The following is a 144,179-nucleotide window of genomic DNA, read 5'->3' as shown; positions in this document are numbered from 1 at the left end:
TACGCACGTTCGCTCGCCTGTAGGCGGCGGCGCACTTTGAAGAGACCATTAGGAAAAAGAGGCGGCTGCTTTGAGGAGGCCGCATCCTGAGGGGAAAGGCATGTAGGCCGCCTCATCCCTCGCGCGCTCCAAATACGGTACGCCACCATCTCCGCAACTATACAGGGCGGGGGGGAGGGGGGGGGAGCAATGACTGAGACAACGGTGCGGGTGTAGGGCGCGTTTGCTGTATACGGCGCGCCTCAAGAACGATAAGCGGGCCGATCTTGTCTCCTACCGGGCACAATGACCGCCGGAAGAAGAGATTCGTTCCCGATTTCGGAGCAGAATGCGGCGAGGTGTCCGGCGGCATTGAAGCGCGCCACGTATACCCGACGGTGCTTCGCGGTCGCTCGAGACGGACGCCAGCGCTGTCTCTTCCCGCGTCCTTGACTGCAGCGAGGTTCGAGTTGCTGCAGGCGGATCATCAAAAGGTGATCGCATGACCGGCGCGTAGCTTTTTTTTTTCGGATCTGCTCGGCTCTTCCTGGCTCGCGAGTCTTTTTCGACATGCGACGGGTTTCTCTCATGAATCGTACACGACAGCAAAGCAGTCAGCATGGCCGGAGCGTACCGCGTAAGCGATGTTATGTTATGATATGATAAATGTACAAACACACGTGTATAAACAAAAAGAACAAACAAATTAGGGAACATGTTGCAGTATACGAATTTAACTAGTTTCACTTGTGCAAGGCTACTCCACGCTTCCACAAGATGTGTTCCGCAAAACTACCATGCTGGCGGGACTCCGCGCACTGTACGGCAGTGGATAAACAATAGTCCAAAATACAAAGCAAGCAGTAATTATAGCTGCAGCAGCCTCGCCATATCTGTGCTGTCAAGCGAGATAGCGAGAGAAGGACAAGAAAAGCAGGGAGGTTAATCATGGTCGCGTCTGGTCTGCTACGCTATACCCAAGGAAGGGTAAATCAGGAAAAGAAAAATGTTAATTAGTTCAATAGTCCAAAGGCTTTCCTTTTGTGGTTCCGATTCAGGGATGGCGAGTACCATGACATCCATGCCCACTAAGAGAAAATAACTAACCCTCCCTCCCGTACTCATGTCGTCACGCCTACGGTTCCGGTACACACGCACACACTTTCGGATTAGTATAGGCCTGTAGACTGGGTATTGTCAGGTAACATAAAGAGAAATTCATGAATAGTAGTATTACGTAGATATACGAGACCAGCAGCATATCGATTGCCATGTTTCGGGGCAAACACTTACTTGTGTAGTCTCCTTAGGGGATTAAATACGGTAAATTAGGGAGGAGGAGGATGCTGCTGGCTGCAGGCCTTGCGGTAAATGCAGGCAATTGCAGATATTGCTGCTTATTTGGTTCAGTAAATTCGTTTTATTACAATAATATTTGCGGACCTGTTCAGTTTCTCAACAATACTAAAAAAAATATGCACCACCACCAACGACCAAATTTTGTGCGAATCGGCAATTGCTTTAAGCGTTTGGTTGGAATGACGAGAGTCAGACAGATTCACACTTTCTTGTTGGAAACAAACAATTCAAAAGCTTATATTTTTTTACTGTGCTTTGGTGATGCCATTTCGTGTGCAGTGCATCTGGTATAACGCTACCTGTTTGCTTAGAAATGACCAGCACCGTAAGGTATACCGACTCCAGGAGGGGAAATGCACACGGTATCATGTCAGTGCAGTTTACTACTGTCTGGTATTCGCTCCTGAAGCACATACAGGCCAGGTAATGGCTCCGTCTCGGCGTGCCATTGAGTTTCCAACGAGCTCCTATAGTGCCGTTGTCTCCACAGTCCAGACACACCACACAGTGAACCACCGGCAGTGGAGGATCACAGAAAATCAAAGGTCCTTCGTTATGCAAAACAAAACGAGCAAACCACGATATGAAATGAACACCGAAGGGAAGCCGACCGACTGAACTTTTCTTTTATTTTGTTTTCCTTCTACATTTTTTTTTTTTTTTTTTGCTTAAGCCGAGCAGCTCATATATCCCATAGAAGGGGCGGGACATAGCGAACCACGGTTGATGGTAAGAGACGATTTCGACAGGCCACGGGCACTCAGCGCCACCTCCGCGTGGCGCACAGCGTTTCATCGAACCCTCGACGCTTGTGCCCGCGTGCGGCAGACACCGATGCCCGACGGCGCTGACCTCCCGCCGAGAGGCAGCGGCGCTCTTTGTGTGCTCGAAAGCCGGCGACAAATGGAAGAGGGCTACCTCGCACGCCACACGCACGTGCAAGCCCGGCGCGAGCGAGCGGCGGCCATCATCTAGCCAACTAGGGCTTTTCAAAGGAGGCGCGCGTGCCGGCGACGCCAGGGGCGCGGGCTCCTGGTTCGCGAAACACTGAGCGCGAGCATCATTGATCTGCGGCCTCAGACTCTCGCTCGCTCTCTCTCTCCTTCGGCGCGGCAGGAGGCGCATGGTCGCCGCCAGGGAGGGCGTCTCCCCATTACCTTCTCCCGCTACTCCTGGTGGCAAGTCGGCCTCCCTCCCTTCTCCGTCCCTGATGCGCCGCCGTCTCCGCGCGTTCGTGACCGGCGGCGCGCTCGCAGGGAAGCTGGGTTGAGGTGGAAGGAGGCAAGGCGATTTGTCTCCCTAATTCCTGCTAGACTTCCAGCTTCTGCTGTTGCCACAATTTTTTCCTCTTCGTTTTCGGCCGTTGAAGTAGGAGAGAAAAGGCGCCACAGATGCAAACTGGGAGGACACCACCCTCGCCCCCTCCCTCGTTGCAGATACACGCTGAGATTGTCACGTGCGTGGCGCCCGCGGCAAGTCCCGCCTTTTTTCCCCTATTTGTCTCTTCCTCCTCAGTCCACGAAGGACATCGAAGCCTCTTCGGCCTGAAGAACCTGCGTGGCAGAGAAAGAATGCAAAGGGAAAGCATATAATAGGAGCATCAGAACAGCGACACAAAAACACGGCGGCTGCTTTGCAACACCCTCGTTTTCTCTCCTCTCTCTCTCTCTCTCTATATATATATATATATATATATATATATATATTTTTTTTTTTTCGGGAGCTCACCGAGAGTCACATCGGGCGTGGATTTGACAGGTTGCGTTCGCAAAGCTGAATGCAAGCGTCGAGTGAGTAATGGCCGCTCCTCGGCCAGCCGCAAACTGCGACGTCACCGAGTTTGAAATCGCCGTCATTACTCAAGACATCGCCCTCTCGGTTTCTGGGCAGTCGTTTCGGCACCACGCTTTCCTCTCCGCTTACATTTTTGTTCTTGTTTGTTTCTCTTTGGACGAAGGTGGGAGGTGACGGTGCTACAAAGCAAGCGCGTCAGGGCCAGACTTGTACAAGATGCTTCAAAACTTATTTACGATAAGTCACTGTGTATAGCGGGAAAAAGTATTTGAGCAGAGCATAATATACGCAATTCAGAAAAGTAGTTGAGTAGAGTATTAAGTGCTCATAAAAAGTATTTCGTTACATTGAAGCTACTTCCGAGATGGATTTTCCTTTGAAGTTCGAAAGGAAGTACAAGGACAAGAAAGGTATACTGCCAGAATGCTTTATTAGCACGCAAGATGAACTGATTATCGAAGTTTTCGTCGGTGAGCTTGCCTCTGTTCTTAAAACGGGACTCCTTACGCTAAAAAGACTTCATTAATTCACTCAACGGGGCGGCGATGCCATGTCGGAGCAAGAGTTCTCGATTCGTAGGGCACTTCAGTACAACAGTGACTTCGTTTCACTAATTTCACACAGGTACGCAGAGAACACATGGGCAGCTGAAACGCTTGGTGAAGGTTTGTGAGTGGTGGCGCTGGCTAAGACTTCTAGGTTTTGTTCTAGTAGTAAAACGTAAATACCCCAGAAAGTGGACGGGAAAACGGATCTGGGGCAGCTCAGTTGGTAAGAGCCTCGCACGCATAATGCGACGACGTGGGTTCGTATCCCACCTGCGGCCAGTTGTTTTTTCATCCTCTTTCACTTCCATTAATTTATCATTTCATTAATTCAGTTAGTAAGTGCAAGTAATTATCCCTATGTTGTCATTGGTGTCTTTGTTGGCTTCTTATGATAAGATTAATAAAAATCGAGCCCCTCGGTCCCCTTTCGTCTTGTCTCCTGCAGGTGGCTCGTGGCTTGCATTAAAGCTTGTTTGTTTGTAGAGTCTCGACTGTCTTATTCTTGGCATTGCAGCCGGTAAAACCTGGTAGACAGAGGTTCTAACCTTAGTAAACCCGGCGTTTACGGAAACATATTTCGCTGACGACCGTAACTTCTGCCGACACTCAGACTACTGCGAAATATAGAGCCTCATATTTCTACAATGATTGTTACTGCCCTATGCAGACATGTTTGGCGATTCAAAAGGGAACTGTATAAGGTGGGGATAGTTCATTGACCAACCCGCTATAGCCTCAGCCAGCTTCAACGTAACCGTAGGCAACAACCCACCATGTTGTACTTATATCCACATCAGCATCTCTGGAAAAATTCAAAATGAATAAAACTCATTGTTCTCTCCCCTTCTTATTGGGAAACTCTTTTTGTTTCCCGCATTCCGCCAGCAGGCGCTGCACATTATACGGCCTGCTCTCCGACGTGACGTGCGCAAGTTTCCTTCTTTCTTTAGAACAGGGAATACCTGCGCAACACTCAGTCGGCAAGCACCCACCGCGTGGCCAAGCTTCGGCCGCGAAATTGCAGCAGTCTGCTCAGGACTGCCTGTGAACTATGCTCAGCTAAGCCTGCCACATCGCCTTTTAGCTCTGTCAGCGAAATTTCGCTAATCTACTAGCTCAAGGCAACAAGCACTGTTCAATTTTTGCTGAGAACTGAAGGGAAACCATGCTGGGTACGAGATCTCAGGCCCACCGCGAGGCAGTAACCTCTGCAACAGATGATCTTAACACCTGCCCTGCCAAGGGGCCAACATAGATATGCACAAGTGTAGGGAAGCGACAACGGGGTAAGAAAAACTAGGCCGCAGTTAAGAGAAATAAATTAGGGGGGCGGGGGGAGGTCTGCAGAACTACGGGGTAGTTTAAACCTTTCAAGGGACAATTCCGGTCCTAAGCGCCGCGGGGGGCCTGACCTCTCGGCAGAACAATTTCGTGTGCACTTGCATATGTTCAGCAATACTGTGCCTCTAGCTGCCACTTGGGTTGTTCTTGTGCTCTTTCGCTAGATTTTCTTTCTAAGTACTTAAAATAAAGAGAACAATTTACTCTGAAATGTACGTAAGTTAAAACTAAAATACTCATTTGACAAAATGTTTCCAAGATACCAAAATACCGTGAAAAGTAGTTAAGACAGAGTAACTCGAGCAGAGTATATAAGATACTGTCGCGTGGTGGTGACGCTGAAGAACACAGTAGCAATACTGTGAAAGACAAAACTAACTTTTATTGGGCGAACCTGTGCCTACAAAAACAGGCTACACTTATAGCACAACGATAGCGGCGAACACGGTCGGCAATCGTCGAAAATCTGATCAGCGGGTCAAGTGCGTCGGCATTTATACAGCAGTCGTCGAATGTTCCAGACTAATCGTTCGGACCCGCGTGCCTTCCACAAAGTTCTACACCATTCGAGTCACGCGATGAAATCAGATAACGCAAAGTTCGGCGATAACAGACAGCGGATAGAAGTATCGATAACTTTCCAGAAACTTCGGATACATGCAGGCGCGTCAAGCGCTCTGCGATAACATTTGTTAGGGGGCGAAACGTGGTCGCCCGATAAATATAAGTACACGTGTCAATACGTACAATTATCTAGTGAGAGCTTTTTATTCAGTAATTACTTATTTTGATAATATTCAAAACTTCCAATAACATGGAGCAACCTTGGAATTTCATCGTTATAAATTAAAGCACAGTAACTTTGGAAGGTACTGGTCACAGATTGTCACAAGGCCCCAGCTATAGAGTCACAAGGTGATGCGAGACGCAAGGTGTCTCGTTTAATGGTAAACGCGAAGCATTATATGCGCTTGCTGCTGGGGAGCAATAGAGTGTGCTTTACCGCATCAGTGGCTGGCATAGTGAGACAGGTTGAGGTCCGTGGCGGCGCATTCAGGGGAATGGAAATGCGCGCCTTCGCTGTCCTGTTCCCCTACACCTTACACAACGCATTGTAGAAGTTCCGTTGCGTTTCTGTTGATTTTCTCTTGCATTATACGGACGCTCGGTTTGAATGCAGTTGAAGAGCGTGACTGACTTTCCTAAGTTGCTATGGTTAGAGCCGGAATGCTGATTAGCGACTCGAAGGGAAAGAAGAAAGCAGGCGCTATCTTCTAGAACCATGAAGGTGTTTCGAATGTCGCCTTCGCGGAAGGTGAAGAGGTCATGAGCATTCGCCTTTTTGTTTCCGATCAACTGTACGCAAACACTCCTTAAACGAAAGGTCATTGTACTTACTATAGCTATAGTTGTCGCAGCATTCGCTTACCTTGGTATATCTGTAGATGGTAACGGTAAACTTAGCTACATTAATTGCTAAACAAGCTAGTCACTTTTACTAAATTGTCTCCGCCACCATTTCCAAACGCAGTTAGCCCCACCGGATGCAATGTTTCTACCCTGTAACGCACATATCGGACCCTACTCTGGCCCATTTCCTAGTGGGTCCAATAAATGCGTTATAGGCTGGGAACATAGTGTTCGGTGGTGCTAACTGCGTTTGGAAATGGTGGCGGAGACAATTTAGTGGCGTCTACCTCGTTCAGTAAGTGATGTTGCTAACTTTTCCGTTACCAGCTGCAGTTATTTCCAGTGTAGTGAATGTAGTGAAAACAATGTGACAACGACATTTTTTCCATGGTGAACGGGAATATAGGCCACATTAGGGCCAGCTACGCCGAGATATCAACAGGAGACGAGCGCTATCCGTTCCTTGTTACAGCAAGAACAAACGTACCACAGATTCGCAAGTGACTGTATATATGGCCCACGCAAAGAAGAACGCCTACCTGCACCATCTGCTCAGCATACACTGACGATGCGCACATCCTCATGCGCTCCTCGTAGCACCAGGCTCATGCTACGAGGCGGGGATTAGATTTTTAGCATCGATAATACGCGATGGAGTTTTCGGAAGCCGCGACAGCACTGGGTTCTAGCACTTGGTTATTTAATAAATTAAGTAATGTTAGGGGAAAATGAAGGAAAGTTAATTACTGCTGACCGCAAATGTATAACTGTCTAGCTCAGTCTGCTGGCACTGTGTCTGCATGTACTCGAAAGAGCTTATAAATCGGTAGTGTGTTGACAGGAATGAAGAGTTGGTGATAGCGCTTGTTCTCGTATACGTTACATCTGTTTTTTTGTCTAATTTATTCGCGTTTAGTTTTGCAGTCAACGTGCGGTAGCAGCTCAAGAGTTCCTTCCCTTCATCTTGGATCAGGGAAATCTGATTAGTACGATAAAAGAGAATACGCTGACTTGGTATGGGGGGGGGGGGGGGGGGCAACGAAATTAACTTCCACCACGGACTTTGGCCTCCCGTGCAAGGATCATCATCACTGCAGGCTAACGGGAACAAGTTAGGGATCACTCAACTAGAACGCGGTTGGCATAGCACGCCCACGAGTCGGTACATATCAAACGTGATTTCGTGAATTTTGTGGGAGTTATTACTTTTATTACTTGTTCACGGGGCCAGTGTCGAGCCGTGTCCAGCGGTGTGGCACAAAGTGTCTCACTGGTGCGTGCGTCGATATCTCGCGCAGCATACCCGGTCGATCAACTTTCATTACTGTTGGTATAACAGGCGGTGATTGGCTAATCCTGCAAGAGGAACGCCAGTCGATCCCTCCGGTGAGGTGTCTCCTGCTGTATCTTGCAAAAGTGACAGTATACCCGAGGTTGGTAGACAAATGATATACGCGCTCCTGGTCAGTACTGACCGGTGAACCTCCCTCCCGCCTCCCTATACAGAATACGCGTACCGACAGCCACGTCTCACAACTTCGAAATCGCAGGTCGTCCTTTGCCAGCTTGAACCATGGCAGCGGCTGGCGTGGTTCCAGAGGGCACGCCCGAGGAATCGTGGCGGGAGCTAGAAGGGGTCAGGCGAAGAGCGACGCCTCGCCACGCCTGCATGCGGCAGAACTTCTCGGAAGGCCCTTACGGGACACCTGCAAGCTCGGCCAGTGCCTTTTTCGTGAAAATCTGAGGACTTCGCCGCCGACTCCAGCGCATTTTGGGAATAGGCTGGACGAGTTGTGTTTCGCACAATACAATTGTGCTCTCTCGCGGTTTTCGCAAGTGTGACGTCACAGTTATATCATATGTATACCCTTGGCCCTTTCTTTATGTCCGGGCGGCAAACCTCACGATGGCATGAAATTCAAAGTAATTCCTTTAGCACGTTTGCGGCCGGTTTTGTGAGAGTAAACTATGCGAAACTCGCTAGGCTGAATTTTTCGTTCCTTCGCGACGCAATGTAATAATTTTAAATACATTGCTGAGCCCACACCATGAGCATTCATTACGTATAAAGGTGAGCTTGTGCAGCATAAATTCAAGGTGGCGTCACCGCTTGTCTTTCGTTTTCATGTCTTTAATGCGTAGTCTCCGCGCAAGGTGAGACTCGCAATTTCGATTAAGACTTTGATTAATATTAACGGTTGAGTGGGGTTTTTCTTGGGGCTCCAAATTTCGGTGTCCCAGAAGTGTAATATATAACTGAGAGTCACTTAAGTTCCTCGTTATCGTCTACATAGGTTGCGATCTGGAAAACCGGTTTGACGTTAAACTAAGACGACGTGATGGCATCTGCTCATCCTTTATAGTTAGTGTATTCGCGCATTCAGCTATCAAAGTTGAAGGTCGGTGAGTTATGGCACTCATGTCAGTCTGTAAAAGTGGCTATAAGTGAAACATTTGACAGACTATGCAACGATAACATATAAACTGATTTCGCATTGGCATGCATATGGCCTTTAGGCAATCTCAAAGCGCCAGTCTTCTTTGTATTTCGGGCAAAAATACTAAATTTGCGGATGCTCGTACGTAATTGTTTCATAGCAACACGATTTTCTCTGAACAGTTCAATGGCGCAACGGCGCCCGCAATACGACAGGTGCGTTGCTGAAGTTCACCACTCCTGAAACGCCCACTGGCCTCGATAATAGTCGGTAGCATTATGCGGTAAGGTAAGCATCACATTGAAAATATCAAACCTGCACGTGTCGACACGCGATTCTCCGCTTTCATATGGTTGTAACCCCCCCCCCCCCCCCTCTAAAAAAGAAATAAGAGTTAAAAGGATCGTAACTCCTTGGATAAGATTATTCTTCTTGTTCGTGCACAGACGCCACCCCAATCAGTGCCTTCGTAAAGCACGAACTATCGCACACTGTGAAGCGCGATGGGCACATAGCTCGGTGGTTATAACGCATCTGGCTACCAACATTGCCTGATGCTGCTGGACAGCCTGGTGCTTCTTAATTGCCATGTGATGAGCGTGAAGCTGATCTGAAGTGCTTACCTGACGACGATGAAGATCGCGGTGACACGACGATCTATGAGACAACGAAAACGAAGATAAGGCAAATCGATTCCCAGAAGGTGGAGAAAGGTTCATGAAAGGAAAAATGGTCATCCGCCCGATTGTAGCGCGAAGCTATATACATAAAACCTATACGGGTTCCTCAGAAAGAAAGCTTCGGGTGGAGGAGAAATTCGCCCTGGCGCGGGACGAATTTTTTTCTCCACAGCTAAGCTTTCCTTCTGAGAAACCTGTACAGGTTTCCTATGTATATAGCTTCGTGCTACAGTCGGGTGGATGACCATTTTTCCTGCCCCAACGAAAATAACGGTAAGAAACGGACCGAAGGAAGAACTCGGCCAACGCAATTTCGCGCCCCTAACTGCTGTCGCACTAACGTAGGCCGATGCATTTTGACGGCCGCGATACGACGAGGTCAGGGAAACGTCAATCAGTGGTTGGTTAAGTTCAGCGATGGCACCAGGAACTCGTAAAGCCAGGTATGCATTACAACCCTAGTATTTAACACAGAGAAGCGCAGCAATGTTGCTATTCTTCCGTGACATTTAGGTTGCACGCTCAAGCGCATGACCATTACCACGGCAACGTGGGATATCGCCGCGCTACGTAAAGCCCCCGTCAAAGACACACACACTCTGCATTCGCCGCCCACTGCAGGACATCTGCAGAGACGAAAGGGAAGTGTACACACTCTGTGGACTGTTCGCTGAATAAACGGCAAAACGGTCAGAACGCCGACAGCTAGAGGAGGAACAGAGGGAACACGACAAAAGCACAGCCTCTGGACTTGAAGCAGCACTCGTGCGACTGCCGGTGCGTGCAACTAGGCCAGCCGCCCGCGCGCCCGCCCTTATGCAGCTCGGGCGCGACGAGATCTGAGGACGCGTCCAGCCGGCGGGGCGTCTCGTCACTGCACACGCAATCACCCACCCGGCTTGCCGAAAAATCCTCAGCGGCCACCGCCGCCTTGGCGACGTCCAGCTAATTCGGTGCAACGTGAGGGTCAGAAGCGTGAGAAGGTCAAGTGTTGAAAGCGGAGAACCGCCTTCTACGCTGCAGCAACTGCACGCGCCTGAAACACATTGGCTATTGGCAGCTACACGCACCTACGCGCACCTACGAACGCGCGCCTTCCACATACACGTACAACAGGACACCCTTGAGTAAACAGCTAACAATGAGGCGATGTGAACACAGCAGACACCCAATTACTGTTGCGACGCGATTTTTATACCACCCAAGGATTTGAAAATGTGCGTCAGGTTACAGCATCCCTTCGCGATGCAGTGATCGCCTTTAATTACGTGACACCTCACTGTAACCCTTAATGTTCGCTCTCAGGCAATCAAAGTTCACGTCCCGCGAGCTATCCCTACATTGCCAGCTGGAAATCGTTCTATACACAGAACACGGGCGCGCTGCACGCCTAGAAGCTTCGCACGGCAGCTGAGTAGTACGGTGATGGAGGGTCTTACACTAAGCTATAGCTACCTACGAGGATCTCTGAAGCCCTGCATGCAACTGCCGAAACCTGTGGTACGTGTCGGCTAGGTTTGCTTCCTCGGCGGGCGGCTGGCGCGGAAGGAAGCAAAGCAAGCAGGAGAGCAGGAGGGGCCGCCGAAAAGGCTATCAGTGCCACACGCACGCCCCCTTTCGGCGCAGCAGCGGCCCGCAGCAGTTGCTCGCAGGGCAGAGCCGGTGCGTCGGCGCCGTAATGGTCTTCTCGCAGGGCGGGGAATCCGCCGCAGAAGAGGCCGGACGCGCCGTAATGGCGGTCATCCGTCTTCATTGCGGTCGCCGCGTGCCATCTTCTACGTTCGGCCGACCCAGGCAGAGCGGGAGGTGTCCGCGCCATGGGCCAGCCACCTGACGCACTGATCGACGTCGACCAGACTCTTGTTCTTGTCCGCGTAACTATCTATACATTGTCCAGAGGAGGAGCTGTGTGGCCAAGGAACGCAGGAGGGCTGGCACATGCGTAACCCGTGGGGAAACGTGAGCTCCCTGCATACGCAGTCTTGAATGTTAGCAACTCTTCATTGGTGTTCCGAATCGCTGCTAGAAAGAAATACCGACTGAGTTTACAGTGAACAGAGGTATTCATGCCGCAGTCTCGTGGATTTCCCAGCTACAGGAACTTAGAAAGACTGTTTCTATCATCAGTGATGAAACTCGGCTAGCTATAACATCCTCAGTCAAGAAACCCGTCGTGTACTATATATTACTACATAGACATTAGTGCTGAAGCGACTGGCAAACAGAGAGGTAAAGCAGAGAGTTTAAGGCAGAGAGGTTAACCAGCAGCGAATATTCTGGTTTTCTGCCCTATACTGGGGGCGGGGTAAGGGATAGTGAATTATGGGAAGAATACCGCAGCGAGAAAGCACATGCGGGGGAGGGCGTAAGCAAAAAGAAAAGGCCGGGGGCGGGATGCGCACGCCTTTGACGAAGACCGGGTCCTGCTATCGAAACGTTGGCCAGCTTTTTGAGGCACCTTATCCCGGTTTATAACCAAAATATGCCAGCGCTGGCATATTTTGTTCTTGAGCCTCTAGTAACAACTGCTGCTGTACTTACTACCAATCTAAACCGATGGGACTGTCACCCTTGTCATTGGTGCGTCGATTTCGTCGGTGGTTTTAGAATTTCTGCCCCACTGAGCCCTTTGATTTGATCTATAAATGCACAGTCGGTAGTATACTTGTTGATACTCTGGGGCAAAGAGCCGAGTATTGCGTCATCACCGACTCACGCGCAGCCATACAGTTGCTGAAGCCAAATGACACCCAGTTCAACAATATCTGACGCCCGCACTAAAGCCTGCAGGTTTCCTAAAAGCATCGCATTCAGGTCAACGTTCATGCCGACCGCGCTGCCGCGGAACGTAACAGCAGTTCTACGAACGCGATCCCTAAAGCGCCTTCGTGCAGAAGCGGCTCGCGGATTCCTCAGTAGGCAAAAGCAGGCATTTCTTCACCGCATAAGGAACAATGGGGCCTAAGCTTCCGTAGGCAGACTCGATGATGTGTTCGACGTGGAGTGAAGGCTTGCAGCGCGTTATATATGACTACAGTCGTCACACGTGAAATAATCTCTGTGAAGGCCGCGACGCACTTCCTCAGCTACTCGAGCTTGGACGCGCGGGACACTGGTGGTCCGTGGGGAAACACCTCCACCATTTGAGGGCAACAAAACTGTTTCGCATATTTTTGAAAACCACAAGACTTAGTCAGTCTTGGAAAGCAATAGTGTAACATGCGTGCCCATAGGTATACGGCCCTTTTGTAGGTGTGCGATCATTGCATACATCATAGTTCTCACTCGAAACCTGCGTCGTTATGCATTCAGCGAAACAACTCTATCTTTAATAAAAGCAACAGCTCCCTCCGTAGGGTGGATTCCTCCCTGCAGAGCCCTATGCAAACATGCCTTCTTGTCGTCACACCTGCATATTCATAATGCGCAGGGTGCAGATGAAGTCGCATTAACGCCCTGCACAGACACAAAGGCTAAATTTGATCCTTTCTATCCCTGCTTTGAGGCAAACTCTCCATATCGAATCATCAAAGCTTCAGTAAAGCTCGTAGCAAAAGCATAACGTTAAAAACATGATCGGACGCGAGGAAGGGCTCACCTTTAAAACTGCAAAACCATGCACAAGCTCAACTACGTGTCCAATGAACGAACACGTTCAAACAGCTATTGTTGTTGTTTACTGACGCAAACGCACAAAAAAAAGGGGGTTCTTGTATAAACCGGCCATTTCTGGATACAATGGAGAAAGGATGGCTGTCTCGATCCCCTGCTCCATCCCCCTCCCACCAGAAAGAAAAAGGAAGCAAGGCATATTGGGAGGCAAACACACCGCAGTCACGTATAGCAGCAGTCACCTAAACGTAACGCAAGACGAAAAGGATACAAACAGAAAAGAATACGGCCAGTCAGGCAGGTGTCGCGCATGCAAACACAGAGCAGACTATAATTTTTTAACACGTGCAGCAAAAGCAACTGATTGCTCTTTGCCGCGCTTCATCCGTCCATATTCCCGATTCCACTTGCAACTCGACCAGCTCCAGAAAGTGCGAATCGCTATGCAAAAGGCAATCACACGCGCGCACGCATTCGCAAGCACAGATGCGCTGTTCCCCGTTAGTTGCTGTGGGGCGCCCGGAATCGACGCACAGCTGGAGCGATGAGCGGCTGTTCGAAAACACGAGTTCGTCTTCCACGAAACCGCCGCCGCTACAACGCTTCGCCAGAAGGGCAATAATTTTTAAAACACTCCGGTCGCTAGCTCGTCCGTGCTCGCACGCGCAGCGCATCCTCGTTACCGTCTTGTCTAGCTAAGGGGGGGGGGGGGGGGGGGGGCGGAGTGCGCATGAACGACCTGGCAGGGAGACGGCGGTTGACGGGGCCAACGTTTACAGATACTTTCTTTTTTTATTTTCCGAACTCCCGGCATCGTCTATCGGTAGCAGGCGGCCCGCTGCCGTTCCCACCACCACAGCGCTGCGGTCGACCTTTGCGTCAAGCGCGCACGCGTCGTCTGCTATTGACGCTTTTCGCGGCGATCTTGCGGGCGCTGCCATGTTTGATCACATGGTGAAGCGTCCATTGCTTGCCTCAACGGCCTCCGTTGCCTCTATGCTTACATTGGATGTGTATGACGCCGGCGCGGCTTAGCAAACCTCTGTTTCGAGAGACATCGTAGACGGTGACTGAGTGGACGACACGAAGCTTTGGTCACAGCTTCAGAGAACATGCAAAAGAGCTCTCGGAGCTGATTAAGCTATCTCGAAACGGCGCGAGCAGCGTATATGGTGCTTGTTCTAAAAGCAAGGCTAAACATGTATTCCAAGATATGCAAACTTTCCGCTCCTGAAGTGAATCGGGATGGGTGTCTGTTGATCTTTATTCTGTCTTTGGCAAATATCTTGAAGCAGCGGCCTGTCACGTTTCTGGCTCCAAAGTTCTTTGCTGTGGTCACTATCCGATTATTTTCTGCCTAATCGCTCGCGGGTATACGCTCAGTTCCGATAAATTTGTTCTTGCTGGGCACGAGGCTTGAAGCGTAGCTGTTTTCTACATTATAATACCTTGCAGCAAAGATGTATTATCGCTATAGTAACTCGCTTACTCTTGTGTACCACCAGGAAACATTCGGCTTCGACCATTCGCGTGCTATCGGTGTAGTCCGTCATTTATTGTGCACATATAGTGCGCATATATTCAAGTGTACGCTCATACACTTATTCTTGGCGCGTTGGCGGTAGTGCGGGCGTAAATTTCCGCACCAGTTGGCGTAGATGTGTGTAGATATTGTGCGCGAAATTTACTATGCCAGGAAGCGGCGCTACTCTCTTTGTCATTGTTAAACGAGCGGTACTTGCGCTTGCCGACGTTCTGAAGCTGAAACACTTTCTTTGGAAGTTAGTGATACAACGCTGGCGCATGAGCAAATTTCTGCATCCTTGAGGAAAGCCGTACAACTCAAAGTGCCGGTAACACGTACGGACACTTGCAGCAGCGGTCCACGAACTTGGCCACAGAGATTCGTTCCATTCCTTAACATGCCAGTCACTATTTTTGCAGCCAACTACTGCACACGTCTTCAATCCACATGATTCAACCCAGCATGATTGGAGCACATTGCGTGAGTAAAACTCAGTTGCATTTTCGACAGCTGATCGCACAGAAGCAAGGTGGAAGCGGTAATGGTTTCGTATTCGTGCGCTGTCACTGAGGCCACGTGAAGCGCGCCGCCGAAAGCGCCATCTCGTTTCTCTAGAACAAACTGCTCCGCGAAAAGGGTCTACAGCCTGGCGCGCTTATAGTTACTTGCTTGTCACGGCTCTCAGCGGGTTTTCCCTGCTTAGACGACAGCTAGCTGTATCCAGGCACTAGAGTACTCCTATTTATTGTAGAAATTTGAAGGCTGGTACATGTGCCAGATCTTCTTGATGCCCTCGCCTGTCGTTAGATGGCACTGTAAAAGTTAACCCCGCGATTTGAATGGACTTCAAATCTTTTAAACATCATGTAGATACCGTTCTTGGGCCAGCTATGCATCTAGTAGCCAGCTTTTGATTCAACAGTATTTCAGAGTTCACAAAAAAAAAAAAAGAAACATCCCACCTTCACCATTCACGCACAAGTTAAGAAGCACTCAGAATGAAGCATATGTCACATTTATTAAAAACAAACTGCTTCTTACGAGCACAAAACAGTCAATGTTGTATGCTGTAGATATGATGTCTTGCGTATCAGGTTAGTAGGACGTTTCAACTTGCCACTACAGCATTTTTTCCTGATCGAGCTTTAACATCATTGCTGGGCAGTTCACTTTTTTTCACCACTCGCAGATGTGCGCAAGTAAGCGGTGACGCAGGCATCCGCAGTTCCTTGAATATGACGCTGTCCAATCACTGCATGATGAGAGGAAAAATTCCGTAACATTGCCTCGACTTTTGTCTTCAGACTTCTTTATTTAATTCAGATGTGAAGCCTTTTGAGCAGCTGACTGCCGTAGCAATGTGGGAAAATGCTGAAAAAGAAAACGCACTCGTGAGCAACATCATAAGACTGCAGAAGATACAATGCTGCTGTCATGTAGTGGAAACATGGCTGCTTTGTAGCGTTCCCCGAAAATATTGTGGAAGCATTTAGGCACCGTGATTACATGCAGTAAACACATCGTATCTCCTTAGTTGTTACCAAAAGATGGCTTTCTTTTTTGTTCAGTGGCGTTTTCTTGCTACCTATTAGCATAAAAATAATACTGAATTTTTTATTAGAAGAAAGCCTCTGTACATGGACTATCGTTAGAGATACTCTTGGGGAGGCTTAAAGCTATAAAAATATAATCTTTATAAAAGGTGTTGTTCAATAAACTATGGTTGTCAGCCGGTACTTGCACTTAGAGCCGGCAGTCAGGGGGTACTGACACTGCCTAACCTCCCTATCTTCCCCTCTCTTTTTTCTCCTCCTTCTACAGTAGAGGAAAACTGCCAACTTATTGCCAACTTATTCTTGAAGACACCGCCTATATAGCAAACCACCCAGGACTACAGCGTACTACAGCGTATCACGCACGTCGTGGTTTCGTCTTTTTTTTTTTTCTCTCGAGTATTCGGATAGCTTTCTGGCGCTAGGCTTTCTGGACCGGACGTATTATTTTAGCTTTTACAGAAATCGCGTGCGCGCACAGATGGAGAAAAGAGTTACGCAAGACGTCCTAATGTGTCAGCCAAGCCAAACATCGTGATGTGTTTCGTATGCCGCAAGGAAGCTGTGCTATGAAAGCCCCAGTGTTTCGTGGGAACTTGGAAAACAGCAGATGACTTTTTGAGACATAGTATAAGTAGTTTACTTACTCACGCAGATGGACTATTTAGTATTCACAGTGATCTTATTGGCGCGTAGATTATAGATCTCGGCATGATTGTACCGGCATCGGCGATCAGTACTACGAAGAGCAGTCAAATGAAGTAGTAAGAATTAAATCGTTGCTTCTGTAGTAGTATGTATGGGGTGTCCCAGCTAACTTTAGTTAAGTGGTTCAAGGAAAAAAAAGGTTATAAAGACACGCCGCAAAATACGGTCTTGAGACCAACGGCATTTGGTCATCAGACACGTGACGACCGAATACCGTGGAATTTATAATTGCGACTTGCACTGCGTTTTTTAAAAAAATCTCTGTCTTTTTCCTTGAACAGCTCATGCAGTGTTAGCTCGGGCACACGGTATAATCACTTACGCGCAATTTATGTGATGAGCCGAATGTTTGTGCAGTAGCATATTAAACTCGTCCAAAGGACCGTCACTAATTCAGCAGCACTAATGGTTTAAAGACGGCGATGGCATAAACAAACCCGTAGCACGATCGCAAAGATCAAAGGAAACTTGTAAAATAATAATAAATATAGTGTGCACACTCGGATACACTAAACAAAGCACAAGCGGCACTACAGCAACGATACATGACGGAGAAATGCATCCACGTTGATTAAAATCAGCACAAAATCTTTTCTTAGCAAAGGGTGTGCTCAGCATACAGGGTGTGCTCGGACTTGCCGTCAATTTTATTACACGGAAGATTCCTGCACCACCTGTTAAAGCGCTCAACGCTGCATCCTTGATACGGCTTGGACAAGCGTTAGCTGTCTGTCGAACTCTCCATCGCGGTACACATATCGTTACTTTGATTACATTCACTATCCTCTGTTCAATTATTCACAAATATTTGTATTAGCTTATGTTCTTATACTTCTACAGCACGAGATAAATCGAGTAGCAGAGATACGCGGATACTTTTGTACATCCATCTCTCTATAGTGCAACCGAATTATTGCATATATAGAACAGAGCAGTTGTTTCAGCTCTTGATTGGCGAACTCGACACGCACTTTGCTAAATGATACTGTACACTATGCAGCTATAATGACAGTACGGCGTTTCCCCATATCTTGTCCTTGCTGCGCTGCATGCAACTTAGTGGAGTATAGCAAGCCCGCAATCGCGGCGCGCGAGTTAGGCGAACGTTTTAATGTTGGCTCCACGAGACGCTCGAGGCCGTTTCTGGTTAAAAGCGAATCTAGTTCCAGCTGCTGCGAATGAGGCTGCTCGACCAGAAACAAAAGGCCAGCGTGCCATCCCTCTCTCTCTCTCTCTCAACGGCCCCCACCTCCGCACATCGCTCGCACATCTTTGCAGTCAGCAGGAAACGGCTGCGAGGCGCAGTCGAGACCGCAGGGTTGTAGAGGGAGTGCAATTGAATTTATAACCGACCCCTCCGTAAAACTATGCAGATACGACGTACATCTTTAAATCCATGTGCAACGAAGCCTACGCGAAACAAAAGCTAAATAACGACTACGATATACCGTTATTCTTGTGTGAAACGTCTTGCAGCATGGCGAATACGTCCCTGCCTGCGCCAGATCGGCGAGAGAAGTAAACCCACGCGAACCACGGGATCCACGCGACAGCGGGCCGCATTGTCTCGGGGCATCGGCTAACTCTTCAATACGCCATATCCGGGATCAGGCCCAGTTTACTAGAGCACTATCGCGAGGACTGGTCCACCTTACTCGACGAGAAGGCGACCGATCAGACGTGCGAAACCTCGGGAAAAAAGGCGTAATAAAAATGACTAGCTTTACTAAAGCAATTACGTGGTTTAAGTTATATATCTGTTGCACCGAGGATATCTTGGTAATGCTTAGTCGTTTCATCAGCGCGTAATTATGTAGAGAACAGCGCAAACACCGTGAGGGTTCACCTAGAAGGCTTCGCGTAAAAGAAAATTATATGTATATACAAAAAACCAGGGCGGTATCTACTTGGCCCATACTCAAATGGCAAACGAGGAGCGCGTGAAAGCGTTATTTACGGGAAATCTCCGGAAACAAAGTAAATGTCTTTGAAAACGCCGAGAAGGCTGTTTCGAGCGAGCGGGCGCGTTTGCGCAGGTTCTTGCCTCGGCAATTTTTTATTTTTTTTCGCGTTCATTGAGTCATGTTGGGCTTTCGGTTATCTCCCGTCAGTCTTGGTTATCTCTTGTCAGCCTTGGTTAGTCGTGAGCAAAGTCGACACCCATTATACGTGTTCTGCGCATTAAGGGACTTGCCCAAAATACACTTGCTTCGTTTATTATAAACTAAAATGTACTTCATGTGCTAACTTCTAATTCGGCGTTGCGTTAGCCACTTGTAGCCACGGCTAGCTATCTTATCCATGTAACCATTGTTAGCAAATTTCCGCCCTTTCGAAGGGTATTCCACTGATTAGGCATAGCTTGCTTTACGATGTATATTTATCTTTTGAATATTCATGCTCTGCACTAGTGTATGCGGGATGATCATTTTTAGTTTTGAGTGAATTAAGAATGGCCTGTTGCACATAATATATATTTGCAGTCCTTGTGCTGGATTATTCAAAGAGGCGGACAATACTTGCACGAGAAATCGAAGTACATAATCAACCAAGTTAAAAATTCACAACTTCCTAATTGATTGCGTTACGTCACATATTGCAATTCATGAATTGTAGCCGGTGAGTTTTCAAGCCACATCCACCTGGAACTAATTTCCGGAATGACACTAGTTTCGAGATATGTGCCATAGAACTCGCCGTGAAAGCGTATTGTTGTTCCACTTACTTTTTTAACAAAACGCTTTTTTTATGCATTGGTGCACGAAAGTAACTGGAAGGGCGATGTATTTCGTCCCACACTTGGAGAAAAAATATCTCGAAATTGGCGTCATTCTGGCGATTAGTTTGCAGTAGATACGCCTTGCACACTCATCGTCTACGATTCGTAAATTGCAACATGCGTAGCGAAGTAATTATACAGAAGTTAATTAGTGAATTTTAGTTAATTGGTTGAATACACGTTTCAATTTTTCATTCTGGTAATGTCCGCCTCTTCGAATAATCCAGTTCAAGGACAGGAATGATGCCATATGCAAAAGCTCATTTTTAAAAATTCCCGAAAACTTAAATGTGATCATTCCGTAGAACCGTAGCACATGCCAAAGTCGCTTCCACCGACCTTTATTCTTCTTGTGGTCCCGTGTAGTTGGGCGCACCGCGAATGCCCTGCTGGCACAAATGTGGCCATTCTCCATATTCATATGGGCTAATCACTCGGCGTAAAGTGTTGTTCTCTCACTAGGCTATAGAACGGATTCTGTGCATAATTTGGTTTAAGCGCACAATTGTACTGTAATAATTTGCGCACTGGTAACAAAAAATTTGCCGTATGTTAACAACTATACACTTAACAGCAAGGCAATGTTATCTGCGATTTGCAGGTTTGTTAGATACTGTTATTAAACTTTACCGCTAATCGTTACCTCCCTGGCAATTTCCCTGCGTCAGCAGTGGCGTGGAAAAGAAAGGTGCCTCTTCGTAACACCAAATGCTTTATGGTGACTCTCGCTGAACGCCTGGCCCTCATTGTTCAGCGAGGGGGTGGGGAGAGACAAATAAAGAGAAAATGCGCGTGTTGTGACGGGGAGCTTAACCACTGCCATGTCCGTCCAGCTACTCCACTCACGGCTCTCAGACGCTATTCCTCGAGAATTCCATTTTCAAGACGAAACTCCGAGTATTTTTCGGCATTATGGAAGGCCACCCCATGTTAACACCGCCTGGTATGCGCCTGCGTCAGAGCCACCAGCTGGGAAAGGCCGCCAGCTCACGGGCAGTGGGGCGTCGATGAAAGTGGTCAGGCGGGCGGGACGGCGGCTCGCTTTTTTGGCATCGGAGCCGAGTGCCGGACAGGGAAGCCGGCAGTTGTCAGAGGATGATGAACAACCTGCGGAGGGCAGCACCGCCACAGAGGGGGCAGTACTGCAATACCCGAGCTTCCGAGGCTGACCGTGGCTAATTGCACCGCTAGGTAAGAGTGACCGGTCGTTCTGTGGTGAGCCTAAAGTGAACACGAAACAAGCGTTCGTTAAAGCATCACTTCTACATTGCCTTCCAGGTATTCGTTCGAGGGATCAAGGTTCCATTTTCGATTAGGTTGCATGCTTACAGATGATGAACGAACACGATAATGGTCAAGAGACTTATTCATAGGAGGAAACAACTCGGTCCTGTGTCCTCGTTGAGATGCAGTACGGTTCTCCGCGAGCATAAAACACGATTGTGCGGTTTGGTCCATGTTCAAATGAAGGGCGCTGTTATTCGTAGTGTACGGAGCGCTACACAGGTACTGTTAAAATTGCCATCTTTAAGTCTTGGACGGAATGGCTTGTTCTGGAGCTTTTCAAGCAAGTTACCAAGCGGGTGATTTACATAAACGGTCGAGTTTTCAACGTTTTATTGCCGAAGTTCCCTGCCAACTAAATGCGAGGGCAGTCGCTCGCTTACTCACTTGTGTTCTTTCTCTTCCGTGTTATCTTGCGCTGTGATCGTTAACAGTGAACGGCTTTGATTGTGTGCATGTGATGTGTGTTTGTGTTTCTCGCTATTCCAATTTTATCTTTCTACCTCCTCCTTCTCCGCGTCTCCCAGTGCATAGCAGCAAACAGTATTTTTTTTTCCTTCTGTTTAATCTCCCTGTCGTTCTCCTTTTTGCCTCTCGTAGATGTCAGGAATTCAGCCGATAGTGACTCGTTTGCAGTGGCCATATAGCAGTGAGTAAACAAAGAGCAAGGGATTGGCACCTTAAAATGGTGCGACACTAATATTCAGTGGGCGCTGAGATATACTGCCGCCTTAGCAGTTCCGGCAGCCCTCGACGCGGCTGCAACGTCCCCATAAATGCGGCACATGAACTGGATGGATGGATAGATGTTATGAGCGTCCCCTTTGGAACGGGGCGGTGGGTTGCGCCACCAAGCTTTTGCTATTATTCTGCCTCATGTCCTACCCAAGTTAAAAAGGAAAAAAAAGAAAAAAAAAACACTATGAACTCCCACCACCACATTTTCTGACGCCCTATTGTGAACTATGCTTTTGTACGTCTCCGTTTTTTGTCGTTTCCCTACTTTTCTTCCACCAATCTTCCAATCGCCTCTTACTTATCTCTATTGCGGACATGTTTACTTTCCCCCTGCTCTCGCTGAACCCAAGGGCTTCAAGGAGGCCAGTGGTGCCTAAATCGACCGCTGGGCAGACGGCTTCACATTCTAATAAAACATGCTCCATCGTTTACCTAGCTTTACCGCAGCAAGCACATGCTTCTTCTTCCTTTTTATATCTCGCTTTATAGGTTCCTGTTCTAAGGCATCCCGATCTCACTTCGAAATGTAATGAGCTTCCCTTTGCGTTATTATAAATTGTGTCTTTCCTGATTTCGTTTTTTCCTCTTAAGTAGTTACTTATGGCAGGATTCTTTTCCATTGCCACCACCCATGAGAATATTTCAGCCTCTCTGTCTTTCCGCTTGACGTTCTTTGTTGCCGTATTGCCCACCCTACAGGCCGCATACTTGCTGGTAAGTTTCCTGGTTATTTTCCTCCACTGTGAATCAATATTTTTCCTGTAAAGATACCTCAACACTCTCCCAGTTCATTTACTTTCTTCCATATTCCCCAGTCGTTCTTCATAAACAATTTTACTGTGAGCTTCCCTCACTTCAAAATTAGTCCAGCCCATATCACCCGCACATCTTCATTTGTAGTCTTCCCGTGAGCGACCAATGCGAGGCGTCCCACTTACCTTTGGTTCCCATCGACTCCCGATTGTACCCCTGATTTAAAGCAAACAATCGCCTTTCCGAAAGTAAGTCCTGGAACCATTACACCTTTCCACATACCCTGGAGCTCCCTTGTTACGTATTGTATCTCAATAGCGCTCTGCGGTTCATTATGGCCACATTTCTCTTCCCCTTACTGTTATTGTTTGTTCCTGCGTTTCCATATATCTATTACCTTCGTTTATCCATGTACCAAGGTATTTATACTCTCTTACCCAAGGTATTTATTCACCCTGTATTACCACTGTCGGTTCACTGTTTTCACTGAATACCATAGCACCTGTGCTCGTGACGCCTAGCGCCCTCTCTCGGAGGGCTTTCGCACGACCCTGCCTAACTGAATGGGCCCCGCAGCTGAAAAATCGAATATTTACAAAAAATCGAAGTTCTCAATCAGAATTTGGTCAGCGTATGAAAAAAAAAAAAAAACAATTTGGAAGCATGTTTGGAAAGTTTCAGCTCTGTGGCGATGAATTTCGAGGTCCTTGAGAAGGCTTACCACTTAAACGGGACCCGATGAAATAAATAACCAAACTGACTCACGAACCTAGAGTTCTATTACCACAGAACTCAAACTTTACGCAGATATACCTAAATGGGTATTTTTTACACATCAAACCAATTGTAATGCATAACGGCACTTCTTTGTTCAGATTAGACATTTTAACCGCGGTGACCACTGAGTTAAGGTAGCGTCGAGCGAATGCCAACCGAGTGAGACTGGGTGCTAGGCGTCACGCGCGCAGCATGTCCCGCATCTCTGGTGCAGAAGACACCGGACGGAAGAACGGAAGGTTACTCTCCTTCCGGAGAATTTGGGCTTCTTGTTAGAAAAGCAGAAAGCAATGCTCTTCCTCGGAGCGCCGCTGCCGTCTGTAGCAGTGACCCTGCCTGAAGATGTGTACGATGACAGGACCGAGAGCTTAGAACGTCAGCCGCTCCTGCCTCGTGCGCAGACTGCGGTAAATGTCGCTTCGGTTACGTCGATGCCGACGCCCGCATAGAACCCTATGACATTCGTTGTCATCTCGGTTAGTAGAACTGCTAGCGGAGAAGCATTAGTATTTTTGATGATCAGAAGTGAGACTCGATCAGTGCAGGGATGATATTTTTGATGCGGTAACTACGCAGCCTGTGTCTGTGCAATGCCATCCGCTACTTGATTGTTTTTTGACTCGAGACGCAGGAACATACGATGACAAGTTGTCGCTTATCAGTACAGAGGGTAGTTTTCTGTTGTTGCTTGTCACCTGAACAGTAAAGCATAAGTAAGTCTTTAAAGCCGTATGAAGCGCTGTGTTTAATTTTTCAACGCAATAACATTTGTTCCCCAGTTCATCGTCTCGTCACTGCTTTAGTCATATAAGATTTAGCAGCGTTATAAAGTCGTATGGCGTTTTCGATTTCTTGCTGCGCTTGTATTTCCGCTAGTTTCACGTATATGGTGCGGCTGACAATTTCAACTGTCACACATTCATGCGGCGACAAGTTTAAAGTGGAGGGGGACTAGAGAGAGAAAATAATGCAGAGAAAGGCAGGGAGGTTAACCAGATGTAGTTCCGGTTGGCTACCCTGCGCAGGGGGAAGGGTTAAGAGGGATAAAAAGAGAAACAGAGGGGAAGGGGGAGATAGAAAGAAAGGGAGACAAGCACGAACAAAGCGCGTACACTAATTTCCTGTTGGGTAGGCGCCGTGACGCGTTTTAGCTTGAACTATTGTCCCTCTTCTTTTCTTCTAGTCTGTTCGACACCGGCAATAATCGGCTTGGGCTTTCTCGTTCACCTTCAGTTATAGCCATAACGGCGAGCTACTGTCCTGAGTTGACCATGATTTACATGAGGACCTGCTCCGATTCTCCCCACCCCATGAAAGCGCACATAGTATTTGCAACAAGTACGACTCTGCTTTTCTGGAATTACTCATCGGCGAAGTAAGAGTGGTTAGTTGCGACATTTCTATACCGCAAAGATAACCGTCTCCCATAATGCTTTATCGTTCATCCGCCACTGAATGTGGGCGCTTCACGAATTTTGAAAGAAAGGGTAATGGGAAACGCTGATATTTATGGTGAAGCTGCATACAGGAGCAAGGCAATCGTTGGGGCCACAGCCGCACGCAGGATCATTTTGTATTATCGCGATTCGCCCAGTAGGTGCACTTCTGCGTCGCAATACTGCCGAGCTTCGCTTATTTCTCAACGGAATTCTGCGACGGGGGGAGACGCAGCGCGCGACGAAGTGCGTCCGATACGAGTACCTACACGGTGTTGCACGTCCTCGCCTGCTCGGTACACATCGTGACAAAAACCAACGGCGCATCGCGCGCCAGCAAATGCGGCGTGATAGAAACAACGCGATTAGTCGAAACCGCCGAGGCGTCTCGGTCACACACTGCAAGACAGGCGCGCAGCAGCAGCACCGGCGGAGAGAGGGCAACGCGGCGAAGAAACAATTACCGTTACGAATCACTCCGGACCGCGCTGCGTAAGCCGATCCGTCTTCATGTACCGCCTGCAGCGGACGACCGGACGGCGCGAAAAAAAAGAAAAATGTGCAAGGGTAGGAGGTTGGAGGTGACGGGAAAAGGTGAGCGACTGCGCGGAGCTGGGAATATGACGGCGCGCCTGCAAGGGAAGGCCTGTCGGCCGCGCCTAATCAATGGACGCCGACACGGTGGGGGGGCGCCGCCATGATGGATTCGCCCGCAATGGCTCTGACTCGAAGGCGGCCTTAACCAGGGTCGAGCCGAGGGAGGCTGTTGTGAGCAGGACTTGCGGCGGCGTCATCATCACTAACGCGGGAAACAGTAGCACCAACAGTAACAGTGCGCGCCGGGTACGCGGGGTTCTCGAAACCAGCGTGGGTTACGCGCGTCATTCCAAAGTTGCCCGTTTTTGCCGCGAGACTGCGCCGCTGCTGCGGCGTCGCTGTGGACGCGAGAACCCCGCACGTGCGTGCCCCCCCACGGTTTTGTTGACCCCTGGCCCGCGCCCCAGAAATTAAGCTAAGTGCGTCGTCGAAGCCGTTTCTCCCGCATTTACGCGCAGCAGATTGGCCCACCCGGTGAAAGTGCGCGGGCCCCGATAGTTGGCTTTCGGGGCGACGGAAAGGGGCCGCGAGGTGTGGGAGACGGACCGAAATCCATTAGGCCGCGCGCGAACACTCAGTCATTCGCAGGTGTCAATTTGGGCCGTGATTTGTAGCGCCGTGGTCAGGGCGCTCAGCAAACGCGTCTGTCTCTTTCTCCGTCTTGCCTTTATGTTTTCTCTTTCTTTAACTGCCGTTTTCACTAAAAGGTTTGCCTCTGGGCGCTGGAAAACGACAAGGCTCTTTTATACATTTCCCTTTTTTTTTCTTTAGAAAGTGCGAAGCAATAAGGACCGGCTGCAGTTTTCTTCTGAGCAGCCGCCGTTGAGGCTGTAGTTGAGAGTCGAATGTGAAACTTCGTGCGTGCTCTCCCATAGCATTTATATACTCAGTTTACATTGCAGATAACAGCTATTAATAAAGGCACATTCTTAAGGGGACCCCGAAAATATCTGGCGATATTATAGAAACGTACTGAGTCGTTAGCGTTCGCCCTTCAGTTCATTAGGTGACGCGTTCAAGCGCTCCGGCAAATCGTGTAATTTATTGTAAGGTTTTAAAAATGTACATTGCTATCTAGAGTTACTGCATATGCTCCGCTCGGGAAGCAGAGTTGCACGTCTAATTGAAAGCGCGTACTCGCACCCATATTCACGAAATCTATTCACATGCGGCAAAAAGCAGACTATCGAGGGAAAGCCAACTTCACGGCTGCGCCTGCACGGCCGTCCGCCGCGCCACCGCCTTCGCGAGCCTCTGCCACGCCAATGTTAGATGTGTCGTGTTCGCGTGTTCAGTGCAGTTTCCTGGCGTCTCCTGATGCCTCGCATGTAGTTACATCTATAATTATTTCATATTCTAACGTTCCATTTTCGAGCGCGGCTTCTGGCTTGTTGGCTCACAGAGTCAATTATGGAACGCCACTGCGGGTATTGTATTGCATGAGACAATGTGTAAATGTCGGTATGCAGAAAGCACTCCTTGTATACAAAACATTCATTCTATAGCAACCGGGCTTTAATCAGCAGAAGTTTGTAATTAGCCGTTTTGTCTAATTACATTGCAAGTTTTGCTAGGGAAAGTTAACAATTAAGGCAGCGCCAAATCTGTGACTCACGAATCTGAGGATCGAAAAATCTTCCTAATGACCAGAGTTTCCTCTCATCCACTGTGTTATACGTATTCAAAGAGCAAAACAAACTGACTCTCTTGGCAAACATGTGCCCCGAAAAACAAGTTTTGTTGAAGGAGAATGACCGTTGCACGTCGAAATCGGTACTGCGGGTCGAATGAGTCGGCTATTCAGTATGACCCGTCACTTATTCCGGCGTAACGGTACGCTCCACAATGCACGAGCCTGCTAACGTCTCGAGCGAAATATGGTCATATAGAGTAAGTCTCACTAGCAACATTTTTTTCGATGAGCATAGGCTCCCATTAAAGACATGTATACAGCTCTTCTCGCGCTACTTAACAGTTGGTTAGCGGCTGCAAAAACTGTACCGGAAAATTATAAGAATGTGCGCTTGTGAATGTATGTATATATATATATATATATATATATATATATATATATATATATATATATATATATATATATCAATATCTTTCTTTATTCAGCATTCTTCCGCGTATGAAGAAAAAAAGAATGCTGGGACAAGAGCAAAAAAGCTGCTACAAGCAGCTTGACGAGGCCCTTGCCCCTGTTTGACTGGCAGCGCGAAGGTTTTACACTCATTGTAAATACATATTGTTTACATATATGTGTTGCATCTCACAGAAAAAAGCAAGACAAATGTATTCGCGTACAATAGCATCCCACGTACAGGCCAACATGTCTGAAAACATATACAGGAAAAGGAATGTATGACTAATGTATTCGCGTACAATAGCAACCCACGTACAGGCCAACATGTCTGAAAACATATACAGGAAAACGAAGGAAACAAAAACGCATTTCTGGTCCAATTTAGACAATTTTCATTCAGGTCGTACAGACAATAAAAGAATCATACAAAGGTAATACGAAAACAAGTAACCTGCAATATAATAGAAAACGTTTACATAACATTTTTTCCCTTCGCCTTTTCCCTTTCTTTTTCTTTTTTCTTTTCTTTATTAAAGTTGAAGACCGTCGTTTGCCATTAAAAATTCTTTCCATTGTTTTCTAGTGATGGTCCTCGGGTCTATATGCCTCTTTTCAAGGCTATTTAGCAGGAATGGTACACGATATTGTAACCTGTTAAAACCATTATTGGTTCGGGAAAATGGCAAATTCCATATTTCTCTTTGCCTTACTCTGTACGGCAGCTGCAAAGATTTTTTGAGGCAGCTCATTCGAAGAAAATGCTCATTTGTGTGTTTTAAGCTGCTCTTGTATTTTAAGAGCAGGTTAAATATGTATGCATGCCTGACAGAAAGGACATTAAGTGACTGAAACAAATCCAGCGTATGGGAATCGTATGAGGCATTTGCGATATGGCGAATAACATTTTTCTGTATTACAAGTAATTTGTGAATGTTTGTTCGAGATGTTGTCCCCCAAACAAGGTTACAGTAGTTTATATGTGGGAGGAATAAGGCATTATATAGAAGAAGCTTGAGTTTCGGTGGAATCACCTGTCGCAATCTGCAAATCATTCCACATGCCCTCGCCAACTTTTTAGCTACAAGGTCAACATGAGCGTCCCAAGTTAAATTTTCGTTAAAAACGACTCCTAGTGTTTTAACCTGTTTCGCAAGCTCGATTTTAGAATTGTCAAAATAGATATCCAAGCAACGATTTATTTACCCGCCGTGGTTGCTCAGTTGCTATGGTGTTGGGCTGCTGAGCACGAGGTCGCGGGATCGAATCCCGGCCACGGCGGCCGCATTTCGATGGGGGCGAAATGCGAAAACACCCGTGTACTTAGGTTTAGGTGCACGTTAAAGAACCCCAGGTGGTCAAAATTTCCGGAGTCCTCCACTACGGCGTGCCTCATAATCAGAAAGTGGTTTTGGCACGTAAAACCCCATAATTTTTTTAACGATTTATTTGCTTTTGCACCGGCGCAAATAAAATACATTTGGTTTTCGCTGCGTTTATTTTTAAGGAATTTACTGTGCTCCATAGAAACAATCTATCAAGGGTAGTATTTGCTAAGCTTGCGAGTTCCTTAATATCCTTGGACTGAAAGAAAATGCTGGTATCATCTGCATAGATAACAAAATATGCTTGATCACTAATGCTTATTAAATCATTAACATAAAGATTGAATAAGATCGGTCCCAGTATACTGCCCTGCGGAACCCCAGCCTTCACAGGAAGCAAAGATGAATATTCGCCTGAAATAGCGATGCACTGTTTTCTGTGTTCGAGATATGATTTTAGTAATTCTAAAGGTATTCCACGAAACCCGTAATGTGCTAATTTGCATAATAAAGTGGTATGATTAATCCTGTCGAACGCCTTCGAAAAATCTACAAATATGCCAAGGGTTAACTTCCTTTCTTCAAATCTATATATATATATATATATATATATATATATATATAGAGAGAGAGAGAGATTCACCCTATAGATGTATCAGGGCAGCATAATACAGTCTGTGCAGTCCGTCATAGTCCATTGAACTGCAATGTATAAAAGTTTGAAGCCGTTTCCCGCGTCTATTACGCCACAGCTACGTCGATCTGCGCGAAGTCCCACTTAGCTTGCGTAATTTATAAAGCAGCAAGCACATATAATTTTCAGTACTTGTTTTATCCGCAATCGTTGTTTGCTCAAGTTACGTATATTATCTTTCAAAATACTGTGTCAGAAAAGGACTCACATTATCTAGAGTAGCGTCTGTTTGAGTTTTGCTATATTTAAAAAAAAAAAAATGTTGCTGCCGATAGTGACTCACAAGGAACAATTTATAGCATTAATTTTATCTAAGTTGGTCCTTTTTTTTTCGAGTTTCCCTTTTTTTATTTGATGTGAAAGTCGTCTTGTCGCGCACTCGGCGGCTGAGGCGCGCTGTCTCCTGCATTCAAGAGAATTCCTGCATTCCTGCTTTACATGGATGCGACTGTGGGCGAGATGGCGGACCCGCGCCCAACTCTGCTCCCGTAGGGAACGCATACAGTAATTCCACCGCTGCCGCCCCTGTCCAAGTGACGCGAGGTTACCATATGACGCCAGAAGGACGAGCTATCCCATTGGCTGCCAAGGGCGTGTCATGGATCATTTTTCGAACTTTACAGTCCACAAATGTTGTTCGTAATAGTTGGAATGTTAGTTAATTTGTTTCCATCAGAAATAAAGTAACAAAAGAGAATGCACAAGGATATTTTATCACATCATTCAAGCACTTCCTGCACACAACAAGTGTAGTCTGCTCGTGTACGGACGTGCTTCGTGTTGACGCGAGCTGCAGGGCCTGTGTTGGTCTCGATCTGCCTTTTCGCGAGCACCATGGTTCGCCCTTGTGTTGTAGGCAGCAAACGTAGTGGTTTGCGACATGTCAAGCTGCGACATCGTGTCCTTCTGCAAGGCAAACATTCGAGCGCTGTGGCTGGTTGTCGGTATCCAATCGGCCCCAACATCTACGCGTTTGAGGCCGTCACTTCACGCCGAAGGACTGGAACGGTCTCGTCATTGGTGGAACGAAAGCGTGAGCAGAAAAACGTAGTGCCGCGCAAGACGGGCTGTGCGAAGGCGATGACTACGATATGGCGCCAGAGTAGCACGCGTCACCTGTATGGAAACAAAGCGCTGCATGAGCAGAGGTCTGCCTGCGACGGTTGCTGTGAATCGCACCGACGCGTCACCCACGCTCTGCCTCTCGCGATCTCCCGATTAGCGAGGCTTCACTCCGGTTGGAACGTGCCACCTGAGACAGATTGCCCACGCCAGCCAACATATCGTGAAATAACAACGCCCAAATTTCTCATTGGGCAGTATCGTAATCGTCGGTGAAGTTTTTATGGGAGTTTGTTTATTAAAGTATGTGCCTTATTACTTGCATAAAGGTTCGAGACCTCACTGACGTGCGATAAGCTGCAGCCCATTGGTATCGATATACTATTTGCGAATGAGGTGTAAGTTTCCTTTGAGCAACATCACGCAGGCCAGTTTTGAGGCAGTTTTTTTTTTTTTTTCGATAACGATAATATATCAGCCAGTTTTGCGTCCTACTTACGATAGCCGCCTCCAAACGAACGTGTTTAAAAACGGCGATCTTTTAATCAGCTGCGGCATTTCGCTGTCATAACGGCCGCACGGCTTCCATCGTTAGTTAATTGCCGCGTCTGGCCGTGTAATCACGCGTTGCTCGAAAAAGATGTGCTGGCTAGCACGAAAATTCATCGCTGGAACCGAACACAGTCTGCTTCTAGTAGAAAGCGGATTAAAGTTGCAGCCTGTGGGCTGTAACTCCGTGGTATTCAGGACTGACCAACAGGTCGAGGAACGCACCGTTTTATCTCGCAGCGGCGACCCTCTCTGAAGGGAAGAAAAGCGCCTAACAGACGACATGCGAGCGCTCCGATGACGTAATGCGCGCGAAGGGCGGCTACTCTCGTCACACCTGCGCATAACGATTCTGCGGCGCCGCTTGGCTGCACTCGCCCCTATGAAAATGGTCATTGCCTTTATGTTTCCTTTATGTTTCCTCCTTGTGCCCTATGTGACCTTTATGATTCCTTGTCCTTTGTGTGACCTCCGGGACGCCAACTTTGTGTGTACCACATGTTTACTCATCCTAACGTATACCTCGAGGAAGTGACCTTTATTATGCCTCTAGGATGTGTCCTTTATGTTTACGGCAGGATGTTAACTGGGTGTGTACTACGTGTTACCTGAGTGTACACTTGAGTGCACATGTAGGTGACATAGAGTGCACATAACAACTGTATGTATATATAATACAGGCAGATATATCTGTACTGTGTGACAGCCATTGATACACTCTGCAGAGTCATTGTAAGTACTAAATCTTGACTTATCCTTTCATTTGCCCCAAGAAAACAACCCTTATTATAATTATTGTATAATGTGCCCTTTGTGTTTAAGGCGGGATGTTACCTAGGTGTGCACTTCAGTGCACACGTAGGTAACAGAGCATTAATCTATATATGCTGCATGCACTCTCTATATGTTACCTACATGTGCACTTGAGTGCACATCTAGGTAACAGAATGTGCGCAGTGAGCATCTTTTGTAAATAGTACAGTTAGATCTATCTGTACTGTATGTTAGTCAATGGCAGATTCAGGGAAAAGGCACTGCTTGCCGCCCTCACACTAGACATGCCGACCGGCACTAATTGTGCTTATATTGTGCGGAAAATCGAGCATGCCATGATATAGAATGGTGTATATAATGATTTATGCTATGCATTCTCTTAATATATAAAGCATTTCTTACTTTTTCAACCTGCTATTCTCCAGTAGCAAGTCAGATGCGGAAATCTGCAGTATTTAACCTAATATACAAGAATTTTATGAAAGCTTTGTGCCAGCTAGACCATCAAATATAGTTGATTGAATGTTTAAGACGCTTCTCATAGCAGGCATCTTTCAGATGCTCCGCTTCGCCTCCAGTTTGCGAAATAATCTACTTAATTTATATATCTGGCTTATATATATATATTAGCACTATGTTACCTGTGTGGGCACTCTATGTTACCTGGCTGTGTACTCCCTCGAGGGCACATCCAGGTAACATAGAGTGCGCCCAGTGATTATCTTTTTACACATGCTACAGATAGATCGTCTACATGAACGATGTATTAACTTTAACTACTGGCATATCACAGTAAAAAAAAAAGGGGGGGTGCACCTGCCTCCCCCTCCCTATCTATCTTGGCCGTATTGATCACCACGCGCCATCAACAGTACATACGTACACCAAAGCCTCATGCAGCGTATAATCTCTCACGACAAATAACAGTTGCGCGGCGGCTGGAGACGCGGTGGCACGACGCGCAGTGTTCGATAGCTTGCCCTACATGAACCGAAAAAGAGGCGGATGCGTCCGCGGCCAATCCGCTGTTTTGCTGTGAGCGTATATGATTATACAACCATTTAAGTAGCTGTTCGCGGTGTTATATTGGCTTCATGATAGCCTCATTACACATAAATATCTAATACGTACATTACGATTGTCTCTATATTACCCTCGTAAGATTTCTTTGCAGCCGTCAGCGGGAAATGCAAGCGCTGCCACCTCCAAAGCTGAACTGGAGCTGCCGCTAACTTTCAGAACGCTTAGTTCGAAAGAATGTACTGAAATTGAATATCTGTAACGTTTCTGATACTCTAAACTGAAAAAAAAAGAAACAAAAAAAAACTCGGACATTGGGAAACGCTTCGACTGTTCTACCTCAAAACCGCAGTCTTCGAAGCACTTTTTGACATGTTGCTTTTTCTACGCTATATTTTTTTTTCAGCCCTCGGCCTTGACATGATGCCTTTTCTCTACTCCTCACACAGATTATACACAAAAGCTTGGTCACTAACTAATGCATAACCGGCGGTCGATGCTAAAGGTGCCTTTCTTTTCAAAACTGAGTGTGATTGCTGTAGCGAGATAGCAAAGTGGGCGAGTTGGTTACGATTCATCGTACCTTTAGCAACAGCGCAAAAGCAACGCGGAAACAAGGAAGAAACACTCCGAAGAAACAGCGCCGTGTTGTTATGTTTCTTCCTTTTGTCCATGTCGCTTTCGCGCTGACCACAAGTGCGAGTCATTGCTGTGTCGATATTAGCAGGCGTAGAAGTAGGGCAGCGCGGATCCCGTAAATGCTTGCTTGGGCGTACAACTGAATAATTTATAATTGTGAGTTGGTTGAGTATGAAAGTTGTGTGCGGAGTATGGCCGTATTTGATTACGCGAGCATGCAAGCAGCACGCCTGTTTCACTTCGGCCAAAGCTCCAGCTGCCGCTGCAAGCCAGCCATCGCCACATTTTGTCGTCTTTATTCCTTACGCTACGAGGAAATATGGTTCCGCCTATTCAAGATAAGGCCTGAAATTCTCAAAACCACGCCACTGCGCGCCATAAGAAGCGTGTATGTGTGTGGTGATTCCGAATTTCTGATCGGTGGGTCTCACAGCTATCGCGGCTGCCCGCACACCGTCCGCCATCCCAAGGCAACGGAGCGGCACATGATGCGCACTGATTGGCTCGTGTCCGTCGGCAAAAGTTCGCGCACAGTTCGTCTGAAATCTCTGTATATACTTTAAAAAACAAGGCAGCGTACCAAGACACTTTAAACTCAACAATTTGTGTTTAAATACCAGCCTTCCTTCCAGCTACGACTTTTTTTAAATCTCGAAGGCCTTGCTTTTACAATATGCACGCCCTAAAAGAAAATGTAGATCTCGGAGGCTAAATTCACTTGTTAACCGCAGTGCGGCGCTGCCGCAGTGTGACGGTTGAGCTGGGCCTCGTTGTGTTGGTGTGCGCGGTGAGAGTGCTCGTTGCAGTTACACGGTAACTGAATCATATTTTCGAAGTGCCTAAACAAACTGTGATCCGTATCGTGTGCATTAACCATCAGGAAACCTCTGGACTCGTGTAACGCCATTAGTTCGCCTTATGTTTCCTGTGATACGCCAGTGTCTTATGTGTACTACAGCGCCCGTCCGAGCTGCCTTTGTTCTCGCCTGTCCGCGTTCGCTCGTGAAATACCTGGTACTGTGGCTTCGAATTATGGTGCGTGGGAGAATTTGTTGAAAGTGGTGCTTTCGTGCGCTGGTGTTCATCGGCAATTCGACAGTGTTCGCACCGGAAAGAGCGTCGTCGCGTGGTGCCTGCGAGACGAAGGAGCCGTTTGCTGACCACATTGAAGGTAAGCAGGTCTGACGCTTGCGCGCATTCTCGCAGCTTATGGTTTATGTAGTAAGCTTTGTGGAACGACAGCAGAACACTTTCTGAACGTATGTTGACCATGTTGCTGTGCACATTTAGCAAAGCGTTTCACGAGGGGAGTTTCCGTGAAATGTATTATTTCTTACCGCTTACTTGCTTTATGGAGTGATGTGCTACCACCGCTGATTGTTGGGACTAAATGGGCAAATATTTACGTAAACGCTGAAAGTTACTGTTCTCTCGGTAGTTTCCCGGCAAGAAATTCTTCCGTAGATATGAATTTCCGCAAGTTACGTGTGTAATGCATGTCGATGTGTCACGGGAATCGCGAGTTGGCACGCGACTGCGATGTTTGACACTTGAACAGATATTAGCTTGTGTGAAGATTACTTTATTGATAGTGTTCAGTTTGAAGTCCAGCTTCGCGAGAACTTGTCTGCATTGTTTGTGTTCTTCGACATGCTCGCGTATTTGTCTTTTATATTGTAGGGCAAATATAGACCGACATTACAACAGCGCAATTTCTTTTTAATCGAGGCATGTCAATCAGACGCTCGTCTTCATTAATATTTTCATCCGAAGAACAGAATATCAGTTCCTGCGATTGTTAAAGACAGTAACTTGTAGCAATGCCTAATAAGGGATGCGATTTTCTTGCGATGCTTCCCGCTCGATGTTTGCCACTATTATAACCCACCTTCCACGGCTGTTCTAGTTAATAACGGTAGCGGAATGTCGGCCAGATCAATGAGCAATAGGAGCAGCATCGGAAAAGGGATCGCTACAAAATCGCGGCCTAGGTTTTAGACCCTTCGTAATCGATTGTTCGTTTGATTTACTAGATATTTAAGTTTTGGTGATAATTTCCCAGGTAGGCTGATGTTTGCGGCTGGTTTTATTCCCGCCTGAATTTTACCATATAACAGTGTAACCACTTGAGATATAACTACGAGACATCTGTACAAGCAGGCACACAAAGATTTGTTGGCCAGTTGCCTACTCCTAAAGGTCATGTACTACTTATACTTAGCAGCTGCTGCAGAAATGTTTAAAAGAATTTGTGAGCAGTTTAATACCTGATTGGACTGGCAGCTCAGTCTGTTTCAAACAACAATTATTTAAAAGCTTCTGTGCTGCCCTGATGTTTTTATGAGCTGTTCTTGACTGCTCCACGTTTCTTAGCTGTGTGTATACAGGCCAGGCTGTTCTTGCTTATATGAATATTTTTGAATAAGTGAAAAAGATTGGCTTTTGTTTTGTTTTTCAGGTGCCTTGTGAGCTCTCACCCAAGCACCAAATTCCAGAGGTCTGCTGTGAGCAGACGTGGCAAATTGAAGTAACATCCAGATAGTCCAATAAACTGTTCGTAGTTTCAGACAAACCGTTGCAAAGTATAGTCAAAACTTTTTTAAAAGTGCAAGCACTGATCCAACCTGTTCTTTCTATCCAAACATTACATTTTATATTAGTAACAAAGACATAACTAGAACAGCAGCACTGCAGTGAGGAACGTACAGTGGTACTCCAAGTGTTAAACTGAAATAATCTGTGAAGTCTAATTAGTTTGTAATTTTAGAACAAATTGGCATGAATTTCTGTGCCATAGCAGAGTTCCAATAAAAGCGCTGCATCATGTAGGAAACAGTAACCGTACAATGAAAACCAATGCAAAGCTTTTTAACTCAGGAAAAGTTTATAAATATAAAATGTGTACACGGAACTCTTCATCGATGCATGTCTACGTAAAATACAGGATTTAATCACTGCCGCCACATAAAGGATGCATAAAGGTAGGACACACGAAGGAAACATAAAAGCAGTGGCCAAATTTCAACATGGGGGAAACATAAAGTACGGTAACATAAGGGATACATAAAGGGAGGACACATGAAGGAAACGTAAAAGCAGTGGCCAAATTTCAACATAGAGGAAACATAAAGTAGGGTAACATAAGGGATACATAAAGGTAGGACATATGAAGGAAACATAAAAGCAGTGGCCAAATTTCAACATGGGGGAAACATAAAGGACATTTCCTCATGTGAACTGCGGGAAACATACAGTAAACGTAAAGGGCATAACCATTTTCATAAGGGCGTGTAGTACTGAAAGCCGCGCGCTCGAGCGTTCACGCTCAAAAAGATCACGACAGTAGATCACGCGATCACCAGCGTATTTGGATTTCGCCCCTATTGAAGTGCAGCCGCCGTGGGCAATGATCGAACCCGCGACCTTCGTGCTCAGCAACGTGACGCCATGGGCATGCTTAAACCACCACAGCGGGTTTCTATTCTTAGTCGTGCGATTTCACGTGACAACTAACTTTATCTTGTAACTATGCCCATCAACTTCTTCGTGTAAGGAAACCCCAGGCGCCATCTGCTGAGCAATTCTTTCATACGAGGAGGAAAAAATCCGCGCGAGAGAAGAAAATTTCAAGCTTTCATTTCGTTGCAAGCACGCATTCTATTCCTTAAAAGTCATATATAGAGCGAAGCGCTATTTGCCTCATTCCAGGCAATTTGCGGTAGGTAATCAGGTAAATTCCCGTCTCGTCCCGTTTTACAGCCCTCCAATACAAAAGTAATTAGAGGCACAAGGTGGGATCGGACGTTTGGCTTCCTGCACAGCAGCCCAATGCTCTAACCATTGCGGCGGGATCGCAAGCATACCAAATTCTCTCGTGCAAAAGCCCCTGTTTGAGACGTTGAGGAAGGCAAGCAGACAGACAGTCCCCGGAATGTTCCTGAAGTATCCTAAGATTGCTAATCGCGTGATAATGATTTAAAATTTATCTGCTGCTGGGAGAAATCGAACCCGCGACATGTATATATCATGTCCGATTATATATCATCAGAGGTACCACACATGGATTTCGCGGAGCCGCCGCTAGATGGCGCTGCGTCTTTAGTTGGAAGCGCGAGAGAGAAATCGGGCTGCGTGCAAGTCTCATTCGTGACACGCTTTGGTGGTGGCTTCAATATTACAGAGAATTTTAGAATAGCGCTTGCAACTAAACGTAAACGCATTACGTACGTAACGAAATGATGTCGTCTTCACTGGACATGCTCCAAACATTATTGTGATTCTGTGGTTTACGTACGCTATGATAACGTACGTTATTTGGCGAAATTAGCGTTCGCGATGTTTGCAGACGCTAATATATAGCGTTCTCGAACATGGCGGCACCCACGACTCCCGCTTCAGCGTGAATTCTTCGATGGCTGTGCTCCGACTCGCGCTGATCGTCAGTAACGTATTGAACTGAGCTTTCGTTTCATTTAAACTCACCTGAAACGTGGGTTATGTGAGCACATAGCGCGTCCAATTTCTGAGATCGTTTGGCAATTCCGGCGCCCCTAAGCCTAACGAGACGTGTCTGCATAGCAACGACAGGATGGTTGCTAATGAACTGTCTTGGCTTGGATGCCTTTGGCACGAAGCGGCAGAGGGCGCCCTGTATTATAACGTCTTCCTTACGTCTGCGTTCCCGCACGGTAAACTAAATGTAAACTTACGTATACACACTGTAACGTCCCGCAAAGGTGATTACGTTTAACGTAAGCAAAGCGACAAATGCTACTCTAAATATAGTTATCGCATTAGCGTCGACATTCATTGTGAGACAGGTTACGCCATAATTTTTTTTTAAATAAGATGTATTTCTCACTGCATTCATACCATGTCACTATAACCACTTCTGTTCCACCCATTTCATATACATTATGTTTCTTTAATCCAGCTCTTCAAGCAAGTTCGAGTCAGTGAAGGAAAAGGCGAATACATGAAGCGAGCCACGTTTTACTGTGGACTGAGCCTTGCCCGGAGGATTATCGAAAACTCTCTTGGGATTTTGCCAAGCAGGTGGAGCATCTTGAGAAGATAATTCCGGGCGCCGGAGGAGACAACCCAGGGAATCGTCAAAGCGTGTGTGGGTGGAGCTGTGCAGTTTTGTGTTATAGTACTCCTTCCTTTCAATTTACACATACTTTACAGTATATGAGAGCTGGAAGGGGATTACATCAGCTACTGCATGGCGAGAGAGAGAGAGAGAGAGAGAGAGGCAGGGAGGTTAACCAGAGGTGAGTTCCCGGTTGGCTACTCAGCACTAGGGTTGGGGATATAGGGTTTGGAAATAAGGCAAAGACAGAGAGATAGAGGGAGGAGGAAAAGAGATAAGAAGAAGGCAGGGAGGTTAACCAGAATCATGTCCGGTTGGCTACCCTACACCGGGGGAAAGGGAAAGGGGGAAAACAAAGATAACAGGGAGAGAGAGGAGGGAAGGAAAGAAGGAAATTGCAGTGAGTTCGCTGACGTGTGTGGCCTTACAGAAATAGCATTAATAGTCACAGATGGTCGCGCAAGCCCGTCGTCCTTAAGAAGCACAAAAGTGCCTTCACCGCTCTATGGGCCGACGGGCGATGGGGGCGGTGTTACAGCAGCACCTGCACAGAAAGCGGCCGATTGTCCAGTTTTTGAAAAGCTTTGGCAAGTTCTTGTCTCTGAGAGAGAAAAAGAACAGGAAGGGGTAACAGAAAAGGCGTTCCAATCCCAGGCGTTCACACCGGCTGGTCGATCGAAAGAAGCGCAGTAGAGTTTGCACGACCTTCTGATGCGACGTCGCAAAAGTGTTTCTTGCGACAGAGTCAGGTCGTCCAACTGGTTCAGCATGGCGAAAAGCGATTGTCTCTGCCCACTGTACTGCGGGCACTGCGGCATAGAACATGACGAATTGTTTCCTCGTCGCCGCCATCGCTACATGCCGCGGTGTCGCCCATCCCAATGCTGAACGGGTGCGTGATGAGCTGACCGCAGCGGACTATCGGAACCGCGACACCCACCTGGACAGGGATACCACTCTAACCTAAATTGTAATTATTTTTCCTTTGACCGAACTGGTGCATCTCGACGTTGCTTTTTCCAAGTTTTATTACTCTGCCACACTTTTCGACATGTGGAAAAACTTTATTCTCTTAATTATGTCAACAATAAAGATAAGCCTCGTTAATATTCACCCGTCTGGAATGCAATATAACCACGAACTGAACGGTAGTAAGCACTACCCACCAACTACAAATTACCGTCGTCTTACGGGTGCCGTTGTCGTGTGTGTACATTATGACATGACACCCTTTGTACTGATATTCCATTGTTGAATTTATTGGTATTGTGTTATTTTTCCAAGTGTGCACTTTGCCTCTATCCTTCCAGAAAATCAAAATGATTACTTCAGACCAAGAACTAAAATATTACTTGTCGGTCAGATTGTATGTATTGCTACCTCTGGAGCAGGCTGACATGATACTTTCTGAGCGGTGGAAAAGTACTATTGCAGGAAAGGATCGTAACTCGTGCAGGAAAGAAGGTTCCTCACCTTTATCCAACCTTTACCTAATTAATTGCTAACATGTGAACGCGGCTACTGTATACATGTCATTTACCAGAGGCTAGAATTGCTTAACTACCAAAGTAAATGGTAATTGCTTCACTGCCATTTTGGCATCGCACAGAAGCTGATTGATTTCAAGCAGCACTTCGAAACTCTTCTCTCGTTCCAAAACTCTTAGCCTGGAGGCAATCCAATTTGCTGCCTTCTTGCACTCATCTCGAGGTTGGACCTGCTCTTCATCTTTTTTTTTCCCCCTAAAGTTGTGCTGCAGCAGTCCAGGACCGCTGTAACGCTGACTTGGGGGTTGCTTCTCCGTTACTTCCTTCTGCGCAACATAAAAGAAAATATCTTTGTTCACTGAAGCACTAATATCGCAATTTTTGCAGCGACCCGGACAATTTCTACTGCCAAGATGGCGGGGCCTGAATAGCTGACTTTTTGATGGCCCTGATGACAAAGCAAATGAATGCACATGTGCACGCACAGGTACGTGGAGGAAGTTACGCATGAGAAGCTGCATTGTGTATCCCTAGGCGCTTGTAGGCTGCAACCTACTTCATGCGTTGATCAACTGGAAAGCCTGCATGATAAATAACATTGCTTATTTCAGTTATGCTAAAACGTTCTCTATCTGTGAGGAGTTTTGATCACAGGGCTCAAACTGCGCTAGCATCTAGTGAGCTTGTGCTTTGCAGCGTCCTTGCCTAAAGAAAGTGGTGCCCCCAGCAAATTGCAGCAGCCATAAAGTCTGAAGTCATGCACTTACGTTGCGTCATCTGCTTCAGGTAATACGCTAGCTGAAATATCAGAACGCTTGCATTAAATTTCAACGTTCTTACAGTTTGGTGCTAAGGATTAGTGACTTAGAAAGATGCAGTCATCACAGTGCAGTACTATACAAGTAGACTAACATTTCTCGGAAAAGGACTACAGCTGGGATATAGATGCAGCTGTACATAAACTTGTGTGCTTACGTTGTCACTTTGCTGGTGCATACATGAAAACAGCAAATGTAGCTACTGCACAGTTAAAACGAATAATTGCCCAATTCAATATCTCGGCAGCCAGAAAAGGGCGGTTCGACGAATGACTTTACAGCAGCTGCATTGCACTGGCTTTATGGTGAAAAAAACAAAAAAGAAGAATGCAATTTCTGTACGGAGCTTGTTAAGTGTTAACAAGACCCCGCGCGTTAAGACGCAGCTTTTCAAAAACGTTACGGGGCCCTCTGCTACAGAATTTCCCGTAAGTTTAAGTGCTCCTTTGAATCTTTGAACGCTATCAGAAATTTTACCTACCTCTTCATCACTCCAGTCTGGCGACTTGTGGAAGAGACTGCGTTAAGCGAAGGCAGCTGCGGTAGGTTAAACGTGCAGCTTGGCAATCCTCCTTACCGATTTTTGTTTTTTGTTTTTCATCCAGGTCGAGCACCTCTACAACGAACACCTCTACAACAATATGACTTGCATAACGAAGAAATAATTCTGCCCCGGTTCTGTTTTGAGCTTCGCGGTGCGCGACTTTTACAACCAAGCGACCTGTATAACGAATGATTTCGGAGGCTCCGAGCACTTCGTTATAAAAGCTTTATACCGTATTGCACTCGACAAACACGAAGAAGCGGTGCGAAATACCGATGCCTCCCGTAGCAGCACGACAGCGCCACACGTCCCGTTACCACATCTCGGCGACACCGCCACACACACCGGTAGTCCTCGCCTGAAGTCCGCCAAGTTCCCCCACGTGGCGAACAGGCGTGAGCCCCCTGCAGCTATCGCACGCCTCCGAGCAAGCCAGGACAGAAACGAAGCTGCAGCGGCCAGCAAGTCTCAAGCAGTTTTCTAAGTCGTCTCGCAGCAGATGACCTTGGCGCGGCCTTGGCGGCGTCTTCTCGCCCCGAGGCTCCCACCGCGCAAAGAGAAAGATGCTCTCGGAAAGCCACGGAGAGGCCGCGAGGTCCCGGCGGTGTCCGACGGGCGCGTCGGCGGACGAGCGGCTAATCCTCCGGCAACCAGCCGCCACCGTCGCACCTAAGCCGCGTCCGTGGAAGAACAGTCGCGCCGTTACCGCAGTGGGACGCCGAGTGAGTGCACCTCTCGCGCGAGAAGCCATCGGAAGGGCGCAGGCATGCGGCCAGGACAGGCGAGCCGTCCGTGCCCCCTCTCCCCTAACTTGTCACTGTTCTCGCCTCTGTCGTGTTTCTTGCCTCGACGCCGCTGCTTGCTTGGGAGGGGGAACAACAGCGACAACCTGTTTCGCCGAAGCATCGGAGATTCCGTTTCCCTCGCTGTGTGGCCAGGTTGGCGCTGCTACATCGGCTGGCAGATGCTGGAAATTGCCAGTATCGCCGTCTGGGCCGGCGGCGCATGGAGCTTTACTCCGTGGATCGCAGTCAAACGCGCCGATAATACTAAAAAAAAAAAAGCAATTTACACCCTTTCAGGTGTATCTCTGTGCCAAAAAAAATTATCGTCATCTGTCTTGCTAGCGTGTTCGTTCCTGAAGGGTGCACACTCGCTACTTTCCAGTCAACAATGCTATGTCAAGGTGATAACGCAGATTCGTGACCTGGAAGCACCGGGCGCGCAGTGTCAATGTTAAGGCACGCGAGACAGAGGGCGATAATTGTCGAACAAAGGTACGCCCGTGAGCAAAATTATACGGACCACAGGTTCGCCGGAAAAACAGAATTCCTTTGAAGTTAACACGCATAAACGGAAACTGACGAGGGCAATAGAAAATTCGTAATGCCAGGTTTGAAATGCAGTCTTTTATTTCAAGTTGCGTTCGCAGACACATGAGAAAATGAGTTTCATCGTGCCATCCTTGGTCCGTATACTTTTGCTCACGGGTGCATGTCCCTAAGCGTGTAAACTGCTTTTAGAGTGAGTAAACGATTGTTGCACTAGGTACGTTTTTTATTTGTGTGTGTGTGTGTGTGCGTGTGCCAAAAGCAATGCCTTTAGCGGCCCTGGGGGTGCTATTATGGACGTCTTTAGGTTCCGCCTGATCGTCAAATTCGTCATCTTGTCCGTTGTGATTGGCTCACAGGGCAGCTATGCCCGTTCAGTTACCGAAGGCACATAAACATATATGCGGGTGAATTGAAGCCATTTTCCTTTTTATTGCACTCCGACACATTATGCTTGTGGTCGGACTTGGAAGGACTATAACACAACAGGCCGACGAAGCAGAGCTGGCGATATCTTGTAGCCCAGCGTATTTTCCTGCGTATAAACATATTATATGTTATTTATTGATGTGCCTCACTGAAAGTGCGAAGCATTAAGTCCGCTATACTCTTTGGGTAATCTAAGAACTATACACACGCTTAAAAGCGTTCACCGATACGGTTTAAGCTTAAAAAATATTCAGAGACCTTCCATAGAAAACGAAAGGAGATGTTTGCTCGGTAGCAGCACCCTCCTTCAGCCCAAAACCCATTCTCGACAGTAGCGTTAAAAGTTGTATACGACGCTGCGTGCTTCATTCTTGCGAATGGATCGTTTGCTCTTGACCTCGACAGTTTCACCTCAACAACGAAGAGCCCGGCCTTGTGGTCAAGCGGCTAAGGCAGTATGCTTCTGAACCCCGAGCACCGGGCTCAAATGTTGCCTTCGCCTGGTGACTTTCCAACGAATGGAGGTGCAACGCTCTAGTACTTAGAGGTCATGCAGTGAAGCATAGGCAACCTCGCCGGGTCAACAATAACCCGAATACCTTCCCTAAGGCGTTCATGGCAAGCTTACCTTCCAAACCCATCAACAGTTTCTTAGCAAACACGCGTCAATCAGTGAGCTTGCGGTCATGCAGAATGCAGAAACGCGGAGACACCGCGTCAGCAGTGCAGGCGCTGTCTGAGCGAACGCAAAGCACAGCCGGGCCATAATAGTTCAAGCGGCACTATTGTGTTTCTGTTTGGCTACGGGAAAGGAAAAACGCGCGTGTATTTCTCTGGGACTTCATTAAAGCCAGATGTACAACTGAACGTATGACTCTCCATTACGAATACACCACCATCTTTGAGGCGCTCACAATGCAGCTGCACGCCAGTTTGTTTTTAAAGCTGCTGCTGCTGCTGCTGCTGCTGCTGCTGCTGCTGCTGCTGCTGCTGCTGCTGCTGCTGCTGCTGCTGCTGCTGCTGCTGCTGCTGCTGCTGCTGCTGCTGCTGCTGCTGCTGCTGCTGCTGCTGCTGCTGCTGCTGCTGCTGCTGCTGCTGCTGCTGCTGCTGCTGCTGCTGCTGCTGCTGCTGCTGCTGCTGCTGCTGCTGCTGCTGCTGCTGCTGCTGCTGCTGCTGCTGCTGCTGCTGCTGCTGCTGCTGCTGCTGCTGCTGCTGCTGCTGCTGCTGCTGCTGCTGCTGCTGCTGCTGCTGCTGCTGCTGCTGCTGCTGCTGCTGCTGCTGCTGCTGCTGCTGCTGCTGCTGCTGCTGCTGCTGCTGCTGCTGCTGCTGCTGCTGCTGCTGCTGCTGCTGCTGCTGCTGCTGCTGCTGCTGCTGCTGCTGCTGCTGCTGCTGCTGCTGCTGCTGCTGCTGCTGCTGCTGCTGCTGCTGCTGCTGCTGCTGCTGCTGCTGCTGCTGCTGCTGCTGCTGCTGCTGCTGCTGCTGCTGCTGCTGCTGCTGCTGCTGCTGCTGCTGCTGCTGCTGCTGCTGCTGCTGCTGCTGCTGCTGCTGCTGCTGCTGCTGCTGCTGCTGCTGCTGCTGCTGCTGCTGCTGCTGCTGCTGCTGCTGCTGCTGCTGCTGCTGCTGCTGCTGCTGCTGCTGCTGCTGCTGCTGCTGCTGCTGCTGCTGCTGCTGCTGCTGCTGCTGCTGCTGCTGCTGCTGCTGCTGCTGCTGCTGCTGCTGCTGCTGCTGCTGCTGCTGCTGCTGCTGCTGCTGCTGCTGCTGCTGCTGCTGCTGCTGCTGCTGCTGCTGCTGCTGCTGCTGCTGCTGCTGCTGCTGCTGCTGCTGCTGCTGCTGCTGCTGCTGCTGCTGCTGCTGCTGCTGCTGCTGCTGCTGCTGCTGCTGCTGCTGCTGCTGCTGCTGCTGCTGCTGCTGCTGCTGCTGCTGCTGCTGCTGCTGCTGCTGCTGCTGCTGCTGCTGCTGCTGCTGCTGCTGCTGCTGCTGCTGCTGCTGCTGCTGCTGCTGCTGCTGCTGCTGCTGCTGCTGCTGCTGCTGCTGCTGCTGCTGCTGCTGCTGCTGCTGCTGCTGCTGCTGCTGCTGCTGCTGCTGCTGCTGCTGCTGCTGCTGCTGCTGCTGCTGCTGCTGCTGCTGCTGCTGCTGCTGCTGCTGCTGCTGCTGCTGCTGCTGCTGCTGCTGCTGCTGCTGCTGCTGCTGCTGCTGCTGCTGCTGCTGCTGCTGCTGCTGCTGCTGCTGCTGCTGCTGCTGCTGCTGCTGCTGCTGCTGCTGCTGCTGCTGCTGCTGCTGCTGCTGCTGCTGCTGCTGCTGCTGCTGCTGCTGCTGCTGCTGCTGCTGCTGCTGCTGCTGCTGCTGCTGCTGCTGCTGCTGCTGCTGCTGCTGCTGCTGCTGCTGCTGCTGCTGCTGCTGCTGCTGCTGCTGCTGCTGCTGCTGCTGCTGCTGCTGCTGCTGCTGCTGCTGCTGCTGCTGCTGCTGCTGCTGCTGCTGCTGCTGCTGCTGCTGCTGCTGCTGCTGCTGCTGCTGCTGCTGCTGCTGCTGCTGCTGCTGCTGCTGCTGCTGCTGCTGCTGCTGCTGCTGCTGCTGCTGCTGCTGCTGCTGCTGCTGCTGCTGCTGCTGCTGCTGCTGCTGCTGCTGCTGCTGCTGCTGCTGCTGCTGCTGCTGCTGCTGCTGCTGCTGCTGCTGCTGCTGCTGCTGCTGCTGCTGCTGCTGCTGCTGCTGCTGCTGCTGCTGCTGCTGCTGCTGCTGCTGCTGCTGCTGCTGCTGCTGCTGCTGCTGCTGCTGCTGCTGCTGCTGCTGCTGCTGCTGCTGCTGCTGCTGCTGCTGCTGCTGCTGCTGCTGCTGCTGCTGCTGCTGCTGCTGCTGCTGCTGCTGCTGCTGCTGCTGCTGCTGCTGCTGCTGCTGCTGCTGCTGCTGCTGCTGCTGCTGCTGCTGCTGCTGCTGCTGCTGCTGCTGCTGCTGCTGCTGCTGCTGCTGCTGCTGCTGCTGCTGCTGCTGCTGCTGCTGCTGCTGCTGCTGCTGCTGCTGCTGCTGCTGCTGCTGCTGCTGCTGCTGCTGCTGCTGCTGCTGCTGCTGCTGCTGCTGCTGCTGCTGCTGCTGCTGCTGCTGCTGCTGCTGCTGCTGCTGCTGCTGCTGCTGCTGCTGCTGCTGCTGCTGCTGCTGCTGCTGCTGCTGCTGCTGCTGCTGCTGCTGCTGCTGCTGCTGCTGCTGCTGCTGCTGCTGCTGCTGCTGCTGCTGCTGCTGCTGCTGCTGCTGCTGCTGCTGCTGCTGCTGCTGCTGCTGCTGCTGCTGCTGCTGCTGCTGCTGCTGCTGCTGCTGCTGCTGCTGCTGCTGCTGCTGCTGCTGCTGCTGCTGCTGCTGCTGCTGCTGCTGCTGCTGCTGCTGCTGCTGCTGCTGCTGCTGCTGCTGCTGCTGCTGCTGCTGCTGCTGCTGCTGCTGCTGCTGCTGCTGCTGCTGCTGCTGCTGCTGCTGCTGCTGCTGCTGCTGCTGCTGCTGCTGCTGCTGCTGCTGCTGCTGCTGCTGCTGCTGCTGCTGCTGCTGCTGCTGCTGCTGCTGCTGCTGCTGCTGCTGCTGCTGCTGCTGCTGCTGCTGCTGCTGCTGCTGCTGCTGCTGCTGCTGCTGCTGCTGCTGCTGCTGCTGCTGCTGCTGCTGCTGCTGCTGCTGCTGCTGCTGCTGCTGCTGCTGCTGCTGCTGCTGCTGCTGCTGCTGCTGCTGCTGCTGCTGCTGCTGCTGCTGCTGCTGCTGCTGCTGCTGCTGCTGCTGCTGCTGCTGCTGCTGCTGCTGCTGCTGCTGCTGCTGCTGCTGCTGCTGCTGCTGCTGCTGCTGCTGCTGCTGCTGCTGCTGCTGCTGCTGCTGCTGCTGCTGCTGCTGCTGCTGCTGCTGCTGCTGCTGCTGCTGCTGCTGCTGCTGCTGCTGCTGCTGCTGCTGCTGCTGCTGCTGCTGCTGCTGCTGCTGCTGCTGCTGCTGCTGCTGCTGCTGCTGCTGCTGCTGCTGCTGCTGCTGCTGCTGCTGCTGCTGCTGCTGCTGCTGCTGCTGCTGCTGCTGCTGCTGCTGCTGCTGCTGCTGCTGCTGCTGCTGCTGCTGCTGCTGCTGCTGCTGCTGCTGCTGCTGCTGCTGCTGCTGCTGCTGCTGCTGCTGCTGCTGCTGCTGCTGCTGCTGCTGCTGCTGCTGCTGCTGCTGCTGCTGCTGCTGCTGCTGCTGCTGCTGCTGCTGCTGCTGCTGCTGCTGCTGCTGCTGCTGCTGCTGCTGCTGCTGCTGCTGCTGCTGCTGCTGCTGCTGCTGCTGCTGCTGCTGCTGCTGCTGCTGCTGCTGCTGCTGCTGCTGCTGCTGCTGCTGCTGCTGCTGCTGCTGCTGCTGCTGCTGCTGCTGCTGCTGCTGCTGCTGCTGCTGCTGCTGCTGCTGCTGCTGCTGCTGCTGCTGCTGCTGCTGCTGCTGCTGCTGCTGCTGCTGCTGCTGCTGCTGCTGCTGCTGCTGCTGCTGCTGCTGCTGCTGCTGCTGCTGCTGCTGCTGCTGCTGCTGCTGCTGCTGCTGCTGCTGCTGCTGCTGCTGCTGCTGCTGCTGCTGCTGCTGCTGCTGCTGCTGCTGCTGCTGCTGCTGCTGCTGCTGCTGCTGCTGCTGCTGCTGCTGCTGCTGCTGCTGCTGCTGCTGCTGCTGCTGCTGCTGCTGCTGCTGCTGCTGCTGCTGCTGCTGCTGCTGCTGCTGCTGCTGCTGCTGCTGCTGCTGCTGCTGCTGCTGCTGCTGCTGCTGCTGCTGCTGCTGCTGCTGCTGCTGCTGCTGCTGCTGCTGCTGCTGCTGCTGCTGCTGCTGCTGCTGCTGCTGCTGCTGCTGCTGCTGCTGCTGCTGCTGCTGCTGCTGCTGCTGCTGCTGCTGCTGCTGCTGCTGCTGCTGCTGCTGCTGCTGCTGCTGCTGCTGCTGCTGCTGCTGCTGCTGCTGCTGCTGCTGCTGCTGCTGCTGCTGCTGCTGCTGCTGCTGCTGCTGCTGCTGCTGCTGCTGCTGCTGCTGCTGCTGCTGCTGCTGCTGCTGCTGCTGCTGCTGCTGCTGCTGCTGCTGCTGCTGCTGCTGCTGCTGCTGCTGCTGCTGCTGCTGCTGCTGCTGCTGCTGCTGCTGCTGCTGCTGCTGCTGCTGCTGCTGCTGCTGCTGCTGCTGCTGCTGCTGCTGCTGCTGCTGCTGCTGCTGCTGCTGCTGCTGCTGCTGCTGCTGCTGCTGCTGCTGCTGCTGCTGCTGCTGCTGCTGCTGCTGCTGCTGCTGCTGCTGCTGCTGCTGCTGCTGCTGCTGCTGCTGCTGCTGCTGCTGCTGCTGCTGCTGCTGCTGCTGCTGCTGCTGCTGCTGCTGCTGCTGCTGCTGCTGCTGCTGCTGCTGCTGCTGCTGCTGCTGCTGCTGCTGCTGCTGCTGCTGCTGCTGCTGCTGCTGCTGCTGCTGCTGCTGCTGCTGCTGCTGCTGCTGCTGCTGCTGCTGCTGCTGCTGCTGCTGCTGCTGCTGCTGCTGCTGCTGCTGCTGCTGCTGCTGCTGCTGCTGCTGCTGCTGCTGCTGCTGCTGCTGCTGCTGCTGCTGCTGCTGCTGCTGCTGCTGCTGCTGCTGCTGCTGCTGCTGCTGCTGCTGCTGCTGCTGCTGCTGCTGCTGCTGCTGCTGCTGCTGCTGCTGCTGCTGCTGCTGCTGCTGCTGCTGCTGCTGCTGCTGCTGCTGCTGCTGCTGCTGCTGCTGCTGCTGCTGCTGCTGCTGCTGCTGCTGCTGCTGCTGCTGCTGCTGCTGCTGCTGCTGCTGCTGCTGCTGCTGCTGCTGCTGCTGCTGCTGCTGCTGCTGCTGCTGCTGCTGCTGCTGCTGCTGCTGCTGCTGCTGCTGCTGCTGCTGCTGCTGCTGCTGCTGCTGCTGCTGCTGCTGCTGCTGCTGCTGCTGCTGCTGCTGCTGCTGCTGCTGCTGCTGCTGCTGCTGCTGCTGCTGCTGCTGCTGCTGCTGCTGCTGCTGCTGCTGCTGCTGCTGCTGCTGCTGCTGCTGCTGCTGCTGCTGCTGCTGCTGCTGCTGCTGCTGCTGCTGCTGCTGCTGCTGCTGCTGCTGCTGCTGCTGCTGCTGCTGCTGCTGCTGCTGCTGCTGCTGCTGCTGCTGCTGCTGCTGCTGCTGCTGCTGCTGCTGCTGCTGCTGCTGCTGCTGCTGCTGCTGCTGCTGCTGCTGCTGCTGCTGCTGCTGCTGCTGCTGCTGCTGCTGCTGCTGCTGCTGCTGCTGCTGCTGCTGCTGCTGCTGCTGCTGCTGCTGCTGCTGCTGCTGCTGCTGCTGCTGCTGCTGCTGCTGCTGCTGCTGCTGCTGCTGCTGCTGCTGCTGCTGCTGCTGCTGCTGCTGCTGCTGCTGCTGCTGCTGCTGCTGCTGCTGCTGCTGCTGCTGCTGCTGCTGCTGCTGCTGCTGCTGCTGCTGCTGCTGCTGCTGCTGCTGCTGCTGCTGCTGCTGCTGCTGCTGCTGCTGCTGCTGCTGCTGCTGCTGCTGCTGCTGCTGCTGCTGCTGCTGCTGCTGCTGCTGCTGCTGCTGCTGCTGCTGCTGCTGCTGCTGCTGCTGCTGCTGCTGCTGCTGCTGCTGCTGCTGCTGCTGCTGCTGCTGCTGCTGCTGCTGCTGCTGCTGCTGCTGCTGCTGCTGCTGCTGCTGCTGCTGCTGCTGCTGCTGCTGCTGCTGCTGCTGCTGCTGCTGCTGCTGCTGCTGCTGCTGCTGCTGCTGCTGCTGCTGCTGCTGCTGCTGCTGCTGCTGCTGCTGCTGCTGCTGCTGCTGCTGCTGCTGCTGCTGCTGCTGCTGCTGCTGCTGCTGCTGCTGCTGCTGCTGCTGCTGCTGCTGCTGCTGCTGCTGCTGCTGCTGCTGCTGCTGCTGCTGCTGCTGCTGCTGCTGCTGCTGCTGCTGCTGCTGCTGCTGCTGCTGCTGCTGCTGCTGCTGCTGCTGCTGCTGCTGCTGCTGCTGCTGCTGCTGCTGCTGCTGCTGCTGCTGCTGCTGCTGCTGCTGCTGCTGCTGCTGCTGCTGCTGCTGCTGCTGCTGCTGCTGCTGCTGCTGCTGCTGCTGCTGCTGCTGCTGCTGCTGCTGCTGCTGCTGCTGCTGCTGCTGCTGCTGCTGCTGCTGCTGCTGCTGCTGCTGCTGCTGCTGCTGCTGCTGCTGCTGCTGCTGCTGCTGCTGCTGCTGCTGCTGCTGCTGCTGCTGCTGCTGCTGCTGCTGCTGCTGCTGCTGCTGCTGCTGCTGCTGCTGCTGCTGCTGCTGCTGCTGCTGCTGCTGCTGCTGCTGCTGCTGCTGCTGCTGCTGCTGCTGCTGCTGCTGCTGCTGCTGCTGCTGCTGCTGCTGCTGCTGCTGCTGCTGCTGCTGCTGCTGCTGCTGCTGCTGCTGCTGCTGCTGCTGCTGCTGCTGCTGCTGCTGCTGCTGCTGCTGCTGCTGCTGCTGCTGCTGCTGCTGCTGCTGCTGCTGCTGCTGCTGCTGCTGCTGCTGCTGCTGCTGCTGCTGCTGCTGCTGCTGCTGCTGCTGCTGCTGCTGCTGCTGCTGCTGCTGCTGCTGCTGCTGCTGCTGCTGCTGCTGCTGCTGCTGCTGCTGCTGCTGCTGCTGCTGCTGCTGCTGCTGCTGCTGCTGCTGCTGCTGCTGCTGCTGCTGCTGCTGCTGCTGCTGCTGCTGCTGCTGCTGCTGCTGCTGCTGCTGCTGCTGCTGCTGCTGCTGCTGCTGCTGCTGCTGCTGCTGCTGCTGCTGCTGCTGCTGCTGCTGCTGCTGCTGCTGCTGCTGCTGCTGCTGCTGCTGCTGCTGCTGCTGCTGCTGCTGCTGCTGCTGCTGCTGCTGCTGCTGCTGCTGCTGCTGCTGCTGCTGCTGCTGCTGCTGCTGCTGCTGCTGCTGCTGCTGCTGCTGCTGCTGCTGCTGCTGCTGCTGCTGCTGCTGCTGCTGCTGCTGCTGCTGCTGCTGCTGCTGCTGCTGCTGCTGCTGCTGCTGCTGCTGCTGCTGCTGCTGCTGCTGCTGCTGCTGCTGCTGCTGCTGCTGCTGCTGCTGCTGCTGCTGCTGCTGCTGCTGCTGCTGCTGCTGCTGCTGCTGCTGCTGCTGCTGCTGCTGCTGCTGCTGCTGCTGCTGCTGCTGCTGCTGCTGCTGCTGCTGCTGCTGCTGCTGCTGCTGCTGCTGCTGCTGCTGCTGCTGCTGCTGCTGCTGCTGCTGCTGCTGCTGCTGCTGCTGCTGCTGCTGCTGCTGCTGCTGCTGCTGCTGCTGCTGCTGCTGCTGCTGCTGCTGCTGCTGCTGCTGCTGCTGCTGCTGCTGCTGCTGCTGCTGCTGCTGCTGCTGCTGCTGCTGCTGCTGCTGCTGCTGCTGCTGCTGCTGCTGCTGCTGCTGCTGCTGCTGCTGCTGCTGCTGCTGCTGCTGCTGCTGCTGCTGCTGCTGCTGCTGCTGCTGCTGCTGCTGCTGCTGCTGCTGCTGCTGCTGCTGCTGCTGCTGCTGCTGCTGCTGCTGCTGCTGCTGCTGCTGCTGCTGCTGCTGCTGCTGCTGCTGCTGCTGCTGCTGCTGCTGCTGCTGCTGCTGCTGCTGCTGCTGCTGCTGCTGCTGCTGCTGCTGCTGCTGCTGCTGCTGCTGCTGCTGCTGCTGCTGCTGCTGCTGCTGCTGCTGCTGCTGCTGCTGCTGCTGCTGCTGCTGCTGCTGCTGCTGCTGCTGCTGCTGCTGCTGCTGCTGCTGCTGCTGCTGCTGCTGCTGCTGCTGCTGCTGCTGCTGCTGCTGCTGCTGCTGCTGCTGCTGCTGCTGCTGCTGCTGCTGCTGCTGCTGCTGCTGCTGCTGCTGCTGCTGCTGCTGCTGCTGCTGCTGCTGCTGCTGCTGCTGCTGCTGCTGCTGCTGCTGCTGCTGCTGCTGCTGCTGCTGCTGCTGCTGCTGCTGCTGCTGCTGCTGCTGCTGCTGCTGCTGCTGCTGCTGCTGCTGCTGCTGCTGCTGCTGCTGCTGCTGCTGCTGCTGCTGCTGCTGCTGCTGCTGCTGCTGCTGCTGCTGCTGCTGCTGCTGCTGCTGCTGCTGCTGCTGCTGCTGCTGCTGCTGCTGCTGCTGCTGCTGCTGCTGCTGCTGCTGCTGCTGCTGCTGCTGCTGCTGCTGCTGCTGCTGCTGCTGCTGCTGCTGCTGCTGCTGCTGCTGCTGCTGCTGCTGCTGCTGCTGCTGCTGCTGCTGCTGCTGCTGCTGCTGCTGCTGCTGCTGCTGCTGCTGCTGCTGCTGCTGCTGCTGCTGCTGCTGCTGCTGCTGCTGCTGCTGCTGCTGCTGCTGCTGCTGCTGCTGCTGCTGCTGCTGCTGCTGCTGCTGCTGCTGCTGCTGCTGCTGCTGCTGCTGCTGCTGCTGCTGCTGCTGCTGCTGCTGCTGCTGCTGCTGCTGCTGCTGCTGCTGCTGCTGCTGCTGCTGCTGCTGCTGCTGCTGCTGCTGCTGCTGCTGCTGCTGCTGCTGCTGCTGCTGCTGCTGCTGCTGCTGCTGCTGCTGCTGCTGCTGCTGCTGCTGCTGCTGCTGCTGCTGCTGCTGCTGCTGCTGCTGCTGCTGCTGCTGCTGCTGCTGCTGCTGCTGCTGCTGCTGCTGCTGCTGCTGCTGCTGCTGCTGCTGCTGCTGCTGCTGCTGCTGCTGCTGCTGCTGCTGCTGCTGCTGCTGCTGCTGCTGCTGCTGCTGCTGCTGCTGCTGCTGCTGCTGCTGCTGCTGCTGCTGCTGCTGCTGCTGCTGCTGCTGCTGCTGCTGCTGCTGCTGCTGCTGCTGCTGCTGCTGCTGCTGCTGCTGCTGCTGCTGCTGCTGCTGCTGCTGCTGCTGCTGCTGCTGCTGCTGCTGCTGCTGCTGCTGCTGCTGCTGCTGCTGCTGCTGCTGCTGCTGCTGCTGCTGCTGCTGCTGCTGCTGCTGCTGCTGCTGCTGCTGCTGCTGCTGCTGCTGCTGCTGCTGCTGCTGCTGCTGCTGCTGCTGCTGCTGCTGCTGCTGCTTGCTGCTGCTGCTGCTGCTGCTGCTGCTGCTGCTGCTGCTGCTGCTGCTGCTGCTGCTGCTGCTGCTGCTGCTGCTGCTGCTGCTGCTGCTGCTGCTGCTGCTGCTGCTGCTGCTGCTGCTGCTGCTGCTGCTGCTGCTGCTGCTGCTGCTGCTGCTGCTGCTGCTGCTGCTGCTGCTGCTGCTGCTGCTGCTGCTGCTGCTGCTGCTGCTGCTGCTGCTGCTGCTGCTGCTGCTGCTGCTGCTGCTGCTGCTGCTGCTGCTGCTGCTGCTGCTGCTGCTGCTGCTGCTGCTGCTGCTGCTGCTGCTGCTGCTGCTGCTGCTGCTGCTGCTGCTGCTGCTGCTGCTGCTGCTGCTGCTGCTGCTGCTGCTGCTGCTGCTGCTGCTGCTGCTGCTGCTGCTGCTGCTGCTGCTGCTGCTGCTGCTGCTGCTGCTGCTGCTGCTGCTGCTGCTGCTGCTGCTGCTGCTGCTGCTGCTGCTGCTGCTGCTGCTGCTGCTGCTGCTGCTGCTGCTGCTGCTGCTGCTGCTGCTGCTGCTGCTGCTGCTGCTGCTGCTGCTGCTGCTGCTGCTGCTGCTGCTGCTGCTGCTGCTGCTGCTGCTGCTGCTGCTGCTGCTGCTGCTGCTGCTGCTGCTGCTGCTGCTGCTGCTGCTGCTGCTGCTGCTGCTGCTGCTGCTGCTGCTGCTGCTGGCTGCTGCTGCTGCTGCTGCTGCTGCTGCTGCTGCTGCTGCTGCTGCTGCTGCTGCTGCTGCTGCTGCTGCTGCTGCTGCTGCTGCTGCTGCTGCTGCTGCTGCTGCTGCTGCTGCTGCTGCTGCTGCTGCTGCTGCTGCTGCTGCTGCTGCTGCTGCTGCTGCTGCTGCTGCTGCTGCTGCTGCTGCTGCTGCTGCTGCTGCTGCTGCTGCTGCTGCTGCTGCTGCTGCTGCTGCTGCTGCTGCTGCTGCTGCTGCTGCTGCTGCTGCTGCTGCTGCTGCTGCTGCTGCTGCTGCTGCTGCTGCTGCTGCTGCTGCTGCTGCTGCTGCTGCTGCTGCTGCTGCTGCTGCTTGCTGCTGCTGCTGCTGCTGCTGCTGCTGCTGCTGCTGCTGCTGCTGCTGCTGCTGCTGCTGCTGCTGCTGCTGCTGCTGCTGCTGCTGCTGCTGCTGCTGCTGCTGCTGCTGCTGCTGCTGCTGCTGCTGCTGCTGCTGCTGCTGCTGCTGCTGCTGCTGCTGCTGCTGCTGCTGCTGCTGCTGCTGCTGCTGCTGCTGCTGCTGCTGCTGCTGCTGCTGCTGCTGCTGCTGCTGCTGCTGCTGCTGCTGCTGCTGCTGCTGCTGCTGCTGCTGCTGCTGCTGCTGCTGCTGCTGCTGCTGCTGCTGCTGCTGCTGCTGCTGCTGCTGCTGCTGCTGCTGCTGCTGCTGCTGCTGCTGCTGCTGCTGCTGCTGCTGCTGCTGCTGCTGCTGCTGCTGCTGCTGCTGCTGCTGCTGCTGCTGCTGCTGCTGCTGCTGCTGCTGCTGCTGCTGCTGCTGCTGCTGCTGCTGCTGCTGCTGCTGCTGCTGCTGCTGCTGCTGCTGCTGCTGCTGCTGCTGCTGCCTGCTGCTGCTGCCGCTGCCGCTGCCGCTGCCGCTGCCGCTGCCGCTGCCGCTGCCGCCGCTGCCGCTGCTGCCGCTGCCGCCGCCGCCGCCGCCGCCGCCGCCGCCGCCGCCGCCGCCGCCGCCGCCGCCGCCGCCGCCGCCGCCGCGAGTAAAGTCCCTAGAATGGCTTTTTCCTTTATGAGCTTTTAAAGCTCATAAAGGGACTTTAGTTCAGAGCGTGCGTGTATATACACGGAAGGAGCGTGGCATAGAAGAAAAGAGACCGGAGGAATTCGTCTGGACCGCAACGCGTCGAGTGTGCACAATGCCCTCGGTAGCTCCCGGGTCATCGCCACTTTAGCCGCTTGACAGCTGTAATCATCCGTGACCCCTCGCAAGTTATTACCCTTCTACTAACGTGCAAGTCCAGAGGGAAGCTAGATAGAATGGAAGAGAGGACGGGGCAGAGGAAGTAGAGAATGGGTAGAACCGACGAAGTCGCGAAACAAGTGAATGCACTTGCCACTGTTCGCTCGCACTTCCTACACAAATACAAGGGGTGGGAGGGCGGATAAGGAAACGGTGACCTGAGAAGGCAGGGAAACGCTGGATAAACTTAAGTTTATGGTACGGTGCGGTGCGTTTCTGCTATTCCTCAAAAATAAAACCATGCAAATATGTCTAGCGGACAACTTACGCAGGGCGTCCATAAGCAGAGTCGCATTAATTAAAGCGCACCACAGGGTGTAGGCGACACAACGGAAGCGGTCACGCGTCAAATCAACACTTCTTTGCCCGTCGCGATAGCTTTGCGGCTATGGCATTGCTCGAGGTCGCGCATTTGACCGAGACAACCGCATTTCGATGGGGGCCAAATAAAAAAACGTTTGCACACTTTGATTTAAGGACGCGTGAAAGAACACCACGGTGCCAAAATTAATCCGGAGTGCGCCACTACGACCTGCCTCATAATCGCTTGTGGTTTTGGCACCTACAACCTCATAATCCAATTGAAGTTTAATGCTCCTGCCACGATGTGATGTGCCATGTGAGACAATGACAACGCTCAATCCGCTAAGAGGTTATGAAATATGGCGCACATCAACGCCTCAAGCAAACATCTCTCAATTTGTGTTTTGTGTACTACGGAGACAAACAGCATTGGTGCACGCAAGGTAACGTGTAACATCAACTCACCATTTTTGTGTTGGGCAAAACATTGAAGAAATTAAACATTCACCGTCAACATCACCGCTCGTTACAGTCAATCAAAGCAAACAGCACAGAAAGCTTCGTTTACATCGATTCCCCACAGTGCTCAGGATCTGCATAATTTTTTTAGAGAAGTGATTCGCAGTTTGTAAACAAGGCTCCCAAATACCAAATTGCAATTCGCGTGCATGTGTTAAAACTATTGTCAAAATATTATAACTTTTTGAGGTGCTTCGGCAGCCTGATTAGTTTCTATAGAGAGCGTCAATGCTAATGAATTTTGATTCCCTCGCACGTAATATTCACGGAATACCATTCATCGATGCCACCTACATAGCTACTGTATTTGCCTATCATATATGCCACGTGTCCCAGCTATCATTAGCCAAGCTGTTCATGAAAAAGAATGTTTTGAAAAATACAGTGTAAGGTATCATTGCAAAACCAGCCGTCTTAAATCGTCACTAATCTGACAACCATAGGTTCTGAAATCGTACCTTGCACCATGTTTCTTAAATGTTCGTTGAACAGCTGGGCTAGCGTTAGCGGGTGCACCCCATATAAAAGCGATGCGTGTTTTGTTTTCTGTGTGGCGCTCTTCACAAATCTGATTTCCTCTTCTTGATGAACCTCGTCTTTATGACGATCTACGCTGTCGCAGCCACCTTCTGTCATTTGATTATTGCATCATTTCACTTTGCATCCGAGCTTAGCTGTGCATTTGGAGCTCGTGTTGCCTGCACTACGTGTCAGCACTTTTGCGCAGCGCATAGGAATAGTTACGGATGCTGACTGGCAGTATTAGCTTAACATGAAACGTGGCGGGAAGCGATGACATGGGGGCACCATTTATTAGGCGCAAAGGTTTATCAAGAACCATCCCGAGACTCAGTCACCGCAGCATCGAGGAAAATGTATCCAAACCTGAGAATTTGTGCTTTCACTAAAGTTTGCTTTCAACCATTTTGCAGTTAAATCGACCACCTGCTGTGCCACTGTCCAAGATATGCCCTAGAGAGACAAGAACTTGCCAAAGCTTTCCAAAAACTGGACAATCGGCCGCTTTCTGTGCAGGTGCTGCTGGAACACCGCCCCCATCGCCCGGGAGAACACCACGCGCGCTCGTCGAGGTCAGACGTGCCTAAACACTGCTCTACAGCACGTACGTCGGCCCGAACCGCCGCCCCCAGCCGGAGGCCCCCGAGGCACCGCGAGCGGCACGGCTCGCCCCGAAACCCCGACGACTCCGGCTCCCCAGCTCCGGAGAGACGCTCAGCGGTCGAGCTAAGCCTCACTCGGACTCCGCTACTCCGCCGGCGACGCCAGCCGTTAACATGGAAGTAATGGTTGAAGGACACACCGTAACCGCACAAGAGTTTCAGTCAGACGATTGGACGCCAGTTATATATAAAGCCTATGCCTCCCGACCGGCCAATTCGCCGAAACCACCTCAACGCTCAGACAACGCTACCTCCGAGGCAGCAAACCCGAACGCCAGGAACGCGGCGCCCGACGCAGCAGCCGCAACTAGCAGCGGCAAGACGCCGGCCCGCCTACCACCTGCAACCAAGGAGGCTCGCCTCACAGTGCAACGCAGCAAACAACTGCCGCCACTCCCACCCAACGCTATGAGAGTGGTCATTCGCCCGCGAGGTGAAATGCGACTCCTAGACATCCCAACACCTCGACTCAGTAAAGCAGTGCAGAGCCAGCTCCAAATCACTCTACCGGACGACTTCTGCCTTCACATACACCCGACCAACAATACTTTCACCATGGCAACAACACATTTCCCAACAGCCGAGACTCTGAAGACGCTGACCTCCCTCACCATTGGAGACCGAACCTACCCGTGCGCAGCTTACGTGGCGCCCCCACCGGGGGCTACCAGAGGAGTCATCACAAACGCCTATGACGACGAGACCCCAATGCAACTCTACCAAGACCTGGTCAGAAGAAATCCAGAGCACACCATATTAGCAGCCCGACGCATGGGTAAGACGCACTCCATCCTAATCACCTTCGACGCAAGCGCAGTCCCGAACTCCATCAAATACATGGGAGCCATCCACCGCTGCACCCAATACCGCGGCAGTCCGGAAGCGTGCACAAATTGCAGACAACCGGGTCACCGTCATGACGTATGCCCAAGCCCCAAGACCAATCTTTGCCCCCGCTGTGGAATACAACATCCGCCACAAGAACCTCCTTGCACGCCCAATTGCATTCTGTGCGAGGGCCCTCACCTTACCGGCACGGGATCCTGCAAGGGACGAAACTTTCACCAGACACGGAAACAGCCGAGCCACCCACAAACGCGGCATCAAGCATTGATCACATCCGGGGACAATTTTCCCCAGTTGTCACCCAATCAACACAAGCAAGCCTGGACAGCGCCGTTGAAGCAAGCCTGGGACACTTCCCTCTCTTCTCACAAGCACATGACATCCATGACAGCTACTCCCAATCTACAACACGCCCTTGCAAGATCCCAGGAGGAGGCAGCGGCGGCCAAAACAGAAGCTACAGCAGCCCGGAAAGAATCCGCCGCCCTTCATCAACATATCGCCAAACTGGAAACCCAGATAAGTGCTCTTGCCTCTGGATCTCCCATTCCACCTGCCCCCGCTCCTGCCGCATCCCAGCCTCCCACCGCCCATACCTTACCCAGTCACTCCAACCCTACTTCCTCTCCTGATTTGCTAGCAATGGAAGCTGACACCGAACCCTCCTCAAATTCAACTCCATGCACAGCACCCACTCCTCCCACCGCTACCTCACGAGACGACATTCCAACCCTGCTTGAGTCCTTCGCTGCTCGCTTTGAGGCAAAATTGCAGGCCGCTATTACTCACATCAACCAGGAATGTGCAACCCTCAAAAACGCGGTAATCCACATAACACAAGACAATACTGCTTTCAACCAACGATTAGACGTGCTAACCCAAGGCTTCTCTGACCGATGTAGCGATCTTGAGTCCCAGCTCAATTCTTACTCAACCGCCCTCCCGAAGCGGGACCCCACCCCAAATAGACGCAAGAAGGCTAAAGCAACGGAGGGAAACGACAACCCTATGCCTGTCATAGCTCACGACTCCCACCCCCCCGTTATTCCTTCCCCTGCTATCGATTCTCATGATGGCAGCTCCAAACCATAATCTTACACTCTGGCAGTGGAACTGCCGAAGCTTTCGCCAGAAGCGTCATGTGGTCCACCAACTGCTGTCCTGCGCGATGGGGCCCGACATCCTTGCCCTGCAGGAACCCTCCAAACCACTTACCCTCCCTGCCTATACTCCTATTTTGCCCACATCCCCCCTACACTCCCGGGTAGCGTTTCTAGTTAGTCGCTCAATCACCACCATCTCCCATACCCTACCGATTCAAGACATTGATCACCTTCTAATTGAGCTTGTGCCGCAACACGCTCGAGCGAACAGTCTCTTCATCCTAAATGTATATAGCCACCCAAAGTGCCTACAAAGCAACTTCGAACGCCTCTTTACACTTGCGAAGCGCATAGTAAACAAGTGCTCCTTACTCGTTGTAAGTGACCTTAATGCCCCGCATACGGCCTGGGATTACCCATATGACGCAATGAAAGGCCGTCGGGTGTGGTTAGCAGCGCAACAAGCCGGTCTCTCCCTACTCACCGACCCTACCTCTCCTACACGCACGGGAACCAGCGTCTGTAGAGACACTACGCCAGGCCTTACGTTCGCACATCGCCTCCCTTACGCCACATGGTGCAACACACAAGAGAATTTGGGTAGTGACCGTTGCATCATCGAAATTCTCTTAAACATTCAACTACCCCGCGGACCTCCCAGAGGCTCCACTTTCACGAAGTGGGGCTCTTTCCGATCATGTAGAGCAGCCCGCACCTCCGCCCCCATCAAGGACATCACCGAATGGTCCAAACAACTACAAAGTGATGTCCGACTCGTAACTCGTCCCCTATGGGAGGACTACCGCAGCGACACAGTTGACTCCCACCTCCTACATTTATGGGAAACTAAAGCAAGCCTAGAACGACGCTGGCAAAGGCAGCGTTGGAACCGGACACTTAGACGCCGCCTCGCCCGTCTCAATAAAGAGATAGAGACACACGCAGCGACTCTTTCACGACTAAACTGGGAGTCACTATGCAACAAGCTAGATGGCAATATGAGTTTACCTCAGACCTGGAACCTCTTTAGACACTTAATAGACTCCACACAGTCTAAGACTACACAAAGACACAACCTCACCAAACTCATACATACTTCCGATACACCTCCATTGGAACTCCTCCAAGAACTTCGAAATCTGTACTTCCCCACACACCCTCCTTTAACACACCACGACTATGCAGGCCCCCCTAACGACTTCCTCGACCAAGCCATTACAGAAGCAGAAGTTCAGGCTGAACTCCAGAGACTCAACACGTGCTCAACCCCCGGTCCGGACGGGGTACATAACAAGGCACTCCGGAATCTCGACGCCGAATCCATTACGGCCCTTACCGAATACTTTAACGGGTGCTGGCAAAAGGGCACCCTCCCATCGCAATGGAAAGAGGCCAAAGTCGTCTTCATACCTAAACCCGGGAAACCTCTGCTCACCTCTAACCTCAGACCCATCTCTCTGACATCTTCTGTGGGCAAACTGATGGAACACGTACTCCAGACCAGGCTCTGCCGTTACCTAGAAAGCAATGATCTGATGCCCACCTGCATGTTTGGATTTCGTCCTGGACTTTCCACACAGGACGCCTTCCTACAGCTAAAACATCACATTCTAGATTCTCAAACCAACGACACCAAAGCTATTCTAGGTGTGGATCTTACTAAGACATTTGACAACGTTACACACTCAGCTATCCTACAAAACCTTACAACCTTGGGAGTTGGAGCCAGGATGTACAACTACATCCGAGACTTCCTCAGCCACCGAACAGCCACACTTACTTTCGGTGACCACAGCCTCCGAGGTATCACACTCGGGGCACGAGGTACGCCCCAGGGAGCCGTCCTTTCCCCTATATTATTCAATATAGCACTCCTTCACCTACCCCAACAACTAGCTGAAATCCCCGACATCCATTTTAGCCTCTACGCCGACGACATCACTGTCTGGACAAACCGAGGCAGTAACGCCGAAATAGAACAACACCTACAATTGGCACTAACCACCATCGACACATATGTACGAGAGCGTGGCCTGACCTGCTCCCCCTCAAAATCGGAGCTCTTTCTATACCGCCACAAGCAACACGATTCAGACGTTCCTCCCGTCATCCTTACGCTAGGTACTCACCCCACCCCACTAGTATCAAAAATCTGAGTGCTAGGGCTAGTTATCCACTCTCATGGCGCGCACGGAGAAGTCATAAAAACTCTCCAAACACACGCTCAACAGACCACCCGACTGATTCACCGCATAGCGAACCGCCGGGCTGGCTTACGCGAGGAAAACACGCTTCGCCTCACCCAGGCTTACATAATAAGCCGCACCGCATATGCTCTTCCTTACCTACCCCTTCGGCAGAAGGAGAGAGATCGAGTAAACGCGCTCCTACGGAGTTGCACGAAAGCAGCTCTACGCCTTCCTCCCAGCACATCCAATGACCGACTCCTCAAACTCGGTGTCCACAACACCTTTGAGGAACTCAGAGAAGCTACCTTTACGGCACAAATATCCCGTCTGTCTAACTCAGAGCCTGGCCGCACTCTGTTATGCCAATCAAGCCTAACCCCAATTACACACCCTACCGAGAGGGTCCCCCTTTCTCCTATCCTCCGCTCTACCCTCAACATAACCCCTGTCCCCAAGAACATGCACCCTGAGCTAGACGGGAACCGCCGAACAGCAAGGGCTTGGGCCCTCCACAAACAGTTTGGCGAGGACGATGAGGTGGTCTATGTGGACGCAGCGGAATATACGTCAGGCTCCCGTATGGCCCTGGCGGTAGCCGACAATCGAGCAAAGCTTCTAACCTCCAGTTCAATCGTCACCAATTCCACCACAGAGGCAGAAGAGGCAGCCATCGCGCTTGCTCTCATCTCTTCATCTGCCACCAAAATTATCACTGACTCCAAATCCGCCATTCTCAACTATGCCAATGGCTACATATCCTGCACCGCTGCGCGCTTACTACGCTTCTGGCAGCCCCGGCGCCGCATAACCCTAATCTGGACGCCAGCACATGCTGGCCTCCCCGGCAACGAGGAGGCTCACTCCTTCGCCCGAGGTCTCACATTCCGGGCAGTGGGAGCCGAGCCCCCTCTACGGGCCGGGGAGTGCCTGCTCTCCTTCCGTGATATTCTCTCGTACTAGCGGGACAAACGAAGGGAATACACACCCCCAGCCCCATCCCTCACCATAGAGCAGGCCGTACACTGGCGTCGACTACAAACTCGGACTGCTCCATACCCCATACTACTACATGCCAGATACCCAGACCAATTCGCCTCAACATGCAAACTTTGCGGCAAACCAGGAGACTTCCTGCACACCCTCCTCACATGCCCCACCTTCCCTCATCCCCCATCACCTGCCGTGGCGGTGTCTTACTGGGAGACTCTTCTGACCTGCACTTCCGCTCAAGACCAATGCCGGATCATCTCCAGTGCAATAAGAAGGATTGCGCTTCATGGACTCTCCTTCGCTTTGTAAGGGTGCCCCCTCATAGTAAGGGAGCACTCAAGTGCCATGTAGGGGGCTTCGCCCCCACCATTCATATCATTGGCAATAAATGTTTCTACCACCACCACCCATCGCCCGTCGGCCCATAAAGCGGGGAAGGCGCTTTTGTGTTTCTTATGGACGACGGGTTTGTGCGACCATCTGTGACTATTAATGCAGTTTCTGTAAAACTACGCGCGTCAGCGAACTTGCCGCAATTTCCTTCTTTCCTTCCCGGCTCTCTCTCCCTGTGATCTTTGTTTTCCCCTTTCCCATTCCCCCGGTGTAGGGTAGCCAACCGGACGTTATTCTGGTTAACCTCCCTGCCTTCTACTTTTCTCTTTCCTCCTCCTCCTTGCAAATATCTTCCAGTTCCAATATTCGAAACACCGTTACACATCTACTGGAAAATTCCACCATGCGCTTATATGCAGAGAAAAACTGTACAGCACGAAAGCAACAAAACAACCATGTTCTTTCTTGAATTTCGGAGCTGAGCTGAGCGCCACACATCCATTGCTTGTATTACTTTGTGATCGAGCTTTGTTTGTCGAACACACGTTTTTCAACGCTGCATATGTATCGCGATCTCATGTGGAACGCCATTTCGTTTAGGCAAGCGAAAGATACGTGAAAATATTTTCCTGTTGTAGTTGTAACTTAGATGGAACGAGATTGAGAGTGTGCCAATATCGTGTTATGACAGAGCCGATGCAGACACTGTTCCGTGCCTTTTCCGTCTCTGCTATGTGCACATTTACCGGTGCTATGTCCCTTCCACGCTTTTATCTCTCTGCCGCTTCCCAGAAAGCGCGCGGTCAGTGTTTACACTAAAGGATACCTTAACTACGCTCCAGCCGTCATGATGCCGCTATGCACAGTCTGCAAGGCGCATTAAGTCGATAAATGACAAAAAAAAATATAAGAAAATCCGTCGCGGGCGCATTTGTTCCGGTCGTCTCGTTAGCGCCGCGGATTAGACGCGGCGCTGCTCGCGGCGGTGGGGCCGCGATCGGGCGGAGGAGGGGCAGGGCCGACTGTCAGGGCGGAACGGGCACGCTGCCTTATCGGCGTAAATCCCGAGATTTGTGGACGTCCGCGGCCTCATAAAACCGGCTCATGAATAAAGACCGCGGCGCCGTCGGCCGACCGCTGTGCGCCGAGGGGGGAGGGAGAGAGCGACTCCCGAGTCCGACGGCCGACCGCGCTGTGACGCAGCCCTCAACGGACGCTGCTTTTGGGCCGCGCGAGCCTCTGTCTTTGCACACCGCTCGACTACGTCTGTTTGCCGTCGTCGTCGTTGTTGTTGTTGTCATCGCTGTTGTCATTTTTGTCGTTGTCGTTGCTGTTATTGTCGGCATCGCCGTGGCTAAGTCTTCAAATATAGGTAAATTTAATTCGGGGGCAGCAGGCTCTGCAGAGGCTCACGCTTCGATCATTTCTCATTTATTGAAAGCTATTTAAAGAAAATATCATTCTTGTGCTTGGCATGTCTTAAAGGACAAACAGAATCGCTGTGTTATGGAGCCTAAATAATGAGCTTAAAGCGCGGAGACACACTTAAAGGTGGCCGGGGGAGGTGGGTGCACTGGTGGTGGCGGCAATCGCAACCCTCACTCTCTTCCACCACGGACGCACTCGACACTTTCTCTAACAGACAGATTTGGAAGTGCATCCATTGCAACAGGTGACTGGCGACTTTAATGCTATTTGCAATTTTTTCTTAATTTTTGTTGGATAATTCCTGATTATGTTTTATATAATGATTATCATGAAAGGATAGCACGTATCTAGAGGCACATACGCAGTGATTCAAGACGTCATCAATGTGATTTATTGAAGAGTGCCACATTACCAGTGGCAAATGCCTATTGATACAAGTTGGCGAGAGAGAGAGACATCGAAGAGCGATAGATACGTATCCAGTGGCATAACCATAAGAATCGCCACATACACAGTGATACATAACCCGTTACCCAAGTCGGTTGAAAGATATTTCTTGAAGACTGGCATATACACAGCGGTACATGTACAGCGACCGAAGTTAGCGTCAAGGAGGGTCATTAAAGAGGGCCACATGCAAGTGCGGCAAGTTGGGCGGGTTGGTATACCTACGTGGCGATTGTATAACAGCGCTCAAAAAACGACGAGGACGAAGAAATGGCGTGCATTAATACTAGACAAAGGTGTTGTGGCAGCTACATGGTTTGATGTCGTGGTAGTCATTCTCTTTAGTGATTGTTTAGTGGTCGTTTGTGTACTTGCCGCTCTTCATTTAACATCGTTACCCCAAACTTGAGTCATTAGGTATGTTCCACATGGTATGTGCCGCTCTTCAACAACTTATTTCACGCCATACTTGTGGCACTGGGTTTGTGTCAGTGGGTATGTGTAACTGGTTAGGTTTCAATAAAACTTCGGTTGCGGCTAGTTGGTAATTGGTTTCACTCTTTAATAAGCCTCTCTCACATCAACTTGGCTCACTGGGAGTATGCGGCTGCGTATATGTGCTGCTCCAAACTGACAAAAACAATTATAAATGCCTCCGTTGGTGGGGGGGGGGGAAGTCAAATGCGCGTGAGAAATATACGTACAATCGCGTCTAAATATGCATTCACACACGTTCACATTGCCGCAGTTCGTCGTAATTGTTCTTTGCTGTAGAAACAATCGCAGCGTGAAATTATGTATTCTATTTCTTTCATTTTATTTAAATACGTAGTGCAGACTCGTGGTGTATGATGAAGGACATCTGACATGCATCGCAGTAGACGGCCATTTACTCCTAGATTATGCGGGCTGTCAAAAACGGCCACATGACTATAACTTAAAGAAAATATCCGTCTTGATGTTAGCGCTGCCTCGCAACACCCGTGAATATTCATTAACTGATTACAAAAGTATATGCAATAGATTTAAAGAAAGAGCGACGCCAAAATAACTTCATCTCATAGAACCGGTACCAGCTATGTAATGCGCATATATACCAAGAAGAACATTTAGGTTTGCTGTAATGCCTATATAAATTACAGATTGCAGAATGCAAGGTACTTATTTATTTACTTTACGTACTGCAGCCTTACAAGGACTATAGCCAGGAGTGGGTGCAATAAAATATTTACGAAAAATGAAACAGTAACAAGCATCAGAGAGAGTGTTAAGAAAACGCTAAATATTGGAACGTCGCACAAAGCAACAAGTATAGAAACACAATAATTAAGAAGGGAATGCTCGAAACTAGGTAAGAAATTTAAAACCTCAATTTTTCTGAGATAAAAACTGTATTTCGATGTAATAATCCGTGGATATAAAGCTTAATTGTACAGAATAATAACGTTGAAACAGAATAACAGAAAAGAAAGATGTAGCAGATACCGTAAATCTAAGAAGACAAAGAAACGGGCACACCTAAAGCAGGAAGAGTCAATCATTCGTTCACTATTCCGGTCACCAGCATAAAAAACATGCAGGCATCCTAACTTCAGGCATGTTCACAAACCAATTCTAAGCTGGTTGCAAAAGGACCCTAATAAGCCGTAGAAGATAGAAATATACAATTTGGAATAGTAATTATGTGCTTTCTGAATATGTTCATTTGCCTCTTTAGTAGATCAAGCTTCGTGATATGGTATAAAAATTCGAACGTACTCACGCGGGTTCTATTCATTTATTTACTTATATTATTTAATAATCTACCCTCAAGGCCCATGGGGCGTTAATGAGGAGGCGGGTACAAGACATTTGTTACGACAAACAACATAGGAAGTGAAAAAGAGAGAACAATGGCAATTTCAGCTACTCCAGAAAGTGGTCAGTTATGGGACACTTGACGAATTCCCGTCTTTTGTGACAGCAATAGAGGGGGCAAGGCGATTCTGCTCGCGACTTGACTTCAGCAAAACGGAATGTAAAAACAGATTAGTTCGACCGAAAGAAAGGGCTGTACTTTATTTGGCTGGTCAAGTTGTTAGAACATTTATTGCAGGGCCACCGAGCACTTCTGGACAGTCGACGACACTGTGAACAATTTTGTATGGGGATGTCAGCTCAGCTTTTGTCCATTGGCTACCCAGGGACTCTAAACCAGGTAGTAGGCGGTAAAACGGGAGGTGTTCTTTGGCGTTGTTCTTCCTAGAATGGGCATGGTTCTCTATATAGATTTAAAAGTCGTAATAATAAAGCATTTGTTATATTCATGTCGCCGCTTCTTTCAGAGCCTCCAACCTCAACTATATCGCTTTCTCTCACACAAAAAGTATCAACACGTACAGTTGTAATTCGATTTAGGTATCATAAACTTTGGGCACAATCGGCGTCGTTCAAATAAGGACAATGCCAAATCAAGTAATAGAAATAGACGCCGTACGGAAACACGTTGGCAGTGAAGAATGCAAGATGGCCAAGTAAAACTAACTTGTAACAGCTGACCGTACTCAGAAATGGTTCAATTACTGCAGTCAACGAGGAAACAATGCAACACTAACAGTTTCATCGTTCACTATTAAAGAACGCCAAGACTCAATGGCGAGGCAGGCAGTTCATATTAACATTATTTTGGGCAGAACACGCCGTCATTGATGACTGGCGATCGTAAACTTAACGTGTGCTAAACGGAAATCGCCATTGCGCTTTGCTTGCACCTTGATAATGTCATCACAAACAGTTCTTTATTTTGCGAGTACAAAGGTTTACTGTGCGCGAGCATCGGTTCCTCCGAAGCACAGATACCGCAGACACATCGCATGTTGCTATTTGAGTACTTCGCTCGTCGAGTTTGGCTCGCCGGCATAGCTGGTGAGTGATCGCTGAAGCCAACCAGCCGCGACAAGCACTGCACGCGCCCAATTCCGACTGTTGGACGCTTGTACTTTCGCGACACACTGCCCCGAGGACGCCCGCAGGTTCGTCGTGTGCTCCTGACTCACATCTGATCGTTTCGATCACTAACGCGATTCCCGCACATGCCTCGACCTAGGACGCCAGTTAAGCGATTGCACGTCGCTTGTCAGCCACGCTCTGGCAGCCCAAGGCGTGAAAGAAGGACAGAAAGAAAGAAAGAAAGAAAGAAAGAAAGAAAGAAAGAAAGAAAGAAAGAAAGAGAGAAAGAAACGCGAGAACAACAACAGTGCGCGTTGTCAAGGCAGCGGGTGTTGTCACGCAAATGAACGCGTGCAGGCAGAACTAGCCGAGCTTTGTGCGCGAGCGGCCTTCCAGAGAGCGCGCCGCGCGGAATCTGCAGCAAGACGCGGCCGCGACTCGGGAACGCGCCGGGATGCTCCCGCGCCGGTCTCGCTCGCGCCTAATCTTCGTTTCGACGCGGCGCTCGCTGCTCGTGACCCGAGAGAGACAACGCACCGCGACGGCGCACGCGGTCAGCGTCGGCGAGCTGGCGAGGCAAGTCGGGGTCACGTCGTGTCCGATGGCGCTCGCGCGTCTCCCCGATCGCCTTGACGTGTCTTCGCTGTCTGCGCGAGCAGCGGCAGACACGGCCGTCGGGAGTGCCGCGCGCTGCTCCCCCGCTCGGTCTGTCTCCTCGCGACGTACGGACCGTGGGCGGAAATTAATGGCCGAAAGACAAGGAGCCGGCATACCACGGCGGAAACGGCGGCAACGTGGCTCGAGTTGGCTCGGCGATTCCGAAGGTCCCGATTCCCACGATAACCGCTGCGACGTCCTTGGACGTCGCGTTTGACTTACGCAATGTCGTCGCTCCCGTTGTTACATCGAAAGCGTGGGTCTCTCCGGGAAGACATCTTCGTCTGACGTATGACGTAATCCGGCCGTAACCTCCTGCGAGTCATACCCGTGTTATCGCTCTACAACAGTGTATAAGACTGCACTGAATCAACAATATGCCATTTCCGGTATGGGCGCACTGTCTTTATGGGTACTTCGGAAGCAGAGCGTAAGCAGGCCTGCCGCGGATTCTCTACGCTCGCGCGTTCTAAATATGGCAGACGTAGAACCGGGAAGTCAAGTCCAAAAGAGTGGGCTGCTTGCTTTGTTGGTTATGCATAGTTACGTGGCCAAAGTGGGGACGCAAGCCGCGTGCGTGTCAGTAGCGCATTCATAGCTGAGCGTGCTTTCTTTCCGTTTCATCTGGTGTTCCGGCACTGAGCGTTTAAACACGACGCTCCATTCCACTGCCATGTACCGCGCAGGCAGGAACACCGATCCTCTACAAGCACGCTAGCGCACAAACGGGGGATCCCGCTCAGTCGCGCGTAGTCGTGAGCTAAGATGCCCTACCGTCAAAGCAGCATCTGGTACGGCAGCATTACACAAACCGCTTAATTCGCAAAACAATTATATTATTTTAAGCCTACCGGCGCGACAATGTCGATTTTATTTCTTTAACACATGGCGCGTACCATGCATTATAGTAGCATTGCTCCAACATCGAGAATGTAAATTAATAACGTTAAATGTCCCAATCCGCAACGCAAAACACCTGAAAGAAGGATAAGCCATGGGAAGTCACAGAAAAAAAAAAGGAAAATTAGCAATAATTTAGGGAACATCTTACAGGACGAATTCACTGCATGAAACCGCATGTACATCAACGAAACTTGCCTACTGGATGGTTATGCTAACATATGAAGTGCATTGCAAAGTGCCATGTGGCTGCTGCAGAACTGCAAAGCTGCAAGTAACATTCAATCCGAATTTCTTGTACTGCGAACTTCATCAAAACATGTGGCCAGCTCATCGCTTGTTCAGTCACACAAAGCATAATAAAGACGGTTGCGCTACGCCGGCGCTGGCAACCACTCACGTATACGCTTACGTTGTTGTGACAAGTGCACGGGACCGGAACAGTCTACACTCCAACGCCCTGCACCACTCATTTCTGCATTCTTTAAAGGCGGCACCCGAGTCCCTATTTCGCAGGGCGAACTATTCCCGATATAATACCCTATTTCCGGGGGCGTTGAGGTACAGTAAATGAAATACATTAACTCATCGAAACGACCAAATGGCCCACACGGATAATTGATTCAAGGAGCGAAATTTTAAGAGAATAAGTAGCTCAACGCTTGTGGTTCTTATCTAAAGTTCGTACCCCGCTACACACGTATATGTGTAGAAGTTATGTTGATGTTACACCGACGACCTCAGTTCTGGATCTTCACCAGAAACATTCTCTGGGGAACCTCTTTCGTTCGCTTAGTTACATGTGAAACAAAAAGCGCAGAAAATTCTGTCATGTATAGTGGCACGTGGGAGACTTCGACGGCCAGTTGGATACTTGCCAAGAGGAAAGGACAAAAACAAACATTCGTAGCATTAGTGTCAACATTCTCCTTTATTATTCTCCCGAGGATTCCCTATAAGGCTCAATTTAGAGGTCAGACGAATCCTAAGACCGGTATTTCTGCTATTTGAAAGTAGTTTATTTAACAGGCTCTGCCTGACGTAGGCCCTGCCACCGGCACATTGCACAACGGGTAGGCGGCACGTACAGGAACAAAAAGCACGATTCACTTTTGCAATTGACGTGACAGCTTGTACGTATAATAAAATCAGTTACGCAAAACCAAAACTAAACAGAAACGGTATTGAGAATAAATTTCGGACGAATAATTCATTCGCCAGAAATCTCACTTTATCGAGCCCACTGCGGCACTGGCGTCCTGCAGCTCAACCACCATGCCTCAATATTAACAAAGAACGATTACACAATGCATAAGGTGAACAAGGAACGTGGGTGTGCATGGTTCACATAGGATGTACGCCGTGCTTGTAGGGCACTTGAGGTTTCTTTTGTTTTCGTTATTGTTCTCAAACATGCTCACATTTCTTCTCTAATTGACCTTCCTTCATCAGAGTTATATTATTAATTACACTTTTGTGCACAAGCACCCTAAATGGTATTGAGAATCTGCCACGCGACAAGAGTGTCACAAACCGAACCTGAAAGAATGAGCAGTGATAAAGAAATAAAAAGAAAGAACAGAGCAATGTACGACTAGGCCACCTTTTGGGTCGTGTGCTGTCCTTTACTCGTCCTTGCCTGATCAGCTTTATTTTCCATTTTGCAATCCAACCAGCGCGTCATATTATTACAGTGGCCAGCCATATTCACTAGTGAGCCAGTTAAAATTTGCGATAACTGCTTATCTTTTCCATGAACACTGCTTTCCCTCGAGCCGCACTCGGATGCGCTTGCATCGCGGAATATGCGGGACTATACTATGCCCGTGGCGTTGTCCGTTACGCGTCTCGCATCTCGATGTCGTAAGCGTCCGAATCGGCGGTGTGCTCGGAGCAGTCGTGCGCTGCTAGCTGGACAGCAGAGTGGACACGCGGTGCGTCCTCGACGTCGCGGACGTCGTCCTTCCCGCCGAGGTCTCGCGCGGTGCTGATACACTTCCGCCGTCCCGGCATACTTGGATCGTCACGCAACCACACGCAGGCACACGTCCAGTCCGGCTTTAGATGGAGGCCGCAGAAGTGGTATGCGCGGACTCCCATGTCGAGTGATCCTTCTGCTTCTGGCCGAGAGCTTCTAATAACGATCTGCGTATAGCGCGACCACCAAAAGCGTGCTGACTTTTTCTTTCTTTTTTTTTTAGCGAGTCAGAATTTTCGCGACGCGGAATTTAGCGCTGGCCGACACCCTACGAGTTTTCTGTCGCTGTCGGTGCGACGTTCGCAGTTAAGTGTTCTTATTGTTGATGCATCCGTAGAGGCTGAAATGCAATGATATGTTCAATGAACCTGACGAGACTGTATACGCTGCGTGACTTGTTTACAATAACCCCTGACTTATTTCTGACTTTCTTTTTCTTTTGTTTTCTACCTTTTCGTCTTTCTTCTTCTTTATATAATAATAATAATAATAATAATAATAATAATAATAATTATTATTATTATTATTATTATTATTATTATTATTATTATTATTATTATTATTATTATTATTATTATTATTATTATTATTTTGCGATGTGGCGTTCATGCCCTACCTAGTATGTATTTTATTTATATAGCCGCGTGCTTTGGCAGCGCTCCTTTGCACTTCAATGCTAGACTCGCGCTGATTGCTAGAGCATTGCGCACCGGCGTCTGGAGACGATAAAAAAGTACAACTGGAGAGAAGCAAAAAAAGAAAAGAAAAAAAATACAAGCCACGGATGTTTGCTAGTGGCAGCAGTGAAAGCAACGTCGTCATCCTGTCACTGTTTGCTGGTCACTCCGTCACGCGTCAGTCATTGAGCTAGTGTTGGTTCTCTTGGAGAGTTGCTGTTCAAGCGTTAGAGAACCTTTAATATGTACTGATGTTATCAGTGCATCTTTGATAATGTGTGATGGCTGTGCCAAATGCACAACCAGCTTCTGATGGAGTTCTGGTGTGGCGCGTAGATTGCCGCGGCTGCCGGTTGTCGCCGCACAAGCCCTCTTGTGGCTTCGGCGCTTCCGTTTTGTATACTGTCTTAACTATACTGAATAAAGATTATTATTACTATTATTATTATTAAACCCCTTCTAAGGGAGCGGGGAGCGCTGCTGTCTCACGCGCGAAACGCGCAAGCCTTCACTTCCCTTCGCATTGCGCTTTGCGCTACAACAAGGAAACGCAGAGAAAGATAAATGATAAAGATGAGATGAAGTCTTCGTGATCTTGTCTTGACAAAAAGATAATTTATCACGATAGACAAGATAAGATGATGTATTCGTCAAGTGATCACGTCCGCCTGATGACTTGATGTGATGCCTCTTGGAGAAGCAGCCGATTGTGCGCTTCCCGCTTCTTTTCAATGTCTTCACGATTGGCCCAAATTTTCGGGTGAGCACCGCGCACGCGGACACGAGCAATCCCGACGAACTAGAGGCTAACAGCTTGGCCCGCGTCAGCAGCGACACACACAGTACATGCATTCAAACAAAATGAATAACAAATTTGTTTGCCATCCCGGCACGAGCTTCTGCACCCACGAATGTTCTCGACAACGCCTTCCTGAGGAAATGAGCAGGGTGCAGGGGCGCCTCCCTTTGCTTCGTAACAGCTCGAGCCAACGAATCAACGCGCTTAACGCCAGCCACGCGCATCCATAGAGTTGTTTGACAGGTGCTACTTGTGCGACGTACTTGGAATGTTTTCCTGAAGGCCTGTGCGTTACAGTGCCCGCTAGCCATGGTGCCACGGGATTGCCTTCACTGCCCAAGCGGCAGCTGAAAATGTGAAGATGTTTCGTTGAAAGAGATCAACACACCCGAGTCCGAACATAAGATACCATCAGATTAGCCGAGCAACCATACGTTGGCACAAGTTACGTCCCATGTAACTTGTGCGGAAATTTAAAAAAAAATATGCAAGTGCAATGGAACTGGACAGAACCGAGGTAATTTGTTGTTTGCCGTCGATTGGAGCAAATCATACTATTTGTTGTATTTCGCCTAATTGCGTAACTATTTCTTGTCAATAAATCAACTGCTCAAATATTATATTCAGAGCAAAAGTGTCATTGAGAAAACTGCAGACCATTAATTCATTCAAATAACTTTGCTGAGTGCCCTGCGAGTAGACCATTCTAAAAGATTACCGATCCAATTTTCTGTTGCTGAATACATGCTAGATAAATGTTCTTTCCAAGCCCGAAAGAACGGCAGCGAAATACAAAAAAAAAACTGCCGCGCGACTAGTCGAGTGCGAATTTTTGTGCGACATCGATTAGTTTTGATGGCTTAACTGACGTTTATAATATCCGCCTGAGCCGCACATTTAACAAGAAACGTCGCGACGATTTCCTGAAGTGTCACCACCTCAGCAAAACGTTCTTAATAATCGTCCTTTCGCGTTAAAAAGAAATGCGTGGACCATGAAATGACCGACAAGTGCAAACGCCGAAAACTTCAATAGGTTTCTTAACGCTCAGTGGCATTGCTTTTGACTATATTGATAGCTGTTTCATTCTTTTTTGCTGTTTTCTATATTCAAGTTCACTATGTCTCCATTTGCTTGTTTGTTTGTTCATATATAGGTACTCTGGGTATTTATTTATATATTTATTTATTTATTTATTTATTTATTTATTTATTTATTTATACTCCCAATCCAAATAGGGAGTATAACAGGAGGGCAAGAAGAGACAGAAATTCAGTGCAAGGCAAAAAAAAAAGCACTATACAACCAAAATGTCGCCCAATTTACGGCTGTAAGGCACAGAACAAATTCTACAAAACTAAATTGCACAGACTAAATGACATTGGCACTTGGCTTATATGAGAACAAAGGCAACAACATAACACTGGTTCAAAACTGCAAGGCAAGCAAATCGCTTTGAATTAGTTGAGAGAAACGGGTTAAAGGTGGGCTACTGGTAATAGAAGGGATCAGGTTATTCCATTTTCTGATCGCCAGGGAAGAAACGAGAATTTGATGGTATCTGTGTGGAATTTGCAAGAAGCAAGGTTATGGCAGGGTTTCTGATGGGTAGTTCTTGCTGTGGATTGTTTAATATAACGGGACTTCTCTATATTCAGGTGGTCGTGTAATAGTTGGTATATTAGCTCTAGGCGTGCCAAAAATTTCGCCCGTTTTTTTATGGTTAGTAATCTAGCCTTCTTAACAAGTTGTGTGGACGAGTCTGTTCAGTTAAATTTGGGCGCCCATGAAGTCGAACTGAGCACTGGTTATCCGCTTTAAGCATTACCTGATCTGTAGAGCTCCGTTTCCTATTGTTAATCTCAACATTCGCTCTATCCTCATGAAAACCAACCATGTATCCATATATTGGCCGACTGACCGCTAATAGTGGATTATGAGAAGACGAATACTACGGAAACTACGTCTTAACCGTGCAAAGGTCTCGCTCTCCTATCAGATATGTTCATGATGACGTCTAGGCATTGTCAGGATTGGGGGCTCAATCCCATCGCTCGTGATCCGTTGTCAAGATTGGAGTCGGGCATGAATTAGAAGGTAGCTGGCCCATGCCGTCGTCCAACTTATCCACCCTGAGGACGTTGATGAAGGGAAGGACTGCTTCTCATCGAGAACGAGGAATATGGGTTTATTTACAGTATTTATATCAGTCTAATATGACTGTTTGAGAAAGTACATCAGTCTAACACGACTGCTTGAGAGAGAGTGACCTGAGCAGCCGCACAACAGCGGTTTTTAAACACTCGGTCCTCTCCCGATACAAGGTGATGCGAACGTTCGTTTCGTCATCGCAAACTAGCCGCCTCCCCGCAGGACGGTCTACACACACAAATGCACACACGTTCGAATGTCCGCAGCCGACGTCAGAGGGGCCCCGTAGAACTCGGAGCCGTTCCGGGTAGCGCGTTGGGGAGTTTGGGAACAATAGTTGGCCCGCCGAACTCATCCCGTCACAGCGGCGATGAGGCTAGAGGTTGGTGGCGGTTTCAGCACAAAGCTTGCTTCATCGAACGCATCATAGCTGAAGCGACGGAGAGTGGGGGATGCCCATATTGTTCCCCGGCACAAAGTCGATTTAGTCACGCTGTGCCTAGAAGTTGGCGGCGACGCTCCCGGAATGTTGCCGCCATAGTTGTAACTGGGTGGCAAACTTGCACTGCAGCTGGCCGTTCTTAACAGCATTAAGTATAATCGAAGATTGCCGAGACAATTGGGAAGAAGCCGTTGCTACTAAGGAAAGCTTATTGGTTTGCTGTTTTGAAAAAGTTTATTTACACCACGTAAAAGAAATAAGAGAAATAATCATGCGCACATAACTATGTACAAAGATAATAAATCATTACACACTATAGAACAGACCCCTTGCAGCTGCGAATGTAAAGAACATTACATATAATACAGCAAAAAGAAATTGAAAAGAAAACCAGAAAGACTATTCGAAACTGTTTATTACGGCCACTCCGGGCGAAAGACTAGACGAACTCGGCCGTTCTGCACCCAAACAAGAGCGCACTACCAATGGCGGATAAATTCATGCTCCCCCAGGAAGAAGGGTTCGTCCGAAAGGATAGTGAGCATAGTACCTCGCCTCAGCCGGTGCAGTTTATACCGCATTGCCGCAGCTTCGCAATGATGGCGCCAAAGGCTAAACAGGGCCGCCACCCGCCGCTGGCCCCCACGAAACTGCCGCGCGGAAACCTTCCACTAGATATAAAGTCCCGTTCACCCCGGCCCCGTAACCCCGCGTGGACGGCAGGCCAAAATACATGTCCGATGACACACTCGATTGTCGCGTGCCTTTTTGTCTCCACCGACATGCAGTCGGTACATGCGGAGATACGCAGCACGCCCCAGCGCTCCAGCCAATTCCGAGTTGGGAGGAGTCCGCAGCCGTGTCTCCAAATAAAATCGCGAAGGTGGCCAGGCAGCATAGCCGTGGCTGCGTTTAAATAGGAAAAGAACCGCGACTTCAGACGGGACGTAAGACGAAGAAGTGGACAGGCCGAGCGGTAACCAGCAACTGAGGTTTATCACCATGACACACATAGAAGCGAAATGTCGCATCTGCGCGCAGCGTGCCTTGACATACTGAAGAGCAAGTTGAAACACACGTGGCTATGCGCTTCTATTGAAATCGGTGCGCTATGGGACGCCAGTCAGTGGGCACGAAGGGTAACAAGACACCACCCATTGTTTGTAGGACCTTATCAGAGGTGATGTCGACGTCTGAACATGTAGCTGGAAGTACCCAGGGGGGTGGGTCCGGCCCCCCCTTCCAAAATTAAGCGGCATACCCTCCCCCCCCCCCCTCCCCGCCCTCGCCAGCGCTCCTCCCACACATTCCTAAAGCGCCGCCAAATCAATGTTGAGACTTGACAGCTATTTGGCTTTCAACATTTTTCTGCCTTTTTCATTCCTTTCGGATGGCGGTAGTTATCGGCATCTCCTGGGGTGCGAAGGACATTTTTCTCATATGTTCGGTGCCCGCACGATTAACTCGAGATGCGTTCAGTTGTCAGCATCTGTTCAACCTTCAAGCGCCTCGCTGTTGCTTCGTTAGTTCAACCTTCTTTGTTTGGACTGATCCAGGGACCAGGAAAGGGATTCGGTTCGTAGTAATAGTAACTTTTCGTAAGTAACTTTTGCTTTTGCTTCATTATTTCCTCGAGTCGCCGCAACGCTGGCAGATCTTCGGAACCGCCGCAGTCGCGGGGCTGTCCCCAACAACGATCACGCCAATAGTTTAGTGCCACCCGCCCAGAAAAACTATTTGGCACTACTTTGCACACTCCTTGAGATACGAAGGGGTGGCTTAGCCTCATGGTACAGGTACCGAAAGCTTCCTAGGAAAACAGACGGAGTTCACGAATAATGTCGCTCAAGAAGAGTGAAATCGGAACAACACTGTTTTTTAATGTCTTTACGACTGACGTGCACATGCCGTATCCCGGATGCCAAATGTGTCGAAACAAATACTCAAGATTTTGATTATAGGATGCCACTGTGATGGCTTTTAGAATTGAGCCTTGCACCAGATAGCAATCCATTATCTTGAAAGATACTAGGGCATACAGAAGCGACTGTTCGTTGTGAACAAACAGTGTGATGTCGTCAGCGTACGCCGTTACTTTAACAAAAGTGTCACCAGGAAGCGACAACCCCCTAATCTGCAGATAACATTCTACAGCTATTAAGTAGGGTTACAGGGATAATGTAAACAAAACTGGAGAATGAAGGCAGGACCACCGGCGGACCCCGTCACGGACCCCCGGCGTGACGCGGAAGGGTTGGCTTTCGCGCTAGTCTAGAAATAATGAACTTTCTATGTTGATATACATTGCTCTAATCAAGTGAACAGCATTTTGGAGGAACTGCGTGCGTCTAACATGCCACATGTAGTATATCCGTGGTATACGTAATCAAAAGCGTTTTCTTGGCCCAGAGAAAACAAGAGACCTCGAGCGTGCCGGCTGATCGTGTACTGCATGGCACATAAATGACTGCGAATTTCGCGGCCTGGAGCCGAACGCATCTCGTGACACGCAATAAACGAAGGAAGGATTTCGCTAAGTCGACGTATAATTATACAGCCTAAGAATTCATAATCAACGTTGGGCAATGTTATGGCACTGCAGTCTTCTGGGCTTGTTGACGTGGGACTTTTCATGGGTAAAAGTGTGATGCGCCCACTGCGAAAGGAAAGCCGCAGGGTGCAATCTTGAACACGTCACCCGAGAGCTCGCGTCATCAAGGGCTTAGTGGCACAGCAGAGCTCAAGTACACTGGATGTCCGTCCGGGCCGGGGGCCGATCCACGTTTCATTGCATCCAGCGTTCCTTTGGTCTCGTTACTGGAGGGCGGTGTAAGGAGCATTTTATTTGACAGTTAAAGTCTCTTGCATAACTGTTAGCGCAAGGCTGGTAATATTCCTCAGTAGAGCGCAATTTTATAACAAACATCCACTCCTGGCAATGCGTTTTATACAAACCCATCTGTAGTGGCTGCACCTTAACCCTGGAAAACGAGTTACATACTCATAATTAGCTCCAGTTACTCATAATCTCATACTCATAATCAGCTCCAGTTATTGTGACAGTTACACCAAGGTCCTGCGGCAACAAACGTCTGCACGGCTGAAACGATAAAGCATGCGTGCATTATGTATATGTTTTCGTGTGAATATCAGTGGTCACGCCTAACTCTACACTTACATGGATGTTCACTAAGCAGCAGCATGCGCCTGTATGTTATTCCCGTGGAACGTTACATTGCAAGAATGCAATTGCGACGTGCGCCATCGAAATGGGGAGCTCAACAACATCGCCGACGCCCCGTAAAGAAACCACAAGGGTGACCGCCTGCCATGGAACGAGGATGACTGCGGGATCCCCTTTTCGCAACAGAACGTTGCTCAAGCACAAAAGAAAGAGAAAGTAAAGACTTGGCTCCGACCACCGCATCTCTAGACGGCATAATTAGGAACTCCGCGTTCGTAATGTCCATGGCTGCCCATGGCTGCACCATTGGCTGAACAGCGATGCAGAGGCCCGCATCATGCGAAGAAGACGATGACATGCCAAAACGTTGCTTCTCAACGAGGTCAAAAGCAATTTGAGCGTTGACGCCAGACTAAATCTTTTTAAGAAAGAACAAAGAAAAGTGCTATTAACCAGTACGTTGACATGTAGTTGATTATCAAGTTAGGCTTCATAAAGTGCGTGTTTTGATAAACTGCGCGTAATTGTAATTCCCACGAACTGCGTTGCTTTATATGGAATTCACTTCTCATACATTGCATTGTGTTTCATGTTCGACAGGTCGGCCATTCTCTCTGATTTGCACTGTACGTATAGCGTCATTACGAGTCTATATCGCTTGTGTTATGTTAAGTAATATGTACAAACTGCGAATGTGCTACGGTTTTATTTTTCTTCTCTCATTCAAGAAAAAAATTACGCAGATCTCACGCACTGCAGAATTGGTGTAGGCGAAGCTTTCGTGAGCCAGCAATGCAAGACGGGGCATTTATAGGACAGAAGGCGTGCTGCACAGTGAAGTGACGAACGAGTCCCTCAGATACCATCGTGTACGTTGAGGAAGCGCAATTTTCTTCAGGATTAAAACGGGGGGTTGCTGAATCACAAAACACAACGTGCTGTGACCTCGCAAAAACACGCCGAACCGCCACAGTACGACGAGAGGCGTGCTCTTCGGCGATGTACGCGTACCCTTAAAGGCCACACCACACGTACACGCTTGCCGACATGCGCAAGCTCGCGTCTGCGCGCCCTGCGCCACGTGCGCCTCGTTGGGAATACAAGAGATGCGCGCCGGCGCCCACTCACGCATAGACGCCTTGACAGGCATCGCGTTTCGTAGCGAGCTATGGACAGTGCTTCGAAGTGCTGAAATAGTTATAAACGTAACTTGTGTTATTCTTAGAGTTGTTAGATCAGCACAAAAAGGAAGGGAAGAGCACTTTCTCGTGTGACACAAATCAGCCTCACTGATCTCGACGCTAGCGCCCGCGCTTCGAGGCGCGCACGAGAGGGTAATAGAGATGCCCGGATTTCGCAATTCGCAAACAGATAAATCCAACAGATAATGACAACGAGGAAATGATAGGGGTAATTGCTTGTTTATTTAACTTAGATGTATAAAGTATAAATAGATGAAAGTGGTCGAAACAAAGTGAGCGGAAAACGAACTGGCCGCGGGAGGGATGCAAAGCCATGTCTTCGCATTAGCGAGCGAAACTCTTACTGTTTCAGCTACCGAGGCGCCATTTTCCCGTCCACTTTCTTGGGTTACTGGGTATGTCGTGGGCGAAGCCTAATTTGCGTCATAAATATTGAAACAATCTTGTCTGCATATATATTTACCCAGGGACCACGCGGGGACTTCGCTGCGGCAGCACTAGATGTCGCAACATTTAGAGAGGGAAGCGTGATAGGGCATCTCGGCTGCATATATACACGCCTCATGCATGATGCTTTGCGGCGGCGGCAATACGGTGTGTCGATACATTGCTGCTATGCTATGCCGGATATTGTTCTCCTCCCTTTCTCTGAATGAAGCTTCACTACAAAACGATTTCACCAGTGGTGTTTGATCTGCATAATTATTTTGTGGCTACGTGCGCCCTGAAGAACAAGATGCGGAATCTTTTAGTGCAGCTTAGCAGAGCGTCTAGTTTTTGTACAAAATAAATGTGTACACTGTTTTGCTGTAATTATTCTTCGGTTATGCAAAAAAACTTGAACCGGTTCAAAGTTAATTGAAGCGTTATCTTTTCGTTAGGAAGTTGCACCGGAACTGAACTACTTTCAGTTAACCGCAACGACAAAGATTTCCGTTCGACACTGTGTAGCTAACGTAATAGTAATTTTCAGGTTCACTCTCACTGTAAAACAGCCTGCACCCTCTGGAGTGTATTTCTTTCACACAACAATAATTGTAATCTGTCTTGTTTTTGTTTCCTTTCTTGAAAACTCAGCGCTCGCTACTTTCTGGTCAAGAGCGCTACGCCATGCGATAATGTGCAAGTCGTTCGTGTCCTGGAAATATCGAGCGGGCAGCGTTAAAGAAACGAAAGGCACGCAGTGCATATGACGATTATTAGATTGTTTTAGAATAGGGGCCCGCAAAGGCAGGTGGTCCCTAACGATTAGTGTCTCGCCACTGCGCATGCGCCGAACCCAAACGGTATCTTTCGGTTTTGCTTTTCGCGCGACCCTAACGCAAAAGGTCGAAAAATGCGTGGATGCCCCAAACGCCCCAAAGCTTCCTTGCGTCGTCTCAACGTCGTCGCGAACATCTCAGAAATGAGTCAACGCTTTCTCATTGAAAACAATAAAATCTCACGTATAAAACGTTTTATCTTGTAAAATATTACGGATTGCATTATTTCATGTTTGCTTTCTCTCTCTCTCTGGCATTATGTTTTCGTTTTCCTTCCGCGAGCAGCAAGGGCGCTGCAATCGCGTGACACTAACGCAAACCGGGAACCCTGCATTGTCAAAAAAAAAAAAAAAAATTCCCTGGTTTTAGGGCAAAATGTGGCGGTAATCTGTGACCGAACACTTTTCTGTAAATAAAGAGCGGTGATTTCCGTAGAACGGACAGCTGTAAAATAGAGGCCATGATAAAAATACGAGCCGGGAACTCTATTCTAAAGCACCGCACTGGCGGCACGGACCGCGAACGCGGTCTTGTTGAGTGACACAAATACGCCCCAAGGGGTGCAGCGGTTCTTAGAGTGCTTATTCACGAAAGGACAGGGCTGCAGGCTTTGTAATGCTACCTCTCTAGTGACCCACTGAAACCAATTTGAGAACTATATAAAAATAAGATTCTAACACAACCTTCCTTATTGATTTTTCACACACACACACACACACACACACACACACACACACACACGCACACACACACACACACACTCACAAACACGCGCGCGCGCGCGCACGCCCGCCATTTCTGAACCACTATATGGGAACATTGCTTTTGTAGACCTCCTTTGTTTGTGGTCTCCCTATTTTTCTACTACCAAACCTCCAATCGCATTTTACAAATCTCTCTTACGGATAAGTTCACTTCTTCCCTGCTATCCCTGAGCTCAAGGGCTTCAAGGAGGCCAGCTGAGCCTAAAACGACAGCTGGGTAGATATCTTCATGTTCTATTAAAACTAGTTTCATCGTTTCTGTAGCTTTACCGCAGCAAGCACAAGCTTCTTCTTCCTTGGTGTCCCTCTCTTTATAATTTCAGTTCAGAAATTAATTCTATCCTGATTTTGTTTTTACCCCTTAGGTAGCTACTTATAGAAGGTTTCTATTCCTTTGCTACCACGCACGAGATTGTCTCACCCTCTCGGATTTTGTGTTTGACGTTCTTTGTTGTCATACCGGTCGCATACTTGCTGGTAAGCATCCTAGTTCTCTTCCTCCACTGTGAGTCAATATTTTTTCTGTACAAATAATTCAACACTCTCGCAACCCGTTTACTTTCTTCATATTTCTCAGTCGTTCTTCCAAATCAATTTTACTCCGAGCTTCCGTCACTTCAAAACTTGTCCAGCCCATATCACCTTGCACAGCTTCATTTGTAGTCTTCCTGTGAGCGCCCAATTCGAGGCGTCCCATTCACCTTTGGTTTGACATCGAGTCCTGATTGTAATCCTCACTTCAAGCAAAAAAACTAAGTTTCCAAATGCAAGTCCTGACACCATTTCACATTTCCACATACCCCGGAGCACCTCGCACCTATCGAATCCCCATAATGTTCTGTGTTTCATTAAGACCGCATTTATCTCCCCTTTTGCTATTTTTGTATTTTCCTGTGTTTCGATATATCTATTATACTCATTTATCCACGCACCAAGGTTTAGCTATACACCCGAGGTGTTTTCTGGCCCTGTATTGGTGCTGTCTGTTCACTGTTTTCATTGAATAATGCAAAACCTGATTTTCAATGTTAAATTTCTATCGTAAATTCTCACTTTCCTTTTCACTGATATTAGCCCGACGTTGCAAATCACTTTGCCTGTTAGCAAGCAACACAATGTCGTCCACTCAAAACAAACCTGGAAGCTGCTGCTCTACTATCGTTCCCACTTGTTTGTATGAGAGATAAACTCGATATTGATTCTTTCTGGTGGTGTTGGGTTGCTGAGGACGAAGTCGCGGGATTGAATCCCGGATACGGTGGTCGCATTTCGATGGAGGCGAAATGCGAAAACACCCGTGTACTTAGATTCAAGTGCACGTTAAAGAACCCCAGGTGGTCGAAATTTCCAGAGTCCTCCACTGCGGTGTTCCTCATAATCAGAATGTGGTTTTGGCACGTGAAACCCCATAATTTAATCTTAATTTTAATTCCTTCTAGCGTTCCTTCCGTCCTCACCATGTACATCATAAACAACACCGGGGATAAAAGGAAACCCTGCCTCAGTCCCTTGATGATATCAACTTTATCCTCGCTCTTCCTCCCTCCCCATTTAATGCAAGCGGTATTTTATAGGTTAATCTCTTTGAAAAGCTATATACATTCGTTGCCTAAGCCTTCCCTTTCCGGAATATCCCACAAATTGTTGCCCTCCGGTAATGTCCACAAAAGCCACGTATAATAGTATCCTTTCTTCTCTGGATATTTCAATGGACTAAGAACAAACAAGTTGTCATCCAGACACCTACTGATTCTGAAGCCATTCTGAAGTTCTCACAATTATGCCATTATGTTCTACCCATGGTTGCAGTTTTAATTTAATCTCATGCATTGCCAACCTTTATATTACTGATGTAATGGAGAACGGTCTATATGTGGGAGAACTCTGCGTTTTCACCCGTTACATCGATAAATTAATTTCCTTCTACTTTGTCGCCAACTGTCTCCTATTCGCCTATCTTGTTAGTTCTTTTGTTCTTCTTTCAGCAGAGCTTCATTACATTTTAGTTCTTGTTCAATAATGAGCATAACGGGAACCTCCTGAAACCCTGTGGCTGTGCGCTTTGGAATTTTTAGTTCGGCTTTCTTCCAGTTGAAATATATCACTACAAGCTTCTTCGCTGTCTAGTTCTCGTTCATGCTTCTTATTTTTCCCCTCAGAAACGACCTCGTCATTGCCTTGAAAGGATCCAGCTGTTATTATTTTCGGATGTAATTTAATGCTGCGTTCCCTTCCAGTTTGTTTCCATTTTCATCACATAGATGTTGTTGTATTGTTCCAGATTTCCTCCTTAATAAGTTAATGTGGTTTCAAAATATTGTAGGTACGGCCTTCTTTTTCTAGCGTATTTCTGACAGCAAACGTTCACATTCATCTTTGCTTGCACCAGTATTTGAACCATACGATTTCTCTCCCGAAATATTTCCTACTTGCTGTCTACGTCATCCTGCGGCAACTGTGTGTGTGTGCGTGTGCGTGTGCGTGTGCGTGCGTGCGTGCGTGTGCGTGTGCGTGCGTGCGTGTGTGTGTGTGCGTGCGTGCGTGCGTGCGTGCGTGCGTGTGTGTGTGTGTGTGTGTGTGTGTGTGCGCGTGCGTGCGTGCGTGCGTGCGTGCGTGTGTGCGTGTGTGTGTGTGTGTGTGTGTGTGTGTGTGTGTGTGTGTGTGTGTGTGTGTGTGTGTGTGTGTGCGTGCGTGCGTGCGTGCGTGCGTGCGTGTGTGTGTGTGTGTGTGTGTGTGTGTGTGTGTGTGTGTGTGTGTGTGTGTGTGTGTGTGTGTGTGTGTGTGTGTGTGTGTGTGTGTGTGTGTGTGTGTGTGTGTGTGTGTGTGTGTGTGTGTGTGTGTGCGTTTTTTTTGCCTGCCTATGCTCTCGTGATGATTTCTGTCGTTCGTCGATTGCTTCTTGTATCTCCCTGTTCCACCAGCTTTCCGGTTTCCTTTTTGTTTCCCATCAAACGTGTTGCTTCTCTTTTCTTATTTCTCTCATTAGTACAGATAGAAGCTCACTATATTCACACTTTCTGCTTGGCATTTGCCAAGTTCTTTCTCAAATCTTGTTACCACATTTGTTGCTTGTTCAGCCTTCAAATTTGGACTGCACATTCTTCGCTCCTTGCTGCTTTCGCAACTAGTTATCCAATTTTCAAAATGATGCACTTACGGTCACTCCTATGTTGCTGCACCCTTCCTCGTCAATAACCATTTATCTAAACTTTTCATATATTCCTTCTATTATCAGACAGTAATCAACGGTGGATTACCTATTTCCGACTTCCCACATGATCTGGCCATCAGAATTAGGCCGCGTATATTCGCTATAACGAGGTCACGTTGTTCACAGAGATCTAGGATTAACTTCCCATTGTTGTCGGTATAACCGTCTAGACCCCGTATGTGGGCATTCATGTCACCTAAGAGAATAATTTCGGCATTATTCAAGAAATACTTAATATGAGCACTTAGGCTCCTCATACCGCTAGCTCTTGATTCTTCTTCTTGCAATTTTTTCCCGTCCACAAGTACACCGCGACCAGCCAAGTTTTCTTTCCACTCACACTGCCTGATAGCCAAATATGCTCTTGACATTTTGAATTTACTCTTTCCCATTTGGAATATGAATGCTCCTCCCAAGTATATAGCGAACGGCACATAATTAACAGATGTGTGATTGCCTATTACAGCCGCTTTAAACGAAATTGTTGTCGTAGGGTTAGCGTGCCGATTTTAGGTAGCAGAGGACACAGCGACGTAACATTGACTGCGCTGAAACGCACTCATGGCCGGACTCCTTAATGACGTGCGAGCATTTCTTGATCTGCCTCAACGACCTGGCACGCGCGTTATTTCTGCCCAGTAGCGACTGATTGGGGAAATAAAGTGGCGCATTCTTCGCTCGGGATGCCAGTGGTTAACTTGAGGTTTCATAACGACAGACACGATTTCTCATTTTCTGATGTTGCGTCTAATTCGACGCTTTAAAACCACTTCGTAAACTAGGACAGTGAAGTTGAAACGCGAGCTTCTTTCTTTTCCCCGGACGATACAACCCGATCATGGGTCAGCGGTGACTGGATGGGAGAAGTCGATGAGGAGCAGTGTTACTTGCTCGGTCCGCCATTTGGTGTTTTCGAGGCTCAAGCTCAATCGCGAAAGGAAATATTTCATATTTTCTGGTGCTACCTTGAATGTAACACGTCAAAATTATGTCAGACTAGAAGTTTATTTCATGATGTCAAATTTTTTTTTACGGGATACGCAATGTGACTACGTAGTAGTCAGTGATAGAATGTCCGTATCGAGCCCGTGATCGTTTTTGATTTATCGCAACCGAGCAGGTTTTAAGCGTAACCACCTCCACGCGAAGGATGAGGTGATATTTTGCTTTGTCTTATTGCCGGTGCGCTGTTGCCGAAGCGCTGAAGCGCAATATTTAAGTGATAGCCTGATTGATAGCTCATAACTGCTTCGGGCCGTAAATTCGCAAGGCAGGCTTACTTAGCACCGGTGATTACAATATTCCAAGTGTACTACTCATGAATCAAAAGAAGAGAGTGGACATGAAAAGTATGACGAACAAAATACGCACTTCACGCACAATATGCATACGATACGCACAATATGACAGGGGTAGTGAGGCAGTGGTAGTGGAAAAACGCTGTCTAGAAAAGCAGTTGCTCCTCCGAAGAAGAAACATTGGCTCCATCCACGTTCTTTGTTCGGCCACTGCTAAACACTTCCGGCCTCCAGCTTCCTGCGATGGCACTTCATTATGATGAGGTGCTCTTCTGGGGCGTCGCACTCGTCGCACAAACTACAATCTCGGGACTAGAACACACTGGACCATGGACGTTGCACCCAGAACACTAAATAAGATGTTCATCGTCATCTGGGGACGTTCTTCTTTTGATGCGACCCAACAAATGAAGCGTGTAAGGGACGCCTAAAAAAGACGAAAGTAATCTGCTGACAATGCGGCACGGCTCATTAGCATTGTTTAATTGCAGGCTGTAACAACTGCGATCACAAATGTTTCTGTTTCGCCTTTTGGTAGCGTCTCACACGCGTATCCCATGCATAAAAAGGCTGACTGTTCCAACTAAACTGTTCATTTCTGCTCCTAAGAGGGGTAGAGTTAGCGCAGTTTTGACATAGTACTGAAAGAAAGCGTATGTTAACCAGAGGAACAATGAAGAAGATAAAACACTGCAGGCTAGTAGCGCGAGCGCGTGGCAGTGCTGCCAACTGTACAGAAATTTGACCATATCTACGGATTTTACGCAGTGTTTAGGGAAATAAATAAATTTCAAGATAGGGCCCTGAAGTGGAGAAACTGCTGACGTGACGGCGCGTTTGGTTTCCACTCACGACAAATTACGTTGACATTCGCATGCGAGCTATCAATTTTGATTGTACAGCAGCACAGTGAACATTTCTCGTCCAGTAAACGAAATAGTGTGGATGCCCTGAGCCCTTTGACGAAGTACTGCTGCTGTGATTTTGCTGTTCATGGCTCTAGCTTGGCTGTTGATGTCTGTGCATTCCGAATGAAACATTTATCTGCAAGCAGCGAAACAAACGCATGCTGCAAGACCACGTGAAGCAGCACGAGCAAATCTAGTAAACAGCTGACCACGCATTTGTTTAATAAAATCTAAAATTTACCTGGAACCGCCCTTAGGCAACCTTGGACACTGTCGTAGTAGTCGCGTGCCTGGGCGTGTTTTCCTTTCAAGTAAAGCTAAAAATTAGTCATGCATCTTCGTTCTAGGCTGCGATTGACGCGTAGGCGCATTATTGTGGTGGTGCTACGTCACTGCATGGTATTTCAAAATGTATTTACGTCCTTCACGTTTTTTTTTTTTTTTTTTCTGAAGTGGCACACTAGTTTTGAAAGTTACATTCTGGAAGGGAGGTCAGGCACCCAACTTCCTTACAATTTGAATAAGGTTCCGTGTAATCTTCGCACTTAGTTTTAGGTGCAAAACAACTTTGGACAACAACAAAGTATATACGTGCTAATGTCTTCTCTGATTATGGCTTCAAGCAAGAGCTTGCCTTGTTAGCACAACTCCCACTCATACGTCATTTCACCTTGATTCCAATGACTTCATTATTCGGATACCTCATAATGAACTTAGAAATAAATTTAACCGATAAAATTTGCACTCCATTTGTATAACACAAGCTAAAATTTATCAAAAGCTTGGGGGAGGCTTAAGTTTCGCCTTTAAGAGGGCAGCGTGATAGCACTGAAAAATGCCTGACTGTTTCTCACGCTTCCCGGCAACTGCAGCTTATCGAACCATATTTTTTTCCTGTAAACGCTGGCGGCGAATGCTATGCACGAAGGCGAGCTTTGTGTTTGTTTTTTTGATGTTATGGCAAGGAACCGAGCGGGCCGCGCCAGTCCTACTAAGACAGACCTGAAAAGGCAGCTGGAAAACGCTATCGCGTTAAAAGGGGTTTGTGTATCCGCGTAAGAGAATAATGTTTTCTCGCATATGTCTATAGGTTGTGTGTAGGTCGTACTTTACGAATTTTCTGGCGCAATTTAGTTTGAGAAATTCGATTAGTCCAGTAACACCTCTGCGCCACGCTGAGAGTCTGCGTGGATCGCGATGCCTGGTTCGAGGCGATCTTGTCGGCTGGAGACGCCGGCGCCGGCCCCGACACCAGATATTCTGCGACACGGTGCCCTTAACGCTATCACGTTAATTCAGAAACCATATCGACAAACTGCACAACGTCATTTTGAAAACACCAAGGGAAATCTAGGCAATTTGTAAATGCGAGGTAAGGGAAAACTGGTTTCAGTGGTTGGCAGCACTGGCGAGTGGACACTGGCCTTCATTTTATGTCTGCGCTGTTGGCCGAGATTGGCGTCAACGTAATGACATAACAGTTCGTTTATATAGAACAGTGCTAGTGCTGCAACCATGCTCGCGTTCGTCATATTATAGAAAGCGGCTCACCAAAATACCTGCTTGCATATATACAGGGTGTTTCAGCGAACACTTTCAAAAAACTTTGAAAGTTGCCTGTGGCAGATATCACAATTCCAGTTCATGGGCTGGTCTACTCGAAGCGGCGGACAATACTTCGACAAGAAATTGAGAGGCAAAATCGTCTAATTAATAATAATTCACTAATTATTTTTTTTAACTAATTACATTATGGCCCATATAGGAATATACAAATTTTAGCCGTGGAGTTCGCAAGGCGGATCCACTCGGAACGTATATTCAAGATTACATCAGTTTCGAGGTATAAATTCCGAAACTGCATGGGCATAGGCGTTCCCATGCATGGGCGTTCCAGTTAAATTGTTAAAAAAACGTCGTTTCATGCATTGAAGCACACAAGTAGCTGGAACACCAATGCATTTCTGCGCAAAGTTCGGGAATTTATATCTCGAAACTGGTGTCGTCCTGGGAATTCGCTCCAAGTTGATCCGCCTTGCGAAGACCACTGCTAGAATTTGTAAATTGCAATATGGGTCATAGAATAATTAGCTAAAATATTAATTAGTGAATTCTTGTTAACTAGTTGATTTTGCATTTCAATGTTTTTTGCAAGTAGTGTCCGCCGCTTCGAGTAGACCGGCTCATAAACTAGGATTTAGCTATCTGCCACAGGCAACCTTTAAAAAATTTTGAAAGTGTTCGCTGAAGCACCCTGTATATTTCATTGCAATAGAAATTATATGGACACTCCTAGCGAACTGTACTGTCGTCGTCGTCGTGAGGTTTCGTTATATATATTAAGGTCTATCTGTGCTATACGCCATGCCATGCTATATGGCATGCGGAAACAGAGGAGCCCTAGCACTACAGCTCGTTTTTACTTAGCTTACGTTCACTTGAATTCATACTGCCACTACAGCTACGAGTGTTACACTTCGTATATTATTCTAACTTGTCGCTATCGCATTCATTACTTCGCCGTTAAGACGAGACTGTGATATTTATTATAATTATTATTATTAGGGATTAGTTCCGACACTCTAAGTGAAACCAGCCACCCAAGAGTGTTGACTGCTGGATGCACGCAATTTGAAAAAGAAAAAGAACACTTATTTTAAAATGTGAAAAAAAAAAAAAGAAATCACTCTTTCAACCGAAGGGCGAATCATTGGCGTTTGAACACTTCGGGTAGTGTTCTATCTGGGAGGCAATCTTTATAGTGTACATACGTGCCATCCGGGCGCGCTCTGTGTATGTTCTACCCAGTCATGACAACGAACTTCAGTATAACCTACAACTGAATATTTTACAATAGTGTCGTTCTTCATTGATCCGCGGGCGCTAAAGCAGCCTCTACCTACCCCCCCCCCCCCCCCCCCCCCCGTCCTTTCCGCATTGCACGCCCGCTTGCTCCGCTCCCCTTGGCGGGAATCTTCCGTGTTAGGCGTTGCGGTAAAGCATACGGGTAAAAAAAATGTACGGCAGAAGTCAAACGGGGAAAGGATATGCAGGTTTACGGCAATGTAGCTTCCGTTGTTCGCGTGGCGTCGGCAACGATACGGTCGCCACGGCAGAGCGTGCCCGGGTGAGACGCACTGCAAAGAAAACTTCCCGTTCTAACTATATACACTGGCGCGACGCGTCGACGCGAGGCAGCACGCACGCCAACTGCTGCTGGGCAGAAGTATATCAGAAGGAACACCGGCCTGGCAGCTGCCAGGTTTGTCACAACGCAGGCGTTATCGGGAGCTCCGTCGATCTCATTGGAGGCGCTGCACCTCGGTGGTGCAACGAAATGAGACCGACGCGGGAACTCTTCGACGTTCGTCAGCGCCCGGTGAAATTTTAGACAACGCGATACTCCACGTTTACTGTCCGTTTTGCTCAGACAGGTGCATGCACACATAGCAACCTCAGCAGGAATGTCAGTGCGCTTATAGTTTGTGTGCGCACCACAGTCGTGCCACGTGCAGTGAAGGGCAAAACGCTGCTCTATAGCCGGCCCTAGCTCCGCCATCTAGGCGATCGAGGGTCGCGTTGACGGTGTTTACACTTGACTGCGTCGCTTTTGCAGTCAAATACACGCCACGCCTCTGAAGAAGACCATTTGAGCTCCAGCCACAGCAGCGCGTGCGATTAAGTTGACATACGAGGTCTGTTAGAAAAGTATCCGACCTTTGGCCAAAGAAAAAAAAAACTGGCATAACTGGAGAGTTGGAAACCTAATCACCATCAAAGCAGTCTCCTTGGGACTCCACACACTTCTCCCAGCGCTGCTGCCATTCTTGGAAGCATTCCGAGAAGGCCTCTTTCGGAATGGAGTTTAGCTCAGCTGTCATTGCAGCCATAATATCCTCTCTTGTCAGAAATCGTGCTCCTTTCAATGTCCTCTTGATTTGAGGAAACAGCCAGAAGTCGCAGGGGGCCATATCAGAAGAGAAGAAGCCTGTTGAACTAGAGAAGCCTGGTTTGTCGCCGAAAAAGTCTGAATCAAGTGCGAGGAATGTGCAGGAGCATTGTCGTGATGGATGCGCCAATTTCCTGTTGACCACAACTCCGGTCTCTTGCGCCGCACAGCATCACGTAGGCGACGGAGGACATCCCTGTAGTACTCTTCGGTGATTGTTTGATGCTGTGGTGCGAACTCGTGGCGTAACACACCGCGGGAGTCAAAGAAAGTATTCAGCATCACTTTGACGTTGCTGCTCACTTGGCGGGCCTTCTTTGGTCTTAGTGACGCGGAATGCTTCCACTGTGACGACTGGGATTTCGTTTCCGGGTCGTACCCGTACACCCAAGACTCGTCACCAGTGATTATGGTGTTTATGAAGTCGGGGTCACAATTGTTTGTGGAATCCAGCATGTCCTGTGAGACTTCGACACGAAGTTGCGTTTGCTCCACCGTGAGCAGCTTCTGCACGAATTTCGCTGCAACTCTCTTCATGGAGAAATCTGCGGTCATAATGGAATGTGCAGAAAAAGTTCTGGTGCCCACCTCTTCCGCAATTCCTCGGATAGTCACACGACGGTCCCACATCACCACACCGTTCACTTCGGCATGTTGATGAGCGAGCGGAGCGTGGTTGGCTCTCCACCAATTTGCGGCCGTCTTTAAACCGGTTGTACCACTCCGTAATCTGTGTGCTGCTCATAGCATCGTCACCGAAAACCGTCTGAGTCTTCTGAATGGTTTCCACTTGGCTGTCTCCCACTCAAGGAATGTTTATACCCCAGTGGCTGTGCATCTAAACGTGATCAGGCCCATCGCGCCCTACTAACCTTTATAGAACTAACTAACTTAGGTTCACGTTTGTAGCATGAACATTCAACATTCTGTAGTAGCGTGACCTTCAGTGACCGGCTCTACTGTGTGTGATCAGTACTGTACCCTAACGCTTCTTCCTTCGAAGATGGGAGGTGGCGGGTTCAAACGCCTTATAGTGTACCTTGTGAACCGACTACCGGTGAAACGGTGATTACGTGCAGCTTTAGTTGGCATCTCATCGTGGAGAACACAATTAGCCGCATAGCGAACTAGCCATGGATGTGGTTGATAATTGTGGAGGCTGTTCGACGCGGCGTCAATTTAATTCCGGCTGCAGAGTTCTACTTTAGTCTTTAGATTTGACCTGTTGCAGTGTTCTACTTTGGTCTCCAGATTTGTCCTGTTGCTCTCCTTTCCTCTTTCCTTTTTCCTCCCCTCCTTCCTATCTTCCATTTCTGTGTTGTTGTCACCTCCCTTCAGAAGAGTAGGCAGGCGTTGTGCCCCTTCCGGTGGCAGTTGCCAGCCTGCTCCTCGCTTTCCCTTTCCTGATACCTGTGTATATGTGTTCAAAACAAATAATAATAATAATAATAATAATAATAATAATAATAATAATAATAATAATAATCCCAGTTTCTGGCAAAATTTGATGCAGTAGCTCTGCTCCAGTCGCTCCGCCATTTTCTTTGCAATAAAAAAACCGACGGGAGAACAGCGCACTACCTCACTCAAATGCTGCGTCCCAGCGACTGACGCTATCGGCAGGCGGGAAAAAATTTGCGCATGCGTACGAAGGTTCAAGGTCAGCTGATGCAAGCGCGCTTGTTTCATATCCATCAGGTGTTCGCAAAAAAATAATAATAATAAGGTCGGCTACTTTTCTAACAGACCTCGTATACGCTGCTTTTGTTTCCTGGTGATTCTTGCCTTCGATCTGTTTTCCTCCTTTCCACGGGCCTCGCCCGTCTTCTTTCAATCCGGTGCCGACTCATTGTCTCTGGCACTGTTGGTCCATTAAGGTTACGACGCGCGCTGCAAACCGCTGTACTGTGAGCGAAGTGCTTGTTGTCAAAGCTAGCGCTCAGGATTGTACACGGTATTCATACTGCATCCTTGGCATCGGCAATTGTCAAATAAAGTGACCTTACGGAACATGCGTAGTTGTAGCGTCAATATTGCCACGACGAGGTTCATCGCGGCCTACTCCGACGACCCTATATCTGCCAGTAGCAGCAGCAGCAGCCTTCCACATCGCCGCATATCCTGCTGCAGAGACTATATGCGGCTGTCGTCGCGTTAAATAAACCTTTTCCTCGGTACTTCTGTACATTCCTATGACATATATAGCAAGAGAAACATTGTTTCTTTCTTTTTTTGCGGATGACGTGCCTTCGATACGCGGCCCTGCCTGCTCAAGTACGTAGCTAATCTTCCGCAGAGGTCGCGCCCTCCGCGGTGACAGGGGCACGCAATGTGACCGCGGCGCGACGAGCGCGGCGTGTCCGATGCTCTTACCCACCGCGCTGGTCTGGTTGCGAAAGTGCACGGTCGCTTCGCCGCTGCCGCAGGGGCCCGCTCGTCCAGCGGACCGCGACGCGACGCGCCCGGACTCCGGAGGACACATTTGAGCGGTGGCGACGCAGCAGCTTAGCGCGACGTCGACCTGTTCCGCGTGTGGCGCAACGGCGGTCAGACGGTTGGCCATCGACGCAAGCGAACACCTGGGCAGTCCGTGCTGCGTTGGATCCGGTGAAATGTTTCTTTTTGGTTCTTGCAGTGTGCAACATGAAACGAAACAACAGAATGTTCTCAATTGTTATTCTTAATATTATTATTATTATTATTATTATTATTATTATTATTATTATTATTATTATTATTATTATTATTATTATTATTATTATTATTATTGCCTTCGTGTTACAAACACGCTACGATGCAGTCACTGGTAAATGAGCTTACTGGCTCTTATCCAGGTACGTATTTGAGCCCGATAACAAAATGTTTTGGGACTATCAATGATAGTGTGGAGGAAAGCTTCAACGATTTATTTTGTTAGGTTTGCACTGACAACGATGGACCCACTGATCCTGTTGATGTTGAAAATGGTCTTAGTTCGGTAACAGATTCGGCATTTCTTCTGTCAATAAGTAAAGAAGACCTATATCTATCGATGCATCGATATAGAAGAAGCCGTGCTGTCGGTCTCGATTGCATGGCAGCTGAAGCCATACTTCGGAACGTCAGAATTTTGGCCGATACGCTCCTTTTTATTTGTAATAGAACCCTTGATACTTGCGGAATACCAGATGACCTTAAAGAGAGAGTGCCCGTCACGTGATACCGGGATTTGAAATCTGGCAGTCCGGCGGAGCGTGTGAGCCTGTCATAATCGCTTTGTTCTTCTTATTAGTTGAGAACAGTTGCTTTTGAATTTGGCTTGGTTTAAGCTTTCTTCGCCGGACTGACGCATAGAGCTCGTTGAAGTACCTCATCTTCTTTTATCCTGGTCTTGGAAGAGTGCATTGTTTCCCACTGCGTGTTACCCGATGATGGTCGCTTTATGTCATGCGTTGAATGTAAACGTGACTACCACTTGGGTTAAACATGTTCAGGAATATCACATAGTATTTTTGCGTCTAAGAGCTAAACTAAGCGAGAAGCTTGGGTCTGCAAAACCTGGCGAGCAGGCAGCCAGTGAGACGCATCAGCATCGCAGATGGTGTGCAGCCAGACAGGGAACGGCATTTCTGTCGAGCAATCTTTGGCTTCTGAGCTCAAAGAAATAAAAGAGGGTATTGCCTGTTTGTTAACTCTGCATGCAGAAGTGGATTCCCTACTTCTACTGAAGATTGAATCTACTAAGATTTCGAATAATAACAAACAACTAGAGAATTCGGCCTCATTTGTGTCGAAGCAGTACGATTGAGTAGTGGAAAAGATAAATGCTAGCAATGATCGCGAAAAGGCCCAGGAAGAATAAATTATTTACACGAATGAAGTAGTCAAGGCCCAAGCAGTACAGCTTGAACTTCTTCAGGACGTACAAAATGAGAACGAACAGTACCAAAGGAAGGCTAACTTGGAAATTGAAGGCATAACACTTGAGCGAAATGAAAACTTAAGGCGTGTTTTATAAGAGGTAGCCATCAAGCTAGAGCTATCAACCTAGAGCTATCAAGCTTTTCAAGCACTAGCTTCTCTTTCACTGTGGGTTCAGCCGAAGACTGCCTGGGAACGTTGCTCCCTACATGTTGCTGCCTGTTTCAGCAGGCACTCGCCACTCCGCAGATTCTAAAATCTGTACAAGAGTCATTTTCTGAATCTTGATACCTTTCGAAACGTGTTGTTTTCTTTCTGTTCCGAGTTTCGCACTTTCTCTTGAGCCTTCCTTCTATCTGCCGTCCTCCTCTGCTTTTTCATAGTGTCTCTCTCCTTCCGTACATATTCTCCGTCCCTTTATCGTGTGCTATTTCTGAAATTTCAGTTTGTAGCTGTTTATACAGCGCATTCTTGTTTTAGCTTTCTCGGTCTATCTTTTATTCTATAACTATCGGTAGTAGATGTTTTACATTTCTACGTTTTTTTTATTTTTTTGCCTTTTAGGGACTCCAGCACCCAGACCGCACTGCTGTTCCTCACGTTAAATAAATTATTGACTGATTGATTGATTATATTTTAATGATTACATATAGGTTTATCTTGGCACCATTCAGTAGAGCCGACAAGAGAGAGAGAAAGGATGCATAGAAAAGCAGAAGGTTAATCAGATGTAGTTCCGGTTAGCTACCGGCAAATCCACTGCTGAAACAAATGAAAGAAAAAAAAATTATACGGAATATAGTCGGGAGTGGTAGAGAGATAAAAGGCGGTGCTTTTTGCTTTAGTTTGCCCTAAAGTATAAGAAAGTATTGCTACACGTAATTCAGCGACCCTGTCTCCCGCATAAACTTCGGAAGAGACGGAAATGTGGTCATATGAGCCAAGCTGAGCAAGTATGGTGGCCGGTCTCGGATGGAGATTCACACGGCGCAGATGATATAAAAGTCTTCACATCGAGTAAAATACACATATTTCTTTGTAAACACAACGTCTGATCGTTTTCTGTGCCTGGACAAGCAACTCCAGCCCCGTCCGATGTCGAAGTCTAGCCATTGTCACCATGGAATCTCTTCCTTTTAAAGGGCCCCTCACCAAGTCTGGCCATTGTGAGCTGGCAAGCGCAGTGCATACAATTCGCGCTGACGATCGTGTCTACAAAGTATTCCACCGCTAGACGCCGCGGAAAGAGCTCAAATTTCAAACCAAACGCCATGCGCTTTCTCCTCGCGGGCGTCACGCTAACAGTCGGAGAGTCGACGTCAATCGCACAAGTGCGCCTACGTAAGTTGCAGTGCTGTGACGTCACTCACAGTGACGCGTGACTTGGAGAATTATTCGAGGCGATATCAGTTATTTGTTTGATGTGTTGCTTTGATAGACGATTTAAAGCTGACAGAAATAATAAAACCAACAGACCAAATGTCTGCGAGTCCTTGTTTTCCTCCGTACCCGCCGTGGTTGCTCAGTGGCTATGGTGTTGGGCTGCTGAGCACGAGGTCGCGGGATCGAATCCCGGCTACGGCGGCCGCATTTCAATGGGGGCGAAATGCGAAAACACCCGTGTACTTAGATTTAGGTGCACGTTAAAGAACCCCAGGTGGTCGAAATATCTGGAGTCCTCCACTACGGCATGCCTCATAATCAGAAGGTGGTTTTCACACGCAAAAACCCATAATCTAATTTAAATTTACTCCGTTCCGTAGCAAGAGGGACTTGCTTACTTCTTGTCTGCTTGTTCCCGCGCCGTGCAGTAGAGCGCGCAGAATACGGAACTGTGTGCCGTTTTGTACCGGGTTCCAACGCACGATCGTGCTCTTTGATCCGCTTGCGTCTGCGTCAGTTCTTGTGAATGCGGCACTGACTTATACCGCTACTCAGGTGTTCTCGTGCGCTCATGTTCGCTGCACGAAACCAGACAAACGCAACAGCTCGTGCGCAAGGCCTTCACCGGCCTTGCAGAAGTGCGCCACTAAGCAAAAACGCGAGAGAGAAAAAGAAAGGGAAAGCGGGGCACTGACGTATGCTTCACGCGATCCACCGGCTCCGATATGGGAGAATTTAGGAAAGAATTGCGCTTGCTGGAGGCTAGACGGGGGCAAGTGGAGAGAGTGTCTATGTTGGCCTCCTGAAAATCATGGGTTCGTGGCATTTGAAATATTTCTGTCTCTGCTATTAATGAACTAGCTTGAGAAATTCTTGCGGTAGAATACTCCTACTTAAGAGGGCACGTACGAACTTCCGGGCGTTAATCAAAATTTGCGACGAACTACTCTGCCCAGAAGACAGCAGTGCGGTGTCTGCGCGTAAGAACCGTAACACCTCTCTATCGAGCCTAATTAGGTAACCATTAAGAGTTGCTCAATTGTTTCCTTGTCTATTCTTCGGTTTGCCAAAATATATGGCAAAACCAGACAGTATATATGGCAAATCCCATACAAGCAGACTTCTGTTAGCGTCCGATTGCGAAGCTGTGACAAAGAAACAGGCAGCGCCGGCCACCAGGGCTGGTTCTGGGATTGAAGAGCCCTCGCGAGTAAGCGCGAAGTCGTTCGCTGGCAAAGATGCCTAGCTCGAGTGCGGCGGTGAATCTGGTGCCACGAATGTTCCACAGATGGCCCAACGCTGTACAATGCCTACATTGGGGAAATTATCGCATTTCGGACTTTTGTTTCCAGATAAAGAAAGCTGTTTGAAATGATTTGTGATCGGTTGTCTCTTTGTGCATTGTATTGTTTTCTTCGATTACTTTTCTTTTTTCTAAACATTTATGTGCAGGTCGTACCAATTGCCTTCTCGCGCCGAGCATCCAACAATCCCAACCCCGCTGAGGAACCCGAGCCGGTAGCCCAAAGCTATTCAGAGATACTAAACTACTACAGAGGCATCAGACGAGAATACCCGCCCCCTCACAAACAACTAAATAGAGAAGACGCCGTAGCATGGCGACAGCTACAAACGGGAACATTCCCGTGCCTAAACATGCTAAGCAAGATCTACACCACGCAGTACGAGAGCAAGTGCCCATGGTGTGGAGACAAACCAACCCTATACCATACCACATGGGCTTGTCAGAAAATAGACGGGCTAGCCATAATAAAAAACCCGAGTGCGGAACAGTGGGAGAGGATGCTATCCAGCGACATCCTGAAAGTCCAACAAGGACTAGTAAGGCGTGCACGCAGGGCAGCTACCCTCAGCGGAGCCCTGGACTAGGGGAACCGACCCTGGAGAGAAGATGGAAGACTCCATCTGAAGCCGTAAAAATCACTGCAAAATAGAGCAAATAAACGTTTTTCATCATCATCATCATCATCGCGCCCACTAAATTGCTGGTCAGTACAAGCGCACTAACACTAATCGGTCGTCCTTCTATGCTTTTGTTTTCTCATTTAATTTTATGTCGCGTCTGCGTACTTATTGAACAATGAAATGGGAAAAAGCGGGCGCCGAAAGTGGCCAGCGTTTCTGATATCATGTGATAAATAAAATAAAGAAGTTTAAGTTGCAATTGGAAACATTTGTATGAGCGGTTAAAACATTCACTAGTGCTTTCACACCATGCCTTACCTGAGTGTCAAATTTGTTTATTTGTTACTATAAAATGAAATGCATGTGTAATGCAGAAGAGTGCCTTTATATCTGTGTGTTTCCTGACTGTACGTCTTATGATCTGTAAAACAAACATGTTCACGACCTGTGGCAGCCTGCAGAACAGCTGGCCACTTTTAAGATGACGAAGGCCATTTGTGTCCGTTGAAGTTCCTGGGGGTCGTCAGTCTCTTTGTATGCGGTACGTTCACTGAGCGTTGTTTTATTAGTCAGATTTAGCGACACGCCAACATAATTTTGTTCGACATCTACACATTCGTCAGAAAGGGGCATGCTCTCCCTTAACCCTTTCCTTAACGGATCGTGTAGAAACGCGATCAGTTTGACTGACGACTGTTTGAAACGCTGTTCGTCAGAATGAAACTTAATTGAAATTAAACTTCTGGTCAGGTTTCGCAACTTCCGACACATATATAGAGGAGTCAGCTAGGTTTCGCCTTAGGAGGTCAGAATCACGCAGCTGTGTTGCTAAACCAAGAAGAACCATTAGAACAAGTAAGATTGGCGTCTCCACACTTCGCTTGTCGTGTGCTCGTCAAGACACTGCCATTTTAAATAACGGAGGCGAAACAAAGTACTGCGACTCCGGCGTCCGTTCCACGGATTCCAGAGTCCAGTCGGAAACCCGTCCAGCGGACGGAGCAGGAGGGAAGCGAAGGGATCTCTTCGTCAGCCCGGGGGATGGGATCAGAGGTCGGCACTCGGGCCCGTCCCACCGCATTGCGTAATGAGGCTGCAGCGGCCGCGGCGCGCACTTAATCTTCACGAGAGCGGAATTAATAAGCTGGAAACGGGCGTCCATTAATCAGCGAACAACTGATTGCGCTCGCTGCTAGAGTTGCGGACGCGGCAAAGCGCGTGGAGGCTACGGGAACGATGGTGGTGGTAGTGAGAGGGGGGGGGGGGGGGGTTGAGAGGGGTGAGTGGAGAAGACAGCAGCTCGAATTTGCAGCAGGGCTTGCGTGCGTCTGCCACGGCTGGGAATGAATGGACGCGCTCGCTGGATTTGCGTCTCTTTCGTGGTTCTAATCTTCGCGCTTAATTTGAGCACAGAACGAAGAAAAAAAAAAGAAAGGGCTGCCGCAAGAAAAGGGAAGCGAAATAGGAATTAACGCAAATCCGTAATGAACAGCGAGAGCGCAATTTGTGGTCGCTCCGCGCAGTCGTTCGAGAAAGAGCTCGGAAGAGTGCTCACCTTGGTGTATATAACCGCTGGAGCAGCAGGCGCGATGAAGTGATCGTGATTGCTCCAAACTAATTTATGCAAAACGCGCAAGAAGGAATGGACGCTATTGCGAGTGCGCCTATGTAGGCAGCGACGATCTTCTCATCGACGCAGCCGTCGCGGTGGCTCTGTCCCTGTGGCGTTCTGTATGTTGCTGAGGAAGAGGTTGCGAGTTCGATACCCGGCCGCAGCGGCCGCATCTCGATGGCGAAATGCAAGATAGCTCGTGTATTGAGCAATGGGCGTACATTAAGGAACTCCTTCTCGTCAAAATCAATCCGGTGCCCTACATTATGGCGTTCTTAATAGTTAAGTAGGCCTGATGAATAAAACAACGAAACTAACGCTCCATTAAAACTTTCGTTTCTTTTTTTCTTTTCCATTCCCCGTATATTAATGTATTAATTAACTTCCCATATGTCTATGGTGCAAATTAGTTCGTGCAATTCCATAGCGATAGTACATGATCCTACTAACTTAATTCGAGTATGTGGAACGTCACCTCCGGTATTTAGTGCTCGATCTTTAACGATCAAGAGAGAGATAATTTATTAGAGCAAACGCACAGAGCACGCTACAGCAAACGCACACGCTGATGCTAATCACCTTACTACTGTGCTCAGAGGGAATGGTAAGAGGAGAAAAGGTGGGCAACGAGGAAACTGTAAAGTTGTATCGCCTGCTTCTACTGACATGTATCGGGCGGAGGTTATGCATATGTTAGGCAGCGCCACGTCAATTTCGTTTCTAGCAAAAAAAAAAAAAATGAAGGGAAAGAAAACAAAGCTCCCAACCTATATTACTTAGTTTCAGAGGAGGTTGCGCGGTCAAGATAGCTATTAAACCTGTTGAGCGACACCGAGAAGTAGAATACGGCAGTAATAAGTGTCTCCCGACCGTTGCTCCCTTCATGGACGTTTTTTAAAGCGTGTGACTGCGTTCGACAGGCAACTAATATCAGACCGCTGCAGCTCATCCGTTCCAAGAGTCACGTATTCTGTTTCATTCATGTATTCCCAAGCCAACACACAATAAGAATTCTACTCAAATGTACTTTACGTTAATTAGGAAATCCATTCTATTCTAGGAGCCTCCCGGGGAAGTGTTTCGTCGCAGCTGCTCCCCATTAAGGCCTCGTAGTCTTATACTTGTTTGTGGTCAAAATGCTAGTAGAAATAACTCTTGCTGATGCGATACGTATATGGTTATAAGGGTGCGATTGAAATGGTCTAACGCGCATAACACAGAGCTGAAGTTGCTCAGTAGAAGTGCACGTTTAAACGGTTTTGTGTTTTCCCAGCTTACAAGCATTCCGTTTAGTAATTTTCGTCACTGCTAGCGTCTTAGTATATTAAGAGGGAAATGGAGTAGAAACACACACACACACACACACACTCACACACACACACACACACACACACACACACACACACACACACACACACACACGCACACGCACACGCACACACACACACACACACACGCACACGCACACGCACACACACACACACACACACACACACACACACACATGCTTCCACCTTCTTCAACGGATCCTTCAACTAAATCTCTTTCAGTAACAGCTGAGAAACTACCGTCAGTTCTCTTTTTTTTTATGCGAAGCTTTCTTTGCGCATTCCACCCACTTGGCAGGTGGTGGATGCTGGCTGCTGTGGGTGATGTTTCACAGGCTTGGCCGGTCCGGGACATAGCGCAAACGGGTACCGGATACATTGCAAACCGATACAGCCCGTGCCGCAGATGACACACAGTGCCCAGCGATTCAAACGCGATACTTGGAGCACATGCTTTCCAGCAAACAAACAACGTGGATTAGTTTTTCTGCTATGTGGCTTAACCAAACCCGCTAGCATATCAGATTCTTCCCTGCGATCTATCACGACAGCACCTGCAAGGTCTGTGGTTTAGAACCTGCTAGACTAAAACACATGATGTGGGAATGTAAGGCAAAGACTAAAGGCATTAATCCCGATGTCCTCACGGCGAGGTGGGCCGGTGCCCTGCACAGTTCCACGCTCGCTGACCAAATCTGGGCCTTCCAACAGTACCGCGAAGCGGTGACTAGGCAAGGCCTGGACGTCCCGACGTAGGAGACCTGAGCCAGGGTCATCAATCTGCAGGACACTCAATAAATGTTTTTGCCAACCAACCAATGTGACTACGCCGTCTCATCTCATTTTTGTCCAGCTAAACAATTTGCCGATGTCGGAGCTATATGTCTAATGAGCTATTTTTTAGTGATATTGATCACGCACTTACAATCGACCATTTTCCGATTTTCATGTTAGCTAATCCTAATAGAACTTCATTTTCTTTCTGTAATAATTTTGCACACCTTAAACTTAATACCAATTAGAGAAAAATAAGCAATATGTTTTTCATCGAGTTCGTTATGAAATATATTTGCACCACGATTTAAGGAAATAATGCCTATTGGTACATTTAAGCGATACGTAAAAAGGCTTTTGCTGAATATTTATTTCCTGAGCTCTAGTAAAACTTCAATTGTTCGTGTTTCATAGTAATTTTCACGCTAACCCCGGGCATTCCTGGTGCTGATATTGTAACTGCTAACATCTTCACTTCATTATTTTCATTTGTTCGGTATAATGATGTATCAGTATATTAATAAATGAGCTTCCGCGCATGAGTTTGATGCTGGGACCTCCTGCATATTCCCCTGTGTGGCACTACTGTTGTATCGATGTAAAGGCTGATCAATGATTTACTTAAGTAACTAATAATAAGTTAGTTGTTAATTAATTAATTATTTGGTTTTTGCTTGACTTATTTATTTATTTCAATTGACTTGACTAGACGTAGCTGCAACATTGCACAATACTCCTTAATGATCCCTTAATTAAGGAAGCTTAACTCCTTAAGTTGAGCTTCCTTAACGCTCAACTTAACGCTCCCTTTAAGTTGAGCATTAAGGAAGAAAACAATCGCTAAACAAGACGTCAGAGAAAGAAGTGAGACAGTCCAAGATATACCTATTCGACAGGTAGAACAGTCGTCCAGTCGCACAGGGATTCAGAACGTGAACTTCCAATAAAGATGGCAAAAACACGGTACCGGGCTTCCAGGCAAACCCTAAAAGAGTGCAGCAACTGCAATGAGGAATTAGTGCAAGTATACTGCGCTCCACATAGAACCTGAGAGTGGTGGCGTCAGTGCATGTATCTGAGACAGGCCAGAACAGCAATACAGCATAAAAGGTGAAGACGGCATTACATGCATCGCACCGAAGTTGTCCTTGACACAATTTCAAGGTGTTGGCGTTCAGGTCTTCGTCACTCTCGTCAAAAGAGCGTCGATGACACAAAAGACGCGTAGACGTCAACGATGATTACAAGCCTGAAACATTAGACATAGCCACAATGGAGAATGCGCAAAGAATCAGGTTGTTTTCAATTGCCATTTAGGTATAATTTAGTATTTCAAATTAACAAACTATTCTTTGACCTCAACCCCTGAAATAACTGCTGACTTCCCTATCATTCCCTCGCAGTGTGTTAGTCCGATAGATAGATAGATAGACAGATAGATAGATAGATAGATAGATAGATAGATAGATAGATAGATAGATAGATAGATAGATAGATAGATAGATAGATAGATAGATAGATAGATAGATAGATAGATAGATAGATAGATAGATAGATAGATAGATAGATAGATAGATAGATAGATAGATAGATAGATAGATAGATAGATAGATAGATAGATAGATAGATAGATAGATACAACTTTATTGAACCGAGCTCGACATCTTCTTAGACGCTGTCGATGGAAGTGGTTCCCTCTTCACGGGACCCATATGCTTCCCTAGCTGCCTGGCCCCTGGAGATCAGGACGAGCTGGTCTTCCAGGGTGGGGCTGGTTAGCAAGGTCTGCCATCGCTCGGTAAGGGTGGATGAGGGATGGGGTAGGGTAGTGGGGCAGGTAAGAGGTAGGGGGATCGCCCTGACGAAATCGCATACTCCAATGACGTGTAGGAGCGTGCCTAACTGAGTCTTGCAGAAATTACATTCCTTCTCATACCTTTCCGGGTACATCTTGTTTTGAAGGTAAGGGTGCAGGAAGGATCCTGCCTGTCTCTGCCTGTAGATCGCTTGCTGTTCTCAGCTAAGCGATTTGTGAGGATCGGGGTAACGGCGCCTCTCCGTCTTGTAATGGTTCGTAATGTCCCTATAACTGATTATGGACTGTGCCTCACCTTCCTCTACCCGGTGTTCCATCTCTCGGGCGAACTGGTGGGCAAGTTCGTTGCCCTCTAACCCAGAGTGAGCCGGTGTCCATATCAACTCAACTTTCCTTTCAGGTACGTCGCGTTTACTCTTGAGAATATCTAGTGCCGCAAGAGACACCCACCCCTTTCTGTAGCTGTTATACGCCTTTTGTGAGTCAGTGACAATTCTTCCCACCTTGGGCTGCGCGAGTGCTAGCGCTATCGCAGCCTCTTCTGCCACCTCCTGAAAAGACGCCTTGATGGAGGCGCAGGTTACGAGCACATCCCGCGTCGTAACTGCCAGCGTGGCTTTCGATGAAAACTTGGGTAACGAAGCGTCTGTGAAGACAGTAACCCCCTCATCCTCTTCTACTATTTGATCTAAAGTCTCCGTCAAGTCAGCTATATGAGCAGCCCGATTAGTTGAGCAATAAGCAAGTGAGCAAAAGCAAGATGGTCGTTTTCAATGTGTGAGAATTCTGCTTACGCAGTCAATACCATGACTACGTACTTGTCGCCTGTTCCCTTATTCATTTGTCCCTATTTTGCGTTGTTTGCCATATTGTGTCGTTGTACCAACAAGCCCGGCTAGCAGACAGTTTGCATTGTAGTAAATGTGCTCAGAGCCGAAGGAATCGCTGAATGTGCTCGTTTTTTTTTCCTGGGCTCAGCCGGAAATCTGCATGCCTGCCACTGAACATGTGTAGCTATATAGCATTCGACTAGCCACCAAGGTCCATTTCGTAGTCGTCGCTCCGGCCAATAAAGCCTGGCTGCCTTAAATGATAGGGCGAAGACTTGCTCATCGTCGCTATCTGTTGTGTCTGCTTGCGTTTTAGTAAGTCAGTGAAGGCACTCAATGCTCATCCGATCTATTTAGCGTTGGGTGTCTGCGGTCATTTTTATCTCAGTTACACTGCTAGTTATCATCGCATTCTGCCTCAATATGTACGGAAGGTTTACAGCAGCATAAGAAAAACTTGTCGCGTTTCAACGAACGGGGGCCCTCACGCGCGCGCAAACCACAAGAAGGGCATGCATGGCTGAACTGCACAGTGTGGAAGGGATTAATGGAATTTTTAATGAAAATTGCATTCATTGCCTACTTCAGCCGTTTCGAGTATCTATCTATCTATCTATCTATCTATCTATCTATCTATCTATCTATCTATCTATCTATCTATCTATCTATCTATCTATCTATCTATCTATCTATCTATCTATCTATCTATCTATCTCTTGCGCAGACCCAATGGTCAGAAGCCTGGTGGTGAGCAGAATCACATACAGCCTGCCCTACTAACATCTCACACAGTCCGAGACGAAGCAGGCCGACACGCTCTTGAGGATGGCTTTCAACACCGCTCTCCGCCTGCCAATGAGTACATCGACTGAAAAATTATTGGCGCTAGGGTTGCACAACACCCTCAGCGAACTGATAGAAGACCTTTAGTTCTTGCAACAACAGAGACTTGCGCGGACTCGCACGGGCCGGCAGGTCGTACAAACCTTGGGCTTCCATGCTATAAGAACATGAACCCAAGAAACCTGCTCGACACCTCGTCACGTCCAGGACAGGTATCACATTGCCCCGATACTACGCAGCATGGACCCTTACCTACACTCCGGCAGGAGGAGAGCAAGCGTCCAGTACATAGAGAAAGCATTCAGGTTCCATACCACGGCCCGTTTTACGGACGCCGCCATGTATAGGACGACGAACAAGGGCGCAGTGGCAGTGGTGTGCGACCGCCGATGCCACGTTAGCTCCGCTGCATCGACCCGCCCCTGCGTGATCGCGAAAGCCGAAGTGCTGGCCACCGCGTTAGCCATCCGCGAAGGCCAACACGCAAACAAACCACTGACGGTCTTCACGGATCCCCAGCAGGCCTGCCGCAACTTCCTACAGGGAAGAATCGGAAGACATGCTGCACAAGTCTTAGATCAAGTACTCAAGGATGATTCTGAGGACATCACCATCCAAACCAACTTATAGATACCGGGCCACACGGCATCACGCGTAACCTGCAGGCCGACAGAGCAGCTCGAGGATTCGTGCATAACCGAGCACTCATCACGCCTGCTGCAGAATACCCGGACCCACCACCCCATCGAAATCTAAAGACAGAGGATGGCGCTGCCTGGCGTAGGCTCCAGACAGGCACTTACACGAACCTCAACGACTAGCTCAAGCTGATCCAGAGAGCTGAGAAGATGGCAAGAGCCAGCGGAACCCTGGACTAGTGCCCCCGACCATTAGCCATTATTCTGATTATTCTTTTAGTAAAGTTTATCTATCTATCTGGCCCAAATTCTTGCCTACTCGGACCATTAGGAATGCACTCCTAGTCGTAATGCCGTAATGGTCGTTCCATTGTCGCCATTCCAGCTCCATCATCTTACCCTCGTCATGCCATCATCGTTACGCCTTCTACAATGATCCACTGGCCCAAGTTGTCTGATAGCTTGGGCCACTAGGTATGGCCTCGTGGTCGTGATGCTGCCGGAGTCGTTGCATCGCCATTTCAGCTTTGTCGCCCAACAGTCGTCATTCCGCCATCGTCAGACCATTGTCGTCATACAGTCGTCAGGCATTCGTTCTCACACCGACATAGTCATGCCGTCGTGGTCGTGCAAACGTCGTCATTCAAGCTTCGCGATCTGGCTTTCGTAACGCAGCCATTGTCGTGCCTTCTACTCCAACCCTGTGGTCAACGTCGTCCAATAGCTTGGGCAACTATGTATGTGTTCGGGCTCGTGATGGAGGTCGTGGTGGTTACATCGTCGTCATTCCAGCTTTGTCGACCCACTGTCGTCATACCGTTGTCATCAGGCCATTATCGTTACACAGTCGTCATCATGCCGTCGTCGTCGCACTGTCTTTTTATGATTGTTCCCTTCATTTCACTTTATCATTGTTCACTTCAGCAATGATATCCCATTGCCGTCATACCATCGTCATGATACCACCTTCGTCGTTTGAACTGCGTCAATCTTACTTAGTTATTGTATTGTGATCATATTGCTTTCATTCAATCGTGATTATACCGCCCTTGCCATGCCCTCATCGTTAAGCGGTCGCTATCATGCCTCCATTAAGAGACCGTCGTCGTAATCCGTCGTGGTCGTGCCATCAATCTCACTCCAGCTCCGTCGTCTGACTCTCGTCATGCCGTTGTCATCACGCCATCGTCGTCATACAGATTTCGTGACATAAAGTCATCGTCACGCCATTGTCATCGTGCACTCGTCGTCATACCATAATCTTCATGTAGTTGTCATGTCGTCGTCGTGACTGCATCGTCGCCATGTAGTCTTTGTCATGCATTCGTTGTCATACCTTCGTCGGGATGCTACCTCGGTGGTTCCGTCGCCATCACTGTAAATTCGACATCAGCCTCTCGTCACGCCGTCGTCGTCATGCTGTCGTCATCACGTTTCCATTTTACCATCGTCAACACTCGAGTATTGTCATCTCATTTTCGTCATTTCGTCGTCGTCATAGCACCTTCGTCGATCCATTAAATGGCGTTCCTTGTTCGTCATTCTATCGTAATCCTGCTGTTCTCAATCAATTGTTATTATGTCGCCATTGTCATACCGTCGTCGTCACACGATCGTCGTCATCCGATTATCTTGATGTCGTCGTCGTCGTTATACCAGAGTCATAATTTAAGAATAGACATCTCATTGTCACCATGCTGTCGTCGTTATACTCCTTTGTCGTTACATGGATATCATTCCGTCATCGTCATTCCATCGTCACTGCGTCGGCGTCATGCAGCAGTCGTACCTCCATGCTCATTGGCGACCTTGACAAGCGAGTGCCATAACAAGATTGGACGATACGGAGTATGTGTTATAAAGCCGAAGCAACCGAAATATCAGCATCAACACTATACACGTGTTAAATAAACGTGACTTCAGGAATAGAGTCTATCACTACAATACACGTTTGCTATACGCATTAGCGCAGACACTCATTGGGAGATAGGTTCTGTCATAATTTTTTCTTAATCAAATGCCGCAGATCCCTCTGATCGCAGAGTCAGCGTGAACACCGAGATGGTGTTCGCAGAAGGCCTTATACGCATGTCTTTTGGCGTTCCTCAGAAAGCCCCGAAGACAAGGTTACACATGAGATTCAGTTTATCCTCCTTCTTCTTGTAATCTCCCAAGCGCTGCTGACACAGCGGCTTCGAACCGATGAGTCACTCCTTGCCGCCAGAACATCATCAGACATAACTGAAGAAATGACGACCAATAGCGATACAGTAACGCGCGCAACTATTTCATTCGCCACAGTAAAAAGCTCATCTTTACATATATATAAGAGCACGTTGGCCACCATCATATGACAGTCACGTCCGGATATCCACTTTCTTGTGTGATAATGAAATAAATGCAAGGCCAGTTTGCTTCAGTTATTCGTCCTGTCTGAATTATTTACTTCACCCCGTATGTCGACTTCTTGCGACAACAGTGCCGCCCCCAAACTGACACCGCTAACACCGTCCAAAGAAACAGACCAATCGACAGCAACGGTTACGCGTGTTGTTGCCGCAGAGCTTTCGGGTAGAGTAACGTAGGTGTGCATACAAAGAATACAATGTCATCCAGTATTTTTAGGCAGCGCGGTAGCAATAAACTACCCTGCTAGAAAGAAGCACCAGGATGCAACTGCTCTCTTGACCGAGGACGTATGCACGAACTGGTGCGTCCTAATTTCGCGGGGAAGCCAACGCGACTGACTCGTGGGCTATTCCGTGGCATTACTGACTACTCCGATACATTGACGCACACCTCACCCTGCATACGTAGTACGTCGATGCGAGACCAGCTGCTCTTTGCCCCGCCGTCGTCTCGTGCAGCTGCACAGGTTGGCCCTTCTCGCCAACATATCGTCGTGCCCTCGACTCCTGCCGAGACAGATGGCGTCGTGAGCGCTTGCCTCTTATTGCTCTCGGCGCCTTTCGCCTCCCCCTTTTTTTCTTCGCGCAGTTTACTCCTAGACCCTTTCTTTCGTTTTGCGTCTGCGAAAACCGCCGGGGCAGCCACCGGCGTATTGGGAATCACGTATACGGAGTGAGGCGGAGCAGCAGAGACCGGGGCTGTGGAGCTGTCGGAGCGTTACCGAAGGATACAAGGCCGCGCATCTCTTGCCCGCGCTTCATTTGCGCTGATGAGGCTCTCTTCCTCCTCCACGCGCGCACGCTCCCCGCTTGCTGCCTCTCCACACAAGTCTATATACGTCTCCCAAAAACCCCGTCCCTGCGACGAACTCCGCTCTCCCCCCTTCCCCTCCCCCCTGCAGAGCCCCCATGAACCGCCGCCCTCATCAGCGGCGCTTTTAATTGCGAAACAATGGCCGTAATGAATTTACAAGTGGGTTCTGGTTGCAGGAACTGGTCCCTGCCCGAGTCATTAGCGGATGACTACTTGATGACTGCCGCGCAGCAGCGCGAGAGTGCGTGCGTGCGCGCACGTGGCTTTCTGCGCGTGCGTGAGCTCGTCGGCGGTGAGGACGCGCTGCCTCGCTCACGAGCACTCCTCGCGCGGCACCACCACCCGCGAGCGAGCCGCGCACGCCCTGGACGATGGGGGCCAGCCGCTGCCGCAGAACGAGGCGCGGCGACTCATTTCCCCGGGGCCTCGCTAAAAAACTTCACGACGCCGAGAGGCACGAGAGACGACGCTATGCGCTCGCGGGAAGCGCCCGGCCGGCACTCGCGCGCGTTCAACGTTGTGCCTCCCAGGGTTTTCATTACCTTTTCTTTTCCTTTTTTTTTTCACCTTTTCTTGCCAACGATGAGGGCGTGCTACGTGCGTGCACGATGGAGGTCGCTCCAGCCTGCTGCGTGATTGTCGGCGCTACTCTTCATGTCTTTCTTTTTCTTTTCCTGTTCCCAATTGCTTGTTCGACGTTTTCTTTTTCTTCTTCCTTCGTCTTCTAGTTTTCTTTTTAAAGTCTCAGAGTGGATCGGCTCGCGGTGGTTTGGCGCTCCCGCGTGTTGCGAGTACGCTATCGGCGATGGATATCGCTTGCGTACAGCGCGCGCGCACGTGTGTGTGTCTGCGCAAGAGGGTAACCGTGATTGGAAAACAGAGCTGGAAGCTCGAACGGCAGTGCGGGGCGGTGGGATCAGCGCCTTCGCGAGGCTCACAAAGCTGTATTTCGTGGAGCGCTTGTCAACTGCTCGACTTGGCTCTCGTCTACAGTGCGCACACGCTGTGTGCGATATGCGATGACGATGATGTGTTGTGGTGTGCCTTCCTCTTCCTCTTTCTTTCTCTCTTCTTCGAGCGGATAGGCCCGTGGCGTCGCTTTCAAGAGTGAATTGCTAGCATGCTTCTCTTTCTGTTTGTGTGTGGTGTTTATATATGATGATATGAATAATAGTAATCATTTTAATCACGTACCATCCAAATATAACTTAAAGCTCAAAGCATAATCAGTTTGGGCTGCTGATGCATTATCTTAAAACTCTATGTTCCTTCATTTGACGCAAGAAGGTTGATTATCCTTACAACTAATCCAAGTCAAACTTCGCTTTTTGGAATTTCAAGCGCAATCTTTCAGATTCAGCGACATAGTAGGCACCGCAAGTGCAAATAGCTTCAGAGGCAAAGTGGTGCATGCAAAACAGAAATACGCTTGATTGAGGCCTGCTGGCAGGGAATTCGGAGACGCGACTTTTCCGCAGTCCCCAGCGAATGGCACCCGTGCGTTGACGCCTTGAATGGGAGCAGTGTGTGCTTTACGGTGACCGTAAAAGTGCGTTTCCCTTGGCTCACAAAGGACTCGTTGTTCCTTAATTCGAATACAGACGCTGGCCCAGTCCGCTAAGCTTCAAGGTCCATGGAGGAAGCAGCATGCAGTCAAATGATACGAAAGCTTCACTGCAGAACATAGAAGGCGCGTATACACTGACCTGTATTCGCGGTAAGAAGAATTAGGTAAACGAGTCTACAATTATACTCTTACACGGTGGCCTGTTGATATCAAAGCGACTGCGCGACTCAAAAATCGTTAGCGCGTGGCACACGTAATTATGAGATCAATAGTGTAAGACGGCACGTTAGTACGGTAGAACGCTCCAGTAGCTTTCACACTCCGGTACTCCTATACAAGACGTTTATCGTACGGGACAAGCGTGCGTATTGCACGTTCGGTGTGCGATTCTGACAGTATCTAAATCCTATTATTGTGTGTCCCCTAGACAACTATCGTATTATTTAACATTGTTCGTAAAGTGCGAAGAAAAACATTTCAAGAGGGTAGAATAAAGGACGGACAAGCCGGACAATTCTGCCTTCCTCAAGCATATACCCTCGCACCCTGCGCACAATGTCAACTGACGCCAAGTCGCCCAACAGCAAGTTCTTTTTCAACTTGCCTGCACTCGCTGTTTCACAGGAACCTGTTCCGTACATGCAGCGCCATCTCCTGCACTTTGAGTGAGGGCTCTGAAGTGACGCGTATTTTCCTTATCACAAGGCGGTAAAGTGAACAAAAAGTGTGCATTGAAGAACATGCGTGAAGCACGGTCGGCGATGATGATGACATAGCTTCCGGCAGGCTGGCACGGACTCTCCCTTTAATTTCATTCAATTCAAACGTTTGAGTGAACGCGATAAAATCGACGTCTTTTCCGGCTGAAATTCGGTTGTTAGATTTCCTTTCACTGCCTTTCGAGAAAAAAAAGGCAAAGGAAAGTACCATTTAGGTGTCACGTGCACCACGTTAATCGCATTTTCGCTTTTGCGATTTGTCGTTTCTGCGAGTACTCGATGGTCGCGGTGTTCGGCTTAGCCTGTCAGAACTTTAACTCGTACAATAAAACAATCTGCTGTTACGCTTGTTGCCGAACCTTTCCCTTTCCTTATTCTTCCCCAAGGGGAAATAATACTGTAAATGTAACGAAACCGAATAGCCAAACCTTCACGTTTCTGTAGACATCCCTATAGCAGTGCGCTCGGTATTAAAAGGAACAACATGGCCAGATGGGCGCCACCATTGTAGTTGGTCTACCTGGTTCGGTAACATAATGCTTGAGCAAGCTGCACGAGAGGCTGTGCTCGAGCAGAAAGAGAGCCAGGGGAAGAGAAAGGCAACAATGTCTGTGTTCTGTGTACTTGTTCTCGTATTACGTCTCTTGTGCTATTTTCGTGCGAGGTGCCATGCAGAATGGCTAAAAATATTGTGCAATTTATTTACCTTAAACCATTATGCTTTCTCAAATAAGTAAATATCTCCTGCGAGGACGTTATCAACAAGAAACAGCCGCACACTTAGCATTTCACCTGAATTTTCACTCTGACACTGATTTATCCAAGCATTGTGACTTGAACAACGCAATCTGGCGAAAGTGAAGGGGTGTACGATACGCGTTCACCCGCATTTTAGTAAGCGTACGTATACGCGCATGCGGTTTACGGTATGTAGCACGCGAGCACTCGAAGTGTCTTGCTGGGTTTCATTTGTAAAGCATAGCCCGATGGAGGGGGCCTACAGCACTTGTCGTGCGAATTCCTCCCGTCAATCCACCGGGGTTCACGTGCTGCAAGAGTCGGCGACGTTCCACATAAGCCAGGAGCTCGGGCTCGGGCTCGACACGTCCCGCCTTGCGGCGCACGCTGGCTCGTTAGGCGATGAGTTCCGAGGCAGCCCGCCTGTAATTGGCCCGAACTGTGCTCGCGAGCGAGCGCCGCACGGTGTGGCTCGTTAGCTCAATATTGTGTTACCGCCGGCTCGGCCCTTCATGGCGGCGGCCGGCGGGCCCCCTTGGGCCACGTGTCGCCCTCACTGCCTCGCACACGCACGGCTCCCGATGGAGAGGCAAGACGCAAACGACGCTTCGTTCTCTGACCGAGAAAGGCCGGATCACTGCGCGATGGGAAAGAAATGAAGAGAGAGAGAGAGAGAGAGAAACGGTTTTAGATTAGAAAGTTGTTCGCTTTCGTGAGTTTTCTCAAAGGGGCCGGAGATAGGTACTAGAATTTCGGCGTGTGCGTTGCGTACAGGGCTTAAGAGGAAGCTTTAGCTCGGGCCCAACTCCGACGCGGCCCATTCAAATACATATAAAAACGCAAAAACGTTTTTCTGAGATAACCCCTGAACTGATTTTAATGAAATTTGTTGCATTTGAGAGAGAAACTTAAATTCTAGTGACTGTTGGAAGCGGAATTTCGATTTAGGGCTTGAATTTTGTTAAAAGGATTTTCAAAAATTCAGACGTTTGAAAAAAATAGAAGCACGACGTTTGCAAGCTAATAGCTCTGCATCAAGAACAGATATCGCGATTCTGTAAACGGCATCCATTAGACCATTCAAAGCGGACAAATTTGATGTGTCACTTTGCATCTTACGTGAATTTGTTACGTTGTTTACGAAGGTTCTGCAAAAGTTGTAATTACACATTACTCCATTTTTTGAGGTTCATGTGTAACATATCAGTTTTGTCCGCTTTAGATGTGCTATCAGGTACAATTCACAGAATTGCGATATCATTTTTGCTTGCTGAGTTACGGAGTTGTAAACTTGATAGTTTCGTTTTCGGAAAGTTTGCGATTTTCGCCAAATTTTTATAAAACTTTGACGGCCTAAATTGAAAATTCGAGACCAACAGTCACTAGATTTTAAGCTTTTCTTTTAAATGCAGCAAACCCCGTCAAATTTGGTGCACTGGTTGCCAAGAAAAACGAATTCTCCTTTTACATGTATTTAGATAGGAGCACCCGAGCTAAAGCTTCCTCTTAATAGCGAACGAGAAACGCGTTTAATTAACTAGAGAAGCAGTTGCTAACAGCAGTTATGTGCGCCAGCAAAGCGGTCAGCATTGTCGCTTCCTCGCTTTGATTGTACTTGTTACTTAAATACTTGTTTACCGGTTGCGCTTGCATGCGACCATAGACTAGCGTAAAATACTATGTTGCGAACTCCAGTGCGGCGCCTGCGTTGCACTGAGAAAAGATCGGGGCCCGTATTCACACACAGACAAAAAAAAAAAAAACCTCTTGCGCTATAAATATTCCTAAGAACAAATTGCAGCCAATCCTGATGCAGCAATCGTGATGAGCGAAAGTAGCCCACCAATGGCAAAGAGTGCTTACGAACGAGATGCTTTGCGAATACGGTCCATGGACCACAACGCTTCGACACTCTATAAAATCCACATACAGCTTCTACTAAGTAGTCTATAGAAAGTATAATGTTGTTGCTCAGCTCATAAGCCATTTGCCAGACGCCTTTATGGCAGGGTGCGGAAGCCTATGACCAGAAAACCAATAGACAGGCTTCTTCATAACTTCACGTTTATACACTTATTGCAGGCTATAACTCAGAAGGACAAGTATATAAATACACAAAAAACTCGCCTCCATTCGACCCTGTGAAAGTGCATGTACAGCAAAGCTGTTGCCGACGTTACAAACCGCCAGCACAAGCGACGTACGTCACGCCCGCACACACGTCTCCCAAAGTGCCGCATGCATCCTGATTCTTCCAGGCCCTCCGCCTAGCGCAAGGGGGTTATTGAACTAATTGAACTTCTCAAAGTAAAATGCGTCAGAAAGTACATAAAATGCGGTTGCGCACAGCCTGCAGACATGATAACATCGGATTGTAATTCGAATATACGAAAAAAAACATAATTATGTTACGCAGAAACTCAAACACAAAGCCTCTCCGGCAGCCGTTTGTTATTGTGTGAGCAAAACCACACACTCGGACACGAAAAATCGCGACGAACTTGGGGCTAACAAAATACTAAAACAGAAATATGAACAGAAAATATTAGAAGGTTCTGGGAGCCTGGCCTCAGAGGTTATAAGATATGAAAGCCACACAAGGTCTTCTAGGATGCTTCAAGGCGACAGACTTCAGTGCCCGACTGTAGAAACGGCGGCATTGTCGAGTGTATGCTATTGCGACTCCGGCTCGTAGACGAGAGACGGAATTTTGTAGCCAACGATGGGAAAACGAAAAGCTTTATACAGTATGTACAATATAGCAGGTAATATCAGGTAATAGCAGGTAATATCAGGTAATAGCATAAAGTAGCGGAGCCGAAGAACGCACCAGACCGATGGGGCGGCTGGTGGCAACTCTCTCTGTGCTCACAATGGGCCGGTTCCCCCTGAAATCCCTTCGGCGACCCCTCGTCGGCAGGAACCGGTTTGGGCGAGTTCTCGTCGGCAGGAACCAGGCGGGGCAGGGTGATGACTTCACCCACGTCGAATTCCTGATTCGTCGCGGGGAAGTGGGAGCTCTCGTCGCCTCGTGGTGGCCACGTGGTGCCTGTAGTATGGCACAGCAACGGGCACAATTTGGACTCTTGCCTTTTCCTGTATTTCTCCCTCTCTCTCTTTCACTTCCCCTTCCTCCTCCCCACATATTGTGTAGCCAATTGCACAAAGTCTTATCGACCTCCCTGCCCTTCCTTCCTCCTCTATCTCTGTAGAAAAAAGACAAGTAAAACTGTACAATTGTGTAGACAACATGCCAACAAGCTAAAAACGTTCTTTCGCACAGCTGCTCTGTTTTTCCTATCTAGCCGCGGCTTAAAAGGTTTTACATACGTTGGGCGTCAACATTTCACGGACCATTAGGCCAGAAAATTTAACGTTGAATTAAAAAAAGAGTGTTTGACCGCAGCCAGTAAAGTTGAACAACAAAACAGGCTGTTCGCATGTACAGGTCAGGTTGGAAATCCGAATGCCAAGCTGTGTGGCCAATCTGCCAAAATGTTCATCCTTTTCTCGGTACCCGCTGTCCGTGAACTTCTTCAGCCGTCCGAAAAATTGAGAACAATTATTTTCGACTTCATAGGCCGACGTCGTGCCTGCGGGACCTTGTAATGAGTATGCGTCCACCTACCGAAATAGGCAAGCTCAAACCGTAAATGGAATGAACCACCGTTAAGTTTCCACCGACACTAGCTGGACAGAGAAACCGAATCTATGGTCAGATAGTGCAATGATAGGGCAATGCCCGGCCTACCCGCGGCGAAGGTGAAGCATGCAGGTGTTAAGCACTCCCCATACGCGGGCCGATCCAGAAGATAGTAGATAACCAGGCCGACCCGGGGCGGAGGTGCAGTTCGCCATTAAAAGAGCCGCATTCACAGCTTCGATGGTCATCATTCTTCACAGAGTGGAAGGGCAGTGAATTTTTTACACCGCATTTCCTTGTAAGAGATAATTCAGACCCATCCGGACGCTGGACATAGTGACACATGAACTTAATAATGCGAAAGCATTAGATGCCCCATACCCGCCGTGGTTGCTTAGTGGCTATGGTGTTCGGCGGCAAAGCACGAGGTCGCGGGGTCGAATCCAGACGGCCGCATTTCTATCTAACTACACGGGTGAAATCGCCCGTGTACTTAGATTTAGGTGCACGTTAAAGAGCCCCACGTGTTCGAAATTTCCGGAGTCCCCCACTACGGCATGCCTCGTAATTAAAGCTTGGTTTTGGCGCGAAAAACCCCATAATTTAATTTTTGATTGTATGTCTCATGAAGCGGAAAGTTCGCCGTCCGTCGTTATCATCCTACGGTACCGGAACCGGCGTGACCAAGTGATGACGTCACCTTCCCGGCGCTACGGCTCGCACTGCTAAATCCCACGCTAAATAGCCAGGGCGTCGGACCTGGCCCACCCCTGTATTTGGAATAAAGTTGGTGTAAGTTAGAGCAAAGTGGATTAAGGTGGAGTTTTAAGTTGATAACTTAGATAAGTCCTAATGCTTTCCCATTCAAATCACGCAAGGATACTTACATAACGGTCTTTTTTTATATTACTCCGGTGACCGATTTTTCACTGACTAACAAATGTTAAACGTTATCGCTCGGCGCAGGACGCGCGTGCACGAGGAAGCGGCAGGGCCTTTTTTATCTCATCGGCTGCGCTCGGCCAGCAGCATGCATTTGCGCCGTCATCCAGTGAGAGCCGACCTTGTTCACCAAACGCACGCTTGAGAGTGCCACGATACCGCTGCGCAAGCGCTCCGTCACGTGGTCTTTTTCATATTTCGCGGCCTTTCTTTGCAACCAGGAAAAAAGGACTACGTGAGACGCGTCGTAAAAGAAACAACTCGATCGGTAGTTTCTGAAGATGCTCTACAAATCTGCGTATCATACATGGGGTCCTCAGCCAATAATTAAAAAGTTGGGTAATTAATTATTGAGTTATGGGGAAAACAAAAGAATGTCTGAGCTATTATAGGCGACTTTGAATAGTATGCGTTCGGTTCAATTCGCCTCCGACGCGCCTTTCATTTTTAAATTCTTGGCTCAAGTTATGTGGGACAACCTGTATAAAAGCCGACGCGCTTGACCAAATGTACTGACCCGCTGATAAGATTCCGACGAATGCCGACTGTGCTCGTCGCTATCGCCTGGGTTCGAGTGTAGCCTGTTGTTTTAAAGCGAGGATTTCTATGTCTCACTGATTCGTCCGTGAGCGCCGAAAACGCACTGCAGAAAATCCAACTTACACATATGCGAGGAACTCTACAGTCTACATTCACTGTACCGCACCCGGGTCAGTGCCTGACAACGACGCGAAGCGACGAGCTCAGCAAGAGTTGCGCATGCGCACAAAGTTCACTGAAAGCGCTAGTTGCGTCTTCTAGCCATGACACCATCCCTGTCGCGATTAACTGACCTTCTCTGCTTATCGGAGACAGCAAGTGCGCATGAACACGGGCTCGTCTTAGGATCTGGAAAATACAATCCTAAACAAGCAATCAAATCAGATATGCATAGCATGGGGTCGCTCAGTATTTCTTGGGCTCGTTGCGTGGTCGTTGGCTTTGGACTTTCACTTTGATTCACTTTGCATTGGGGGAAAGCTTCGTGTTCAACTATCTATCTGTGTTTTAGAAAGGGGTTTTTAATTTTTGTGGGCACAGCTCCACCCAGGAAGAGAAATTCGTTTGGCAATACACAGTTCTTGCCTACTGTGTTCTTCACAGTGACTACAACGCGGCAATATATTTAGCGAAGGCAGTCGGCCGATTGCAAAACATTCCTTTCTGAACGAAAAACTTTGCCAATTCTGCCTCCGGTTCTTACGTTCCAGTGCGAGATACGCTTTGGCAAATGTGATCATGTGTTTATGACTGATAAGCACGTTATATACACAATGTCATGTGTGCTTTACTCTTGTCTGCTCCTGGCCACCAATTCAGCCGTTAGTGTTACAGTGTTACGTTAGTATCAGTTCCTTGTGCTACAGATTGTGCATGTGCGCCGGTAAATGACATTCTAGACACGGGGAAATGAAATAAAATTCCCGTGCTCTCTTAATTTGTGTTTACTTCTTCCACCCGCAAATACTACAAAAACATTTTTAAAAAATGTCTGGTATAGTGGGGCGGACCATCGATAAATAAGTGGCAAGTCGCCTGTCTGTTGCCGAAGAGACCCAAAAGTAAAGTCGAAGAACGGTATGAAACAAAGAAGCTCATAAGGAGCGATATGATGTATGTACTTTCTTGGCTATGTCTCACGTCTCTCGTTTTCTTCGGTATCCTTGATCGCCTTTCTTTTTCCGTCCGCATTGTTTTCTTTTTTTTTTCTTCGCCGCTCTATTAGTGCACAGGACAGGTCGTCGGCTTGCGTGGCCCAAGCTCATACATCGCTGGGTCAGGTACGTGATCTCCGCTCATGCGTTCCCTCGGCACCAGTGCCCGTACGTATGATCACGTACGAATCCAACCCCCCCCCCCGTCCCCCTTGCCCGTGCGTTGCGTCCAGCATGAGGAGTGCCTTGAAGCTCTCGCCCAAGCGAGGCGCAGTCTTTCCGCGAGATCAAGCTAGCAAGGGCGAAGCGCGAAACTCGCTTTCGTGGCCTGCCCGTCTAATCTATACCCAGCGGACAGCCTCTCTCTCTCTCTCCATATATATATATATATAACTCAGGATTCCGGTAGCCCCATGTAAGTCGTTCTTCCTTCTCCTTTACCACTACACGCGCTAACACACGGTTGTCCGTGTATTCGGCGGGCCTCGCGTGACGTTGGAGGAACCGTATAGCTGCGTTATAGAACCGACTGCGTTATAGAAGAACGCGTCTCCGTAATGAATGATGAGCGCCGGGCGTGAGCTTGTTGCCTTGTGCGAAGGACCGATTTAGAGGGGGCATGCGACGTACGGCCTGCTTCTTATTCCCGAGAGGGCGCAACGCCTGCGCGCAAGGTCTTCATACCGCGGTGCGGCGATAGCGCTACGTCCGAACAGCTTTTTTTTTTTGCACTGCTTTAGCTTCATTTAATCAGAGGTAATCGGAGTCTCGCCCGCTCGTTCCGCCCGGTGTCAGTGCGGGGCGTTCTTGTGGGAAAGGTCCGGGCCGTTTGATTATGTCGTCTCGTGAACTGCGTGCAGTGCACAGTGCTTGCGGTGTGTAACGCGACGGTGGCTTATATGTCGAGACACGGTTACTTCGGAGAAGAGATAACGCTGTATCTGGAACTGCACGTCAGGAAGCGATTGGCTGAAGGCTTTAAGGATAGCTTTTTTTTTTTTTTTTTTCGGAGTGGTAACATTGGTCGAACGGCACGAAACTGCACCGCAACAGCGTGCGGCCAGGAGCATTCGTCGCTGTTCGCAGAAATAAGCGTGGATATGCAGGCAACGGTAACGGAATCAGCTTGTTGTGGCGTTCTCGGCGTGTCGTTTTTCGACTTTGTTTCTTTGCAACAAAAAATCTACAAAACTTTATTTGGTCGCGGCCCCGCTCTCGCTCTAAAAGGAAATGTGGTTCCTTAGAACCTAGTGAGGTGAGAACCCACCGTGGCTTAGAACTCACCTTCCACACCAGTGCTTATATGACACCTCGCGTCCATCACAGCACGCAAGGAAGTTACCCGTGTGCTCTTCGTTTTCTTAAGTGGCGCATATTTGCGAAGCCTCCGGTGCTTAGGGGTGTCCTGTATAACTGCCACTGGCGCCATGCCGAGAGACTGCCGGTCTCGATCGTTATCTACCACGTTGAGCTAATTTGGCACGTCAGCACGCCCTAGGCACCACGTTGAGGAGTATCATGTGCCACAGCGTGGTGGTCCGAATTACGATTACTCTGCTGCCTCTTGCACGGTGTGAGGGCAGCGCAAGTGCGGGCGCTTGCGCTTGTCTTGCCTTCGGAAACTCCACCATGGAGCTTCACGGTTTTCGTTGGCGGAACGTCAGATGTTGTTTGGCTGTCCTGTGGCGCCGAAGCGATTAGATTTTTGTTTGGCACTTTGCCTTGCTATTGCTGTATATACGAGCCAGAGAAACGATACAACATATTGCGATGAAGTGAAATTCCCTCCAGCATGAAGCGGGCGAGGCAACTACAAAGATTGAAAAAAAAAATTACTTTGAGATTTAAGAGCAGCAACCGAAGATTCTGTCTATATATCTCTCTATATAACCCTAGATGTGGTCATCCGTTTGCCTGTTGCTGTCTGTCTGTCCGTCTGTCTGTCTGTCTGTCTGTCTGTCTGTCTGTCTGTCTGTCTGTCTGTCCGTCCGTCCGTCCGTCCGTCCGTCCGTCCGTCCGTCCGTCCGTCCGTCTCTGCCTCCAGTAAGAAACTTTGACCGCCTTTAATCATTGCATGGTACTTTATTTTCTTGTATGCTAGTTAAGAAGGCAATATTCAGTTTTTATGTCGACAGCAATTATACAGACGCGGGAGACGCATTCACGCCGTCGCGCTTTCCGCTAGCGACGGCGCATGCGCGGCCAGTGCGCGTCGAGTTACAATGTCTCCAGGGACGCAGAGTGCGATAGGCTGCAAAAACGACGAAGACAAGGCGCACCGTCACGCCTCACTCAATCGCATCAGTGGTGGAGAAAGAGCAGATGTCTTGGCCTTTTGCTGCTGGCATGAGCGTTGTCCGCACCCACACCATAAGCACACTGGCGTTCCTGCGGGTGTTCTGCGTGTTTTACGTCAAGCTAACGTTATCTCACATTTCAGTGGGCGCTGACTAAACGGTCTCCCGTCGATCTCATCCCGCGCACCATCGAGCAATTGGATCGAGGCGCGACGCATGCAACGCCACCAGCGGCACTTCTCGTCCCTCCGGCGCTCTGAGACGCCTGGTAGCTGCCAAGGCGCTGTTCCGTCTGCCGATCTGCAGTAGCTGTTCTGCTCTAGTTGCAGCAGTTGTTCTAGGAGTTCAAGTGCAGCGCTAAACTTTGCTGTTACTGTCAATGCTTCCTCTATCGGCCGAAACTGATTGTAATATTTTTTTTTGTACCAGTGATTGTACCAGGTTAGCCGAGCCACGTTCTGACTATACTTTACTGGGTAAGAAGTACTACGTGGGAAATAAAATTAAAATAAAAGAACTAACCGGCGATCAGACGTGAAACGATGGTCTTATCAACGATGCTTTTTCGCTTTCTTCTGTGTCCGGTCATCCAGGCTCTTTTTAGGTTTTTCAGGTGGGCAACTGTAAGGCAGGAAACCTCAGAGCCCCCAAATGAGGACAAGGTCGTCTGTTCCCACTGGCACACGAGGACATTTAATAAACACAGGAACCGAACATAGCAGAGCACATACTTACTAAACGGCTAACAGTACAACACGTCTTGACCTGAAAGGAACGTTAAGAGAGGAAAGGGCACAACGGTATGAAACTACTAAGTTCGGAGCATGCGATCCAGACAGATCTGGAACTGTTCATCGCTGCATATAACCGGCGGGGCTATAGGCGATGAGGCAAGTTGGAAAGAGCTCACCAAGGCAGTAATAGTTTGAGTGACGGGTTGGTGATGGCTGCCGCGCAGTTGTTGAAGCTGGCCGAGAGGGAGCAGGCACCACAGCGGGAACCAGAGGCGGTTGAAGGATTGGTGGAAGAAAAGTAGGGAAACGACAAAAAATGGAGACGTACAAAAGCACAGTTCGCAATAGGGGACCAGAAAATTGGTTGCGGGAGTTCATAGGCTTTCTTTATTTTTTATTGTTGAACCTAGGTAGGACATTGGGCAGTATAATAGCAAGAGCTTGGTGGCGCAACCCACCGCCCCGTTCCAAAGGGGACGCTCATAACATCCATCCATCCATCCATCCACCTTGAGGAGGCCAGAGACCGGGACGTCCTGGCCAGGCAGCGGCGTGCAAGTTCGTGCCCGTAGCCCGAAAGCTGACGTTGTGGCAACGGGTGCAGGAGGCCACAAGCCTCGGGGTAGAATTCTGTGTCACGGCCAAGTCACGAAGCGCAGGAACAGCTTGACAGACTGCCCCAGCCGGGAGGAGCCCTGGTGGTTCGGATCTGCGACCTGACGGCGTGTCTTCTGCACCCGGTCCGGCGGCAGACCTTCTTGCTGGGCCGCCTGCTGTACCTGATGTTGTTCTTGTTATTGTTGGTGTTGTTGTTGTCGCCTTCAACTTTCGCGGTGTACCCACGAGGGGGGATATTAGCCTTGCGTTGTCTCCAAATACTGGCTCATATCCACTACAAGGTATTAGCCATGAGGCAGGCAGTTTCAACTATGTGTATTAGAATTAAAAGAAGCTAAGGATTTCAAATCTTTAATTAAATCTGAATTTGCATAGGAGAGCGTGGGTTAAAGAAATACAATTAGGAAACTAGAAAAAGAAATCTGCTAAGAATTTGAAATAATATAATTAAACATCAAGGAGTGAAATAATCGGAATAACAATTAATTTGAGAAAATTAGAAAGTTACTCCGTCCTACAACGCGCTTCGTCGTCTTTTCTCCTTGGGCCTCGTGTGTTTCCACGCCTGGTTCTTTCGAATTCCTTGTGTTTCACCGATTGTTTGATTGGGGCTTCGTGGACTACCGCCGGACTGTCTCCAGCTTCTTTTACATCTTCTTGCGCCGAGTGTCATCGTGCTTGGCGCTCTTTGTCGACAGCGTCTCTTTAAGTCACAGCACTTACGTCCACGAGGGCAGTCTCTCGTCATCTTTTTCTTCACTGCATCTTCACTGACATCGTCCTTTGGTCTTCATGGCGCAAGACTTGTGATTGAATGCGCATTCTAAATGGTGTTTGAGGTCGCTAGAAGTTCAATTCCTGTGCAACTTATAAGAAGGCGATCTTATAAGTTGGACGACACCACCACAGACCACGATACCGCAGAGATATAAAACTCTCAGTAGACATGAAGAACGCTGGCAAGTGCCATATTTTTGCATTGAGATATTTCGTGCAAAACATTGTAACGATAAATTTAATTTTCATGAGATCAAGCGGATCTTTACAGCTATAGAATGCGGCTACCGAGAAGCGGTATTTCGAGAAGAGCCACTCACTATCCGTCGTTGCCTCTACCGCTGCCGAGCCGCTCTTGTCGCCAGGAGCAGCCACTCTGAGCGAATGATAAGACGAATGGAAAATCAAAGTAACCGCTGCAACATATGGCCCCTAGCATTTACGGTAAGAGCACATTCCATTTCAGCCAAGTGCAACGCCACACGGCCTACTTGTCTGAAACGGCACCTCATCTTGGGCTCCGAACGGTTCTGCTCCGCCTCTCGCACTTATAGGATCGTTATGACGAACACCCTGTTACAAATAGAGAATGATCAGGGGTAGAGGCAGATAATCGGCAATAGCTCCCCTCAAGGAAAAAGCAAAACACAAGCTGAAAGAGCGTCGTCCGCTTGCTCGCCGCGCATGACAATTCTACAACAATCGCTACGCAATCGGTTTATCCAATAACGACTGCCTAGCGCGGAAAGAGCGCGTCGGCCAATGGACGCAGCGCGATTGGCTCTCGCCAAGACGGACGGGAGCGTTCATTTGTTTCTCCCTCTTTTCCTTCCCCTTTTTTCTCCCCCCTCCGCCATATTATGATACCGTGCGCACTTCACGAGTCTCGCGGAAAGAAAATCGCGGATAGGATAAACACGCCTCGCGCTGTCGTCCGCTGGCCACGCAACCGCAACATCACGAGAACGTCGAGGAGCGGGAGAAGCGGGCAAGGGGTTGAGGAAAGGGTGGCACCGTCCCAAATTGTTTTTCCGCCGCCGCACAACCACCCTCCCCCTCCCAGCGCACCCTCGCCTCACTCGGGGGTCCAGACGAGTTGGTTCTCCGAGAGGCCAGCAAAACGTTTTCGAGTAGTAAGTGGTCGCTGCCAGCACACGCGACCGCTGACGGAGCTCCGCTGCTGGGCGCTATTAGACCCGTAGCCCTCGCTCTCTGCGGGACCAGCCATGCGACTAGAACATTAGCAAAAAATAAAGGCGCCTGCGAAGACAGAAACTGACCGTTTCCGCGTTCCGCCCACCCCCCTTTCCCCTTCCTTCGCGCTCGGCCTCACCCTCCGCCTTCTACAGTCCGCCCGTTCGCGTGCTTTTTCAGCTGTTGTGGGGCCATATAGTGAGAGCGTGTCTCTCTCATAACAACTCTTTTGTTAGTGTTTATTTTTTATCCCTTTTTTCAGTTTCGTTCTTTGCACAGTTTAAAACGAGTTTTGCGCGTATGTGTCTTTAACGCCTCATACTGTGTTTCCTTCTCGTTTTCTTATTTTTCGCCAGAGGAAGAAAATCGTGATCGGGCCGTTGAGCGGCGGAATGTTTCGACGTGCGACATGTTTTTTTTCCAGGACGGACTCGCACGTCCTCACCCTCTTCCCTTCTCTCTCGTTGCCGTATTACGTGAGCGAAACACTTTTTCCTGCGCTTCGCGAGTTTTCAGACGCAGTTCACACGCTGGGAGTAAGAGGAAAGAGAAAAAAAAAAAAAAGAGAACCACCAGAACGGCCCCAGAAACGCGCACACGCCGTTTTGGCGAAGTGAGACGCACTGATGGCGTTTTCTTTTTTCTCTTTATCTCTCTTCTTTTCTTTTTTTTTTTTTTTTTTTGTTGCAGGCACACGCTTTATACCTGCCCCGTTGGCTCTGTTTTAAGGTTACACCTTCGCAGGAAATAGGCACTTTGCTTACCTAACTAATGCGCGCTCTCGAAGCTGTGAAGCCTAGTACACCTGAGAGAAAATGCTACGAGGCACTCAGAAGTGGTCCTGTGCACCCAGGGAAGTTCCCGTTATAGAGCGATTTTCAATTAGTTTCATCGTCGTTGCACATGCCACATCTCTGGGTAAAATACTTGCATAGGGCATATGTATGAAACTGCCTCTGTCCACTCATTTGTTTTCATTCATTCTTTCTTTCTTTCTTTCCTCATTCCTCCCTTTCTTTCGTTTTTTTTCATTCATTCCTTCTTTTCCAGCTCTGTTCCCAAATGCTTCCGCTGACTTTAAACCTTGATTTGCTTGATATGGCACAGAGATCGAATGAGGAGTCTAAGAGTCGGTGCGTCGAAATCATGGCGTAAGAATAACCAGATTGTGATCATAACAGAAATATGCAGCGCAGGTTCCTGGCTGAGGCTGTAAGAGCGTGATTCAAACAACGGCATGCAAGTAATTCACGTCAATCATTGCGCGGGGTCAAACTGGACGCGGCGTCACCGGGCAACGCGACACGACGTTGCGGTATGTCAGAAATTTGCTCCGAGTGGTTTTTGTTTGGCATGCGGTAGCCATAATGTGAATACACCTCGTTCGCCTCTGGCGATCGTACGTCTCCGTGGGATTTCAAGCTGCCGAATGCTGTCACAGCATTTGATGGCTCAATCGCACCGTGGTCATCTTTTTCCGTGCGGTCGGCCACAGCACCCTGAACGATAAAGCCGCTGCCGGCCGGCTCACGATGTATTCGTTAGCGCACAAATGAAGAAGTCATTAAATTGTCAGGCTATCCCCTCTCCGTCTCGTTTCCAGGGTACGGCGATGCCTCTAGCAGTTTCGCTCGGTTAATGAAGTACGTATAACGCAGCGTCGTTACTGCTTGTGCAACGAGAGAATGGCCTTGCGCAACTATAGACATAATCTGAAAGTACATTTCGTTTATTTTTAAAGTAAAACCTTTCTTTGTCTTCTTAATCCTGGGTTTAGCTTTGGTTGGTCTGTCGCTGGGTTTTCCTGCTTCGAAGGGGTCTGTGGGAGGTTTCGGCATCGCACCATAAAGCGGAGGCTTAGAGACAAACAACAGCGTGCTAACACAGGTTGTCGCTCAATAAAAAAAAAAAGGAAGAAAAAAAGACCCTCACATTCGATACTGGGGTTTCAACCAATATCTCTCGGTGGTCCTCGTATAGAAACACGGATCCAGACCCGTTCGCCAGTACAACAGAATACGATTGTTACCAATTGTTCCCTCGAGCAAGCTATGGCTTTGATATGCTTTGCGCGCGCAGCGTCGCATTGCAAAATTTTACTTATAAAATTGACAGCACGCCTATTTTGCCCTCCTACCCTCGCGGCAGCTATAGCTTTGAGACGCCATATATTACATTGCACCGCTTTCTGAATCGCCGGAATGAACGTGTCCGGCGTTGGGACTTTGGGCTGCATAACGTAAGACTATTCCAATATGTTTTTATTCGAATCTCCTTAACTCAAATTTGCGTAACCGCGACGCAAGCACCGGACGTTCACCCGCAGGATTGTCTGAACAAACCAATCAAATGCTCCCCTCGTTCATAGGAGGTCACTTTTGTTTGCTTGAAAAACGAATAACTTTGCCTGCACTGAGCGGCTTGTCTTATCTAGTTGGCTGATAAGAGGCGAGGAGCATCCTTAAGTGGAGAGGGATTCGATGGGGCCGAGCCACTATATCGATAACCGGATGAAGAGGGTGGTGCCGGCGTCTGCGATTGGTTCGCTTTCTCTTACTTAACTTCCGGTGGCTCGTCGACAATCGCGGCGGCATGCAACGGAAGCTTAAGAATGACGCTAAAACGGATCCTCAGCAAAGAAGAGTTGGCAGAACGAGGTCGCAAACATGCCGAACGTTCTCGAAAATGTTACACGGCCGCGCAAAGAGTTTAATTACACGCAAATAAACCCGTGCTCTCTGGCAGGGGCGAGTAGCGAGTGCCGGAGCGATCGGCGGCAGCCATCTTTTATTGCTTTCGGAACGGGGCAGCCTGCGGCTATTCAGAAGAAAATTCAGTGTTGTTCGGCATAGTAATGCATCTTTAACGCGTACGCGTCACTTTGACGCGGTGAGTTCTTGCGCTTTTGTGAAATCGCGTGAGAGGAAGGTGAAGTAGGTGCAGCCCGAAAACTTTTGACCAATAGCCGAGGGCTAATGGCAAAAAGGCGTCGAATCAGAAATAACTATTTTTATTTTGTTCGGTCAAATTATGCATAATCAGTGTGTACACGTCATATTAGATGGGGAGCTATCGCGGTTTTCGTGACGTCGCGTGACAGACAGGTGAAGTCGGGGTGGTCCAAAAATTTTTTGACCAATCGCAGTGGGCTGATTGCTGAATTGGAATAGAAAAGTTTGGAATAGTTTTACGTTATAGAGCCCTTTGTGACGAAGTTTATGCGAAGCAACGCGTCTCGCCATCGTGCTTACACTGGACAGTGAGGTGCTGCCGCTCAACAGCCCCATGAAACGATGGAGCTTTAATTAGACAGGAACAGCGAGACGAGCGTAATATGGTACAAGAAAGGGTGAGCTTCGCTTACTGACTACTCGCTTCGTTACCGCTTTTGCGAAGTTTTAACGTGATTAGCAGTCTTTCGGATCCTCACTCACTTTTCGCTATGTCCGTATTATTTAACCTCTTTCACGCCAGTTGGGCCATTGGTTATATGCCCGAATAAAAAAAGATTGGGTGTAGACAAGCTGGCCCACTGGATACGTGCAGCTGGGAAGGCGGCTTTAGACACACGTGACAATTTTTGGACAATCCTCCCGAATTACGAAGGGACTCGTAAGGACAAAGAGAACAAGAGGCGAGAGGTGAGGTCGACAACAAAAAATAAACACTGTCGCGGAGCTTACTGCTATTCGTTGTGCACTTCGTGTAATTTCTGATGACCTACCCAAAAAATGGAGCGCGTTCAGTGACGCCAAGGCTTCTCTTCATTGTTTGGTTTCTGCCTTACGCCGAGGACCCCACGAACAACTAGTTCTAGAAATCAAACTGCTGCTTCACCACTTCGTCAGGCAAGGACACGACATCATGTTACAGTGGATTCCAAGCCACTGTGGCATAATGGGCAATGAACATGCCGACGCAGCAGCACGATCTGCACATGAGGAGGGCTTGCAATACTCCATTCCATTCTCAAGAACAGACGCTGCTATGAAAATTCGTGTGCTTACAAATGAAGCCATCATAACTATATGAAACACACCAAGCTTGAAGCACACACGACTACACCGACTGGATCCATCCCTTCGAATTTGACCCCCATCTGGACTCTCTCGACTCGAGACAGCAGTACTTTGCCGACTGTGGCTTGGTGTCGCCTACACAAGGTCTTTCGCCTTCCGAGTCGGTATGGACGACAGCGCGGCTTGCAGACACTGCGGCGGCGAGGAGACTATCGAACACGTACTTTGCCACTCTCCTCGATACAGCGCGCACCGGCTGTCACTAGCGACCGCGTTGGCACGCCTTGAAGACAGGCCACTTTCAGAACAGTTAGTCTTGGAATGCCGACATGAACTGTCGTCGCAGCGAAAGTCGGTCCAGGTTGACCTTTTTACGTGACAGTGGTCTATAGAAAGACTATAATGATCCCATTCCGTCCCTTTTCATATTTTTTTTTCTCACGCTTTTATTTTTGTCACGCTCTTCTTTTCGTCTTTTCTTCCCCTTTCCCTTCCCCTAGTGCAGGGTAGCAAACCGGAGGTTTTAACTCTGGTTAACCTCCCTGCTTTTCTCTCCTTTGCATCTCTCTCTCTAAAGAAGTCATCGACAGAGAAGCGGAAAAGTCGGCATCAAAAGCGGCCGAGTGTGAGGATACAAGTGAAGCGAACAGAATGGGACCAGTGCCTGCTTTGAGCGAGGAGCGTTTACATGCATAGAAGTGAAGATCATCCGTAAAAGGAAATTTAACAAGCCGGCTACGCACCAAGCGAAGAATCTGGCAATACCGTGCGTCGCTGCATTGCTTCAATGCTTGTCGACTCAATGTTTACATTCATCGTGAGTTGGGGTCGGCCAGAATTTTCATTCTTTTAAATATTCGTAGCAGCGAAGTCAACAATTTTAGTAATCTCACGGTGAAATGCGGGGTTATTCGACTGTAGTAAGTGTCTCCAATTAATATTTCCCCTTTCTTTATTCATTTTCTTTTTACTTTCATCTTCCTCATCACTTTTTCTCTCTTCTTTTATTCTCCTCCGCCCCCTACTCCAACTCTGAGCAGCAGGCCGACCTCTCAGCTTTTCTCTCATAATAAATTTCTTTGTCTCTCTCGCTTAGGCAATTTCTTGTCCCGGTGTCCGTTTCTTTATTAATTACTTTGGCTACAGCCCAAATTTTTATGACCTGCAGCTAAATTTGGTTAACGCCTAAAGGCGAATAATAATCCGGCCTGGAATCAATCTCGAAATAATGACGCGGCTGTGTTTCTAATAGACTCGAGTTGCTTTGCGAAGCTAAATACCATCAAACTACTCTCTTAAATGTTTCCTGCCTTTCTTTTAATAGGATTTCACGTGGATTTCACGTGGATTTCACGTCTGCACAACGCATGAGAACGGGAAGGAAAACAGCCCCTTAATTAGACAAGCCTGGTAGCAGGAAGGTAATTCTATCGTGTATATGCACTTAATTAAAATTATTATTGTACATGTGTTCATAAATATTCAAATATCAACATAAGAATAAGTCAGTGGTTCATAGGAAGGTCTTACTATAACTCTTCTGACTCAAGGGAAAGTTGACGCTATGTTTACAGGAAAAGCGTCCATATCTTCACATCTCCCACGCGCTTCAATTCAATAGGCTGCATTTTGGGGCTGACATCCCGTTAATTTGGATGTCGAGGCAGCTTCAGAAAGTTTTGAGACATCCCCGTTGCACAGGTTAGTCTGATCTCAATAAATGCCTAAACTTTTTAACGTTGAGCAGAATTCCGTCTGGACACATATGTATAGTTGCTTGGAGACTCGGTACCTTAACGGTCTGCAGCTCAGTTAGCCATCAGATGGTCATCTTGGTCTCAATGTTCGCATACCTAAAGAAACTTTCAACAAATATGTTTACCGAAAGCTAGGTAATCTTCCCACAACTACTATAACGTGACAGAAATACCTCTGCGAGACGGACGATCGGTATTCCTCCTCAATGCAAATCGAAGGTCATCGAAGAATCGCCACTCATAAGGAAAAAAATGTTTGGTGGGCTAGCAGGAAGCATTGGTATGCGCGGTATTGGTATGTACCTTCAAATAGCCAGTTCTAGCCAGTTCAATACACGACGATCGGTGCTATAGACGATTTGTGCCCGATCCGGGTTCAGTACGCTCTCGCATTGCTACCGCTCACTTTCGATTAATTTTCGAGAAAGTATTCATTGACCTGGCAGCGATGTTACGAAGCTTTTTTGTCTCTCATTGCGACGTCTGGAGGCAGACAGCAACCAGCCTATGGCAACGAGGTGCGACGAGAACCTTTTCTTCCTTTAATCGCTGCAGCTCCAGTTTCTATGCTATGTTTGACAAGCTTATCCCACCAAATCTTGCACTAAACAATTCCGAAATACGTTCACGAAGGAATCGTGCACGATCTTCGCACTGCAGCGTTAACCACGGGATTACGCCGCAATTAGAGCAGCATTCAATGCATCCCGGAATGCAGCCCAGAGCTGGCTACGCGTGCAACTTCGGGCCTTTCAGTACATCGTAGAAAAGCTAACGACTGTTTGTGGAACTGCTAAAATGGAGGAAACGCCAGCAGTAATATCAGAGGCCTGCCTCTGCTGCGTTCTCATGCGCAGCATACACGTGGGATAAGAAAGAGCGGCTGTGCTGTGACGCCTCAGAGCGTCATTACGTTCTCAAACGTCCCATCATCTTTTGTGCGCTCTGAACACTTTCTCTGATGGTGCGTCTTCTCTAATCGCAACCTAAGCGGTGTCAAGGACGTGGCCTTGCGCTATGTATGTGCCGAGAAACATGGAAGCGGACCCAAGGCTTTATATTTAGAAAACACACGATGAAACGAACGTGAAGATGACAATTAAGCGATGGTGTGACTCTCTATATGCAAACGCGACGAATTCAGCACGTAAAACTCATATTATGTATGTATGTATGTATGTATGTATGTATGTATGTATGTATGTATGTATGTATATATGTATGTATGTATGTATGTATGTATGTATGTATGTATGTATGTATGTATGTATGTATGTATGTATGTATGTATGTATGTAAAGCCCGTACGTACGTACGTATGTTTGTATGTATGTACAGCCGACTGCAATAGTTTTCGGAACGCGGGAATTCGCGACACAGTTAAAGTTCCTTTCGAATTCATGTCCTTTATAGCGGGCCTAAAAGGGTCGCCATTGAACAGCCTTGCATAAGTTCCTGATTGCCGCACCCAGTACTATTGTTTATGTACGTGAGGAAAAAGATCGGCGCCCAAATGCATACAGTGTGCGCTACGTCTTCATAAAGATTAACGCAGCATCGGTTTTACCATCGTTTCTAGCTGCAGATATTGGCGATAGGCAACGGGGCTGCTGACAGTCTCGCGCACAGCACTGGATCTCAGGCCAAAGAAGGCTTCTCAAGGCGCAAAGAGAGTGACGAAGCAGCCTTAACTCTGTTGCTTGTGGTGTTCACCGCACTAGCATTATATGGACTAAGAGACTAATAGCCGCCCCGTCTGTCTCATCCGCTCCACACTCGGACACGTTAGATAAAATGGTAACGGATTCAAATTACAATTGCGTTTCTTTAATGTAATCGATTACGCTTCAAGTTCAAGTTCAAGTTTTATTCTTCTTCTAGTACAGACTAGAAACGTCCTCCCGGGCTAAAAGCTGCCGTCAGCAGCTTGACTGGACCCAGGAGGCGTTATACATGGCAGCGCGATAACAGTAACCTTTTTGGTACAAAAAGTTAGTTACTTTAGTTAGTTAGTTAAAGTAAGTTAGTGCCAGTTACTTCCCCACGAAAGTGATTGAGCAACTCGTAAAATGTAATCGATTACTTTCACGATACCCAACTCTCAACCTTTATTAACAGTGCGCCCTCTTCAGCCCTTGGCGCACGTACGTTGTTCATTTTCACTGGCAATTGCTTGTCGAAATTTTCGCCTGTCATCTTCCGTCGTTTTCCTGTGAAGACGCTAGCAGCGATGTTGAAAACTCGCTAAATTAGCTTGCTCGGGAGAAAGTGCGGTGCTGCAATATACTTACGAGCCAGTTTTGTGCAGTGGAGCCCTCCATTCAATTCAGACTCCGTTCGAGATAGTAGAGATTCGCCATAATACCACTCCTTTTTAACTCCTCAGATTGGTGAGAGCAAGACCATTCCTCCTGAAGTGGCTGAGCTGAAAATAATTCCATTCCTCCGATTCCAGCAAATGAAACGATTTCTCCTACATTGTTCCTACTTGCGTCCCCCCCCCCCCCCCCCCCGAGTGCCTAGTAACTGGAAAATATATTTGTATGCTTATCAACGTTACAAATAATATTGCGTACGTATCATTGTTATTTTTAGATGACAACAAACCGACTTTGTGGCCTGTTACCTCTACAACACGTTGTTGCTGCCTGTAATCGTCTTGTCTACCGTTTTTAAAACAATCCTGTTATCAGTTGGCTTTGGTAAAAATCTATCTGCTCAATGTGCGGTGAAAACTAAAGCTTAGGCCCTTGAAAGAAAGATTGCTCGAACACTAGAATTGCAGAGCACAATGTAAGCACACTCTGTAAGGCAGAAATATTTCCAGATCTTCGGAAGTTCAGAGCGTGTGGACTAAAGTGCTTATAATTACCGCGACAGGGGCAGTCACCTACAGATTGATACTGAAAGAGCCGGTATTGAGAGAAAATAAAGAAATGTAATAAATTCGTCATGTCTAGTTTTATTTATTTAGAAAATTTACCCGACTTGTGGTCTCGCTTAAAATCAACATTTATAGTTCCAGGACTATGTGTCCATTCGATCACAACTCCATTACGCAATCTCGTGCTCTCATTGGATTCCCATAACATCTGCCCGACTGATGGAATCGTACATTTCGCATTGCATTAAAGGCTTTTTTCTTTAAACGTGTAATGATTCTGGAATTCCAAGGTCGCAATGCTCGCGTCTGAGCCGTCAATGAAGCGCGGCGGTTCATTGTTGCTGGGGCTTGGAGAAGACGTTATCGGTATGGTCTATGAAAAACTGCAAAACACTGTGCATAAGCGATGTCAACGCATCAACGTCCGACGTGGCTTCCGCTATCGAGCTATAGCAGTGCCAGCTCAAATCATCGTTGAGCATCTGGTGGGGCACTAATATGACGAAGCAGATATTGACAACTATAGAGCCTGTCTGTCTGAACATGCGCCCCCTCGAGGCTGCTGCGCGGTACTACAGCTCGCAATCGCAAACTTCTGCAGTTATTTTTTAGGAATCCGATAAAGGTGCCTCGCCTTTGCACAGCCTGCAATTTCCTTTTTGCCTCGATTGGGCACGACAAATTCATTTGGCCTATGCTGCCCAATTTTGTGACCTTCTAAACGGATGTGTGTTGCCGTAGCGGTTGACTTCGTCCTTCAAGTAACGGCAGCACTCCACTGGAATCTGCGTGGTGATATGCAGTGTTTTTGTTGTCCTTGTTGTTTTAGTACTATAATTGTGATGGTGGACCACATGTGATCAGCTTTCAGTATCTCATTTACAAGCTGCTCACTTGGTCGAACATTCGCTTGTGTGTGACGTTATTACACTTGTATATCAGTCCAATGAGAGAGCACCGAACAATCATCAAATCACCGATAAAGAATGTTAAGAACCGCAATAACAAAAAAGAAGAGGTGTTCCTATAGCGATTAATGCAGAAGTCTTCGCACGTCGCTCAGGGATGCCTGCCAGGAAGTCATCATCTTGACAGATATAGACAGAAAGTGATCTTTATTCAAAAGCAGATATTTGTGCTGGATTGTGTCTAACCATCCACCTGGTGGCTTGCGTGGGGAATCGAATGTGGGGCGGAATCTGACTCGTCGCGTGCTTCCTTCGTCAGAGCTCAGAAAAGCCCATAAAATTATATGCCTTTACCGCAAACCGACACCTTCATTTTAATTGTCCCCTGACCAGCGGGTGAGACCGAGCTTCCGAACTAGATGCCGGGCCTTGGACAATTTTTACTCACCAAGCAGCAGCGGCTCGTCACACGCCGAGGCATCAGTCTCTTACTCTATACCCTTCGTGATATGTTAAACTTGCGCTTTCTTTGTTGAGTTTTTGTTGCTCGTCGCAAGGACGTTTGTATAAATCCGGGCCGTGGCGAAAAGCGCATGGCAGAGTCTGACGTCATTTGCCACCCGTCTTCAGCAAGGGGCCGACTCATTCAAAGGCGACTGTGCTGTGAGCACCACGGCGCATTCGCGCATGCGCACGGTGTGTGCATTAATGCGCACGGTGTGCTCCCTAGAGTGGACGCAAGGCTGGCGCTAAGCCCGCGGAAGGAAGTGAGTCGCCGTGCGAGGTGTGCGCGTCGCAATTTCGGGCGCCTGTCCATTCCACAGCTTGAACAGCTTTCGCGCCAGCTCAATGTAAAGTGCGCAAATGAGAACCCCCAATGCAGGTGCCATGGTAAACACTCTTGGCCACTAACGCTGTAAACATGGGCGTCCCTCGGCTAATTCGCCAATGACAGTTGGAACTTCTCCTGTAGGGGGCGGGGACTTGGCCAAGGCTTCCGATCACCGCAGTTTCCTCAATTAGGAGCTGTCGAATGGCGCGACCGCTTCATTATGGGAAGCTGTATGCACGAGTACGTCATCGAGTCAAGACGGAACTTGTGTGTACGTGAAAAAAAGGTGAGCCGAAGAAAAGCGGCGACATCACGACATTTCACACTTCCTCTCATTTTTTATACTTTGACTAGCGACATCGCGTCACATGAAAGCGTTGTACTTTTCAAAACACGCCTTTCATTCGTCGCTACCCTTATATACGTATGAGTAAATTTAACGAAATTTAAATATAGGACGGATCACATCCACGTCATTAGTCAGGGAAATGAGTAATCTGCGGCGTACAATCAATCTCTGTATGTGGCTTTCGTAGATTATGAAAAGGCATTTCATTCAGTAGAGATACCAGTAGTCATGAAGGCATTGTGTAATCAAGGATAGCAGGAGCCATACGTGAATACCTTGGGAAATATCTGCGAAGATTTCACAGCTACCTTGGTTCTTCACACGAAAACCAGAAGATTTCTTTTCGAGAAAGTGGTCAGGCTAGGAGACACAATCTCTCCTATGCCATTCACTGTATGATTAGAAGTATTCAAGCTATTTGACTACGAAGGCTTGGGACTGAGAATCATCGGCTAATATCTCAGCAACTTTCGGTTTGGAGATGACATTGTCCTGTTCAGCAGCACTGGAGATGAATTGCCACAAATGATTGAGAACCCTAATCGAGAAAATGCCAGAGTGTGGTTTAAGATTAATATGCAGAAGACAAATTCAATGTTGAATAGCCTGGTAAGGAAACAAAAATTCATTATAGCCAGTCAGCGTCTAGGATCTGTATAGGAGTATGTTTATCTATGTCAACTACTCACAGGGGACCCTGATCATAATAAGGAAATTTACCGAAGAATAAAAATGTGTTAGAGCGCATACGGCAGGCATTACCGAATCCTGACTGTAAGTTTATGACTGTTGTTGAAAAGAAAGGTATACAGCCATTGCATTCTACCGATGTTGACATAGGGGCGCAACGTTGGAGATTAACAAAGAAGCTCCAGAAGAACCGCGCCAAGACCTATGGAACGAAAACTGTTAGGCCTTACGTTAAGAGAGAGGAAGAGAGCCGTGTTTATCAGACAGCAAACTGGCATAGCAACATTCTAGTTGAGTTTAAGAGAAAAAAAAATGGAGCTCGGCAGGCCATGTAATATGCGTAGGGTAGATAACCGGTGGAAAATTAGGGTTACAGAATGGGTGCCAAGGAAAGGGAAGCGCAGTCGAAGACGGCTGATAATTAGGTGGGTTGATGAAATCAGGAAATTTGCAGGGGGAAGTTGGAATCAGCTAGCGCAAGACAGGGGCAACTGGAGGTCATTGGGAGAGGCCTTCGTCCGCACTGGGCATGTGGATAGGATGATGACGACATTTAACGAATGTCTGTAGATCTCACTTCTTTTTTTTTCTGAGAGGCTGCCACAGAATACATATTCATGAAAAGTGACGTGGTGGCGCAGTGGCTACGACCCTCTGCTGCTGAGCACGTGGTCGTGGGCTCCACTCCCGACCACGGTGACCGCATCCTGATGGCGTGATTACCTACTGCCCATAATAATACTCCGTACTTGATTGTTTACGCCTGAAAATTCCGCATGATAGGCCCCACTGTGTTGGACTGTGAATTGCGTTGCTGAAGCGGATCAATGATCACTTTCCCGAATGTATAGCTTTTCGGACAAAAGGGTCATTGGCACAAGCCTGAACACGAGAAGCTAGAAACCATATCCTGGTACTCCGGAAAGAAAGCTTTGGAGTTGATGAACAAGGCTACATCCTGGTTGAACGATAGGATTTCAGATTTTACCGGGAATTCGCTCCTGCTAACCACGTCTGACCTCGAGAGAAATCTATATGCTCTGCGTTGCCGTAATTCTTCACAAATCTCTGTCAAACCTGTGTGTTTGCGCTATGCGCATTCGTTGCTTGACGCTATTAAGAAATGTGTTTCCGCGGGAAACCACTCAGCTGTTGATTAGTTCAACTGCGAGAACAAATCTCGCGAGTTGACTCCGGTTCAGGATTTTCATTGCTGAACAATGGGGAACACTATTTAAATAAGAACGCTTTTATTCGAGAAGCCCGTACGAATTTTATTCTTACCTTCTTCTGCGCCCAAGTAAACGCGAATTTTTTTCTTACACGAATATTTCTTCATGTAGCGGATTTCATGAAAGCTCATTTGGTTAGTTTCACTTGTCTCGCGTACTTTTGCTTTTGGTTACGCTGAAGGAAGAAGTAATGCAAAAATAAAGTACACGTTAAAGAAAGAACACTTGCACAAAGAGCACTAACACGACAGCACTGAAAACCACTTTCAAGATCTCATTAGGTCCTCTTTCCTCGAAAGAAACCCAAGGCGCTTTGGCACGGGCAAGCGTAACCTCACCACAGAATGACAATAAACGGAACGGGTGGCACGTTTTGACCCTTTAATGCTCAACGTGTCATATATCGGTAAGCTGATCGGTATATATATATATATATATATATATATATATATATATATATATATATATATATATATGTATAACCGGTAACGCACTCTCTCACCAGAGCAGGATTGGCCACCCTGGTGCAGTACTTGGCCACAACCTCCTATATGAACACAACAATCAAACCCCGGCCCTCAGTCCCCAGCAGCTGCGAAGCAACTGACCACGGCGGCGGTCAGACCTGCGACGCTGCAGAGGGTGCTAAGAATGCCTGGCTCCGGACAGGCCACCATTGGAATATGAACCTGGCAACGTTTAACGCTAGAACGTTATCTAGTGAGGCGAGTCTAGCAGTGCTATTGGAGGAATTAGAGGGCAGTAAATGGGATATAATAGGGCTCAGTGAAGTTAGGAGGCCAAAAGAAGCATATACAGTGCTAAAAAGCGGGCACGTCTTGTGCTACCGGGGCTTAGCAGAGAGACGAGAACTAGGAGTCGGATTCCTGATTAATAAGAACATAGCTGGTAACATACAGGAATTCTATAGCATTAACGAGAGGGTGGCATGTCTTGTTGTGAAACTTAATAAGAGGTACAAAATGAAGGTTGTACAGGTCTACGCCCCTACATCTAGTCATGATGACCAGGAAGTCGAAAGCTTCTATGAAGACGTGGAATCGGCGATGGGTAAAGTCAAAACAAAATACAGTATACTGATGGGCGATTTCAATGCCAGGGTAGGCAAGAAGCAGGCCGGAGACAAGTCAGTGGGGGAATATGGCATAGGCTCTAGGAATAGCAGAGGAGAGTTATTAGTAGAGTTTGCAGAACAGAATAATATGCGGATAATGAATACCTTTTTCCGCAAGCGGGTTAGCCGAAAGTGGACGTGGAGGAGCCCGAATGGTGAGACTAGAAATGAAATCGACTTTATACTCTGCGCGAACCCTGGCATCATACAAGATGTAGACGTGCTCGGCAAGGTGCGCTGCAGTGACCATAGGATGGTAAGAACTCGAATTAGCCTTGACTTGAGGAGGAAACGGAAGAAACTGGTTCATAAGAAACCAATCAATGAGTTAGCGGTAAGAGGGAAACTAGAGGAATTCCGGATCAAGCTACAGAACAGGTATTCGGCTTTAACCCGGGAAGAGGACCATAGTGTTGAAGCAATGAACGACAATCTTATGGGCATCATTAAGGAGTGCGCAATAGAAGTCGGTGGTAACGCCGTTAAACAGGAAACCAGTAAGCTATCGCAGGAGACGAAAGATCTGATCAAGAAACGCCAATGTATGAAAGCCTCTAACCCTACAGCTAGAATAGAACTGGCTGAACTTTCTAAGTTAATCAGCGGACATAAGGAACTATAATATGGATAGAATTGAACAGGCTCTCAGGAACGGAGGAAGCCTAAAAGCAGTAAAGAAGAAACTAGGAATAGGCAAGAATCAGATGTGTGCGTTAAGAGACAAAGCCGGCAATATCGTTACTAATATGGATGAGATAGTTCAAGTGGCTGAAGAGTTTTATAGAGACTTATACAGTACCAGTAACACCCGCGACGATAAGGTAAGAGAGAATAGTCTAGAGGAAATTGAAATCCCACAAGTAACACCGGAAGAGGTAAAGAACGCCTTGGGAGCTATGCAAAGGGGGAAGGCAGCTGGGGAGGATCAGGTAACAGCAGATTTGTTGAAGGATGGTGGGAACACTGTCCTAGAAAGGTTGGCCGCCCTATATACACAATGCCTCATGACCTCGAACGTACCGGAATCTTGGAAGAACGCTAACATAATCCTAATCCATAAGAAAGGGGACGCCAATGACTTGAAAAATTATAGACCGATCAGCTTACTGTCCGTTGCCTACAAAGTATTTACTAAGGTAATCGCAAATAGAATCAGGAATACCTTAGACTTCTGTCAACCAAAGGACCAGGCAGGATTCCGTAAAGGCTACTCAACAATAGACCATATTCACACTATCAATCAGGTGATAGAGAAATGTGCGGAATATAACCAACCCTTATATATAGCCTTCATTGATTACGAAAAAGCATTTGATTCAGTCGAAACCTCAGCAGTCATGAAGGCACTACGGAATCAGGGTGTAGATGAGCCATGTGTAAAGATACTGGAAGATATCTATAGCGGTTCCACAGCCACCATAATCCTCAACAAGGAAAGCAACAAAATCCCAATAAAGAAAGGCGTCAGACAGGGAGATACGATATCTCCAATGCTATTCACAGCATGTTTACAGGAGGTATTCAGAGACCTGGAGTGGGAAGAATTGGGGATAAAAGTTGATGGAGAATACCTTAGCAACTTGCGTTTCGCTGATGATATTGCCTTGCTTAGTAACTCAGGAGACCAATTGCAATGCATGCTCACTGATCTGGAGAGGCAAAGCAGAAGGGTGGGTCTGAAAATTAATCTACAGAAAACTAAAGTAATGTTTAACAGTCTCGGAAGAGAACAGCAGTTTACGATAGGTAGCGAGGCACTGGAAGTGGTAAGGGAATACATCTACTTAGGGCAGGTACACTCTAAGAAGAATTCCGGGGAAAACGGGAGTAACTGTGCAGTTAGTCCCAAAAAGGGCGCTTTCGTCCCTCAAGGGAGTAACTGCATGGATGTGCGTGCCGTGTGCAAATTTTGGAGAGTAAGTGTTTAGTCCCTGCTCGGAAAGAGAGCAACGGGAGGACGAACGGCAACAGTTACTCCCCATGCGCTCCGCTATTTTCATCCGTGTCGTGCAGTGATGCGGCAAAAACTGTATTGTCTATAAATCGTGAATAGTTCGAAGTTCATGCACTGTCCATTGAACTACATGCAAAGCAGCACTTTGGCTCTTCGTGAGAAAATTGCGTGAAATTTAAAGTTGGAATGTGAAGAGCCATGCCCTTCGTGCGCACCCCATAAGTGAGCGATACACATTAAACGCGCAAGTCATTGATAGACTGCCAGATTTTGCTGGTCAATAGTACCTAAGTTCCTTCCGTTCCAAGGAGATTACGAACTTAACTGAAGCGATGTGTAGCTCAAACGGGACACACTAAGCGACAGAGCAATTGTGTATCTCTGTCGTCTTAGGTGCCCCGTTTGAGCTCGCTACACGTTTACATCGTGTAGTGCCTCAGTTTAAAGCACCCTAAAAATACTCGGGCAGATTTCTTTTCGCACTCGCTTATGGTTTCAAGTACACTCAGCGTCACACTCTCCCCGCGCAGCATACACAAAATGCCGAGTCGCTTTTACATTGCCGCACCTGCGTTCCGTGGCTTAACCTGTCTTAATTTCCTACCCAGTCAACCAATCTGCCGTGCCGTGGTGCAGGTAACTGCATTGATTTGACACTACCAATATTTCCATGCAATAAAGAAAAAAAAAAAAAAATCTGCCGTGGTGCAGTGGTTAGAGTAGCTGACATGAGATCCTGAGGACGTGAGTTCGAATCCTGCTTTCGGGCACTTTTCTTTTTTTTTCAGCTCAGTAATCTTTTTTATTAGCGTATAAATGCCTAATTTCATCGATTCCACCTTTGCGGAGCATCGGAAATAATGACCGTTACTCCTTTGAGGAGCATCGGAAAAGAGCAACTGTTAGTCCTCGGAGGAGTAACGGCATAGGGAGTAACAGTTCATCCCCTCGCACTTACCCTCTAAAGGGAGGAATGGTTGTGGCAGATCAGTTGCTCCCCTAAAGGAGTAACCTCAATACCCCATTTCCTCCTTTTCTTCTTAGAGTGTAGTGACCACGGATCCGGATCATGAGACTGAAATAACCAGAAGAATAAGAATGGGCTGGGGTGCGTTTGGCAGGCATTCTCAAATCATGAACAGCAGGTTGCCACTATCCCTCAAGAGGAAAGTGTATAACAGCTGTGTCTTACCAGTACTCACCTACGGGGCAGAAACCTGGAGGCTTACGAAAAGGGTTCTGCTGAAATTGAGGACGACGCAACGAGCTATGGAAAGAAGAATGATAGGTGTAACGTTAAGGGATAAGAAAAGAGCAGATTGGGTGAGAGAACAAACGCGGGTAAATGACATCTTAGTTGAAATCAAGAAAAAGAAATGGGCATGGGCCGGACATGTAATGAGGAGGGAAGATAACCGATGGTCATTAAGGGTTACGGACTGGATTCCAAGGGAAGGGAAGCGTAGTAGGGGGCGGCAGAAAGTTAGGTGGGCGGATGACATCAAGACGTTTGCAGGGACAACATGGCCACAATTAGTACATGACCGGGGTAGTTGGAGGAGTATGGGAGAGGCCTTTTCCCTGCAGTGGGCGTAACTAGGCTGATGATGATGATGTTTCATATATGTTACAGGGGAGGGGGGGGGGGCACCGGGCACGTGTCTACAGCCTCTTAACAAATTTTGACTGCGTCATTGTGCTACTGTCTTCTCATACCTCAAAATCTTGATTTAACGACGAGAAAATTAACGCATAGCCTATATTAGTGTTTCCTATATGTTAAAGCGGAAGTTGTGCTCCAATATTGAATAGTTCAGCAAACCAAGTACTCGTAAAACATTCAATATGTTAATTAGGTTCTAATTGCATCACCGTTTCATTGTTTGTTTGATTTTTACGAACGGTATTCTGCACGATCAACGTGTAATAAGTTTTGATAATTTTCCTTGATGTGAAACTGTGCTTAAACAGCATTAACATTGATAATAACATGTATTAAACACCTTGCTCCTTTATACGGCGGTCATTCTTGGTGATTTCACTCATTTACTGGGGGGTTTTAGATATGATAAATTGATAACCGCTACTAAACATGACGAGATGCATAATTGGCGGCACAGACTCGATGATTGTAGTCTATGCGTATGTTTTGCAAGCTCACGAGCCACAATTCGTAGATTGAAATGTGTTTCGTAAATAAATAATTGAAACGTTAGTTGGCGAAATTGTGTTAATTATTCAATTAAGAATTATGATTTCTCATAGAAGTAATGGCCGCCTCATCGAGTAACTCAGATTAAGGTTGCGATTGTGCTACGTGCCACAGGCAATCTGTAAAAAAATTGTACATATATATATATATATATATATATATATATATATATATATATATATATATGTATATATATATATATATATATATATATATATATATGCTGTGTATATAGAGTGTGTTTCAGCGAACACTTTCATAATTTTTTTGAGGGTTGCCTGTGGCACATGGCACATTTATAGTTCATGAGGTTTTCTACTTGACGAATTAGCCGTAACTTGCAAAAAAAAATTGAAATGCATAAACGACTCATTACGAGAAATTTACTAAATACATTCTTAGCTAATTACCTTATTGCAATTTACAAATTCTTGCCGTGGAGTTGGCAAGGCGGATCCACTTGGAACAAATTCTCGGGATGACACAAGTTTCGAGATATTCATTCCTTAACTTTGAGGAGAAATGCATTGGCGTTTCAGTTACTTTTGTGCGCCTATGCAGAAAACAACGTTTTGTTAAGAAAACAAGTGGAACGACGACGCATTTCTCCGCAAAGTTCGAGAATTAATATCTCGAAACTGGCGTCATCCCGAGAATTTATTCCAAGTGCATCCGCGTAGCCAACTCCACGGCTAGAATTTGTTCATTGCAATATGGGCCATAGGGTAATTAGTTGAAAACTGAATTCGTGAATTTTAAATAATTAATCCTCTGTGCATTTCAATTTTTGGTGCAGGTAATGCCCGCCTCTACGAGTAGGTCAGCTCGCGAACTACAAGTGTGCTACCTGCCACACGCAACCTTTAAGAATTGTTGAACGTGCTCGCTGAAGCGCCCTGTATATAACGTCCCCGACAACAAGCCCTAAGTCAGCGTTGCAGCAGGTCAGTATCAAAATCGATCAAACCCAGCTGCGCCGATCCGCAATGATCTCCACTTCATGTGTTTCTACGTGTCACCTTTTCAGATCGTTCCGATGTGACGGGGGAAGAAAAAAAAAAAAAGCTTTCTCCCTCCCTCCCCCCTCTACATTTCGTACTTATAAAAACGACGACCTTTCATGTTGCGCACACGAGAATTATTTACGCGCACGCGTTTGCTAAACGGCGTACAAATCGCGACGCGTTGTCACAGAACGCGTTCTCGAGCTCGCAGAGTGACGCGGTTCTGGAGGCGCGGACGCCGCCGCCGGGGCACGTGCGAGTGTCGCCTTGAAAAAAAACGTCGAGCCTCACGCAACTGCCTTGTATGAAGCGATAAAACGTTCGTTTATTTTTCGGCTGTCCCCCTCTGGTCGCTCTTTGCATTTTCGTTCCCTTTCCGCGCATGAGCCTTCTATCGCATTTTTTTTTTTTACTTTCTCTTCATCCGGACGGACTGAATTTGACACGATGAAACGCAATTTCAGGTTCTAACCCGGGCCTGGCGGCGCAAAAGAAAGGTGCCGCTTCGTTCCGACCGACGCGTGCTCGTCTAGAGCGCGTGCTCGAATCTTTATTGCCAGCGTAGTTCGCCGGTAGGTGCCTTTTCTTTTTTTTTTTCTGGTCTAGATTTTCGCTCGTTTACCCCTCCGCCTCCCTTTCTTTTCTTTTTATTTATTTCCCTAGATCTCCCGCTAGCGTTTGCGAAAACGTAGACGCAGTAAAATGATCGTGTCTGCTATATATGTGGCTCGTATTCGGGACGTGTGTGCGAATGCGTCATCCCTGTCACGTGTCGATCGCGGAGCGTAAATGCTGCCACTGCGATAATGCGCAACGCCGGCGAGGCAGGCGTTAGCTAAGCCAAGTTCAAACGTCGCTGTCAAGCATTTGAACTTCCTGAGAAAGTTCTTCACACCTAAAAAAAAAACTTTAAAAAAATATAATTGGTCACCCGTAGACTAATTCCTTTCTGGTTGAGCGCGGCGGTGTTAGAGTGAGCTCGGCGATTGCCTTGGTATTGCGTAATAGATGATGTAGCACTTGGAATTTACCGAAAGCATATCTCTGAACTGAAATCAACGTGACGCGTACTCGCACCGTTCATCTTCCGGTGATCCTATTGCTGGCAGCAATCGGGCAGACTACTTCGTTTTAACCCGAGAGAGTCAGAGGGAACACTTGACATTTTTATCCCGGTCAGAAGTGCATTACAGGTTACGTAACACCTAGAGCACACAGACCTGTAATTGCAGCGGCTATGTTCCACTTATCGTCTTCTGCGAAGCACTGTTACGTTTCCGCAGTATGGAAAAAAATATATTATGGGCGGAAACCATCGTAGGCGATTGTCAAAATCAGC

The 144,179-nt window shown here is 48.6% G+C and overlaps 1 long non-coding RNA gene across 1 annotated transcript; it reads right to left on the bottom strand.

Annotated features, from left to right (window-relative positions):
• Positions 1 to 43,141: 43,141 nt before the first annotated feature.
• Positions 43,142 to 108,977, bottom strand: LOC140215959 (uncharacterized). Its single transcript, XR_011892568.1, has 3 exons — positions 108,524 to 108,977; positions 68,167 to 68,259; positions 43,142 to 43,264 (listed from the first exon to the last, which is right to left on the bottom strand). It is a non-coding gene; the product is annotated as an uncharacterized lncRNA (long non-coding RNA).
• Positions 108,978 to 144,179: the final 35,202 nt, after the last annotated feature.

Source organism: Dermacentor andersoni, chromosome 2, assembly GCF_023375885.2.
Source record: "Dermacentor andersoni chromosome 2, qqDerAnde1_hic_scaffold, whole genome shotgun sequence".
NCBI classification, from domain to species: Eukaryota; Metazoa; Arthropoda; class Arachnida; order Ixodida; family Ixodidae; genus Dermacentor; species Dermacentor andersoni.
Note: the sequence above shows the minus strand (reverse complement) of the source record. Positions and strands in the feature narration are given on the sequence as shown.